Source organism: Anguilla anguilla, chromosome 8, assembly GCF_013347855.1.
Source record: "Anguilla anguilla isolate fAngAng1 chromosome 8, fAngAng1.pri, whole genome shotgun sequence".
NCBI lineage: Eukaryota > Metazoa > Chordata > Actinopteri > Anguilliformes > Anguillidae > Anguilla > Anguilla anguilla.
This window is the reverse complement of record NC_049208.1, coordinates 41,733,325-41,877,503: the sequence shown is the minus strand read 5'-3', so window position 1 is coordinate 41,877,503 and position 144,179 is coordinate 41,733,325. Positions and strand designations below refer to the sequence as shown.

At 38.2% G+C, this 144,179-nt stretch overlaps 1 protein-coding gene across 1 annotated transcript; it reads right to left on the bottom strand.

Annotated features, from left to right (window-relative positions):
• Positions 1-29,504: 29,504 nt before the first annotated feature.
• Positions 29,505-112,687, bottom strand: angpt1 (angiopoietin 1). Its single transcript, XM_035428191.1, has 9 exons — positions 111,728-112,687; positions 71,255-71,410; positions 66,372-66,493; positions 64,999-65,231; positions 60,047-60,174; positions 59,088-59,189; positions 54,737-54,903; positions 36,515-36,645; positions 29,505-30,965 (listed from the first exon to the last, which is right to left on the bottom strand). The coding sequence occupies exons 1-9, from the start codon at positions 112,088-112,090 to the stop codon at positions 30,805-30,807; spliced, it is 1,563 nt and encodes a 520-aa protein (XP_035284082.1). The 5' UTR covers positions 112,091-112,687; the 3' UTR covers positions 29,505-30,804.
• Positions 112,688-144,179: the final 31,492 nt, after the last annotated feature.

Genomic DNA, 144,179 nt, shown 5'->3' with positions numbered 1-144,179 from the left:
GGGTTTGAAGGGCGGTCTTCACCTTGAATTCCCCACTAGGCTCGTGTTTTACTTTAGGGACTACGGGTTGGAGTGGTGACGCCGCCTTGGGGCAAAAGCTGGTGGTGTGGGTAAATGATCCGCACACCGTGCAGGAGAGGGGGCGATGCCCCGTGAAATGCCTACTAACTAGAGCCAAATCGAACACGAACCAATCAAGTCTCTGGATGTACATCGCCGCTTTAGCGGAAAAGGACCACAAATATGAATTTTCGACCTATTTTCCGTCTTTTTGCAGACCTCTTCAGGTTCTTCTCCAAAATATCCCTGTATATAGCTCCATCCATACTCCCTTCAATCTTGACAAGTTCCCCAGTCCCTTTCGTTGAGAAACATCCCCACAACATTATGCTGCCACCACCATGCTTCACAGTCGGGATGGTATTGTTTTGGTGATGGGCGGTGTTGGGTTTTCGCCAAACATAACGTTTGGCATTTATGCCAAAAAGTTCTATTTTGGTTTCATCTGACCACAAAACTTTATGCCAGTTTGTTGCAGGATCCTTAAGGTGTTTTTTTGCAAACTTAAAACGGGCCTCCAGATGGACCTTTTTGAGAAATGGCTTTTTTCTTGCCACCCTTCCATACAGGCCAGATGTGTGCAATATCTTTGATATTGTTGCATGATCCACATGTTGCCCTCTGTTGGTCATAAAACCCTGTAGATCTTTCAAGATTGCCATTGGATTCCGGGTAGCCTCTCTGACCAATTGTCTTCTCTCCCGGTCATCTAGTTTAGATGGACGCCCTGATTTTGGCAGACTGTAGGTGTGGTGCATTACACTTTTCATTTCTTAATGATGGTCTTAACAGTGCTCAAAGGCATCTTCAAAGCCTTGGAAATCTTTTTATATCCCTCATCTGATGTGTACCTTTCCACAACTTTGTCATGGACTTGTTTTGGGAGATCTTTGGAGCCCATGCTGCTGCCTTTGTGTGAGACTGCACTTCCAAACAGAGGGACCATGGTAAACAGCTGTTTTTATTCACGTCATCAAGTTCATTGCTGTGATTCCACACAGGTGTAGGACAATGAGTTATTGTGTGATCTTGAAGGCAATTGGTTATTCATGAGATTGTTTAAGGGATGCTTCAGTAAAGGGGTGTATATTTATCAAACCAAGTTATTGCAATTGTTTATTTTTATTTAATGTTAGAATATTTTTATAATTCATGTTTCACGTTGAAATTGCTAAGTACTGTGTGTAGATTAGTAGGAAAAATACATAGATTTATTGCATTTTAATTCCAGGCTATAGGTCAACAAAATCTGAAAATTGTTCAAGGGGGTGTATTCATTTTCTATCCACTGTATACTGTGTGTATATACAGTTGAGGTCGAAAGTTTCTATACACCTGCAAAGCAAATTTACTTCATGGCAGTTTTGAGGTTCCAATTATTTCTACAAGTCTTATTTTTCTGTGATGGAATGATTGGAGCTTAAACTTGTTTGTCACAAAAAAAAAACATTCATGAAATTTGGTTTTGTAATATATTTATTGTGAGTTTTCTGAAACAAAAATATACAGCGCTTCTAATATTTGGTTGCATGACCTTTAGCCATCTTAACCTCAAGTAGACGCTTTTGGTAGCCATCCACAAGTTTCTGGCAAGCTTGTGGTTGAATCTTGGACCACTCCTCTTGACAAAATTGGTACAGTTCGACTAAATTTGTTGGCTTCCTGATACGGACTTGTCTCTTCAGCAGTGTCCACATGTTCTCAATGGGGTTGAGGTCGGGACTCTGTGAAGGCCATTCTAAAACCTTAATTCTAGCCTGGTTTAGCCATTCCTTCACCACTTTTGAGGTGTGTTTGGGGTCATTGTCTTGTTGGAAGACCCAGCTGCGTCCAAGACCCAACTTTCTAGCAGATGGTTTCAGGTTGTCCTCAAGGATTTTGAGGTAATCCTCCTTTTTCATGATTCCGTCTATTTTTTGTAATGCACCAGTTCCACTGGCAGCAAAACATCCCCAGAGCATAATACTACCACCCCTGTGCTTGACGGTAGGGATGGTGTTCTTGGGGTTGAAGGCCTCACCTTGTTCCCTCCAAACATATAACTCCATTTTTGTCTCATCTGACCACAGGACCTTCCCCCAGAAGGTTGTATTTTTGTCCATGTGGTCATTTGTAAACTTGAGTCGAGCCTTAAGGTGCCGGTTCTGGAGCAAGGGCTTCCTTCTTGCACAGCAGCCTCTCAGACCATGGCGATGTAAAACACGTTTGACTGTGGACTTTGATATCTGTATTCCATCAGCATGCAATTCATTGCAGATCTGCTTCTTGGTGATTCTTGGTTGCATCTTGACCAGCCTGACCAATTTTCTCTCAGCAGCAGGGGAGAGCTTGCGTTTTCTTCCTGTTCGTGGCAGTGACAGAACCACTCCATGCACTTTAAACTTATGGTTTGCACAGTAGATCTTGGTACCTGTAACAGCTTTGCAATGGCTCCGAGTGACTTTCCTGACTTGTTCAAGTCAATGATATGCTTTTTCAGATCCATGCTGAGCTCTTTTGACCTTCCCATTGTAGTGCAGGCTGGTTGTGACTAACGAGCCCTTTTTAAATTGCCTCAGAGAAGTCATCAGCTGTAGTCAATCATGATCACTCACAAGGAGATAAGGGGCCATGCCACAAAGGAAATTTGATTGTCACAACTTTCTATATCATCAAAATAGATAATTTAAGTTGCTGTATGTTTATTTCTGAACCTGTTTGTATATTTTTGTTTTCAGAGAACTCACAATAAATATATTACAAAACCAAATTTCATGAATGTTTTTTGTGACAAACAAGTATAAGATCCAATCATTCCATCATAAGAAAAAGAAAAATAAGACTAGTAGAAATAATTGGAACCTCAAAACTGCCATGAAATAAATTTGCTTTGCAGGTGTATGGAAACTTTCGACCTCAACTGTATATATATATATATATATATATATATAAGATGCTCTGTCTGCCTCCAAAATGTCACAACTTGCCAACTATATCATAGAAAGATCCCAAGGAAGTGAGTTTCCCACTGGTAATTATGACTTTGTCAGGTCGTTAATGTAAGCACATTTTCATAAATACAATATTTCCGACAGCACATAATGGCAGCATAAGACCCCAAACATACTGCTAAAGCATCCAAGTTTTCCAGGGTCAAAAATTGTATTGTTCTTGGCTGACTAAGTCAATCACCCATCCTGAATCCAACTGAACATACATTTCATTTGCTGAAGACAAGATTGAAGGTAAAACACCCCAGAAACTAACAGGAACTGAAGTACTGCTGTACTAGTCTTCTAAATATGACAACATTACTTCAGATTACGATAATTCGTCCAATCACCTTTGCTCTCTAAAATTGGGGGACTATGTAGAAAAAATTCCTACATGGATCACCTGACATGGATGTAAATAAATTAAAGCTGACAGTCTGCAATTTATCTTCTATTCATTGTTTCATTTCAAATCCAATGTGCTGGAGTATAGAGCTAAAACAACACAAATTGTGTCAATGTTAACTGTATTTGTATATGTATGTATAATTACTTTTTATTGTTTGGTGATCTCACCGGGGGCTGAAGCTTGGGAGAGTGAAGAGAGAAAATGAGGTGATTAAATTTTGGGCTGCAGCATGATTCTGATTTATAACACATGTATGATGCATTCATGCTGAAAAAGTTACGTTTCCTCCCACTGCTCTGATCTTGAGATTTCAGTGAAACAATCTAGCGCTTTTAATGGCCACTGGTGAAGTCCACATTGATATTAAGCCATTTGTTTGGATCAAAACATGTTAATGAAAAATCTGTATGAGTGAACCATAAAACATGCATAACTGTTACAGTCTAGCTAAATTAAATTTGCCTTTATTTTAAACTAAACATTTATATTTGTGAATTTTAACTTGTGTTATTTGATACCTGTAGTGTGATGATCCTCAATACATTTTAAAGTAAGTGAAATTGTATGACAAAATAGCTGATCACAGCAATGTTTATAAATGTTTTCACAGCTGTCCCCCGATTTAAGTACAAGCAAGCTACTCATCGATATTAAACTTTTTAATTGAAAAATGTATGCTATCATTTGGCTTCCATTTTTTGTTTATTCATTGAAATGATAAAAGCCATCTAAATATGCATTCCTGGGAAAGCTGAATCTTTGATTCCATTGATGGACACTGGGTGAGCCTCAGTTAACTCACTGAGCATTCTGTGAATCCATTCAGCATGTTTTCTTTTAACTTTCTTGGATCAGTGTTTCCGGCTTAACTTTCCCAGGCAAATTGGCTGAACTGTCACCAATTTCACAGTGACTTCTGTTATTAGAAAGCCAGCTGGCATGTTGCTTTTATTTGTTTCTTTTTTTACATTTGTTTTTTTTTTTTTTACTTTGTATGGCAAGCTGTGCTCTTTGCTGTATTGAACTAAAGTTTGTGTTTCCATAGTGACATAGCAGCAGGTTTTCTTCCTTAAAAGGGACATTGACTTCTATTTTCACTGTGTAACATCATGGATTTTAGTTCTCTGGCAGCCAGATTACATCACGTTGACTTGGGGTTTTTGAATCAGTCTGGCCATTTTGACTTGAACCAGATGTATATGAGTAATGAACTCATCTATGGCAGAGCCAGATGACACCTGGGCAAATGCAAATGATTTTTGCACTGAATTAAGTTGAATAAGCTGAAATAGTTATGTGCAATGCTGCTGACACCTTTGATGGGCTCATTCAAGCTAAAATGAAACAGAAACTTGGCAAATGGCTTAAATGAAGCAGGACACTTGTACCATTTAAAATATTTATAAATGAAGTGCCACAAATGCAAGAATCCTGGCGAAAATGAAAAAATTAAGTTGTTCTCTGAAATGGAATACTGACAGTTCACATAGATAAAACAGGGTAATATCCAGAAGTACTAAAGATCTATGAAGCAAAAAGCAATATACCCTGGCCTTAGTGTTTCCAATTTTAGCCAAATTGTGCATTGCTATGAATGAAAACACAATCATACATTTCACTGTACTGTTTTGACTCATATAACTCACTTTTGCATTGAAATTTCAAGTGGAAATTACTACCTTTTCATCATTTTATGGGTCTCTGAAATTAATAAAACGCTGTCTGTCCATTATAAGGCATATATATTTGCCCCTCATGATGTTTAAAGACCCTGTGCAGTCCAAATCATTATTTTAAAATGCTTATATTATGACCAAAAACTATAAGGTTACTTACACATTGATTTTAAAAGTATTTCATACATGTATGGTAATGAATTAGATTTTTTTTTTTGACATATGGGGCGACATAGCTCAGGAGGTAAGAGCGGTTGTCTGGCACTTGGAGGGTTGCCCGTTTGATCCCCCGCCCTGGGGCATGTCGAAGTGTCCCTGAGCAAGACACCTAACCCCTAAGTACTCCCAACGAGCTGATTTATTACCTTGCATGGCAGCCTTTCACCATTGGTGTGTGAGTGTGAATGAGAGGCATCAATTGTAAAGTATTTTGGATAAAAGTTCTATATAAATGCAGTCCATTTACCATTTTTCCTAAAAACTATACAATGCTCGACATTGCCGACTGGTGGAGCATTTGGTATTGGTGGTTTTCAGACCAAATTTGTGACCTCATGAATGTTTCTAATTTGCATTGACCAATGTGCGGTGGCCAAAAACTCACCCAGTATGAATATTTATGTAGTGTGTGCTCCCAAGTTCAAAGCTGTGACCAAATTCTCAAATTCATATTGCGTGGGTCTGCTGCTAACATTAACTATCCAGTTCAACAATGCCTTATTGTGTGATTAAAGATTGCAGAGATAGGAATGCATCTTTTCACGCCTTGCCAAAAGATCCAAGTCTCCGAAAGGTCTGGATCGATTATATAGAAAAACAAAATGGTGCACAGTTAGAAATATCAATGATGACAAAATTGTTCAGTACACATTTTACCCCTGATTCATTCTACAATTATGAACAGAAGAGGATGGGTTTTGCCAAGACAAAGTTTCTGAAGTCAGATGCTGTGCCAACTATCAATCAAGATCAAGATATGGTCTGTCTTTTTACTTTAGGTGTTTTACGCCTGCTACCTAGCTCAATGTGCATGAAACGCAAGATAGCTAACTAACCCAACCAGGGAATCCTAGATAGATTATCGATAGCATCAATGCTAATTAAGACTTTGCTTAATACGATCAGTTAAAATTAAAGTTACTTAACGTTGATATAGATTATATTACAAATCATAATGTTAGCCTTCCTAACCTTACTTTACTTCACTCTCGATGATGTTTAGCCCGAACGGACGCTTACCGGTTGAACGGAACCGGTTCCGGTAAGCATCCGTTCGGGCTAGATGACGTTCTGCTATTAATCGAATCAAGCCTACAAACTATAACGTTACCGTTAACCTCATCTCCCCAATTTACTTGCTGTCTGGATATTTACTTGCTGTCTGGCTATCGATAATTTTGCTAATGTAGCTATGAGCTGTACTTTTCTTGTGTAAATACAGCTAATGTCAGTTGTGTAACATTACTTTATTCTCCAGGCTGTTATAACGTTACTGCCACAAAAACATAATCGATAATGTTATGTGCTAACATAGGTTATCCTATAACGTTAGGGTCCTATATTGTAGGCTGTAAGCGATGGGCTCATACATATACGGCTCAATATTTCTAATGCTGTTATTGCTGTACTCGTTATCATTAATTACGGTCATATGGTAACTAGGTAACGTTAGCTAACAACTGACGTTACGTGAAGTGAGCGCTGATCCAGATCAGTGGGAGTGAGCGGCCCGGGCTGTCAATCAAAAGTGAATGCATAAATACTTAGGACAGAACTGACACGCCCAGCCAGTCTTGAGTCTGCTATATTAAGAAATTCGGGTTTTACATCAAAGCAGGTTTTTTATCTTTTCAAAGTCTAATAAGTAGAAAAAATACATATATACAGTATATTGTAATTTAGTAACTAAAAGAACAATTTAAATGTAAGAAAAGGGAGGCTGCACAGGGTCTTTAAGATGAAATATCACATTGACAAATAATGAAAAAACATTGTGACACACTGTGGTGCACATACCTAAATATGCAATCATTCACTCTTGCATGTTTTTTTTTACTCTACAGAATGTAATCTTTTGTTGCGTGGGGGTTGACCGGGGTCAAATACACATTTGTTTTGGAATCAAATACTTTTCTATGCTTTACTGATCTTGTCTGGTGTATTGTAACTATGAAACACTCTCAAAAAATGCACAAACTCTGCCTTCTGGGCCTTTTGGCCAGTTCAATTGCACCAGGCAAGATAAATAGAGCTCAGAAAAGTACTCCAAAACCAAAACAAAAACGTATTTGTCCAAGATGTGATATACTCTCTCAACATTTTTTATATCAAAATAAAAATCAAAATGAAAAAATACATGATAAAACATACAGTAAAGATTATATTTCAATAAACACTTAAATGTTTATATATATATATAAACTAGAATCATACTGGATGTTGTTGTCACTTGTTAAAGTGACTCCAGTAGCAGAATACTGTATGTTGTCACTGAGAGGCAAACCTTATCGAAGCCTCCCTTTTACAATTATCATGAGTTAACAAGTGAGGCGTAACAATATGATCTGTTCCATCCACATTTAGCAAGCTCTAGGCAAAAATATGATGTGGTACAGAAAAAATAAAAACAGAAAGCCTTCTCTATCACTCAAATCTTCAGGTTTCATATTCTTTTGGGAGTGCAATCCCACCACTGAACTCACATGCGTAGGTTTGGGGTGAGACAAGGAGAAATGCCGCTCCCAGTATTTTCTTATGAATTTATTGCTAGACTAGCTAGTATACTTGTGAGACTTGACGTTTGACTACATGAGACTAGGTGGTCCAGCAGTGTATCTCCCCCAAAGTTGAAATTAAACCTATGGCTAAACTGAGTTCAGTAAGTTTTGTAATGGCCTGTAATAACTGCAATAGAGGTGGCAAAGCAGAGTTTTGAATAATTTGTACAATACTTGCAGCTATACTCTGCAAAAAAGATACCTTTTTTGTCTGGAAAACAGTAACTGTCACCCACATTTGAGGTGTGGATCTGATCCTTATACCCCAAGATCAAAGGGTAACAACATCCATACCAATGATTTGCAAATGTATTATCTCCAGCAGGGTCCTGAAGTGGAATGCCACGATTATACATAGAACTGGGACATGGTTTCTGCACCCACTTTTTTGCTTTCATCTTTATCTCTGTTGACATGGAGCATTGTTCCTGTTATCCCGAGGTCCCCAGCTCTAACAGTGCAAGCCTAACCTCGGAAAATGTTGTAATATATTTGAAAATTATTTAAGGTAATTTAAACTCAATCAGTGTCAGAGGAACAACAGTGGGCCGAGTATTTTTTTGACTCCAGTCCAGGCAGATGAGCGATCTGTTGAGAGTGATAAATGAATAAATAAACAGCTATCCAATTCAGAGCCTTTATTCCTGTTCATCTAACAGTATATCAACATATTTGTTTTCAGAACAAAGGTACAAACACGACATGCCTAAATTCTGCACATAGTAAAAGATAACTGTATTTTGGTATTATTTTATTATGTATGTATTACTGTCTACTTTTGTATTAACGCAGCCTTAATGTATTACAAGGGCTAATTGTGACTGGGAAATCGTTTGTCTGGTACATATTGTGCACATGCTTAAAAAGCTATCTGAATCAATTCACATTGGTTTTCATTCAGCAAGTTCATTAGCTTTGTAAAGGGAGTTTGGATATTTTTTGGAGATTTTCAATGCCATGCTGCATTTGTAAAACAATTAATATTAATGGGAAAAGTCAGCCATAATGCACTCATATATTTATATCTTCCTCTTAGAGCAACAGCACTCTTTATACAGAAGGGATTTGCAAAACAAGCTTTCACTTCATGGATATTCATCCCTGTCCCAGCAGGCCACTACAGCCTGTCTATTGTTGTACAGGCTTCATGCCAGCAGTGCTTTACAGGCCTATAAATCTGTCAGAGAAGAAGGGGGCCAATATTGACCCAGGAGGTTTAGCAGCAACTTTTTTTCTTCATCCTTATTCTATTGAATTGAAACCACATCTTAGGGTCCAGAGGCATTCCACACTAATACCAAGGCTCAAACCAATCTGTCATTCATGTCATGAAACAACTATTGTGGCTGCATTTGGGTGAAGGGGCAGTGAATGGTCGATGCCAGATGGGCTATTAAGAGAGGGCTTGGGAGTTGTGATCCTTTGGTGGGGGGTATCACAGGAAGCAGGCTTTATCTGTACTTTAAGGTTGGTGAATTTCGTACATGGAAGGTTAACTTAAATCAGTATTAGATACTGTACGTCAGTGCAGCTATGATGCTTTCATAATAATAATAATAATAAAAAGTACATGGTTGTGGTTGAAATGTACATATATAAATTGCAAATAGCAAAATTAATCTTGAATTTAGAATATATTAAATGGATTTAATCTGCATTGTAAAAATATATATTTTGGTTACACATTATGCTGGGCATTAAAGACAAAAAAAAAAGAGTGTGAATTTTGTACTATCAATATCTGCAACTAAATATTCAATATTACCATTGGTTTCACATGTAAAGATGTGCCTTTCAAGATTGAGCGGTCATTTATTGTCTTGAACAATCTGTTTGCGAAATAAACATGCAAATAGAAAGCAAGGGCAGGCATTTACATTGGCCACATGCACTTGCATTGTATGCCATTGTAACTCTTTTCAGTTCGTTCTGGTTTGATTGGTAACTGTTTTATCCAGTAGAGGACCGTATAAGCTTTCCAACAGTGTATGCAATGTTTTGTTGGAATTTTATAATGAAGATTAAGAGCCTCCTGCAATAGTTTCCTGAGTTTCAACCACAACATTAACCAGTAGGCGTGGTCCTCCAATTGTGAATCCCCCTCACAAACCAATCCCTGCCTCAGTAATGTAAATGATACTGGTCTTTGTATTGCTCAAATCTGGAGCAATACAAATACAAGCCTTAAATAGAACATCCCCTAAATGGGCAAGGATTAGCCAGACTTGGCATCTGCACGATGGGGTTAAGGACTCTAGCAAGATATTTAAGGAGCCTGGTAAGATTCAAATTAAGAATCTTGGCCAGGGTCATCAAGAAAAGTAGATTTTTTTGTCCAATTTCATTCCAAGAAAATCTTAGGCATGCTACGTATTAGAAAGGTAAGTAGATAAGTTTTGGGGGTGGGGATGTAAAAATCACAATAACCTGGACTGTTTTGCCCATGGAAATGTACTACAGGCAGGGTGGTTGAACCTTGAATTCAGTGGTCTGTTCAAAATGTTGTCTGATCTTACACATTTTCACTTCCAACAAGCCTTACATCAGGTTTATGCATATGCATACAAGAAACTGCAGGCCTAAAGACATTCAAACTCAAATTTTCACAACTCTACACATTTCATGTTACCATACATTTCCTGTGTTAAGTCAATTTAATTATCTACTTTATTTCCATAAGAGGTCATTTCAAAATAATAGCTAAGAGACTAATTTATTTCAGCTTTTACGTGCTATATCAGATTTTCAGTGGGTCAAACGTTTACATACACTTTGTTAGTAGTTGGTGGCACTGCCTTTTAATTGCTTAACTTGAATCAAACCCTTGGGGTAGCCTTCCACAAACTTATCACAATACTTTGCTGGAATTTTTGCCCATTCCTCCTGACAGAACTGATGTAACTCAGTCAGGTTTGTGGGCCTCCTCTGACACACTTTTTCAGTTCAGTCCACAAATTTTCTATGGTATTCAGGTCAGAGCTTTGTGATGGCCACTCCAATACTTTCACTTTGTTGTCTTTAAGCCATTTTGTTACAACTTTGGAGGTATGCTTAGGATCATTGTCCTGCTGGAAGGCCCAGTTGTGACCAAGTTTTAACTTTCTAGTTGATGTCTTGAGGTGTTGCTTCAGTATTTCTAGATAATCCTTCTTCCTCATGATGCCATCTATTTCCTGAAGTGCACCAGTCACTTTTCCAGCAAAACACCCCCGCAACATGATGCTGCACATGCTTCCTAGTTGGGATGGTGAGATTCAGATTAAAAGCCTCACCCTTTTCCTCCATACATAGTGCTGGTCATTTGGCAAAACATCTGATCAGAGAAAACTCCTCCAAAAGGCTTAGTCTTCATCCTGGTGATCACCTGTAAACTTAATTCTGGCTTTTTTATGCCAGTCTTGGAGTAGGGGCTTTTTCCTTGCGCGACAGCCTTTCAGGCCATTGGGATGTAGGATTCTCTTAACGGTGGATGTAGATACTTTGGTACCTGATGCCTCCAAATCCTTCACCAGTTCCTTTGTTGTTGTCTTGGGGTTCAGTTCAACCTGTTGGATCAAAGTTCGTTGAGCCCTGGGAGTTCATTTGTGCATCCTTCCTGAATGATGCAGTGTCTGTGTGGTCCCAAGATTTTTATATTTGCATACAATTGTTTGTGCAGATGCTCGTGGTACTTTCAGTTGTTTGGAAATTGCTCCTAAGGAGGAACCGGACTTGTGGAGGTCCACTTTTTTTTTTCTGGTTGGCGAGTTGCTTGGATTTTGCCATGGTATCAAGGTAAAAAATGCAGTGGCTCTAAAAATCGTCCCTTAAATATAGCCATAGGTGCCAATTAACCCCCAGTTAACTCCTAATTATGACAATTGGCTAATCAGAAGCTTCTAAAAAGTCTTTACATCAATTTCTGGAATCTTCCAGACTGTTTAAATAGACAGTCAACTTGGTGTATGTAAACTTTTGACCCACTAGAATTATTATATAGTGAATTAAAGCTGAAATAAATTTGATATATATATATATATAAAATTTTTTAAAAAATCATATGTATTTATGATTTATTACATAGACCTTGTTTATTGTTCTCTCCCTCTCCACCTCACTGATGTTTTGAGAATTCTGGTGCAAAATGGTTGCCATGCATCACCCAAGTGGGTGCTACACATTGGTGGGGGTTGAGGAGAGTTTCTCCCTCATCACTGTAAAGTACTGTAGCAAACCTAATAATGGGTCAAACCGAATGGTAGAGTGCTGCCACCACCTTTAGCAAACCGGTATGGTCCGGTGTGTCTGAGGCTTTAGAATAAGTCACACGATCACTGAGAATAAGTACACAAGTCTCACTTTATTAACACAGAATTCATGAACGTGGGTAACCGAGGTGGCTGACAGAGGATGTGACTAATATACTCCCGAGGCTAGGGACTGTTGCGGTTTCCCCTATAAGAGGGTCGACCCCACTATTATTCAAAGGGCTAGAATACTAGCTTTAATCACAGCACACCCAAAAGACCATGCAAAGGCACACAATCACACCTGCAGGGGCATCTACACACTGCACACTGCTACACACGTCACTGAAAGGCATAAGAGCCCAATGCAAGGAACACAGCAACACTACAAACGTCACACTAGGAATCCCCCCAACCCGTCAGGGCAAATCCATTTAGTCCCTCCCCCCTGGGTCTATAAGTAACCCTCCCCAACTCCCCTCCTAAGTTTCCCACATTATTAAAAAAAAAACATGTGTAACATTAACACAATATAAATGTTTTTTTTTTAACTCAGCCCGCCCAGTCAGCGAGACCCTCCCCTGGGGTCTGAGCTTATGGCGCGGTCCAACTCCCCAGGGAATCACAGCTTTGTTGGACAGTGCTGGAAACAGAGGTACAACACTCCGCGATGTGCGGGGTGCTGCTTTACCAAGCTGGGAAGTGGCGGCCTGTACTCCTGAGCCCCAGCCCTGACTAACTACAGGAAACAACAGGCTTCACCTCCTAGCACAGGAACAAAGCTCGCCCCCTATTATACCTATCTTCGTCGCCGGCAGCTCTAAGTAGCTACGAACAACACCCTCCCCTCCAAGAGAGTGCCAAGCCGCAGAACAACACAGTAGCTTCCCAGACCACTTGAACAGCACCCGGCTCTGCCTTTTTATATCTCCCTGAGTCTCTCTCGGTGCTGACAATCAGCCACAGGTGTAGCCAGTTAAACAATCATTCACTCACTCCAGAGAGGCAGCATCCACTACTGCCTCACTAAACTACTTTGAGTGTGAGAAAAACATTGTATAAATACAAGGAATTATTATTAATCTAATATATTGCCAAAAAATATAGCACTGGTAATGGTGTGAGAAGCTACCGATGAGTACAAAATAGTCAACAGGAATGATTTCATATATTCATATTCCAATACCATATCACATTGTTGGGAATGGCCCCTAAGCCCTTTACCAGAGGTGGGGGACTTCAGTCGCATGACTTGACTCGAGTCAGACTCGAGTCGCAAATTTGAGGACTAGCGACTTGCTTGACTAACGTCGACTTGACTTTGCCTTGGTATTCATGGCTTGAGACTTGACTTTTACTTGAGGCAGATGACTCAAAAGGACTTGACAGTTTTTATTAAGCTGAATAGCCTGTTTGCATTTTTCTAGATATTGAGCATGGACAGTTACCGTTTTGATACATGATTGGGTTTCTCTCAAGCCTTATATTACCAGACCGTTTCTGATTCAGACAAGACAGCTTATGAATTGACAGCTTTTCAAGACAGTGCTTCACCATTCTGTTCGCGGTCCCTCACTAGTTCAAAGTCAATATAACTCAACCACAGCAGAATGGTCTCTCCCTCCCTCTAATCAACTGTGTGGCAAATGCAATCCTGCGAGATCAGGCAAACAAAATGGTATTTTTCCTTGATGAGGATAAAAAGCTCAGTGTTCTAAATTAATGGATGTATTAGTCTACACAATCCACAGCAGAAAATAGTAATCATCAGATAGAATACTATGTTTCGTTTTCGCGCAATTTGAATAATTGCCTATACAGTAGGTACTCGCGTGTGCCACATAATAAATACAAAGTGGGAAACAGTTGCGGGTATAATAATCTATTTCGGCATTCAAAGGGTCATAGATAAAGATTTAAAAACTGCCATGATCATCCAGACATGCTAGTCACCCTCCACACCATAATATCAGTCATTTCAACTCTCTATTTTAACGTCACTCATATCCTCTATGTTGAAAACTGTCAATGGAAGGCCCAATTAAAGGAAAAATGACAAAATGCTTAGAGATGAAATAGCATACCAATATTATATGGTATCATATATGTCTGTTTTAATGTAATAAGTGATTTTAAAATGTCAGTAGTGTAATCTAATGTAACCAGAGCAGCCTATATTTCTAGGAAGGAGGTTGAAAAGAAAAACATACCTGCAGCTCACAAAGGTAGCAATAACTAGTGATTGATGGACACACACTATATTACAGTCATATTCCCATTAAGTTAGTGAATACCAACAGAAACAGAAATTTCTCAAGTATCAACAACTACCAGACATTTATAGTATCTATACCAATTGGTCCCATCACCATGTTTTGTCTGAGAAAACAATACATTTCATTTTATCAACAAAACTATTTTGTTAAATATTTTTTGCCCAAACTAATATAAAAGTAGTACTGAATTCTTTTAACAACATGTATTTTGCACTCAAAATTAGGAAGTATTGATATGCAGTATCAGTAGTGGTATTGGTATGGATAAAATCCTAACCATACCCATCCCTAGTTGTAGAGACTAACTAACTAAAACTAACAGGTGCATTTTTCTCATGACATGGTTTGCCACTGTACCCCTTTCTCTCTGTTTTTAGCGCTTCTTACATGGTGACTTGACTTGTGACTTGCTTGACCTGAGCAATGACTTAACTTGTTTTGCTTGATGTTTAGCAGTGACTCAACTTGACTTGCTTGAGTCTGAACACAGTGACTTGGGACTTGCTTGAGACTTGAAGGTTAAGACTTGAGACTTGTTTGTGACTTGCACATGTGTGACTTACTCCCACCTCTGTCCTTTACTAACAGCAACATTTAAGTCTTCACAACTACATGCAATTTTAAAGAAATTATTGTTCCATGTCCCCCTAGTGTTTGAGAGAGCTGTTTACACAAGCCAGGAGATATAATACAATACTGTTAATAATACTTATACATCTTCACATTGGGAAAGACTGCCATGCTTCAAGCAGCATTGAACAGTAAAAAATTTCTATATTACTGAAAATTGTCTTTCCATATACTGCATTTTTCGATGAGTGCAGGAATTGTAACTGTATGTACATTTCATCCATCTTGAAATAATTTTCATAGATTCATAGATGAGCCATTCTTTGGAACCATGGTGGGTTAGGAAATTAAATTTATTCAGCATAACCGCATTACTGTGTTTAACAAATGACATATCACAACATAAATACAACTGCCTGCCTGTATTAGTATTAATAATATGAGACAGCAATATTTTTCAAGTCTTAAATTTAATTTCCCCCAGAAACCAAATTATTTTTTCACACCTCTTTGTGATGACACGCCCATGTATTGTTTCCATCTGGAAAACATGCAACACTTAGTTAGGTTGGCTTAGTTAGTGGACATTTTTGGCACCAGGCATAGTACTCTTCAGAACCTTCTATTTTCTACTTTAAATGTGGCACTGTCACCTTCCTCTTCAGAGTGATTCAGTACAGAGGTCTGTTGGACTATAGTCCCATTAGAGACTCTTGAAGGAAGAAGACATGATTGAAACACAATTTTTTCTTTCTTGATTCCCGTTTTGTGTACTTTTTAAAAATCTAATTGAAATCAGCAATACAACCTATAATCCAAATTTTACTGGTATTTCAAAATGTACTCACATCACACATCAAATTTATAGGATACCTGATGAAAAACATGTTTTTAACATACACACATGCCAAGTTACTCACACATGCAAGCACTGTCTATAAGTCATTACTTCAAATCTAGGGCTGCCATTAAAAATACTGATATCAAAATTGTGCAAAGTTAAATGAAACAATATTGCCTATCTTTGCTCACACAAATTAAACAAGCTGTATTTCTAAGCAATGCTACCCAATGTTTCCAAAAGTCTTTCTATTCATTATCTTGCGCCAGTTTGTATACAACCAGTAACGTTACCTACCAGTATGACCAGACCGAAGTACAACACTGATTTTAGAGTTTAATTTCACAGCCGTCTGCACTACTAACATTATACTCTTGGTCTGCTGTGTCGTTAGCAGGGTAGCTAACGTTAAACTCTGTGAAAATCCCAAAAGCGGAATTGTCTAAAGTGTGCGTGTATTGTATTTGTATTTAAGAAATATAAACGCATTTTCCCGCAAAGATTGTACAGATGCAAAGGCAATAGTTTAAATGTCAGTGTAATGAGTGAGCTGTTTCCATGAGTCCGAGGGAGGATTCAAACCTTGCCTGTGACTCGTCCAAAAGTGTCACAGGCATACACGCTACCCAGTGAGCTACTAGTAAAGGCGACATAGAAAATTTTACTTCTTTAAACAAGTACACTTCCATATATATAATTTTACATGTGCATCTGATGAGTCGTTAGCAAGGTAGCTAATGATAAACTCGGTCAAAATGTCGAAAGCAGAACTGTCTGAAGTGTGGGTGTATTTCATTATTTTAGTGGTTATGAATTTCACAGCCGTATGCATTAGTAACATTATATCATACCTTAATAATTTATATGCTTGGCTAGCTAATACTGTCTAACCATTTGTAGAACACACAGCTCATCATCATGGATGTTTTTTTTAAATAAATTCTGACAAAAACTTTACAGTTACACAATATAAATAAAAGATGCTAAATATTTAATTGATGAGTAGTCAATACAGTAGCCTACATAACTTAACCTCTTAAGGCACAAGCCAAATTTTGCCAATCCTTGCCCATTTAGGGGGTACCCTATTTAAAGCTTTATAACTCCAGATGTGAACACCACAGAGACTTGAAAAATGGCTTAAAAGAAGCAAGACATTTGTACAATTTACAATACTAATGCAGATTAGTTTATATTCATAATTTTGGAAGAAATAAAGTGCCACAAATGCAATTGTTTTGACAAAAAAACAAAAATAAATTTTCACTTTTTAAGTTTGCAATGAAATACTGAGAGATTGCATACATACAGGAGGTTAAACTATATATGTGCTAGGTCAAAAACTTCTTGACCACAAGTTCATAAAATCTAAGGGTGGATATGTAGAACTACTACAGATGTATGAAGCAAAAACTAAGCAGTGTACCCAGCATCTCCAAATCTACCCAAAATGTCTAAATTATGCATTGTTGTAAATCATAACATATCCACGTATTTCACTACAAATCAACTGTTTTGACTCAAGAAAATCACTGTTGCATAATTTTCAAGTGGGAATTACAAGCTTTCAGTCAGTACAGTGGTCTAAAATATCTAGGTGTCCAGAAACATATCCAAAATCTCTCCAAAATTGAATAAAATGCTTTTTGTCTATTATAAAGCATATAAATGAGTCCCTTATGAGGGTTTAAGATGAAACATTGCTATCAGATTAAAAAAAATAATGCAAAAATATTGTCACACAATGTGGTACAGTACCTAAATGTGTAATAATTAACACTTGTATGTATTTCTATACTCTGTACTCTCCTATGAATGGAGGGGTTTTTGAATCTAAACAAAGCTAGTGAAAAACAATGGCGTATGAAGCGTACCAAACAGATACAGGCTAACTGAATAGTTATCTGTGTGTGTTTGATAGAGATCAACATGCCATGTTATGACCGGTTAGTAATTAAAATAGATCACATGCAAGATATATGTAGCACAGTGGGTAAAGAACTGGGCTTGTAAGTCGCTCTGGATAAGAGCGTAAATGCCTGTAATGTAATGTAATATTTTCTGTGCGTGACATAAACTAACGCAGCGCGGTGGATGGCTTAAAGCCAACCGAACATACAGAACGTTCACATTAATATTAAAAGACAATAACAGTCACAGTTACATACATCCAATAATAAATGTGGCTATTGGTCTGTCGCTAATTATACTAAGCCCAGAGTTACTCTTACTTGAGTGTCCTTTGGTTGCGTTGTTGGAAATGTTTCCTGGTTTCCAGTGCAAAGTCTGTGGGAGTTGTGGTGGAAAAGGGAAAGCCGTTCGCCGTTTTCTCCTGGTTGGATCCAAAACACGCACCCTGATCCTTGTTCCTGGGACTTTCTCTGCAGGATGCATCGGATGTGCGTGGCTCTCCTGGTTCTTCGACCACCGCTAATCCAGAGAATGTAAAAATTAATGAATGAATATTCACCTACTGAATAAATGAATTGTCAATCAAGCCAGACTGTACTAAAAAGTGCGACGACGCCGTAAACAACAGGTGTGGTATTACGCACAGCTATTTTGGAAGATACCCAGGCGTCACAGATGCGCCTATATTTCCCTAACGGATTGTCCAAGACAATATATGACCACGCAGTCTCAAAAGGGACATCTCTACACGTAAAACCAACAGTAAGGTTTTGTATTTATTCAATATTTAGTCCCAAATATTGACTGTAGAATGACATGGTATCATTTTTAAAAACTTTTTCTCGTTTATTTCGTTATTCAGTGAGCAGCGTTTTCACTGCTGTATAGGCATATCTTAGGGCTATTGTCGGGTTTATCTTGTTGCTATGACGGAATAAGATTTTTTAGTGGTGAAAGAATATTTTTATGAATGCCAAGATAGGCAATATTGTCCATTATGTCAAGGGTGGGGGGTGTTTTTTAGATGAGACTGCAGGGAGGGGGTATGTGTTAAATGAACGACCGGAGCGACAATGGTGGGGCTGCGAAACTCCGTTTTCGGCATAGTTGTCATGTATCGTCTACTAATGAAACTGAAACAACGCGTTTCTGTTTTCAGCTCACACGTTGGTTGCAGTAGCACCGAATGTTTGACTTTAGTAATCTAGGCACGCGGGCGTGCCCACCACTAGGGGCTGTGCGCTAACCCAAAAATCCAACATACCTGACACAAAATGACAACCGCAAATCCATGTTTCGGTGCCTGGATTCCAGTTGTTTCTGTGAATTGTAGCGATCCATTTGCTTCTTTTTTCTTTAGCTTTCAGCAGTCTGTAAAAAAGATAGCTCCGATTTCTTGTTGAATCTATTTGTACAGTCAATCGCACAACAGCTCTTTCCCATTTTAGATGTGTTTTTTGTGTTTTCACGGCATTCAAGGTGAACGCTAACGCTATCACTCAGTAGTCTTTCTGCCACTCAGTGGGTGTAACCGCAGTGACTTCCACCTACTGTGATGTCATGTGCATACCCTCTATAGTTTAAATGTTTTAAAACTAGCAATGCAGTGTAACAAGTGAGAGGTTTTCATGTGTCCGAGGGGGCTTCAAACCTAGCTTGTCAGTCATCCAAAAGGGTCACAGGCAGACAAGCTACGCCGTGAGCAGCTAATGAAGAGACAGAGGAATATCAAAGTTTTGCATACATGTAATTTTGCGTGTGCATCCAATGTTTTTTATTGGCTGATGTACCTTAAACGTCCAATGGGGAGACGCATTGTTTGTGGGCTTGGAGCATTTGTGATGATGTAATCAGGCAGGAGAAAGAAGGATAAAACTCAAAATCCCATAAGTTTGGGGCTTTATTGTGTGGACGTGTGAAGTTGTTTGGGAATTATGTCTGTTGAAATGGGGTCAGAAGGTACATAAAATAATGTTTTTTAAGGGCTGACAGCCTGTGGTCATTGTGGTTATTTCTGTAGGGAACCCTGAAAAGTGCCAAACTCTCGGTGCTGTATAGATATGGGGCATGCCGCCCCGCCAAGGCATAACTTGGCGGGATGGCATACCTGCCATCCCTATTTTAGAATGAATACTTCTGGAACCACAATGTATTTTCAGTTTAACAATATTACAGAAGTTACATACCACAGTTACATGTGTGAAAGTGGCACTCTTCCAGTATCACCTGTATCACCTCTGGCGTGTACTTGACTGAAATTCCATTAAACCTTGCAGAAATACTCAAACATTCACATTTACATTCTCTCTAAGAAAGTTCACACTTTCAGAGAGAAATCTGAGCCACACACTTTTTCCATTGAGGCTGTTTGGCTGCTTGGTTCTTCCACAGTGCCTCTCAAAAGTTGACTCTAGCAAAATATAGTCTCTGGCACTTAACATCAGTGCGTGTATTTAATGAGCTTGTTGATGTTCTACTTTTTTTTCTTCTTCAGTTACACCCAACTATCAGTTGGATCTTCCAGTCAATGAGTCAATCCAGGGAGGGGAGCTGAAGTGTGCATGGTTGTCATTACCTTCCCAACTGTGTTGGATTAGAATACAGAACACAAATTATTTTGGTCCTTCTCATGAGGATCCTGTAAAGTGGGTCTCAGTGTATCCTTGAGATTTGTGGGTCCTTGTCCTGAGGGTTGAGGAGCATAACAAAGTTTTACCTTGGTGTTGCTCAGTGGAAATTAATTATATCCAGAGACGTTGGGATATTGATATTCTTGTCTCCTGGTTACGCCTTTTAACTCTTCTCCCCAGACCCCTGACTCATATTTGTTCTTTAGTGGGCTGAAAGTTGTCAGTTTGAAGCTTTTTCTGCTTAGATGTTCACCATCACTGGGAATTCCTAGATAGTTTAAGCCCAGCAGCTGTTCATACTTTTTCTTTGTATGGTGCTTGCATTGTCCTGTAAGAATATAAATTACGCTGTGTTTAAAAATCATACTGTTTGATTACAAATGCACAAAACATTTTTTGTTGTGTTTTATCATCTGTGGAAGCCACTTACCAAGTTGACAAGGTGCTTGGTGTGTTCCATCAGCTTGTTCACTGTGAAAGGATTCCCAGTAGGTAAAATACTGTTCATATTCTGATGATGATATAATTACCTATTAATTATTTACAAGAATGTATAACCAATTCTATTAAATGAGTGAAATGTTATTTTGTTTTTTTATTTTGTGATATCAGCATGAATTGTGACTTAAATAGTTTGTAGACATTTATACACTCCATATTTAAGTGACTGATTCAGGGTAAGAACTTTGCTCAAAGTTTCAAGAGCTGTGCTTTACCAAGGTACCTGCAGTGGTCTGCATTGGGCGGGTAGGCCTGAGGGTCCCATGGGTCTGTCCACAGATTTTTGCAGTGTTGGCAGCATTTTTATAGCTGTGGGTGGGCATAAATATGCACATTTGAACCTGCAGGCATGATGTATGAAGCCAAAATTTATATATAGGAAATGTTATTTGTAACAAGTTATTTGTCTTATATTATCACTAATGGTGGGTGTTTGTCACAGAAAATAAGTCACTTAGCAGTCTTGGCAGAGTTACCTACAGTAAATCAGGACATCGACCATGCTACATCACTTATCCTTCACATGCCCACCATATGCAGGGTTTCTTCCAGTGTATTGCAAGCCCGCCGAACCTAAGCATCGGGGAATTAAAAAATATTAAAAATACATTAAAAACTTTTTTGTTTTGTTTTTTAAACTACAGTTGCAGTGGGGCGGCTCAGTTGGAAAGCTCCCCAGCGACATCTGTTGGTTAAAACGTGAACGCACCATAGGAAAACAGCAGGTCTGAGATCAGTGTACTTTACCCTCAATGTGCGTAGTGACGTTCAACACTAGACGCTTCCAACTATCACAAGCTAACGTTACCTAGCAAGCCACCATTTCTTATTTAGAAGGCTAACTAAGCTCGTTACAAACTGCGTTATCACTTCATCTCGTCAGTAAGTACATTCTTTTTATATTAACTTAAGCAGTGTGTAGGTAACGTTAAACTAATAGCATGAATGTAATGTTCAATACATTGTAACATTACATAACTTATTAATCGCCATCGAAATAACGACTTCACTTGTTTATTAATAACGTTAGCTTGATGATGACATTGATGTGCATGACAACATGGTTATTTAGCTAACTTAGCTAGCTAGCTAAACAGTCATAACACAGATACATAGACATTTTGTTTTTGTTGAAATGTGCCCAGCATTCCAAGGCTGTACATTGTTGTAAGATTCAGTAGCCAATCAGTAGGCAGTGTTGTGCATATCCCTCTCTTACAGCTCGTTTCCAACCCAAACCACTGCAAAAAGAGCAAACTTTTTTTTTTTGTCAGTGACATTTCCTTCTGACATCTACGACGGCAATCGCAACCACAACATTTATTTTGCCTTTTTGTATAGCTATTTCCATGGATAAACTCGCATTTATTAGCCAACTACTTGCACGTTTCATGACGTGTAGCCATTTAGTAATACGTTCACATTTCAGTCTAGAAAATATCCTGTTAATCGCGAGAAATTGCTGAGTTGTCTTAGAATCTTTATCGCAACAGAATGTACCAAGGCTGGCAGCCCGGATCAAATTTGTTGTGACAGCTGCCGTCCAAAACAAACAACTGAGAGAGGCTGTCTGCATGCGTGCCTCCCCCAAGGCATTACATCATTGTTCTGCAATGTGCAGCTGTCGTAAAAACATGCTGGGTTCGATAACCAGAATCGATAAGCTCGGAGGCATACGATTCCAATGAATAGGACAACTTGGAACCGGTTCTCGTTTCCCATCCCTATTTAAATGTGCCCAGCATTCTAAGGCTTGTTGTAAGATTGAGTAGCCAATCAGGACTTGAATACAAGTGCAAAAACTTTGATATTATTTATTTTAATTTATTTTGTTGTTGTTGAAATGTGCCCAGCATTCCAAGGCTGTAAGAATCAGTAGCCAATCAGGACTTTTTTCATGTTTTTTGTAGAGTGCAAAATCTTTGATATTACTTATTTTAATTTAATTTAATTTCTTTTGTTGTTGTTGAAAACACAGCATTCCAAGACTGTACATTGTTGTCAGATTCTAAGCCTCTGCTATGCTGTAAATAGTTGTTTATTTTTTTTTTTTAAATGTCTGTTGAATAAATGACTTATTTATAACAACATTCACATTACGTAGTCATATTTTCAAATCTCCAGTCAGCTTTTAGCACTGACTTAATGTAGGGCCTTATGGAATCTGTGTTATAGCTTTTTTAAATTCTCAATTCCGCAATGCCATCCGTGATTCTGTTATCTGTAGAAACTGTAGGGCCCTATCTTAATGCTGCCATCAGTCTGTCGCTGGCCCGCACTGGGCCCCCATCAAAAAAGACACTTGGCCGCCGGGCCACTGGCCCCCGTTAAAAGATGCTTGCCACCGGGCCTAACAACTTTTCTGGGGGAAACCCTGATATGTGCCTATCAATTAAACTTGATCAATTAATCAATTGATCAACAGTCTACGTGCAGATATTTTGATATTCCTATAGCTACCTATATGCATCCAGGTTTGCAGGAGGACCTAGGACAAGGTTTTGGCTGGCATTGGCAGGTGCAACAAGAAAAGCCGTGGGAGCAGTTGGGTCTGGCAGGAGAAGCCACGGGAGCGAGCAGGTGAGGGCTGAAAAAATGTGGGCCATGCAGACCTCTAACCTACAGCCTTTGGTTTCCAAGTCAATTTCCTGAGCACTAGTCACAGCACTGCTCATTTCCTAATGTATGTGGCTATGAATGGACTGTATTTTTCTTAGCTAGACAGGAAACCCAGGTGCAAACATTAAAGTAGGCATTACCGTGCAGTGCTTCACGGTGTATTGTCTATGAAAAGACACTTTACATTTCAAACCAGGCTTTCTTCTTTTCTCTCTTTTTTATAATGATAATGTCACAGGAATTTAAGATCTGGGTCCCTGTTAACACTGCAGGTACTGCCTTCTCTCCTATCTGATTTGGCGAGGAGAAGCACTGTCTGCTGGCAGGGCCCCAGCTGTCCCTCAGGAGCTCTCTTCCACTGTCTGCCTTGAGCAGCAGGAAATGATCAGTCTTTAAAAGAGCCAACAGCCCATGAAAGCTGGGGTCTGAGCTTTGAGCCAGACTTCATCTAACCTCAGGAACATGCAGCATCTGTACTGCTTGGATCATCACTTTGTGGAACATCAATGTGTCAACATTTTGGATTTTAACTCAAGAATTTTGGATTTTTACTTTTTGCTCAAAATATTTGGTTCACTTTCTTGTCATGCTTTGTTTATATATCTTGATTCTCCATGAGCATGGCGTGGTATTACTATTACCCTTTTCCAAATCCATACCATTATTCATGAAAATAAGACAACCCATTGTGAGTTTTTGCATTAGGAGGCCCTGTTCCTCCTACTGTTTGTGGCTCTGATCACCCATACATTGACACATTCCTGCAGGGCATCAGGTTGCCTCAGGCAGTATGCGACATACAGAAGTTTGCATGCAACAATAATATGTTTGACCCTGATTAGGTTGAGGAATGCAAGCTATGGCATTGAAAAATGATAAATAATCAATAAAATGGTTTAAAAAACAAAGAGTAGAGGTCCTGAAAGTGTTGCTGAACAACCTGAACAATCCATTGATGTAGAAGGCCCAAATGAACAGCCACAGCTTTCACATCCATCTTCCTCCTTGCAGATGTTTTAGGGTTTTGCAACTTGTTATCAATGGAAATAATATCTTTGGAGAAACTTGATGTGGAACACAAGATGTCTTTGAGTAACTGCCTGTCAGCAGACTAAAAAGGCAAAGGTGAAAAGCTAACTTTTATAGGCATAATACAACAGTATATTTTCCTTCATAACTTATAAAGAAATCATATTAGAAGCAACGGGCCTTGTAGTTTATAAAACTAGCTTGCACAAGTGGTGTCTCGTGGCCTAGCCTGGAGGGCACTGTCCGCATGCTCACTGTGAGCAGTGACGTTGGCGGTGCGAATGTGGCTATGGGACTTTGTTGCATGTCTCTCCCTCTTTCTCACTCTTCATTCTTCCTGTCTCTCTACACTGTCCTGTCCAATAAAGCTAAAATATATTTTAAAAATAGCACCAGCTGACACACTGCTAGACCACGAGTAAAATGATCAGCCTTGCTGATTGAATGCTGCTTTCTCAACACTATGTGTTCTTCTATTTAGGCCATATATTTAGAGTATATATTTAGGTTTATTATCAAAACAAATCAAAGATCTGTAATAAAAAAAGTATTTATTTATTTACATAAAATGAGGCACAAAAAAGCAATGAGTTTTGCTATGAGTGACCACCTGTCAACCAGGGTATCTTTTCAGTTTGAAAGTAGTTTTAATTCAGTGAGGCATTTCACCACATATTCTTTATTTGTTAAATTTGAGTTGGATCATCACCAAAATGTGTATGAAACAAAGAAATGTTCCCACCTATTTACTGCACATTTATTTTTTAAGATAAACAAAATATAACCAATAATGTCACAAGCAAATTTGAAAGCTGCAGGTTTTTCCCCAATTTTTTATTTTTAAAGCAAATTATTCATGAATACCAGTAGCTTTTGGTCATAGACACTCTATTTTCCCATGGAGTGCTTTGAGATGCTATGCCAAATCAAGAAGAAAAAGATTCATCTTAAAAAGGCCTTCATGCATTTATTTCATATATGTTAAGGAAATGTTGACCATTAGTTATAAAAAATCCTTTAATTCTACAAATAAAATGACAGAACCAAGAGCTTTATGAGGTGTAAGCACAATATTATGACTAGTATTATTTATGCATAACTGTGGTTATTGAGTTGGGTGCTTTTCTCACAGAAGTTAACATTTTTATAGTAATATATATATATATATATATAAATATATAATTAATATGTGCTTAAAGTGCACGTTATCTGCTTTAAATAAAAGGGTATTTTTTATTCACTTTGGTTTCTCCATATAGAAATGTCTTTGTCCCAAACATTATGGAGGTCACATGCAGTGCCCTCCAGAATTGGGAACAGTATGGGCACAGTTGGGGTATATTTGTTATTTTTGCTGCATACATAATACATGGATTTGAGATCAAAATATGTTTTTGAAACAAAAGTGCAGACAATCAACTTTTACTTCATGATATTTACTGGTGTATATGTTTTTACCACATAAACAGCTGTTTTTGTATGAATTCCCCCCATTTGCAGCTGTTCAAAAGTAAGTTAAAAGATGAACTTATAAGTAAATCAAAGCCTGATATTTGGTTGCATAGCCCTTATTACAATAACTGTCATTTGGTATTTTCTTTGGAAATGCCTTTTCAGACCTTCACTGCAGCCGCTTTCAGTTGATCTTTGTTTTCAGGGTTCAGTCTTCGGTCTCCTCTTCAGAAAGTGAAATGCATGCTTGATTGGATTTAAATCAGGTGATGTATTGGACAAAACCTTTCCCTGTTGATGAATGCTTGGTTGGAGAGGCAGAGTGTCTGGGGTCATGGGGGGTTTGCTGCAGGATGAAGCACCGGCTGATGAGGTTGGAGGAATTTCTTTGTACATAGCCAGACAAAATCTGTCTGTACATTTCTGAATTTATCCTACTGCTGCCTCTGTTAAATCATCAACAATGATGAGTGAACATGTTCCAGAAGCAGGCTTTCCATCACCTTGGTAAAGGTATATTTTGGTCTCATCTGTCCATTTTTGGCTAAATTTAATCTGGTCTTTTGATCCTTGCTGCTGATGAGAGGTTTGCATCCTCTTTGTATATAAATGAACAACAACTTTATATATAAATGAAAAACAATGAATTAAAACAAAAACCTAAAATAACAAAGACAAAAGAAAGTTTCCAACAGACCAGCTTTTCAGAGGTGGATTACCTTTTCCCCATCATGTGTGCTCAGAAACAAAGCTAAAACCAAAATGAAACGAAAACCATAAACACGCTCTCGTGTGAGCTCCTGGTCTCGGCCCTGAACTGTGGAGGGGAACACACCTTTAAGCACCTGGGTTGATTATTTAACGCAACCCAGGTGCGTGTGCTCTCTCCACCAGCCGGCGCAGCCAAGACCAATCCGGTTCACTGCCGGACCGAATGCCACACACCTCCAAACCCAGAATGCAGCCGAAGGCTAATTCAGCTTACGCCGAGACCGCTCTCTCCCAGGTTTCGGCACCAAAACAATAAAATGAAACAACAAATTAAAATAACAAAGACAAAAGAAAGTAAATTAGAGCGACAACTATTTCAGTTCGCCGCTTGTAGCAGGCCCGCTTTCCATCTCCTCCTACTTCTCAGTGGAGGTTTAATTCCCCCCGTCATGTTTAAAGAAACACGCTCTTGGTGTGAGCTCCCGGTCTCGGCCCAAAACTGTGGAGAGGAACACACCTTTAAGCACCTGGGCTGATTAATTAACGCAACCCAGTTGTGTGTGCTCTGTCCACCTGCCGATGCAGCTGAGGCCGATCCGGTTCACCGCCGGACTGAATGGCACAATAGAGGGTATGCATTGACGTCACTTTCCCACCGGAACACGCCCCCTCAGTCGGGACATGCTGCGACATGGCTGTCTTTACTATAGGAAACAGCAAAACCGGGGGTAAAACGAATGATTATCTGCTTAAATTAAAGGCAGTTGGACTCGACAGTGATCCTTACTTACCAAAGAACCAGTGGTCCGTGGACATTCAACAAGAAATCGGAGCTATCTTTTTACAGACTGCCGAAAGCTAAAGAAAAGAGAAGCAAATGCATCGCTGCTATTCGCAGAAACAACTCGAATCCAGGCACCGAAACGTGGATTTGCGGTTGTTGTTTTGAGTCAGGTATGTTGGATTTTTGGGTAAAATCATACCTTAATAGTTTATATGTTTGGCTAGCTAATACAATCTAACCATCCCCCCTTTGTTTGTAGAACACAAGGCTCATCATCATGGATTATTTTTAATAAATGCTGACAAAACATTTACAGTTACACAGAATATAAATTAAAGATGCTAAATATTTAATTGATGAGTAGTCAATACAGTACATAACTTAAGGTATGATTTTACCCAAAAATCCAACATAGCCTACCTGACACAAAATGACAACCGCAAATCCACGTTTCGGTGCCTGGATTCCAGTTGTTTCTGCGAATTGCAGCGATCCATCTGCTTCTCTTTTCTTTAGCTTTCGGCAGTCTGTAAAAAGATAGCAACGATTTATTATTGAATCTATTTGTACAGTCAATCGCACAACAGCTCTTTCCCATTTTAGATGTTTTTTTGTGTCTTCGCGACATTCAAGCTGAATGCTAACACTATCACTCATGGTCTTTCTGCCACTCAGTGGGTGTAACCGCAGCACTTTCGCCTGCGGTGACGTCATGTGCATACCCTCTATAACTTACAAACAAAACAGTCAGAGCCAATCAAAAAACTTGGTTTAAAAATATCCATAAAGTGAACTTTTTCTTTAAATTGCAATGTTATATTACTGTGAAGTTATTGCTTTTGCATTACACCTATATATCTTGAAAATCAAAGCTTTCTCTCCTTATAATTGCATTCCTCCATTAAAATACTGGTACATCAGTATAAACTTTATTACACAGTTGATGTGAAAATTGGTTGTGATGCTGCATTACTCAAAGGACACTGTTCTTCATGTATTATCAGCTAGGGCTTTATATTTTTTTCTGCCTAAAACCTTTTTTTTATTGAACCTGATTAGAATGTCTTCCTTTTACATTTTAATGATATAAAAAAAATACTTATTCTTACAATGTTTTTATCTACACCATTCTACAAGTCCAAAAGTAATCACAAGTAAGAATGTTATAAAAGAAAAAACATATCACAGGTATTAAGGATAGAAATTGAGGCTATTTTTATGGTGTACAGATAATACATCCACTCTTAATAAAATGACTGTTTAGAAAAATAGTGAATCAACTATGTAGTTAAACCAATTTAAATAATACACAAATTGTTAAAATAATCTCGCCCATATGTTTATACTGGTAGCTGGAAAATAGTAATGTATACATTTGGGTATACACTGGGTCAAATATGACGCACCTGAACTGAACCTCCTGTGATTAAGCCTCCTCATTGAATTTTAAAATTGAAATCAAATTTTTATTTATTTAGAAATAGCCTGTCATTCATCAATAAATCGGTGAATAATGGTAGGGTCACACCAGAAAGAAGTTATCAAATTTCATGCTGAAAAAAAAACAAAACATTTTGGGGGGTTTTCATTGCTGTTAAACTCAGGATCGGGTCATTTTTGTCCCTGAGGACAACCATGCTTTGTGATAAGGCAGAGTAATTCACTGACGTCAGAGTCACTCTGATGTCACCCATTTACTTTCCATGGGCTTCTCAAAGCAATATTTTGACCGTAATGGTACCATTAGCTTAACATTGAAATGGGTAGCTGGAAAACCTATACTGGAGCCAACCATACTGGCGCTAGAGAGCAATTTCTTTTAACAAGACCAGGAAGAGAGCTTCAGAAACAAAGCCTAGTCTTGGCCGTTCGCTGTTAACACATCATGGACCTCTTTGAAAATAGGAGATCAATAGTTTTTTTTTTTTTAATATAATTTTGTGATTACATATTTACCATTTTATTTTTGACATAGACAGTAGTAAGGACCCCCCTGCACCAATAATATTTATTTATAACAAATTGGAAGGTTTTAGGTTAGGTTTTAGGTTTTCAATGACTAGGTGGTTAAACACTTTTATTAAATAGGAAATGAAATAAGGTTTTGCTTCTACATTCTGTCAACTGAGTTAATTTACTGTAATGTACATCAGAGTAACAGTGGCAGAAGGTAGGTACATTATTCATCCTTACCCTCATCTTCCTCCATTCATATTCACAGTGCAATTTCCCCACACACACATTTCAGCTGGAATACTGGATTTTATATCATTAAAATGCTCTTCAAGAAAAACTAATTAAAAAGTCAATAGTTTAAAAACAATCAAAACAAAGACACAAATTGCCTATAAATTAACATCAATACACATATATGGCGTGGGACATAAAATTTTCTATTCCTCTTGAATTGGTTACCAGTTTAAAAAATGGCAGTAAGTAATACTGGCCCACTCATGTGTACAGGTATGTGTTCCTTTTCACATTTGCTCAAATTATAAAACTGAGAAGAAGGAAACAACATATACTTATATAATATTGGGTCTCAAAGAAGCTCACAAGCAGTCACACAGTGGAGTATACAGACTTCCTTATTAGTGATTCAATAACAACATGGTAGTTATGGCTTAGGAATTATCAGTCCACATTGGTTAAACTGTGCATCCTGTTCAAAGTTCATATGTAGCACTAAGTCACTAAAATTGTCCTTCTATGAACTACAGAAAATGATCTTGTAATCCTTTGTGCAGTTCTTCATTTCCTTTCTGTTTGTAGAAGACTGTGTATAAAAATGTCAAACTGTACGTCAAACATTTCAGACTGTTGTATAAAAATAAAGAGCATTAATCATAATGTTCTGATTCAGAATGCCATTTTGCATCAACCCCAAAAGCCTTAGGAAAACCATGGTTTATTTTCTTGTTTATGTGCACGTCTCAAATTTGGCACTGTTAACATTGGGCAGTGCAAACAAATAAAGCTGAAAGAACAAATACTTGTGGCTCCAGCCAGGCCTCGTTCAGTTATGACTGTTCAGTTTTGTTCTCAACAGAAGCCCAGAGTTCAAGAGTAAAGCCGGAATGGCAGTGCTTAACACTGAAAACGTAACAAGATAATAAAGTTGGGGCAACATTTTTCTTCCCTAACACCACCCCCTCCTCCGTGAAAAAGAGAAGGAAAAAAGAACTTGATCCTTGAGATCAAATCTGGCTCTGTAAGTTCAGTAACTTTAAGACAACCGTCTTTCACAATGTCCTGGTCCTTTACATGGAAAAGCATTTCTGCAAAATGTTGTTGATATTTCCTTTATAATCCACAAGCCTTGACAGTGCCGTCGAGTGTTACTGGAAGAAAGGGTCTCTCTCAGACTTCAAATGGACGGATCATCATGGTTGTGGCGCGAAGGGAGTAGCTCGGGCCTTTGAAGTAATGCCACTTGATGCCATTGAGCTTCCCAACATGCTGCCCCTTGGTATAATACATCCCGTTAAGGTTGGAGGGACCGCAGGCATCAAACCACCAACCTGAATTCAGGACAGAGGGAGAAGAAGGGGTGCAGCAAGAGGAGAGCAGGGAGAGAGGGGTAAAAGAGAGGGCAAGGAAAGTAAAGATGAACAGAGTGAGGGAAAATGGAGAAACTGGTCATGCTTGGAGAGCTTTTATGAAACTGCGTTTAAAAATGAACCCTGTTCCATTTGCCAGCTGTTGTGTCATTTCACACTGAAACCCCTACCCGTTTTGATTTATTTCATTTTGACAGACACATTCTCCTGGAATTCTCATGAGTAAAAAACCACATAACTTGGAAGTGTACGATGATCATATTTCTCTTTTTTATATAGCACTCCCTATGACTTTCATTCCAACAGTGAGAACCAAACAATGAGGTTCCCCTCTGGGGACCATCCCTGTCCCCTACTGCTTGTCATTTTCCCTTTTGACAATCATGACATTTAAGACTTTACTGTCTCTGAGTTCACTGGTTACCGTCTCACTCGGCTTTGAGTAGCCTACTCCTGCAAAATAGCCTGCAAGCTAACCAAAGCATTACCCATGGAAATTGCACAAGTTTTAACCAATATGATAAATAACTGCTTCACTGTTGAGCTTGTGTCATGATTCAGAGCAATGGCTTTCCTATTGGTGGATCTGGGACAGTGGTTGCAACTGAGCCTAGATAACCTGAACTAAGCAGACTCAGTCCCGATTTCTGGTTTTGAGCGATTGCACTTGTCACTTGTCAAAATTTAAACATGAGCTGTCTACACTACAAATTCTGCAAACTGCGAACTCTACTTGGTCAGTGACCGCTTCTGCACAACAGTGTTGGGAAGAAAAGAATATAAGCACATAAAACTTTAAAGTCAAAGTTCTTCCCTTGCAAATCTAAAATTGTGGTGTACAAATCAAGAAAAAATATTTTTGTCTTAGTCCCAAACATTATACATCACTGCATATACAACTACTTTTGCACCTATTTTAGCTTGTAGTTAGGGCTATATCCTAACCTTTTATTTGTTAGCTATATTTGTTGTTTGAGTTTGACCATAACAAATTCTTAATCTCTTGTCCAGGATCAGTCAAGTGCAGCATCTGCAGAGCAGCAATGCATAGTCAGTAGGAGGCAGGAGGACAGTCCATAATCTGCACACAGTGCACAGGAGGACACAGTCAGGGCCAGTGAGAAATCCTCTTATGTCTCTGACTTGGTGTATATTTTCTATTCAACTATCTCAACGTAAATCAACAAGGTTTGTTGTTGTCCGGTCAATTACAGAGGGCTGGTTTGGACAATAGCCCAGGGCCAATTTTTGATCCCAATTTGATCCCAGCTTTCATTTATGCTTCATCTCATTGTATTATTTTATTAATGAAATCATTATATTTCCATTCTTCTCAACACAGAATATATTAAATACATAATTGCACAAAGCCAATGTTATTGTATCTCTGCTAAAGGCCTGCAATGTTTCTGATAAAAAATGAATCACTGTTGCTCTAGAATCAGAGATACCATCTAAATAAAATCCCCATGTTTCTCCACCTTGAATACATCATCACCATAATATTCACATACATATACTGTATATGATCTCTATTTCAATATTATCATCTAGATTTTTCCTGTAAAATACAATAATACACTACAGATGGGGGACAAATTAAAGGAAAAGCTGACATAAAGTGTCGTAGTTAGGTGTGGGGCCACCACAAGCCACCAGAACAGCAGCCAAGTCTCTGGAACTCTACTGGAGGGATGGAACACCATTCTTCCAAAAGATATTCCCTCATTTTGCATTTTGATGTTGGTGATACAGAGCACTGTCTAACCTGTCGGCTCAAAATCTCCCATAGGTGTTCAATTGGGTTGAGATCTGGTGACAGCAAAGGTCATAGCACTACACAGGCACTGACCTGGGTCCTAGATTACATTACATTACATTACAGGCATTTGGCAGACGCTCTTATCCAGAGCGACGTACAACAAAGTGTATAACCATAACCAGGAACAAGTATGACGAAACCCCTAGAGAGAAGTACCGGTCCAAGTACAGGGAACAACCGCATAGTTCAACCTGGACCCTGGTGGTTAAACTGATTAACACTAACAACAAGAACTGCAACAACGCAATCTATGGAAAAATAAAAATAAATAAAAATACAAGTAGTCGTTAAGACTGGCGCATCAACTAAGTCACCTATTAAACAGCTGCCTAGTTACAACCCTAAGTTTAGTCATTTACAGGGGGGGAAGGGATGGGGAGAGGTGCAGCCTGAAGAGGTGGGTCTTCAGTCGTCGTTTGAAATGGGTCACAGTCTCAGCTGTTCTGACCTCCACAGGGAGGTCATTCCACCATCGTGGGGCCAGAACAGAGAGGAGACGTGTTCTGGAAGTGCAGGTGCGAAGAGGGGGAGGTGCTAGGCGTCCTGAGGTAGCAGAACGGAGGGATCTGGCTGGCATGTAGGGTTTGAATATCTTTTGAAGGTATGCTGGGGCTGATCCCTTGACTGCCTGGTATGCTAGAACCAATGTTTTGAATTTGATGCGAGCTATAACAGGCAGCCAGTGGAGGGTAGTGAGCAGGGGAGTTACGTGGGAGTGTCTGGGGAGGTTGAAGACCAGACGAGCCGCAGCATTCTGAATGAGCTGCAGGGGTCTGGTGGCAGATGCCGGTAGTCCAGCCAGAAGAGAGTTGCAGTAGTCCAGGCGGGATAGAACCATTGCTTGGACCAGGAGCTGGGTTGAGTAGGTGGTGAGAAAGGGGCGGATTCTGCGGATGTTGTATAGGAAAAATCTGCATGCCCGGGTTACTGCTGCAATGTTGTTGGAGAGGGACAGCCTGTTGTCCATCATCACTCCGAGATCACATTAGGAAAGAATTGTGTACTTGTGAATATGTTTTTCACAAAAATAATTAATACTGTTCTAAACATTATCCACAGGACCTCTATATTGATGAAAGATTGAAACATATTGATGCAATATTTACTGAAAAACTAGCAGTTTACACTGGAGCTGGAATTTAATCGCCATTGCCATTTGTAAACTGAATAAAGAATGTACGCATTATTGAATGAATACTGCATTTCAGCAAATTGTTTGTGTATGCAATGAGCAGTGACAATTAATTACTTGGCATGAGCAAAAGCTATCTTAAATGTGTGAGGTTAGGTCAAAGTCAGGCCACGCAATGAGAATTCAGCTCATTACACAAAGTCAGTCTGTCAATAAAAGGCATATGCATTTAGCCTGATAAGATGAGTTTATTCTTACACTTGTCACCTGAATCCCAGTGTGGCTGCCTATGTTGGACAACACTTGTTTGTTCCATTCAGATGACCACACAAAGGCACAACAGTAGCAGATGTCTCGTGGCCGCAGTGGCATGCGCCAGTCAGAGAGGGACATGTAGTAGGGCTTGTCCCTTCTTAATGAGCATAAATGCCAGCACTGGACATGACATTTCGACAGTGCTGCAAAAAAGCACATGCACATGCCTCTCATTGGATTGCTTCCCACATTTTTCAGTGGGTTGTCACAGTCCCACAGACATTCTCAATAGCCAGGAAAATGACCAAAGACTATCTGTCCTCTGTGTCTTCATGAGAGGTCCACCACCGCTGTCAAAACACAATATTGGACTTCTGAGTGATTCAGTTGATACTCTTACTTGCTTATCATGAAAGCAGGCATCTCAGACATTGAAGGGTTGAAGACTATGCCTGGGAATCCACAGCAACAGGGCAAAACTGGCTCCAGTTGGCATTGTCCTGTCTGCCAGTTGCTGGTGAAATTAAGTTGGCCAGAGTTTCTCTGCATTAGTTTGGGTTACAGCTCCATTTGTTCATCCTACAGCTATAATTTGCTGAGAAATATTGTATATTTCTTGTCTTGCAGTATGCTTCTTGTTTCTTTTCTCAGCACAATATAGATCTATGGATTCATGCTGTTTATGCCAAATTCTGACCCCACACGCAGAAATTAAGTTGTCAGCCCAGGCTACATTTTTTCCAATCTACAGTCATCCAGTGTTGGTGATCACATGCCCACTATAGCCTCATCTTTGTGTTCATGGCTGACAGGAGTGGCATTCGGCATGGTTATCTGCTGCTCTAGCACGTTCTGACCTGCACACCATTGTAAACAGCTGTTACTTGAGCATTTGTGGCCTTTCTGTTACCTTTCTGACCACAGAACTGCCACTTGCTGGATGTTTTTCATTTATCACACAATTCTCTGTAAACTCTAGAGACTGAATGCTTGAAAATCCCAGGAGGGTAGCTGTTTCTCAGATGTTGGAACCACCACGTCTGGAAAGAACAATCATACCACGGTCAAAGTTACTTAAGTCACGCATCTTGCCCATTCTAATGTTTGGTCAAACAAAAAACTAAACCTCTTTACCATGCCTGTATGCTTTATACATTGAGCAAAAGCCACATTATTTGCTGCTTGAAAGAGCAGGCTATTATAACGAGCAGGTGTACCTAATAAAGTGGCTGGTGAGTGTATTTACAATAGATGTAAACAAATTTAAAAACATAAATGCCATTGATATTTGTGTGGCGTTGTAAGTATAAAGGTCATAGCACTCAGTGTTTCCTCAACTGGAAGGGCAAGATCTGACATAGCTTCAAGCTCTGTAGTTGACTGACGCTATCCGGCCTTGGCGGGATTAATCTTCTGTAGAAGAAGGCCCGGCTGATGTTAACAGTTAAACAATAAAAAGTAATGGTGTACCAGCTCACTGTTTACATGGATAGAGCAAAGCCTTTTTCCCAATGAGGCCTTGAACTTCTTTAATGTATTCTTTGAATGTACCAGTGATTTTAATATATCTTTTCTCAGTCAAGGCTGTTTCAAGGCTAAGCGACAAATGTCAAAATCAGCATCATTTGCTTCCAATGGAATAAGTGGGTTGAAAAATGCTTAGAACAAAACAGGCTGACACATTCTGCCTACACAGGGTGTGAGCCTGGTGTACCTTGGGAAAAAAGCTATGCAGAATCAGAATACCAATAATCTTTGAGAAAGCTCAGGTTGGAGTACAATTGTGTATAGCTTTGGAGACACTTGGTGCTTGCCCCTCTACTATGAATATGTTTCAAACCTGATAATCTAGGAACAGAATGCAAAGGATATGTCACTCTGCAAGGACTATATTATTTACTCCTCCCTGAATCTTGAGTCCCTGTCTCTTGCCAAGAAAAACAGGCCAATTACGGATTTTGGGTCCTGCGCACGACACTATATTTTTTGTCTCTCTGATCTTCTCAACAAGGACTAGTTGCACAACTTTGGTGGATGCGAGGCTTTGCACTCAACCACATCTTTCATTGAATAAGGAATGGTGTGTTCTTATTAATGCTCTTGTTTTCTTTGGATTATCACACTGTGGTTTGTTACATTTGCCTTGCTCACATTTAGCCTCTGGTCAATGGGACCTTGGTTTGAGGACCTTCAGCTCTCTGCAGATTACCCAGCAGGTTTTTGTCCCATAAAATATTACAGCGGTCTGCACCGCTAACGGATCACCCTGTGTTGTGGAAATTTTAGGAAGGCTCAACTTACCACCCGTTAGCATGAGAGAACACTTGCACATGCAGTTGTCATTGTCCACATCCTTGGTGCTGAAATCTGCCCCATGGATCACCAAGCTGCTCTGTCTGCCAGCTGTTCCACTATGTGTCTTCAGGAACATTCTGAGAGGAAGCAAAGAGAAAACAACCAAGTCACGGACTTCAATGTTTAGTAACGCCCCACCAATTCACATGCATGTGAACACACACACACGCACGCACGCACGCACACACACACACATACAGACACACACACACACACACACACACAAACTGACACACAATCAGAATACAAACCACCTTAAGATTCAAGATAAAATATTATACTTTCATGAACATCCATGATGGGCACAAGTAAGAAAACCTGTATTCTGTAAAATAGTGTACTGATATTGCAAATATTTTGCTATGATGATGGATGATACTTGATGGGTCCTAATAACCATAGCAAAGCATTTTGTGTTTTATTTCCCTCTCATGTTTAAAATGACCTCTTCCACAGCAGAATTGTGAATTTATTCACTTATAAACATGCATTGACATAGCCTGCCTAACAAACCGTAATAATAATACAACAATCAGATTCACAGTGGACTGAATTATCATAATAAATCTAATCATTTTAGCTATGTTACATTGTTGTGTCTTTAGCATGGGTTTAAAGGGGATTGGAAGCACCCCCCAATATACTATGAAATGCAGACCAGGTGAACATACATTGCCCGTCCTCATTTCATTCTATACCAGCAACCTCTGCTAGTCAGTTGCAATATACCTGTGCAAGCTGCACCATGATGTTTACCCCATCTTACACAATTAACTGCTAAGTGAAAAGAAGAAGCAGCTCAGGCAGTGTTAGAACATACTTTGAGGAGAGTGTATTGCCAGTTGCATTCAAATATAAAAATCAGGTTTAAACTTTACTTGAAAAAAATATTGCTGTGCTTTTATTTGCCTCTTTTTCTGCCTTTATTTATTTATTTGCCAAAGTGGCAATTTCACTAACTATTTGCATTATGTGCATATAATCTTGTCCTTTAATTGGCCTCATTACTAAAAAGTACAGAAACAGTTGCTAAGATGATGTTTCAGAACCTAAAACCTAAAATGAGTGTAAATGGCCACATGAGTATGTGTGTTATGTCTCACTTGAGATTTGAGCATTTTTCCTGAAGCAGAAGCACATTTTCTCAACATAATCACTTGTACCCCCACAAATAACATGCACTGTAGAGTAACCCAAATAATATTCAAACAGACCAAAATAATTTAAACGTCATACAGAACAGTAACAGTGGAAAGTGGAGGAGAGGAGCTGTTCCTCATTAGCTGCTTATGAAATAAGAATGCAACTCATCTGGACGGCAGAACATGGAAAAAATCATAAGCAGGCATTTAAACAGTATTGCAAAACAATATCCAGAGCCACTGCAATTTTTAATAAACTTCTGTTACTATAATCAAAACTTTAAAAAAAACTCATCTGTTCATATACAACTACTTTCCAGACAGTAGACTGATACTTGTTGATTTAAAACTGACCTTTTGACATTTTAACTAAATTAAAAACACTTGTTCTTTTAATTTTTTTCTCTATGAAATATCACCCAGCCTTTAAAAACCCTGGGTATATATATATATATATATATATATATATATATATATATATATATATATATATATAGTCAGCTCCATAAGGTTTGGGACAAAGACTTTGTTTTTTTTTTGATTTGGCTCAGTACTCCACAATTGTGCAATCAAACAATGCACATGTGATTAAGCAGATCCTCAGCTTTTATGTTAGGGTATTTCAATACATTATGGTTTCAGCATGTAGAAATAACAGCACTTTTTATTCATTGCTCCCCAATTTCAGGGCGCCATAATGTCTTGGACAAATGGCTTCACAGGTGTTTCTGACCAGTCAGATGTTCAATGCTTCTTTAGTGCAAGTATGAGAGCTTTCAGTATCTAGTCTTGATTCTCCTTTGGAGTCTGTTATTAGCAATTATCAGCATACGGACCAAAGAATTGTGGAAATAAAGCAATCAGAGACATAGGTCAAACCTTACCAAAATCAACAGTTCGGAACATAATTAAGAAGAAAGAGAGCACAGGTGAGCTCAATAATTGAAAAGGGAATGGTGAATAAACCTTAAAAAAGTTGTCGTGTTTGTATTTCAGAACTAGATGATAACATTGAAATAGTTTTGATGTTTGCAAATTTGTTAGACTAATTTATATGGTATATAACAATACCTATACAGCCACACCTTTGGTGCAAACTAACTATTAAATTGTCGTGTTCTCTCGAAATTTGAACTTGATGAATTAAGTTCCAGTAATTTTAATGTGTAAGAATGCCTTTTTGATTATGAAAGCAAACAGAAAAAATGTTTTATAGTAGATTTTCAAAAAAGTTTTCACACCAACATTCACTTATAGGCAGTGCACCCTATTGACTGGGTATCATGGGTATAAGCTAGCCAAGCCTCCATCCCATTTCCATCATGCACTTATTCAGGGCCATGTGTGTCACATGCAATAAAGGTCATTCCTTAACTGCTCCAGCTAATAGGCATCACATGCAACACTGCAGGTATGCAATGTTAAAAATGGTTGCGTACTATTGTAAGACCCTAGTATTGTGGGCTATTGGGTTTCCTCACAGCAGTCACGGTGTTGAGTGATGAGAGACTATCAACCAACCATTCAGTTAGAGCAGCACATAGAATAAAATTTAAATGTACCATGAGTCACACATGCCATGACAGTTTATACATTAAGCGAGCCTTTCACTGGAAAAAAACATTCCTTCCAAAAGGCTTGAAAACAAAGAGATCATAAATAATTCTCTGCAAAGAAGATGTGCCAAACTACATTTAAACATATTTAAAGATAAGCACAAGGTCTGGCCTGCCCGCGGACATGTATGTGTGGTCTCCAGCTTTCTCATAGCGGTCCTTTCGTCTGTCATTTCACAATAAAAACCATGCACAATAATATTGAAACATGAATATTTCTTTCATGGTGTGGCATGTTTATGGAAGTCCTGAGTAAAATATAACGACTTTCCATGTAAAATCAGACAAACCTCATTTATGATGTACTGTACATATCATTCAGCATCATTTAATTTGTGGTTATACTTGCATTATAGAATCAAGTGGGGCATGTTCAATCAGTTACATTTCAGTGGATTTTCAGGCCTAAAGATTTCTAGAACATTTGGCAACAGTAGTGGATAAAAGCAGATGTAAAGTGCAAATTTTATTAAAATAAACCCATGTCTTTTATGTAACAACTGGATTTGGCCCTGCCATTGTAAAATGAGTCAAAATCGTACATGCTAGGTTTATGTTTTTTTTTTTTTTTTGAGAAATGAACATACATTGTATTCCTGCAAGTGATACCCTGCCAGCTAGAATAAAGCGGTTATTATAATATAATACAATATATATATATAACAGTCATGGCCCACCAGTTAGCTCCTGGATTGTATTTCAAAGATTCTGAAACCCCTGGTTTCGGTTTGTTGTGTCTGAAGAGTTCATTGTGAATTAATATTGTCCACGTTTCTGCCCCTCAGTTTGTGAAAGAATTATGCCAGGTAAGAGACTAATCAAGCAGTCGGCTTGGTTCCACTAAGCAAAGTTACAAAGAGAAAATAGTGAGTCTGCATCAAACCCTCCCATGGAAATGGTTCCTGATTCCCAAGAAGAACAACAGAGGCAGAAGGATGAATGCAAAATGGAGCCATGCTGCCTGGAAACATACATAAATTTGGGTAATATTATACTGGCAGTGTTAGTACAGGTGGTTGTGTTGGGAATCTGTATCAAAATGGTGTAAACACTTTACACAAGAAAAAGAACTGGAGTCCACACAGAAAATTAATGCTTTTGGAGATCATGCATAGACATATTGAAAAGCATGGGACAATATCAAAAGACGCACATAAAAACTTTTATCTCTACAACATTTCATTTGAGCATTTCAACAGATATTCTTATCTAGAACACTTTACACAGGTTATATTTTCATTAAAAATACCTAGGAAATTCATGGTAAGACATGGTAAGAAATTTATAAATCTGTTCTATATTAAATTCTATTCCGTATCTTTATTATTATAAACATCTTTATTATAAAATTGCTAATTGTTGATAATTGTTCAACCAGCCTTCCAAGCAGTGCTGATATTCATAGCACAGCATGACGGAATAGAATGTTCATATGATTACACTACTGTCATCTCTCCCGTTCAGTAACATAAATATACCAGGGCTCTATTTTTGAGATCAAGGCTCAATAGTCAGACTCTAGCGGTAACTCACGGCAGTGGAGAATTAAAGTGTGTCCAATTCTATTTCAGCAATTTCATTACTATAATTATTATAATAATAATAACTGTGGTGGATTTTCAATGCAGTTGTAAAAAGGTTGATTACCAGGATGATATTAGCTATGGGTGTGCTTCAGACTTGATTACCTTGTGGTCAATAAGATTTCCTGTTTCATTTCCCTTTAATACCACTGAAGGCCATAGCGCATGCCATTTTGGTCAATTATGATATACTTATCTAGATTTGCTTTTATACATTTGCTTTTATAGAACCTCAGGGAAATAATATTGTCAAAGTGATCTGTAAACTATAGGACGAAGAAATGGTGCACATTAATTGTTTAGTTTGTGTTTTTTTGCCATGTCTCAGCTGGATATAAGCCTAAAGAACTGATTAGGTCATTTGGCTTTTTCTTTTAAACATTTATCAATAGAAACCCCTTTTGAAAAAATGGGTATTTCCCCCTTCCTGATTTTCCTATATTATTGCATGTTTTTCACTAAATGGATTTAGATCTTTGGACAAAATGTAATGTTAGACAAAGGGAAACTGAGTAAACTCAAAACTGTTATATTATAATTATTTAATTTATTTAATGAAAAAAGTTATCAAAAACTCATTTTCACATCACTCATGTGCCTACTCAGTTAATCAATTAACCAATTTAATTGATAATTACATTCAGCTGATTGAACACAGGCAGGCTTGATTTCAGCCAGCCCATATTGAACTGTACCATCTGAGTGAAGTAGTCACCACAAAGTTTCTACAAGCTCGCTATGCAGCAATTAAAGGAAATTCCTAGAAGGGATGAGAAAAACGTGGTTGAAATATATCAGTCTGGAAAGTTACAAAGCCATTTCCAAGGCTCCACAGAACCAGAGTGATAGTCATTGTCTCCAAATGAAGAACACTTGAGACAGTGGTGATTCTTCCATGAGTGGTGCAGCAACAAATCACAAAAGGTCCCAGAAGAACATCCAAATAACTCAAAGCCTTTCTAGCTTCAGCTAAGGTCAGTGTTCATGACACCACAATACAACAGAGACTGGGTAAAAATAGGATTCGTGGGAGAGTAGCAAGGTGGAAACCACTGCTAACCAAGAGAAACATCAATGCTCATCTCACATTTTCAGAAAAGCATCTGGATGATCCTCAAGCCTTTTGGGATGTTCTACGGACAGATGAGTCAAAAATGGAACATTTGGATTATGTCTGGCATAAAGACAAGGCAACTCACATCACATATAAAAGTCGTTTACAGTCCATAATATCGTTCACAAAATTCTGAAATTAAATAGTTTTCTGTAAATTTTTCAGTTCAGTTCAACGCAATATGCGGAGACACTTCGTCAGTTCGCAAACCCGAAAGTCTGTTCACTAAATTTCAAACACAGAGATTTAGAAAAAAAAACTCAGTCTTTCAATGAAAAATAAAGTGAAATGTATATCAAAACGAAATATCAAACAGGCATTGAAGAGTTATGGGGTGGTCACAGACTATGAGTTTATGTTAGAACGAAAAAAATGTAGCCCTATGTCGGGCAAGTGGAGAGAATAAAATTGGAGTTTTCAGAAAACAGAAACAACGGATTTAGGAGCATGGGGAAGTTTCTCCTATCTTTTTCGAGTTAACAACAGTTCTGGCAATGGGAAACAGTAAAATGGAATTTAAAAAACTCCAAACCAGTTCCTTATGCTGTTGTCTTCTTGGGTTATGTTCCTCCCACAAGAAACGATAGAAAATAGTGTTCCTTAATCCAAAGGAAATGAATGGAATACTCTCCCAGGGTAATCACAGAAAGAAACGGAGAATACAAAAGGATACACTTTAAGCTTTTTTTCAGTTCCTTTGTTCATGGATTTCAAACTTCCCGCTCCCTCTCTTCCGTCCTCGGTCTAACTTTCCGAATTCTCCACTCCCCTTCCGTCATACCTCACTTCCTCTCTTTTCTAACTTTCTAAACCCAACGTCATGTTGCTAATTAATTTAAAACACAGAAATGATGTGCCATGATTAGTGTATAGGATGTTTTTTTTTTTTTAATTTTTAAAAATGTTTTATTAACTTAAATAAGGCACTAAATGTTTATGTTTAAGAGGCAGATTGCCACAAGTGGTGGTAAGTAACAAGGTGCATGTACTTTGTTACTGTACTTAAGTAGGCTATTGGCAACTTTGTACTTTTGCTGAGTATGAACAATATTAGCAGCTTTCAATTTCTACTCCACTACAACTGTCGTTAAGTGTCAGATTTCGTACGGTTGATCATCAGCCAAATTTTCTCTGTATTACCTGGTATAATGTGGTGAAAACGTGCACGGTCATTTCCCCCCCTCTTTTAAAAATCTTTTGGTGGCTCATAAAGGGTGATACCACCATCTACCCAGCATTGTAATATTAGACGAGAAGTAGTGCCGATAGGACTTAATTGTGATTGTGTGCCATCGCGTACATCAATGAACTGTATAGGTGTACACAGACTTGACTTGGCCTGGCATGTACTGTATGCTACTCAGTGCCAACGTAACTGCATTGGCTGGCGAATATAATTATGTACCGATTTCGCAGCTAAAAATCACTGGCTGTTGAGAGCAACAACAAACTCACCATTTACACTGCCAGTGCACTGACAACCATCCATGGCCTTATTTAAAATAAATATTTACCTTTGTTGGTGTACAAAACAACTGAAACAAGATGAAGTGTCTACTTTGTTTGCCACAACCCAAATCTGAGGAAGCACATTGAGGTAAGCTAAATAATGTTGGCTACAGCACTGCTTATTCAACCCAAGATGAACCTAGCTAGCTAGTTAATGTTAGCTTGCTGTTATTACCCAAGGAGGAATGTGCTTGTTGCTGCTGTCTGTAAGCATTAAAATATTTTTGAATGGAGATTTCCATGGGATTGGTTACAAAACATTAAGTTAAATTGAATTAAAGTTATTGATTGCCTTTAACGTACAGCACATTCATTGCTGACTATACGTTTTTCAAACTTACAGTAGCGCAAACATTAACTAGCTAAATGTTGTAACGTCACCAGGCAATCTCAACTAACATTAGCTAGCTAACATTAGGTACAGTAAAACCCAGATTCTTGGATACTTTGAAATATGTGACTTTTCTACCTATTTACTAAAGTAATTAATTTTTGGTTGTACCTTTACTCAAGTATCTTTCCTATAATTTTATTTGCCAGCAATAGAAAGCTATTATAGTGATGACTGAGAAAATGACACATTTAGTTCATTGACTCAAACAAAACTTTTCTTTGAAACCATATGAGACAATCTTGTGCGGGGAAATTGCTGTGCCTTGGCAGAGGTCTGCCCTCTACTTACTGCTATTTTTAACATGTAAGTGATACTGAAATACTGTGAATATTACTCAAATACTTACATAGTACTTTGCATACTGTGAATGGTAACTAAAGATGATTAATACTTGCTTGATATTTTGAATACTGTGGATCGAATGGGGTGATTAATGATTTCATTGAATGGCGTTCCTGTATTTTATCAAACTTTTTCTTCCAAAAGCAGTTGTCCTTAAGTCACTCCTTAACTGAATCTCGAATGGGGTTTTCTTCAGAGAGAATGACACCACATACAGTAGTAATTGCATTAAGAATGTATTGCATTTCTGGTCCCATAGACAAGAGTACAGACTTACCTCTCCCTTATCTAATCTTTGAGAATTTAGTTAATTAATTATTAACAACCACTCACACACGTGTTACATTAGGAAATACCTTCAAAAAACTTATTTTGAACCATAAGTCCAAATGACACTAAATTCAGTACCTGTTTTCAATGGATAAATCTGAACTTTGTGTGTGAATGTTAGAAATTGGCACAAAAATGAAAGTAATATTAATGCATTCCTTTTTGCTCAAGATCCAAACTCCAGGTTGGGAATCACAGCCATATAACATGGCTGAACAATCACCCCTGTCACTCTGAACACAGTGGAATAACTCATAAATGGTTTCAATACCATTATGGTGAAGCATTTTCCACTAGGACGAACAAGGTCCAGATATTTCTTTTCACCATTTGGGCCATTTTCGGAATTGCAGTGGAACCTAGTTCACTGCTGCCCATGCAGCTATATTTACTGCATCATTTCAATGATGGTATTAAAACTGTGAGCTTTTCAATATTTCATGCACCCAAATGCCAAATGATGTGCTGTGACTATTCAAGTGTGAATGACAAAATGCCCTCAAGTAACCCAAGCTGTTCCAATGGAATGGAAAGTTGACTGAAGGTGCTAAGAAAATGTGAATCAATAAGTGCATGTATTACAATTTTTGGAGAGCTAATAAACATTCTATTTAAATTCTATTTAAACTAGAAAAAAGAGAAAAAAAAAAACTTTATTTGATGAATTGTAGTTGTTGAAAAATCCAAGAGTCAAGCCCAAAGTTGTGTTTCTTTGGAAGACAGAAACATATATACTCTACTTTTCTTTAATGTACTTTTCTCACTTGTGTATGTCCTGCTTAAACATCACAATTTGGGGGTAGCTATAAAGTGAGATATGCTGGATAGTCTTAATTACAAATCGTAAATTTCACATGTGTTCTAGATTTCTCAGCACAACTTCAATGATGCATTAAACTCAAAGGAGCAAGTATTCAAAAGAGACCCTTTGAGATTCAAAGGGACATCCAAACCAATTCCAGTTCCATGCAGCATTTAGTATCCCAGCTGGCAGTTATTATTTGGCCAAATTGCACCCCAAGTAGTTCCCAGCAGAGGTTAATCACCACTCAGTGGATTATTTTCTGTGCTCGGCTTTGGAAGTGTCCAGCTATTCCCCAGTCACTTGCTATTGCAATCTTCTGCTGTCACCACAGAAACATACATAGTAGACAGCTTGTCTCAGAAAAAGAGAGCTGGCTGCTTTTGACATGCTTTGCACTTTAATGATTTTGGCCTCAGGATGCATTTTTCCTGCTGCTGCTCCTAAGTGGACTACCATTGCAACACCCTTCTGTGACAGTCAACTTAAGTCTAATATTTCAGGTCTGTGTGCTACAGTTTCATATTCCCTACCTTCTCCTAACATGTTACCTGTGATTTCCCATGTATTTAGAAGCACTTTCACCTTTTGAATCCATGCTCTTAGCTGTAGCTGAATTTCATAAGAAGAGGTCTGGTCAGAACAACCTTTCTCCTTCTAGAATCCTTAAAAACATGTCTGGCAAGACCATAACAAAACAGAACATCAAATTAAGAAATTAGCCCACTAGATGAAAAGGATATTGGATGATGACGTAAATACTGTTTAAATGAATAAATACTTCTCAGGGGCCCCCTTCAAGTTAGAGACTAGCACAGGCTTTACTTGAGATTTGCCCATTTCCTAGATGTAGTATAGCCCCATTCTAATCCTAACTGCCTTGAGCACAGGTGTCAAACTTCAGTCCAGAAGGGCCATAGTGTTTGCTAGTTTTCATGGTGTTTTTGGCACAAGTGGTTCATTTAATTTTTTTAATTGGCTAAGGAATCCACACACCTTGTTCTCAAGGCCTTATTTGGTACCCGATTGAAAGGCAACCACAAAAACCTACAGACACTGCAGCCCCCTTGGGATGCAGCTTTACACCCCTGGCCTAGAGGACACTATGGTGGCCCTGAAGTCCAAACAAAATAGCAAATGAAACAAATCAGAAAAAAAACCATGATAAATCAGAAAGCAAAATGCAACAAACCAGTATACAAAACACATCCAATCAGAAACCAAAATGCAACAGACCAGAAACCAAAATACAACACATTAAACAAAATGTAAAAAACCAGAAAACAGAACACAACAAAACTTTACAGGAAAAGGTAGCTACAGATTAACACTCGGACACACCAACTACGATCACGGTGTTAGATGTAATGGTTTTAGGCATCATCTGTGAATCGACACACCTTTCTCATGCAACTGCTGCCAACCCTGAAGTTTACAAATTCAAGTTCAAGCCTGTTGTTAAGGAAAAAAACAATTACGCTTCAACGAGTGCTATTTTATTAATGTGTAACGTTACAGTTGACGGCACAATGCTGTGCAGAAGCAACCATTCATGCATACTAATGCACAAGGCTCTCATTCGTTGTTATAAACATATAAGGCAATATACCATATACCACTGGGAAGCTCATACTGGCCTCTACTTGATAAAAGAGTCATCAATCAAACCAGATTGAACTGAAATGAGTTAATATGTCACAAAAAAGCAAGTGAGGTTTTGCATGTGACCAATTTAAAATCCTACCCCTCGTTTAGTATTTTTGTGTTCATTTCTCAAACAAATTGTTCAAGACAATAAATGACCAGTGAATCTTGAAGGGGACATCTTTACATGTAAGACCAAATGTAAGATTTTATATCTATTCCATATTTAGTCACATACATTGATAGTAGAATGACATGGTATAATTACACAAGAATTCATCTTGGTTATTTTGCTATTCAGTGAGCAGTGTTTTTCACCTCTGTATTGGCATACCTTTGAGCTATTGTTGGGTTTATCTTGTTGCTATGGTCAAATTTGCTACAAATTTTTGGTCATGAAAGAATATTTTCATGAACTCCCAAATAGACATTATTGTCCAGTGTGTCATGCTAGTTGCAGATGATACTGCAGGGAGGGGGCGCTAGTTAAATGGACACACTACAAGACAAGCACTGAATGTCTGAGTTGGACAATCTCAGGACACCAGCATCCTGGTTAGTAAGGGACGTGCGCAAAGGGGTTAATTAATTATGTGGACTGATATGCGGACCAGATAAAAATTTGTGGGGGGCCATATCTTACCCACAGGCTTGAGTTTCTCACGTGTGCTCTAATGCATCTGGCCAGTGCCTTAGACATGCATTTCAATTAGTATAATAACAAGAAAAAAATCACTGTATTACCCAATTCATTCATTCATCACCCTGGTGTCAATTCATTAGTAACTGGTGATATTGCATAGCCTACTTACACAGCCCTAGTTGCAAGTAGTAAAACTACTCCTTTATGTTGTTTGGTTTAGCCTATATATGGCCTCAGTACAGTTTCTTGCAAGATTATGATGTTTTGTTGTCTTATCATTTACAATAATATCAATATGTAAAACTCTAGATCAGGGTTTGAACATATTTCTCGTACAGACCAAATTAATTGCTATGAATTATGAGTAATTATTTGTTATCAGCCTTGGCAAGGAAATGATTATAGGTTATTGGCATCAACTAAATTTTTGATATTGGTCCATCCTGCGCCTGTATGATTTTCTTCATCCATGCCTTTTTTCAACTGACTAGTTGTTTCACATGAAGTATTCACATAAAAAATATATTTTGTTTCATTGAAAAACAAAATAGCCTGAGCCGACCATGAGTAGCTTCTTTATCCGGAAACCCCAGTAGTGGGTTGGGGAAAAAGAAACAGAATACTGGCTCCTCAGTGTGGTTGTTTCTGATGTTGCATCACTGTGAAATGTCACATGAACATCATTATAAAGATCCAAGAGTGAAGAAGAGGAACCAATGCAAGTTCTGAAAGTGCGTAGTTCAGCCCCGGAGGGTGGGGGTCAAACACAAAGCAGACGGACATGCACTGCTCCATTGCACCAATAAGTGTCATATTTGCTTCTGCTCATTTGCTTAAAGGAAATTAGGAGGAAAGGGATATGTACTATATGTGTAATTATCCTATTCAAAAATAATTGTTTGTGTTGTGTAGAATGTGCTTTGTGAGCCAGGTTTTTTTTAATGGGTTACAAAACAATCTCCAGAGCACTTCCTAAGCACATTCCCACTGAATCCAAACTCTGGATTTGTGCTCAGCCAATGGAGTGCTGTGACAGTGTCTCCAAAATGAAACGGAATGTTTCCTGAGGTCAGGCGGCTGTGAGAAGCCGCCACATCCGTGTTATTGCACGCTGGTGGGGTCAGACTGGGAGCCGTCTGGCAGGGGTCACTGCTGCTAGCACATACAAGAAAATGGTGAGCAGTATTGACCTGTGTCTTCAGTCCAGCCCTTGTAGGGAACACCAGGGGAGCTGGCCTGTTTGGACAGGGTCAGCCTGTGTATATTTTGTCATGTTTCTGAGTGTGTCTGAATTACGTAGGCATGTGCATTTTCAATGAAGACCCTGAAGTTAGAAAGTTTGGTGTGAAAGGTTGGGGTCTCATATTTAACTGTGTGTGCATGTGTGTGTTTGTCTATGGATGTTGTGTGTACATATGTTTCCTGTGCAACTGAGTGGGTCGATTGCAGCATACCTGTTTTGAGTACACAGCTGCATATCGACACTGGTTTTTGAAAATAAAATACTAACATGGCATTAGCTGTGTATTCATTTTAGGAAAGTCTTGATTTCAGTATGTAATTGGAGTTCTGTATCAGCTGATCCCCAGCAAGTGTCCTGCTATTGCCAAAATAAGTGTTTATTCACGGTAAAATTTTCAGCTTTAAATTAACTCTTACGACTACATATGGTCCCTACTGGACTTACATGGACTCTGTAAAAGTTACATTTTATTTTACCATGAGTTCAGACAGTTGAAATTGTGTTCACTATTAGTTCAGAGAGATTTAAAGGTGTCGGCACAGCAAAACCAGTGAATGTACAGGTTTTAATATTTGACAAATGTGCAAATAATGTGCAAAATTACTGAACCAACTGTGATAGCAATGACTACAACACAGAACCTAGATAAACAAGGCAATGCCTTAAAAACACACTGAAAAAAGATTAATATCCTTGATGAACTTTCTTCTTGATACACTGCTATGACATAAATGTTGTATTCATAACGTCATGATTTGAGTCCTTACTCAGTAACTAAATAATAAAATAAATCTTACCATTCAAAAAAATATATATTTCTCTATTAGAGAATAGCATATAAAACTGATAATTAGATTGTTATATTTGGTCAAGACATCACTATCCATACATAGCTAATTAATACTGGTGACTATTGACTTCATATGGACCGATTTTGAGCATGCGTGTTTTATTGGGACAAACACACTGTGCATCTGAGGCCTTATTGAGCACTGCAAAAATGACAGAAATTAGGGAAAAGGTTTGCAATTCAAAATGTTCACAAGTCACTGTGTCAATCTAGCTGTTGAGCAAGTTGAATTATAGAATTACAGTAATTTCATCATTATTTTAGTCACTTAAATTATCTTGTTGTGTATGGTATTGTATATGGTATGAGTAAATTGTGTGGTTGTGCAAAGCAAATAACTCACCACTGGCCATTTAAAATAATAATGGAGTGAAATCTAAATTAAATATTTATTGTCTAAGCATCAAGTATTATCATTTTAAAAATAGCAATCTAATGAAAGAACTGTTCAGATTATCTTCCCTATTTTTTTTTAGCAGTTATGAGCTATGTGATTGAACAATATAGCTGAGTACCTCAGGACCAGCAGCCAGACATTTCATTATATGCAGACATGAGCAATGATGTATATGAACTGTGGTTTTGGCTATATTGTTTCACTACTTTTATAAAATAAAGCTCTTTGAATTGAATTGGAAAAACTGAGACAGCAAAATGTATTTTTATACAGAATACAAAATACCACAGAATTGAATAAATTACAAAATAAACTGGGAAATATTGGCTCAAAAATCAAAATGAAATACAGTATTTTGTATTTTGAAAAATACAAAATCACATTGCTAGAAAGGCACTGTGTTTAGCTTTAAAGTGCATCGTACTGCATATTTTTTCTGGATAGCCTCCAGTTTGTTTTCTGCATAAATATTTTTCCATTCTGGTCTAATGGAAGAGACTTTGCTAAATAACAGAGGTCTGTAGTACATCACTAACTCCCCTTGTGTCATGCCAAGTTTTGCAAAGCTTTGATATACAATGGTCTACAAGCACAAATTTCCTAACTGCAATAAAAAGATATGTTTGGAAGAGAAATGATATCAAGCAGGTCCTAGTTTCCCATAATTATTGTAGCACATGATAAACCTAGAGTCATTCAACGTCTTAATTTGACATTGACAGATTGATAGTAATGTAATGAATGGTGGTCAAACCCTCTGTAATGCAGTACACAGCAATAGGGACCCAGCATATCTTTATTTTGTATTTTGGTTACCCTAGTATGACTATGGAAATTATAGCTTTTAAGCCCAGTTAACTACCCTCACTAGGGGTTTACAGAGATGACTGCACTGTACAGGCAATCTGTTGACCTTGTAAACCTGAATCCATATGAACTGCAGGCCAACCAGGAGGTATCCCCAGTGGCCCAGTCATCCTGCTAAATTCCATACTGCGTAAACAACATCAGGTACAAAAATGGTGATATGACAAGCTTGTCACAGCCAAACCTAAATCCGACTGATATAATTCTGGGGTTAAAGTACAGCTCATAAAGGCCTCACCCAACACCTTGTGTCAACAATCTAAAAGCAAAACAACAGAACTCATGATCACAGACGTATCAATATCATGCCTATGGGAATGCTAGAGAACCATTTGACGAGGAAAAGAAAACAAGAACAGTTGGAGTAATGATAATATAAACAAGGAAGTTTGGTGTGGTGCAGCCGCTTAATGTGCAAGTGTGCAGTGCTGTGATGCTTCAGAACATTAAAATCAAAGTGTGGATACTGGCTGGGAGACCCATTGGGCAGCACAAGCAATCACAGCATTACCCAAAGAGGGAGGGTTTCAGTCGACGAGCTGTACCATGCCTCATTAATCACATGATTCCCATGTACATTGCCCTCTGTATATACAGTGAGCTCCATAATGTTTGCGACAAAGACATTTTTTTTCTTGATTTGGCTCTGTACTGTGCAGTTTTTGATTTGTAATGAAACACGCATTTTGGTTTCACATGTAGAAATTGCAGCACTTTTTATACATAGTCCTCATATATCATGGCATCATATCACATTAATATTATGTAAATGAAAGTAGTCATGTTTTGTACTTTGCTGTATGTCCTTTGCATGACTGTTTGAAGTCTGCAACCCATAGACATCACCAGGTGCTAAGTATCTTCTGTGATGAGGCCTGTACTACCAGGCTGTACTGCAGTCATCTTCAACTCCTGCTTGTTCTGGGAGCAAGTATGAATTTTCCAGTATTTAGCTTTTGAACAACAATGAATTTGGTGGCATTTGGGTGAACTTGAACAGATAAGATGCTTCTATGCACTTCAGTGTTCATTCTGCTGCTGCAGCAGTTACATGATCAATGAAGATGAGTGAGCCAGCATCTGTGGCAGCCATACATGCCCAGCCCATAGCACCCCCCACCGCCAACTTGCCATCACTCTGATACAAGTGAATCTTGATCACATCTGTTGACAAGACCTTTTACCAGAACTCTGTGGGCTCTTTTGGGTGCTTATTAGCAAATTGTAACCCGATTTTTGTGGCTGACTAGTGGTTTGCATCTGGCAGTGTTGCCTCTGCCATTGAGGACAGTGCCTGCCTCCTGAAGAGTGTGTCTGATCTGTCAGACAGCTATTTGGGGGTTTTTCTTCATTGTGGTGAGAATTCTTCAGAAGACGTCTTCCTTGGCCTACCAGGCCCATTGTGATTTCCAAGCCCAACAGTGCTCTCTGATGTTCCAAATAGTTGATTTTAATAGGTTCAAAGGTTTGGCCTATGTTTCTGACACAGTCCTAGACATGATACAGCTTACTGTACACACGCACACACACACCTGCTCATTAATGCAAATACTGTGTGCTCCTGCTGCGGAAAAAATAAATAAATAATAATGTGAAAATACATAATGCTTTGCTGCTGGATCTTTCAGCAATTACTTTATTATGCAGGTCAAAGAGTAAAAGTCATGGATTAATAAAATTTGTTGTCTTAGTTGCTATGTCCATTCTGCTTGTGTAAGTTATAGGTTATGTCAAAACGCATTCAGCCGTTCTCAAAATATGTGCTTTGGAAATTAAGAAAGGAAAAAATATATAATAAATCTTACAGCCTGTACAATGATGTAGACCAAGGGATTAGTTCACAAAACAATAATTGTCGTTCATTGCACAAGTGATTTCCTTCAAACTTGAGATTCAGAGAAACTTATGGGGCTGGCAATGGAGAAAGCATTTCCTGGCTGGCAGATATCCACAATTTTGTGATAAATGGGGCCACTTCTGCTGAGTAGTGTTGTCATACTTCTAAATAATCTTTTGTGGCTTTGCGTGCGTGATGTGGTTTTCATACATATATGCATGTTTTAGTTTTCCATTGAAGTGGTCATGGCCAGTGCTTCTTGGTAACAATGTATACAAGTAAGTACAACAAATCTGCACTTTCACCCTTTGCAACAACCACAAATTGAAGGAGCTGTCCATATTATTTCACATATTTAAAACGGTGATGCCTGGCATGCAACAAACAGAAATGGTACCCCCTCCTCTGGTTTGTTTGGTTCCTACACTGATAGTTTGTTTTGGCCAATTTCCCAAAAAAGCACTGTGTGATTTTCATACCACAAAGTATTTGAGAGAACAAATCTATTTATGGCGATGTGCCCGCTGATTGGATTCCAAAACTCTTGAACAGAGCTTTCCAAAAGCCCACAGAATTTCCAAGAAGTTTCTCTGTATAAAAACATACATTTGCATTACACAAGAAATAACATTTCCCCGTTTAAACAAGAATCTAGAAGCATCTTGATTAATGTGTACTATTTATTTTCTGGTATGTTTATGTGACAAAAGCTATTTCAAATGTAGGGTTCTGCAATTCTTAGTTGTACAGTGACCTTGGAAAGACTTGTAACCATGTACACCAGAGTAAGTGGAAATATGTTTTAAAAGCTTTTTGATGAAAGGACGAGATAACAGTAACATTGACCACAACCCAGTAAATAACCCCTGCCGTATTTTCCTATTGAAATAAAATGGTTGATTTCACGGTTGTTCACAATTCACATTGGCCTTCCTCATGAAATGTATTCATATCCCCCAGAGAGAATGTTCATTTGCGTGAGCCTGAACTGTTTCTGAGAACTTTGAGAAAAGGAACTTAAGGCCACTGTTGTCATCACATAATTTGGTACATTTTCATAAATCAAAGATGACAAATGCTTGGGTGTACTGATCTGTGCCCCCGTTCCTTCAAAAACATTCTTTACAGCGCAGAAGATTTCATGTGCTGGTCTTGCGCTCTGCTGTGTAATGGCCTCCTAACAGAAATACAAATTTAGGCCTAACTGAAGCACACAATGAAGCTGAAGAAGCTTAAGAAGAATGGACAGAAATTCCAGAAAAATGGGCAATGTCAGGTTATTTTTCAGAATCCATCATTATTCCATGAATTTCAGATGAATTATTTGCAATGGCTCAGTGTGAAACAGTCAAACAGTATACAGCTGAATCTAACAATTCTGCTCAAAGTAATGCTGACTGTGCAGAACAAAGGATGAAAGGGGATGTATGTGAGAGGACAGTGCATTTGAAAAGCGAAATACCAAACTGCAATGACTTGTACAGAAATATGCTCTGTCTCTGTTCTGTCTCTTCATACCAATGAGTTGTGATGACCACAGAAGGTTAATGGCTCATTTTCATCATGAAACATGCTTATGTTCTTATGATAAAAACTTGATGATTACCACAGCAAAATGTAAAAAAAAAATGTAAAAAGAAACACTAAATTCACCAGAGAAGAAGGAAATAAATCTTGTGCAGCACAACATAGCTGGACAAATCACACAAGAAACAGAAAGTGTCAGCACACAAGAACTGCACATAAGTAAATGAACCACTATAAAGAAACAGCAACATATACTGGTTTAAAGAAAGCTCATTTTATCACTCCTATGCTGTGAAGAAATGTGAAATAGAGAAACAGTTTCCTCTACCTGTAGTTGTGCTTCTCATTCCCAATGTGAAACCTGTCATAGTGGGAAAAGGCCTGCTGTCCATCCCAGTCTGTTAGCTCCACCCGTAGGGAATACTGCCTCTGGCTGGTGAGGAGGTAGATGAACTCGTTTCCTAGCCAGTGCTCCCCTGATACACTTCCAAAGCCCTAAAACACAAGAAAACAACAGGCACACTATAATCATGGAATTTGAACACCACCCCCCCTCCCCCCAACCTAAGTTCCTTAGACACAATTTTCATTTGAAAACAGCATGACAGTTGGAACAAAATAATGCAGGGTATAACATTCTAAAATTACAATGTCATAAAGCAATGGTTACCTTGTCCATTTTACAACTTATTCGCTTTCTCATTAAAACCACTATTAGAATGGAAAGAAACCCCACTATTGCAATATGTGTAATCATTAAAAGTTGCTGTTCTACAATGATTTCATACTTTGGGATAAAATTTAGGAAAAAAGAATAAATTTATGAGCATAAATATTAGAAACAGATGAAAATCTCACAAAAAGCACCTTTTTCATGTTATGGTGGATTTTTTGTTTAAACAAAGTGGTTCCCTCAATTAAACAGAGACAGAACAACCTGATAAGGGTGACCTGGTGCAACTTTTAAACAATTACAGCAATTTTTCTGAAAATCATTCAGTCAAACAACTCGCAAACAACTTGCCTATTTGACTATTAGCATTCCTGATTAATTATTTTACTCTAATTTGCATTTGGTCCACATGTTTGTGGTAAGTGCCCAGAAGTAAGGTAAACATGGAGCATTCTTGCCCCTTCAGGCAAACCTCTAGGAACTGGTGGAAAAAAATCCTGTGATTTGACCTTTTTGGACTTTTGGTGCATTTTTCAATGATAATTGTGATCAGCATTTGCGTTCTTTCTTATTTAATATTGCAGAACTATGAATCAGAATTACGATTTATGCAAATGAGCACACACTGGATTTGGAAAGAACTGTCTGATGAAGATACGCCTTGCCATTCCAAACAACAAATGGAAGAAAAACCTTGGGAAAAAACTAATGAAATCATGTTGAAAAAAGCAATCTTGATCCATCAAATACACGACATACAATGTTGTGGGTGTTTGTATTCTGTGTCCCTTGTAACCCAAAGGATCAAGTTAATCAATATAATACCATTTCCAAACCACAACTTGCTAACTGAGCTCTTGGGCAAGTTCTTGTGACTTTTAATTTACAATGAACCTTTTAAATTTTGGAGGTTCAGAAACAGTCTCTTTGTCTTAAAAACTATACTGCTCATTTTGAACCAAGCTTCCAAGGTAGAGTGACACCGATAATTGTTTTGCCAGGGCTAGCTATTTTATTACAATCAGACTTTCTCAAACCACCAGAGACTTCTGAATTTGTCTTCATGAAACCAGACAGTGAGAACTTTCATAGAGTATGAACAGCTGTCAGTCATCTTTTCTCAGGAGGGAAGGTGAAGAAAGCATCCTTTGTCAGCCAGTGTCAGTGCCAGGTGAACTCTGAGACTTTTCTGCCTGAATAAATTCCGTCTATTTCTCAACTTCGCTAAGAAGCATGGGGACAGTCTTGAGTCAGCTACTTTTTTGGGCACAAATCTGCACAACCAATCCTGACTGTTGGCACTGCACGAATTCTCCCAAAAAGGAAGGCCAACAATGCACTTTCCCATCAACACCAAGGATGGTTGCCATCTTGAATGCACGTCAGGTAATAGTGGGCTAATTGCTCATGCTTGAACCTGCAGCTGTATTGTAAGGCCAGACCTGAATGCAATTTTTCACTCAGAGCCCAACTTTAAAATTGCATTATATTCATTATAATCAGGGACATTCCATTTCAAAATTCTGTCATGAGGCCCCTTTCTCTCCTTTCAACCTACACAGTTGTTTGTTTGCTATAGCTAATTGCGTAAATAAAAAGCACACACACACACACACACAACGTATATATACTGTAAAAGACATAAAGACATTCTCTATTATTGGTTCTCCCATGCCTCAGCAGCTCTTGAATCTTGGAAATCTTGCCTGTATTGTAATAATCTGGGCAATAAGCAACATAGGCTACCCATTAAAACAGAGTGACATAAACAAGATTTTACATATATATATAAAATAAATTATACATAATTTGAAAAATCCACAGTCTGTAGGTCCTGTGTCCTGTCCTGACCACTGTTGCAGGCTTCTGTAGACGAGCTCTGCTTTGTGCATAAGGCCATCTAATGAAGAACGAGAAATCATGACGGAAATGTCCACAATGAAAAAGGTACAGAGAAAGCCATGCAGCTATGTTTTCGTAGGCCTGTCAGTGCTATTTTTGAATCAGAGACTAGCCTAAAAACAGAATGCCTCCCTATAGTAGTACATTAGAATATTTTGATATTTAACGTTAGTTATTTTTATTTACTTTCTAGCCTAGGCTACTAACTTAGGAAGTGGATGTAGTCGCAAATGACAAACACATGGCTGTTTCTCGGGCAACCTTAAAATATTAAAGTCTTGCTAAACAATTACATTACCGTTACATTTGAAACTGTTGAAACTGCCACGGCACGCCCCTGATTATAATAATATATAAATGTATGAATACTAAGTAGAATACATTGGCCATGTCGAGAGACTTCAGTGATTTGTTCACTTCATCTTATGTTAGTCAGATCCTGTAATTGAACACAGCAGTGCGACTGACTGACGTGTAAAGTGTTTTTACATAATAGATAAAAATATTGTTGAAGTACAGTGTTGATGATGACAAGGGAAGCTAATGACCATCTCTGAACTATACAAGCCCTGTGAGCCAATGCACTGCACTGATTTTGAACAGTGATTTGTTCCTTCACAGATGTCAATTAAGCTTGTGGTCTTTGTTGACTGAGAGCTGAGCATGGTGTGCAGTAGCAGGAAGTGCCCCTATAACAGAACTTGTCAAGAACTTATGTAGGTAGCTAACATGATTATACATATTTAACTAATGTTTACAAATCTTACAAATGAACTGTTCCTAGTATGTAATGGCACCCCACATCACAGATTACTGGGCAATCAGCCAATAGGAACAAATATGAGACAGTATTATATCATAATAGTGGTTCATTGTGTCACAATGCTAATTACTCCATTAACTTCTCCATTACTGAATTTCTTGTGTCTGAAACAAATTCACATACAGTAATGTATATAAAACACTGTGTTCAGAACGCAGCATATACTGCATTACATAGCAAAAACAGAGTGTGAAGGAAACAAGTCACACCTAGCACTTGAATTTCACATTGCTTTTGCATAAAACCTTTTTTAAGTGGGTTTCCAATGTCGGATATGATCAATTAGAGAATACCCATATCAAATGATCTGTTAATAAAATAAATAGAAAATGGCACAAAGTATTAAGTGTAACCTAAATCAAGGACACCAGCCATAATAATTTCAGTCGTTTTTTTTACAGTGTGCATTAATTCATTCTCCTGCTGGAAATGAAGAGCAACCCGCTGCCATATCCAGACACCCCATACACCATCGCTAATTATGGGGTTAATGGATCCTTCTGAAACCAGATTTCCTTTTACCAGTTATATTACAACCATCTGGTTGATTTATTCCACAGGCCATTCATCTTTGGGGTCAGAGCATCTGAGGACACTCTCTGGACCATGTTAAATTCAATCCAGAGAAAATAGCCATACATTATGGCAGTGACGAATTTCCCAGAAAAAAAAGTCTTCAGAAAATCTTTTAAAACGCCAGTTTCATATTTTCTTAGTTATTAATGCATTTCGGAGGCCATGTTTGCTCTATGTGTCTAAACATCTCAGACATGAATCAACAGACAGACTGTAGAATGTGAAGCATCCTCAAAAACAGAGGCTGCAGTACCACCACCACAGCTGGCGAAGCTACTCAAACATCTTAGCATAACTGCCAAGAAATCCATTACAATTCCTGAGTGACGTGTTCAAACCCTCATGTGTTACAATGAATCATCATAATGAAAATACTGGAGGTACAGTCATATTTCTCTTTTCTTAAAACAATTTTTATTACAGATTTAATTCTCCTAATTGAATAATAACTCTTTTCAGAGGCTCGTCTCATCACTGCAATAGCCCCTGTCAACTGATGGAAGTTTAGATATCAAAGTGGTCTTATCCAAAGAGCATGCAGCCGCTTCTGTTTCAGTCTGCAGTAGCTGAGCTAGAGTCAATCTGGCACCACGAAATGAGAACAATACTGCCAACTGAAGCCTTAGACAGACAGATATATTTTAAACAAGTGGGATTTAGCAAGACGGCAAACCAAGTGACTTTTTTTCTGACCAGCCTCCTCACCATCTTATACTCTTTCCAGGTCCTCTGAAAATCCAAGCTGCCATCTTCTCTGTGTTGGATCACTGTCCAGCCCCCTCCGGCAGACTCCATGTTGCAGTACACCTACAGAGGTAGAGAGTCTGGTTAGGCCCCAATGGCAGGTGGCAGCTGACCTATCTATGACAACCTCTAACCCTCCAGCCCCCTCCCCCTGCCCAAGAAGCATGCAGTCAGACTGCACACTATTAACAGACACACACACACACACACCTCAGTGTGAATTGCAGAGACCCACTTCCTTTTGCAGCAGCATTCTTTCTCTCCCAGCCCTCAGGGCAGCACTTGGCCTTAATCAAACAGCCCAGCTAATTTGAACCAATTTTTCACTCTCAAAATTTTACGGGCTAATGATCATAATTAGGGATTTTTAAAAATGGGCGGGATTCTCAAAATGGTGGAGCATGAATGAAAAAATGGTTATACTCAAATGGGAAAATCTGCAAATGTGTCCACACGCTTTATGCTTCACTGTAAGTGGGGAGTGCTTTTGTAATGCAGTTACTTTGCACAGACTATCTGGAGTGGATATTTCTATCCCTGGCTTTTTTCGGCTGAGAACACTGTCAGTTGAATGGGTGTAATTAGGAAGGTCCAACTGACAAAACCAGACTGGAGTCCCCACCCTCCCCCCTCCGCCAGCCCCACCACACCTCGTCGATCAGGCTGGGGCCAGGCAGACACCTGTTCCCCCCGCCAGGGCTGCCAGATGTATTTCTAGCTCAGATTATTCCTGAACCACCCAATATCTATCACAGCTCCCACGCTGGCAACCCTCCAGGAGGCCACTGTGCTGGCTTCATAAGATAGAAAATAGCATTCCCCTTAGAAAAACACCAAATCCAGCTCTCATTTTTAGAAGTAAAAACAGACTTCAGATGGCTAATTCAAGATAGCAAAAATAAGCCATAATCGGAGCCTACCTTATTGGTCTCCAGCATGTTAATGTGGATAGTGTAGACACCATTCTTGTGGAACCCCGCTTGGAAGAGGTCAGCACAGTCCCGAAATTTTCTCTCCTCATCTGCCTGTTTTGTGCTGTTTGGGACCACTGTTCAAAACATGCAATGCAGACACAGTGCGTTACATACTGTACACATAACACATCACACAGTGCTGAGTAATCTACATTCTAATGTCTGGCAAAAGACTAATCTAGTGAAAGCAATCACCAGTAAATTCAGAATATGATTTTTGAACCATTATTTAATTGGTGTACACACATGGTGGATTACAATACAACTCCAATCCAAACTGCAGTCAAGGGTCAGAAGGCATAAGGCTCTAATAATCTAGAGCCTTATGCCTAATAAAGTTTTAAATTACATGCATATGAAAATGTTTGACCGCAGTCCTGAATCTGTATAATGTTCCTGATGGCTTTATTTGGCTCCAGCATATCACCAGTCACAAAATGTACAAATTGTGTGTTCTATCTTGCCATCCCATCTATCTCTCTGCCACCATCAGAACATTGCACTGATACACCCTTTAAATGGGGCTATGCGCAAAGACTACAAGGATAAAAGAAATGAACAAAAACATGGTGACATCTTTTACACTTTGCACATTTAAGTTAAAAGGCTATTATAAGGATATTGAGTTCTGATTTGGAGTTCTTAATACACTGCAAAAACCAAAAATAAGTTTAACCAGAAATTTAATCTTTACATTTAAAATCTTATTTCAATAACTTTGTCAGGTAAACAGAAATTTTATGAATAATAATGTGTAAGGTTTGTTAACCATTTTTCAAAAGGCAGTTTCTGAGCAGCCCACAAGAATTCCACTGCACATAGAAGAACGCTTCTGATGTCACTGAACATGCTGTGATTGGCATGTTTTGGTTTCACTACCCATACTCTCCGCACTGGTGTTATTCCAGTTAGCTCATTGCTCCCGTCTTCCATTTCTCCAAAACACATACGTCTACCACGTGCCGCGTGTTTATGCAGTCAAATGGCTGGGTCTTCAACAAACTAATTTGGCTGCATAAATAATCCCAAACAAAATTATATTGAATATTCCATGAATATTCAATGTATCGCCCAGCCCGAGCTCCATGCAGCTTCATGGCATGCCTGCCCAAATATCAAAATATCTAAGAATCTAAAAGGTTTCCACATAAAAGGATGTCCTTGGTTTGTGTTAAATAAGTAGGCTATGTGCCTGACATCAGACACACAACAGATGATTGCTTCTGGTAAAACAGGAGTGTTAAAAGAAAACATCAATCAACTGGAAGATCTATCTCTCTGAGTGGGAAGGGGTCTGACTTTGATGGGACCTTTCACTGTGTCAGCTGTGCGTCTGTGACCATCTGCTGACAATTATGTTGGTAATATTTTGAAACCAAGCAAGAGACTTAGGACAAACTACTATGCGCTATAAATTCCAAGTTCCTGTTATAACAAGTGGTTTATATTTATCCTTTGAGTCTCCGTATCGTTGGACATTCCTTCCGCTTTTTCACAAGTGGTGCATCTCAGCTTTCACACTATTGTTTTTACTGTTGGGATTGTTTATGCAAAGGAGATGTTACTGAAAAGTGAAATATGTCAGCATTTCTTAAACAGCGCTTTGATCCCCCTGTCCTCAAGAGGGGTCTTGGAAGGATGAGCTGTTTGTTAGAAGTACTATTTGTGCCTTTTTAAGAAACTATCGAGTGTTGGTGACAAGGAGCTCCTGCTGTGACAAGTTGAAAGAGTGTGACCTTGCACCACGGAGTCTAATAGAACAAAGGTAGCTCTGTCAGACCACAATTCACTGCATGCTGGGAAATAGTGGGACCTATTAGAGGGCCAAAACATATTAATGTCAAAAGACATCTAGCGTATTGTAGCTAGATGACCAGCAACCTTGAACAGCTTGTGCCTTAGCTCTGTAAATAGTGTTTATGTCTATTTATTTACACATAAATGTTTCCTGGTGCAGCTTGGACTTGCATCCAGCAGGTTTGTGTGAAAAGCACAGTGCGTCGACTGCGTTCAAACAAGTGGTAGTTGTCACATAGCAGCTTCTCTCATTATAAAATATACGTCCATGTCCCTGGGGGAGGAGCATGATCAGTGAGCCTGAGAGATGCCACCCTGTCTGGCATGGCGAAACACACCTCTGTGCCATCCTGTTATGATGACACATTGGGGCCGCAGCTCAGGAATGCACAAGCTGATTGCACCCCCTGAGAAGAGGTGAGGGGAACTCAAGATCATTTCAGAAATGATTACAGGAAGAAGCACCGAGCATGGCTGGCCTGTTCAACAGCACATCCCTTGCTGATACACTACCGATATACATTAAGCTCATCAAATTCAGTGTTCTTCAATTTTGTCACTGATGAACACATATTAGGATTCACCTTCACAAAGGCACATATACTACAAAAAAATATAATGATTTTCAACCATATAATTTCAAGCAACTACTGGTCTACTTTTAAACCTGGTTGTAAAAATGATTGATGTTTTTCACGAGGTACTCTAATAAAATACTGTAACAGCCAGAGATATTCAAGAAAGCTTCTAAGCAGAAGTCAACAAACATTATTACTGAGCAAGACTCATGCGTGTGACTAGGCAATTCTCAATTAATTTAAAGCTCAATGTCATCATTGAGCTTTAAATTAACTACATGAAAGGTGCAAACAATACTCTGCTCAATATTGAACTCTCAGTAGAGGAGGTATTGAAATATTTATCTAAGAATTAAAAGAGTTTGCTGGACCACTGTGCATTTTTTTTGTTTACCTTCAGGTTGTCTGTATACGTAGTTCATTCACACATTCCAATTTTATCTCTTCATCTGAGTCTTACACTTATATAAATTCAGTTAGGAACAAAAGTTTTTGCTCCTATAAATGTGGTTTTAAAATGTCGTAATTTACACAACTATATCATAGAGCAATAACCTCCAAATATGTTGCCCCAAAAGAAGGCATACTGTGTTAAACTCCAAGTGCTTTCACAAACAAACAAAGCACCCCCAAAACAACTGAACTGTAAAATCTTTCTAAAAGAAGCTTTATTTTAGACAAGCAATCACTGAAGATCTACCTTTCCTTTCACCCTGAGAGAGCCGTTCTTCCCAAGAGCCCTATTTTGGGCTGACAAATTTGAGCGGGGTTGAGGAGAGCGACCCCTGTTCTTGATGGTATCTGCATTGCTGCTTTGGGGGCAAAGACCAACCACAGAGATAGAGCGGCCATCTTTTATTTAACTTTGTGTTCACTTTGAATTAAACCAGTTTTTTTAACATGACCCACAGCATTCCTAAGACCCATGGACGCAAAATGGGTGAATGAACTGGTCAGTTCACAGGCTCTGAAACTGGCTGAATGAACTGCTTGAACCCTGTTTTTACTGTTCTGAAATGCAGAACAGTAAAAATAAACACATTGTTGTTACGTAAATGCCATTAAGCATGTGTCCACACTGTTCACAGTGAATGCACAACTGTGTTTTCACACCTCATTTCCAATCTTCCGCTAGACTGTTCGGGCTCTCTAGGAAGTTGTTTGAGTTTTTGGGAAGTGACAGCACGGAAGCACTGGGATGGAAAGGTGTGCCCAGAGGCATCTGTTCACACTGGCCACTGACACTTTCCACCCCCAGCATCCAGGTGAAATTTACTGTGCCTAACAAGAATAGGGGCTGGCATGAGGGACGGGTGGGGGGTGAAGGGGGGTTGAATAGCTGTGAGGATGAGGGAAACAAGTTCATAACTGACTGACCTCAATGTTTGACAGCCATTTGTGTAGAACATAGAACCAGGAAGAGAACTCCCTGGTGCTTTGTTATCAACACAAAAAGTCTTGCCCCATTTGTGGCAAGATATGTCATGACATGTCACAAAGCAAGGAAGTCTGAGTAACTAAATAAACTATCCTTACTTTCACTTACCTTACAATTAAATGTTAAATCTTATTCATTTATATATATCCACTCTATGGCTTTGGCAATATTGTTTCATTGCTTTCATGCCAATAAAGCTCTTTTAATTTAATTGAAGTGAATTGAATATAGTGTTACGTTCATGACGTATTTTTTTAGGCAAACCTGGGAGTTTGCACCATGGATTCCCTCGGCAGATTTTTAATTCTTTTTTTCCCATAGGTATTTTGTTTTCTGTAAAAAATAAGGTCTGCGGTTAACGTAAGCCAAATAAAGTTTCACATTTTGTTTTATGAGATAAATTTCACCAATTAATATCTATGAATTTCGAATCTGTTATGTGCTTAAAAAAAATAAGATGCTAACAAATTGCTATATTGAAACTACAACAGTTGTCACATCTAGGCCGGCTAGTATGGAAACTTGAGTGGTAATTGTCAGAATGTGACTGTTGTTGTACTTTCAATATAGCAACTTGTTAGCAACTTACTTTTTAAAGTACATAACTTTGAAATTCACAGTTGAGATGTTAATGAGTGTAATTTGTCTCATAGAGAAACTTATGAAACTCTCTTGGTTTACATTACGCACTGATGTTATTTTCCACAGAAATCAAAATCTAAGGAAAATCCCTAAGGAAAAATGAGTTTGGAAATTTACCAAGAGAATCCATGGCTCAAAAATGATAACTCAGTTCTGAGTTTTAGGACTACAAACTGTAACACTCATTAGGCCATGAAAACCTTGCTCTTGCATTATATTGCTCAGCCAGTAGCCATTTCCCATTTCATCAGTGCTATATCCATGGGTCTGGAGCTATACTCCAGTGATGTATTAACATCAACATTAATTTTTTGCTTCGTCAGAACTAAGGCTGGTGTAACAGATGCTGGCTGGCACCAGCGGTGCATCACAATTCATTGGCCAGGCTCCGTTCCTCAGTAGGCAGGAAGATATAAAGGGGTGATGAGGGTTTTTTTTTGTACCTCCTCCCTTGGAGCAGAGGGTGAGCAGGCTGTGCATGGTGTCCATCAGGTCCTGCTGCTGCCTTTGCAGGGCGGTGTTGTTGCCGGTGGCGTGGCCCAGCTGCGTCTCCAGCTCTCGGATCACGCTGCTTTGCTTGCCCACAAGCTCCTGCAAGCTCCCCTTCTCCTCACGCAGGGCCTCCAGCTCTTCCCGGTGCCGGGACTCCATCTCCTGCATCTTCTGCTCCAGGAACCTAGAAATGAAAGAAAAATAATCACTTTGCCATTTACTTTAATTTAAATGAGTTTGGTTACCCTGCTTTCTTGTTATTTTAGTTTTGGAGAGGTCAACAGAAAATTTGACGGGGTCTGTTCTGCCAGAAAAAACAAATGTAGCCAATAGAATGGATGGAAGCCTCAAAATACTGTGCATTACTGGTGCTTGGGAAGAGGAGAAAACCATCAGTGTATATGTACGTATGATGTATATGGTGTAATTCATATTGGTTAATAATAATAATAATAATAATAATAATAATCAAATTGCAAAAACTGTATAAATCCTAAGAAAAATCTGCTTTGAGCTTTGAAAACTGTATTCATTATAAAACTGTAAAGCTCAGATCCAGAATTTAGGTTTAAATTTGTGGATATATATTAATATATCAAAGTCAAAAAAATTTTTTTTCCAATGTATTGTGCACTCAAGGGACACCATTCTGACAAAGGCCCTTATCACTTGTTCCATAACATTACCATAACTCCATAACATTACTTTCAACATGGATTGTGACTGTAATACCGGATTCCCTTTATGTATTTGTATTGGTGCCTATTTTTAGTGCCTCTCTCCAGATTAACTAGTTTATGACTAACTAGACAGTAACCTTTACATTTACATTTATTGAATTGGGCAAAAGCTAGAATGTTGTGAAAGGACATTAGCTACTCTTCACATGTAGTATGTGGCGACATAGCTCAGGAGGTAAGACCGATTGTCTGGCATTCGGAGGGTTGCCGGTTCAAACCCCGCCCTGGGCGTGTTGAAGTGTCCTTGAGCAAGACACCTAATCCCTAACTGCTCTGGCGAATGAGAGGCATCAATTGTAAAGCGCTTTGGATAAAAGTGCTATATAAATGTAGTCCATTAGTATTAGCCCTCTGTGCACTTTTCACATGGAGTATTAGTCCTGTTTTTATTTAAATGTTTCAACGTACATTGCAATGTTTAGGCAATACTAAGGATGTTGAATTGTGCATTTTAACATCCCTAGCATTAAAAGAGTATAGATGTTTTACTGTGAGACATAGCAGTAAAACATAAACAGCCTGGTGTTGTGGACATATCTACCCTGCTTTATCGCAAAGCAATATAGAGGGAATGGTGCATTTACCCATTCTTGTCATGAAGTTTGCTTATTTCATTGGTCTGGAGCAGGAGCTGCTTCTCCAGTTTATTGGTGGACAGAGAGTTCTCCAGTAGCTGGATCTCAAGTCTTGACGTCTGATTCAGAACCTGCTCCCAACCACCACCACAAACAAACGGGTTAATTTTGAGCGCTGACAAATGGTATGCAAGCATGCTACAATTTGACAATTATTATTGAAACAAGGTAATACAGACATGCTATCATTCTAAAATCACTCAAAATTCATACATAATGTTCAATACTACGACTCAAAAATAAGATGTGAAAAGACTGAAAGATATGAAAAGAGTAAGTATACAGATGTTGCAGGGCAGATGTGTGGTTGAGACAATGGGCCTCGTTCACTAAACATGCATATGATAAGATCTGATTGTAAATTGTGTTTACAAACGTTTCCACAAACATTTCCATATTCAGATTTTTTTTTACTTATCTGAATTTATTATTTGGTATGATCAAATTTTATGTGGAAATATTGTAAACATGCATAAAGGCAAATATGCAAGAAGAGCTTTCTATTTCCATGGTCATAAAACTTTATGTAATGGGAATTTAAGTAGTTAGAGACCTCACATTAACCACAAAACTTTTATGAACACAATTATACACCTAAACTAGCCTATCTGAGCAACATAACAATTTTCTCTAGTTTTATTTTAATTTCGTTTTCATTTTGATTTAAATTTCAGTTTAGTTTTAGTTAGTTTTAAGAGTGGGTTTGCAAATTTTACTTTTGGTTTATCAGAAACTGTTGTTTTTAGATTTATTGTTTTTTCACGCCTAGTTTTCATCCAAATTTAAGTTCATAATGATATCTTTTTGAGAACACATAATTAATTTTGCTTATTGATAAAAATCAATTTACAGTTGAGACCAAAAGTTTACATACACCCAGGCTAAAGGTTTTTCACAACTCCGCACATTTCATTTTACCATACATTTCTTTTGTCAAGTCAATTAGGGCATCTACTTTGTTCACATCAGAGATAATTTTAAAACAATTGATTAGAGACAGATTTATTTCAGCTTTAATTCACTATATCAGAATTCCAGTGGGTCAAAAGTTTACATACACCAAATTGGCTGTCTCTTTAAACAGTCTGGAAGATTCCAGAAATTGATGTAATGATATTTTAGAAGCTTCTGATTGGCCAATTGTCATAATTAGGGGTTCATTGGTAGTTAATTGGCACCTGTGGATGTATTTAAGGGCCTACCCTCAGAGCCACTGTGTTTTTTCCCTTGATACCATGGGAAAATCCAAGCAACTCAGCCAAGAAAAAAAAAAAACATAATTGTGGACCCCCAGAAGTCCAGTTCCTCCTTGGGAGCAATTTCCAAACAACTGATGGTACCACAAGCATCTGTACAAACAATTGTATGCAAATATAAACATCTTGGGACCACACAGACACTGCATCGTTCAGGAAGGAGGCACATATTGGGCTATATTTTAACGATCTAAGCGCACGATCTAAAGTGCATGGTGCGAGTACATTTAGGACGGGTCCAAATCCACTTTTGCTAGTTTAACGGCGGATAATCTGAGCGCAAAATAAGGCGCATGGTTCAAAGGGGTTGTACTTAGTCTCTTTATTAATCATAGGTGTGTTTTGGGCGTAACATGAAATAAACCAATCAGAGTGTCATCTCCCATTCCCTTTACAAGCCAGGTGCGCTTGCACCTTGGCGGATTGCTATTATAATGGTGGATTTGCCAAGCAGTAGGAACGCCTCTGCAAAGGAAATGAAAATGGATGAAAGCGCGCGAGCAGACAATCTACGGCAACAGCAGGATTCCAGCAAATATTATATTATGAATATTATGTTAATGTATATAATATAATATTAATATTATATTACCAATATTATGACTAACCATTATGACATGTATTTTTTTTTAAATATCGCGCGTTGTGCACCCGCCTAGGTAGGCGCATATTATTATCTTAATAATGCGCCCTTAAAATAACAGTAAAATACTGCGCCATTAACTTAACTTAGCAATGCGCCAATAATGCGCCTGACCACACCTCATTTTAAGACTAAAACGCCCATGGGTGCTCAGATGGGCGTGAGTACATTTGCTATTTAAACAACGTGGGCACTGGAAAATGACAACTGCGTTGGTCTGAAACTAGCAAAGACACTTGCGTTGCGCTTGGCGCCGCTTTGCGCCGGGTGTAAGATAGAGCCCATTAACTCCCAGGAACTTTGGTACAAAATGTTCAACTGAACCCCAAGCAACAACAAAGTAACTGGTGAAGGAGTTGGAGGCATCAGGTATCAAAGTATCTACATCCACCATTAAGAGACTGCATTGCCATGGCCTGAAAGGCTGTCGTGCAAGGAAGAAGCCCCCACTTCAAGACCGGCATAAAAAAGCCAGAATGAAGTTAGCAAGTGATCACCAGGACGTTGACGTAGCCTTTTGGAGGAGTGAAACAAAAATTTAACTGCTTGGCCGTAATGATCAGCGCTAGGGTTGGGCCGATGTAAACATTTTCAAACCGGTTTGATATTAAGCCAAATACTGGACCGGACCGGTAATACCAAATTTTACCTCTAGGTGTCGCACGTGGCTCAGCCGCTCCCGAGTGGAACTATCATGCCAATTTTGATCCGGGCTGCAAAAATGATCCGGGTGAGGTAATTACATTCTAAAACCATTATGACGTATGTAAAGTTTTGTTGCAGCATCCGTTGCTATGCCGACGCTGCCAGCCTTGCTAAATTCTTTGGCGATAAAAATTCTAAGACAAGCAATTCCTCTGGTTTAATGGGTTATTTTCCAGCCTGAAATGCGATCGTATTAGTAAATGGCTACACATGTCATCGAACTTGCAAGTAGTTGGCTATCTCCCTGGATATGAATTAAATGTTTTTAACAGAAAATAATAATTGTAAATGCGATTTTATCCACGGAAATGGCTATACAAAAAGGCAAAATAAATGTTGTGGTCACGATCGCCATCACACACAGCACTCATACGGTGGTATGCACTTATAGCTAGCTAGCCACCGCTGCAGCATTTTTAGGAATATGGGAGCATGCAGCTGAAATCCTCTACGGAAAGCAACCTCACAGCTCTCTCATCTACGATCAGTAGGCAGTGTTGTGCTTCACTTCAGGGGCTTATTCCGCTCTTACAGCTCATTTCCAGCCCAAACCACTGCAAATAGAGCAAACTTTTAAACATTTTGTTAGTGACATTTCCTTCTTATGTCTACGACGGGGATCGCGACCACAACATTTATTTTGTATAGCCATTTCCATGGATAAAAACATTTAATTCATATCCAGGGAGATAGCTACTTGCAAGTTAGATGGCATGTGTAGCCATTTACAAATACAATCGCATTTCAGGCTGGAAAATAACCCATTGCACCCGAGAAATTGCAGAGTTGTCTTAGAATCTTTATCGCCAAAGAATGTAGCAAGGTTGGCTGCGTCGGCATAGCAACGGACGCTGCAACGAAACTTTAAGTATGTCACAATGGGTATAACAACTGTTTTAGAATGTCATTGAGTCACTCGGATCATTTTTGTGGCCCGGATCAAAACTGGCGTGACAGAACATAATGAGAGCCCATTAATGAGAGTGTAGCGGCAACTCTTTCGTCGGCTTCAAATCAAAAATGTTGCCATATTGGCACAGTTTTTGTTTTCTTTGACACTAACACCATCCTAACTTAGAAGCATGGGGGGGGCAGCATCATGTTGTGGGGGTGTTTTGCTGGAAAAATGACTGGTGCACTTCAGAATATAGATGGCATCATGAGGAAGAAGGATTATCTAGAAATACTAAAGCAACACCTCAAGACATCAGCTAGAAAGTTAAAACTTGGTCGCAACTGGGTCTTCCAGCAGGACAATGATCCTAAGCATACCTCCAAAGTTGTAACAAAATGGCTTAAAGACAACAAAGTGAAAGTACTGGAGTGGCCATCACACATCCCTGACTTGAATCCCACAGAAAATGTGTGGACTGAATTGAAAAAGCGTGTCCAAGCAAGGAGGCCCTCAAACCTGACTGAGTTACATCAGTTCTGTCAGGAGGAATGGGCAAAAAGTCTGGCAAATTATTGTGAGAAGCTTGTGGAAGGCTACCCCATGCGTTTGATTCAAGTTAAGCAATTAAAAGGCAATGGCACCAAATAATAACAAGGTGTACGTAAACTTCTGACCCACTGAAAATCTGATATAGTATATAAAGGCTGAAATAAATCTGTCTCTTAGCTATAATTTTGAAATGACCTCTTACGGAAATAAAGTAGATACTCTTATTGACTTAACACAAGAAATGTATGGTAACATGAAATATGTGGATTTGTGAAAAATTTAGTTTGAATGTCTTTAGCCCAGGTATATATATATAACTTTTAGCCTCAACTGTATGATTATCATTGATGATGATATATTGAGATCCACAAGCGTGCAGCCAAACCCAACATTTACAAATGGCATATTTTCTGTATTTGGATAACTTGGCTCATCGTGCCTTGGGGAATGAGCATATGTCGAGGGACTGCACAGATGCGTTTGCAGTGAGTGATGAATGGCTGATGTTTGCACTTGACCCTGAAGTTGGCCTACCTTTTGTGGGATTGCTAAGGTGCTTCTTTATGATAATCAACATGAACAGGCAAACACATCCAGTTTACAAACAATTGCCATTCATCATCGGATACATCTAGGATATGCACAAAATTAAAGGTATATGCATGTTTCATGAACATTGTTAGGAACTTCTCTTAAGAACAAAAATAAGAAGTATTTTAAAATGATTTTGTGAAGCATTTTTTCTGATGGAGTGGAATAGTTTAGTAGGCATGCAAAATGGTACCTGTGTCTCAACGTCTGTCAGTTTCCGTGTCTGCTCGGCTGTCTGAGACAGAAGACTGGTGCCCATCTCCAGCATGGCTGCTGTATGGTTATGCACCGCGCTCTGCTGTAGCTGTGCCATCTCCATCTTCATGCTCTCTTTAATGTAATTTTCAATCTGTCACAAACACACATACAACTATTTACTAAGAAACAGGGACTGTACAGCCTGGAAGAAATCAACATTTATTCTTTCATTTGATGTACAAATAAATGCAAGTATGCCTTTTTTTTCTTTTGGTTATTGCTGAATTCAACAAATACTTAATGCATGCCACGATAGGCTTACATATGATCATAAAATGAGAAGGAGAAATATGGTCACTATTCTCATAAAACACAACAGAGTTTGACTCTGTTCTTTTATCTTTGCAAATAATATTGACACCTATCTTTTTGGAAAGTAAAATGATTACTCATTTTAAAAAAAGCTTTTTCTCTGAGTAATTGTATTAGTGTAAAATTATTTCCAACTGTTCATCTTAACGTCAACAGTCTTCTGGTAAGTCCTGTATATATAAAAAGACAAGAGGTCCCTAGAGCAATGTACCAAAGTAGGTAGGAAACAGATGTTGGTTGCAAAGGAAAGATTTGTTGGAATTGGTCACTTCCAAAGCTATGCTTATCTGTAAAGAAAGGCTGTCTTTCATCTTACAGGGCAGAGCTGAATGATTAGGTTTGCTTGTGCTAACACCATATAAGCTCAGGTTTAATGATACCCAATTACTTTGAAAAAATTATAGTTTTATGGGGCCGGCAAATCACTTTCCTTGTATCCACACAGTTCCTTTTAGAAAATTAAAGTGTAATTACTGTTTCCATTCAGAAAATAAACATTATACAGTTTGTTATGTGTCTACTGTTTGATAAATTTATGGGAGCCTTTTAAGCACATTGAGAGTTCATTTACAATATGCTGCAATTAAGTAAAAACACTCCTGAAAGAGAAATAAACACATTTAACATAGTTCCTAGTATTTTTATCAGACATTTCATCTACCTGAAAAGATGAGTTAAGGGTGGACGATTTTCCTCTTTATTGTCATTTTTTAAGTGTGAAATAATTTGACTTATGCACCATCATCCGTTTGGAACTGAAAAAACTTGCATGTATGATTCTATTTGGCAACTTGTCATTGGGGTTACATTTCCTTAAAACAACCTTAGAGCTTGTATTGAAGGAACATTTAATTACATTCTTTCATATGCTGGCCTAAATACAAATGTGCTCCTGTGTGAACAGGAAAGAAACAAATAACTGCATCAACACAGCTGCACAGAGTTTTGAAGAGAACAAGATGGAGCAGTTTGATAAATGTATAGGGAAATGTTTTGCTGGGAGATGTTTCAGAGAAATGTTAGTGACGCTGTAGCAGCTTAGTTCATTTTTCCACCTCGCAGAAGAACAGATTGTTCTGATTACGGCATTAGTAGTCTCTCATGATAGAGAATGATTACATATCCCAGTAAATCTCACATTTTACTAAGATTCATCCAAATCATGTTGCCAAGGCATGACTCACATCAAAAGCAAGATTGACGCATTTCAGTTTTTGTGACCTATATTTAATTCGAAACACAATAAACATTACACAAACAACATAAATGCAAGATCAATGTGTGTTATGTGGGCAAATGATGAATATTAGTTCAGATGGAAATCACTTCCTCTCTGTCTGCTATGAAACAAAGGTAAAGCAAGGCAAGTCACATGTGCTCAATTTCCATAATTTTTGCATTGCAAGCCTGATCCACAAGCACAGCACGATTTCCATGATTAGAATCCTGTCATTTAAGACTTGTCAACACCATGGGTGACTCTCATTTACTCTGTTACTTTGGAATGGATGGAAATAACACCAGAGCCCATGTATCTGTTGATTCTTTGCCAAGTTATTTGGGGTTTGACCCACTGGAGCTTGCTGATGAAGATTAATGGCCATTGTATCATGGCCCTATTATACACTTTTCAGCAGGTCAGTGGGGTGGGTAACTGAGGATTCAGATACAAAATGACTCATGAGTAAAGAGAACCTGCAAACATGCGAACGTTTTAAGCACAAATGATTAAATTTCCTCAAGCACACAAATTGTAATTGTAAGAATTTAAAAAAAAGTTTATACTCCATTTAAATGGCTTTTAAATATCAATGAGTGCAATATTCTCCAGAACCAGCCTCATGGGTGTTCAACATAAACAAAAATTGTATTATATTGTATATTATATAAAATTTCATTTTCCTCTACACCCGACATGCTGTAGATACTGTAGGTATGCACGACATTCTGGCAAGTGCTATTTCACTGAATACCCACATTACATTTGTTTAGACGCTCCTATTCAGTGCAACTAACAATGGATGAGAACATGCAGTGAACTCCATAATGTTTGGAGTTCACTGCAGTCATTTTTTACATTTATTTTTGGCTCTGTACTCTTCTCATGTCATTAAAGTGCAGATTCTCATATTTCATTAAATTGTATTTTTATTCATATTGGTTTCACCATGTAGAAATGACAGCACTTGGGAGTTTGTTTTCCAAGAGTCAGAATTACTCTAAATATTTCTGAAAGAAAGTAACAGAAGTTCAAACACAGTGGAAGTTTTTTTTTTTTTCACATAAAAATTATTTATTTATGTGTGAGCATGACTGGTAGGTTTAGAAACACAATGTAGCCATACACTGGCTCAAATGTAACAACAATATCACCAACAATGAGCATTTTGCATTGTTTTTTCTACACTGTGTCTAGGTGGGCTTACAAAAAATCCATTTGGAGACTCCAAAAGGACACTTGGTTACCAAATGACATTACGGATCTATAGAGGTATAAAATAGTATATATTGTATATTAAATGCTAGCAGAATCTGTGTACTAAAATTAGTTCGCTTTCCTCCTGCCTGTCATCATCTCCCTCTCATTGCTCTCCCCTTGCCACCTGTTGAATGTGAGGACCCCTCCAAGCTTGTTTTGCTACCTCACATGTTGCACAATAAGAAACCCTTGTAGCTAAAACAGTGGCTTCTTATAATAGTTTATAGAGATAAAATCATGAGTTTTTATTACTTTCAAATGGTATATTGATTAAAAATAGAATGAATGCAAATAAGCCCACTCCAGTCTGAATACGGGCCAGTGCAACTTAAGGGGCTAACGGGTCTAATTGTATTTTATTATGCAAGCTACTATAAGGGGAATCATTGACTGATGTGACTGTGCTGGACTGAAGTTAACACCATCCAGCTGGCAAACTGGCTGAAGTGTGACATCACAAATGCTGCTCATGCACAAAGATGCCTCAGTCCAGTCACTCCAAATGGCATTTTGCTACTCAAAAAACCCCTATTTTTCACAAAGCTTTGTAGAGGGGTGATAGCATTCACTTTAAATACATAAAAAAATACATTATAAATGGTGTCAGCTGTATGTCAAAAAACAGTTAGCTATGTAGGCTGTCCTAAGATTTGATATTATATTGGTAATAATATAAAATCATTTTTCAACCCCTTTTATATTGGAGATGTTTTTACTGTAATCAATATTTAGTAATTGCATAATATGCACAATGTCTAACATTTATTTGACAAAAAATATATGCTAAAAACATTATTACTATAATAACCATCATGATTTAAAAGATCAAAGATCACATGCGATATGCCTATATGAATACTGTACACAATGCACCGCAGTAGTGGTATGAAAAATACAGCACACCAAACGGATTAATCACAAGTAAAATTATAGCTGCCAGCATGTCGGGTGCCAAGCACTAAGGGTGAGCTGTAGACCAATCACTGACATTTGTATCTTTGTGAGATTTATGGAAAAATATGAATGAAATCTTGCAAGAATTTAGTTGCCTTCATACCACAGTTGTGTTACTATGGTACAGTGGATGACGCAATGGAAGAGGGATAGAAGCAGAGTAGTGCAGTTGTCCAGTTATTTGTTCCTCCCAGCCTGTCACATGCACACATATAGTTCTAATGGTGCTGGAGCACTATCCCATTTGCCCCTTTGAAGCAAAAGTGCCCCTTTGAGTTGCTTATTTTTTATGTGAAATGTGAAATGCAAGTAAAGCATGTAACTCCTAAATTCAAAATATAGACCATGGATTATAACTTATATGTTCCCTAGGTTCAACCAAGGTGGCTTAATCCACGCACACCACTAAATGTTCGCATAGTAAGTAATTAGTGCTGAGTCCTGCATACACTTGATGCACTGTAGCTCTAGTCTGCATTTAGTCCACTTATGGTGATGTGAATAATTCCTTTCCCCAGGTTGGTTTAAGATAGAGAAGTGAAATTGATAGTGATGCTCCGAATAATTTATTCAATAAAGCTTTGACACATTTATAATCAGGACCATAATATGAACCGTTGCCCAATGAAACTGTCCAGATGGGAAACATTTTTTATCACATATTATGGATGGTATATCTCTTTATGTTTACAAAAGTTGACCTGCATAGAAAGTGAAAGCAAGTTTTTGCAGTAATTCCTGCGGCTCCAGCATATGATGCATGTTTTTTAATGGAAATTAAATTGTGGCCAAGTTATTTCATGTCTGTTAATAATGTAGTCCTCTTTACATTTAAGAGTTTTATGAAATGTCATAGCCCAATGAATATAGAAATGTCAATATTGTTCTTTTCATGTAATCTAGGGGGTCAGGGATGTTTTTTTAATCAAAAATGTCCATTTTGTTCTTTATTTAATGAATAAATTGCAATTATGAAGTGTGCTATAATGCCACCTTGGGTGGTAGTGGCATGAAATGTGATACACACGATCTACATGGGTCCCTTTTCAACTTGTATTTCCAAAATTTTAATAGAGGAGATGTGATCTTTTCTGCTATTTATGCATATTAATATGTAATTATCTTTAAGAATCTTGGACATGTTTCTCAGGACTGTTTGAGGGAAGCTTTCTGAGGATTCCTGACAAATTTCGTACAATTTCGCCAATACAAATTAGTACTTTTCAGAAAGCATCCCCTACAGGCCATATTGTACTGTAACACTGCGAGCCTGTCTGTGCTCATCCACAATATAGAAATCTATCATCCCCTGAAGTATCATTGCAACCAGCTTAAATTTGTGCCTATACACATATTTTGCGCTTGGTCAGTCATTTTTGTCTAAATGTAAATTATAGTCCTGTGGCCATCTTTTGACATATCAAAATGTTCGACGCAATTTAACACAGTGATGTGCTGTAAATCACACAGGCTAAATTTGCTGATAATCAGGAAAACATTCTAGAAGTTTTTCAAATGCAGTATGGCAGACACTATGATATTATTTGTCCAGAATGAGGAAGTACGTCAAATGGGATGGCCAATGGTGCATTTTTGCAGGTGGTGCTGCAGTGTCACCTAGAGATTATCAGTTTCATGGGAGTCATGCATAATAAATTGGCAGCCAATCAAACATGCCTGCAAGGTTTTGTGAGATTTTGAGCATGGGAAAGGGATGAAAATGTAACAAAAGGCAGAAGAAAAATAATAATAATAATAATAATAATAATAATCCTTGCAAAAACAATAGGGTCCCACACAGCCTTGGTGTTTTTTAAATAATTCACTCAGAGATGTATTGAAATTTAGCATTTTCTCTGCAAGCTTTTATTAGCTGGAATATTACCTTTCTCCAGAGAGGGTCCATCATATTACATAAGTGTATAAGTCAGGACACTTTCATGTATTCATTTGTCAGATGCTCTTTTCCAGAGTGACTTACAAAGCAGAGGTACATACTAAATGTATATAATAAAGTTACTTGAACTTTAAAGCTAAAATTTGATCACATTTGAACAAAAATGGTATATCAAAGAGCAAGACTTATGCACTAACAATTCAAGATGTAGCTGGCAACATTCTGAACAAGAGAGTTGCAGTACTCCAGGTGAGAGAGCACTAGGGCCTAGACCAGGAGCTGAGTGGAGTTTGTAGTGACAAAGGAGTAGATTCTTCAGATGTTGCAAAGGAGCAAAGGTCAGGTTGCTGTCAGTGCTACTCAACTCCAGATCCTGCCGGCTGCAGTGTCTGTAGTGTTTGCTCCAACCATGCACTACACCACCTGCATTCACTAATTATTTTACCACATTGGTTCAGGAAGCAGTGGCAACTCATGAGCTGAAAACTGAGCAGGGCGGGAAACTTCCCCTTAAACTGATTATTCAATGATCTTGAAGTGCAGGTATTGGTGCCTTTATTGACGGTTGTGCTGAATGCGGTAGTTAACAGAGTGGGTATCTTTTTTCATTACGTGTACTTTCTGATTAAAACTGATTTTCCTAAATTGAATTTCATTTATCACTTAAATGTTTATCTGCCAATGTATTATTCAGGTATTTGGCACATCTGTTAATCAATGAAGACAGGTTTATTCAGTTTAAAGTTCAGATTAAAAGTAAAGGCCACTTTCAGGAAATAAGCTCAATAGTGAAATCAATTGTGTTGGTCATGGTTGGAGCAAATGCTGCAGACACTGCAGACACAGGAACTGGAGTTGAGTAGTGCTGCACTATAGTGTTGTCCAGGGTGATGAAGAGGACCTGGTCCTTGGTTCATCCAAGAGGAGATGTCGCAAGGCAGGCTGGCTGACATGCATGAGTAGACCTGTGTGTCAGAGGAAGGAATGGAGAAAAACAGTTAAGTGTCATCATTCGGGTCGAGTGAACATGTGTCAGTGAGTCAGCAGAAGTACTGAGACATCAACATCTGTAAAGTTAGAGAATACACACAGAGAGGGTAGGCTGGGGTTGGCATCTATGGGGAGGAGGCTAGAAGACTAATTTGGAGACTGTGTGAAGGAACTATTTATGCCTGCTAATTTCATGTCAAAGTAGGTTTCAAATTCATCGACAGTGAGAGAAGAGGGAGGTGTGTGGGGGGGGGGAGTGGGGGAGGGGGGGAGGAGGAGGGAGGATGTTTATGCGGTTTACAGCATGAGGCTTTTAATAGTTGGACTCTGTCAGTCACTTATGCCATATTCAAGATTTACTAATACAATGAGTACACTTGCAATTATATAATTGAGAAAATTACTCATTAAAATATGTGCAGCATGTATTACTTTCCCAGCATTGTTTCTCAAAGCTTCAAAGCTTCTGTATTTGAGTATGTGTTTCAAGTTCATTTAAATAATTTTAGCGGAACACAAATATGCCATAAGAACGGCAAACGAGAACTACCCAATGGCAGTGCATTATAAGGAGGCCAGACACAGCAGCACAGATTCACTCAAAGCTAGTGTCATCGAAGTGGTTACTTTAAACAAACGGGGAGGGGACAGGTTAAAACGCCTGTTACAAAGAGAATCCTTCTGGATTTATTCTCTAAAAGCCACAGTTAGGCCGGGACTGAATGAAGAATTAGATCTGACACCTTTCTTATAATGTATTATGTATTTATTCTATGGTTGTGCTTGTTCTATTCATGCTGTAAACATTACATATATTCATGTCATTCCCTTTTTATATCCTCATAGAAGGCTATCTTCGATGTGTCTGGCTTACTTAACAGTGTACCACCAATATATTTCTTTTTTTTTTTCGTTTTGCTTTTTTCTTATTTAGTTAAATTATAATGGCGCCAGTGTTACTGTTTTTTTTTTTTTTTTAAATTCACAATGTGATTGTTGTTATTGTACACGTGTCATTTGTGAATGAGACTAATTGCTGTTTGTTGATTGGCTTAGGCCGCACCCCTCACGTCTTATATCTTGCACCTGACCAATTTTCTGTGTGAGGAACCGAACCGTGTTCTGAACTGTGCATGTTTTGACCATTCTTTTTGTCTACAAGTTGTCTTGTTGGTAAGCAACTTGTAGCAACGGTAAGCTGCCAGACTTTAGACAGGGCAAAAATACCCATATAGTTAGGCTCACTTGGAGCTAATGTTTGTTTGTACCATTTTGCTTGTTTTCCCTGTTTTCAAAATAAAAGTCCTGGTTACATTGACCGAGACAACAATATCCGTTCTTGTGTTTGTGTTAAATTATTGCACCCATCACACCTCCCCGGTGGCGTCTCCTATCATTGGGTTACAATAGATATTTGGTGAATACATTCCTCTGTGGTAGTTTATGGCTATTTTAACTATTCTTTATCCCATTTACACTTTAAGTGCAAGGATCACATATCTTGTAGATCATGCATTTTTTTTGTTACTGTGAATTGAGAATATCGATGCACATCAACATACTGTTTTAACATGAAACCTAGTGCTATGAATTATAAATAGCAAAAATTGTCATTGGAATTGCAAAATTCAATGCATAAATAGGCTATAATCAGTGAAAATGTTACAAATGACACCAGCACTTATCTTGTAGATTGATGTATCTGCTGTGTGTTATGCCTGAGTGACTGTTGGCTAAAACTTTGTTGACAACAACAAACCTAAACATTTATTTCACCTTGGGTTTTGTATGAGCAATCCTCTATTCCTAAGTCAGAGGTTCCAAAACAGTTCATTCAAACAACCAAACGTGAACATACGGTGCATTGAATCATGGGAATTACAGTTCCTCAAAGATGTTAATGTTTCTCAAATTAGGTCTGCTCGGTTCAAATGAACTGAAAACTACGCAGTCTGATGGCTAGCTCATGAGCTCAATCCATTATTAATCATAATACTGCAGTCTCACTGATCTAAACATGTCTAGCTGGCTAGCTGCGTAGCTAGCTATACGGGACATAGCTGGGCAGTTTGCTAAAGTCAAGACAGATAAAGATGAAAAAGCTAAAGAATGATTCACTACATGACCAAAAGTATGTGGACACCTGACATGCAACATCTCATCCAAAATTATGGGCATTAATATGGAGTTGGTCCACTTTTTGCTGCTATAACAACCTTTACTCAGTCAGGTACTGATTGAGTGATTAGGCCTGGCTCACAGTTGGCTTTCCAATTGATCTCAATGGTGTTGGATGTAGTTGAGGTCAGGGCTCTGTGCAGGCCAGTCAAATTTTTATTTTTATTTTTATTTTTAATTTTTACACATTAATCTTGACAAAATCATTTCTATATGGGCCACGCTGTGTGCACTGTCATGCTGAAACAGGAAATGGCGTTCCCCAAACTGTTGGGGAGACACATAATCGTATAAAATGTGATTGTATGCTGTAGCATTAAGATTTTTCTTCACTGGAACTAAGGGGCCTAGCCCGAACCATGAAAAACAACCTCAGACCAAGCGGTGCCCTGATAATTTTGGTCATATAGTGTTCATCACATTGTATAAAATGCAATAACAAAATAAGAAAGGTTTTCTATAAATGCTTGTTTGACATTCAATATCGACGTTTGCTTACCTTTATTGATTCACTGGTGAAAGAAAAATGGCTGATTTTCGTTTTGGTTTGCATTGATTTGGAGAAGCTCATTAAGTCATGTGAGGTGAGGAGTCCGTCATTCACAGGATAAGTACAAGTTTTAGGGTGCTGGAAATTCATTAATAGATACAAATTGACCAGTTTGCCCAAACATTATACAGTCCTGAAATGGGGGGGGGACAACTATGTATACAAAGTGCTGTAATTTCTACAAGCTGAAACCACAATTTGAAATACACTTTAATAAAAGCTGAGAATCTGCACTTTAACCACATGTTAAAATTGCGGAGTACAGAGCCAAATATGTTCTTCTCCCAAACATTATAAACATTATGGAGCTCACTTTAAGTGCATTTATTTGATTTATATGAGCAATGGTGTTAGACCTGGCTAACACCATTCACCGACTACACAGTGTTATGTAAAAAAATAAAAAAATAAAAAAATAAAAACTATGATATAGTGGAATAAGTCACTGTCTAAGCAAAATCCAAATGTATTTGAAGAAATGTATTTATTTTGGACAATATGGCTGATACCATAATATTTTTGAAGCCAGTACAAAAAGCAGAGTATGGCAGAATCTCTGAAAGGTAATGTACCAAGGCTTAAGAAAACTCATGTGTGAAGATGTCAGTGTTTCTGAAAATTAACAAAACATACAGAAGATCATTAATGGTCAAAAGTTTACACAACATAACGGAAAATATAAAATACATAAACCATTTTTTGTGTGCCCAAAAAGTTTAAATTCAGCCAAACAGGGAGCCAGTCCATGGTCCAAGGGAGCCAAAAGTTGAATTCTCATCTGAAATAAAATATGCATTCCAGAGAGTATTCATCAGAAATAACTGTCATAAAGAGCAATCATTAGATTTTCTTTTGCATCTCTACATGGTGGTGTAAATGAAGTTTAATTTCTTTTGGTTACACAGGAATATGGCATACATGCTCTTTGGCTGTGACAAATTTTGTGCTGATATAATTGAAACTTTCCACTACCACCTCCAAACCACCGTTAACATTAGGACATTGTACAATATTTATTTTATGCCATTTGTCTCAGAAATAATTGTTCAACTTCAATTTCAGTCAAAAACATGCAATTTTTGTTCTATAGAAGTTATACTGTTGTGGGAATCATTGGATTCACAATGGCATCTCAAAGGGATTAAACCTACAGATATCATTCATTTATCATGTCATTTCTAATGGAAAAAAATATTTAAAAATAATATAAAACGTACTTTTATGCAGCTATGTCTATTGTAACATACTGTAGCTGCCTGTCCTGTCAATGTACAATGCAGCCTATACAAGTTAATGCAGTGTGCCTTGTCATTTTGACTTGTGTTTGGATCTTGTGGGTGTGATGAAAGTAAAATTCCAAGGAGAACCAAGAGCAGACAAACATGCCCCCTCAACGTAAAAATATGTCTCGGGAAGCAATAAAAATGTTCCAGCGTGGGTGTCAAGCTATTTGGCTGTTTTTACCACATCACAAACCTTTTATCAGAAACAATGGCTAAAAATGGCTCACAGTACTTTCCGGCCAAAATAAGGCAGCAAAAGTTGCTTTTTAGTTGGAAATTCAAACAAAATGAAACTGAATTGTTTGTTCATAAGGAGATGACATGGTACATAGTTATTTCCCTTCTCAATAACTCTTCTATCTCCTATATTCCTATATCTAAGAAGTCATGCACAGTATTTACATGGTGCATTGTGAATGGCATGTCGCATTACCCATGATTCCTTTCTCCAAGTCTTATAATAAATTCAAAATCATATTTTCACATGTGAGTTACATATGTTCACATGTAATTAATGTTTTTCACATGTGAACTACAATTTTCACATGAGAAAACAGGTATCAGCATAGCCTACTTTTTTCTGTTCTCATCTTATAAGTGGGATTATTTCAAGGGTTGTTTTATGCCTGCAACTGTTCTTTTTTCTTTCTTATTTCCCGGTGTAATCATTGACAAACATTGAACATCTTATTAAAATTATGATTCAGATGTTCAAAACTAAATTAGTAAATAAATTTAAGTAATATTATTTGAAAACTGTTCAATGGTTTATTATTTTTATTAGTAAAATTGGAACTGTTACTAGTCCAGTGTGAAGGAGGTTTAGGATGTTTTCATTGTGTTCAAGTTTTTCACTTCAATTTATATTGCATTGGATCAGAGATAGTCTATTGCTTTGATTAATTGATGCTAAATCAATTTTATGTTCGTATTGTTTATTTTATTCCATATCATATTCCAAGCAGTTGTTAAAAATCCTACTGAAAAAATAAGAAATAGGATTTGTTTATTTCTAAAATACAAACAACCTAGACAGCCCATTTCCCTCCTTTTAATAAAAGGCAAAATGCTATCGGAAGAGACGTTTAGTCACTGTGTGAGGACAGACAAAGCTAGATATTGTTTTGGCCATACAGCAATTAAAGCAAGGACAGTCAGTGCTGCAAAAGTATGGCGGAGGATATAACAAAACATTTATTATTTTACTACTTTTTTACTAGTTTACTATTTTCTGTAATTCACTTTGATTTGTGAATGGAAAAATGAAATGATGAAGTACGTAGACAAAAAATGTAGTAAAATAGCTCAAATAAATATAATCAAACGTGCCAATTCAGTTCATGCTCATGTTACTCAAATGATTTTCATTAGCAATACTACTTAAAAGTAGAAGAGTGCTGAGAATATTAGTTTTCACAAATTTTTCAATAAAATTAATAATTATATATGATGAAATTCCACAAGTTTGTTTCAGAGCCGCTATAATAGAGTATTGTGAGAGAATTTTTAACAACTAAGACCATGGCAATAAAAAAGGTCCATAAAGTTTATTATATGTTTTTCTTCTCCATGCTGAAGCTTACAATGGCAGTAATATGAATTTATATGTTCTGAAATTCCAGAAGGCTTAATAATGCAAAATGCTGCTTGGAGAAACATTAAATCTTTTCCCTTTTACTTAATTGCCATTACTGAAGTGAGATTCACATAAACACGACTTTATGCTTCCCAAACTGCTACTTGACAAAAGGCTGTAAATGTTTAATGGGCTCTCTCTGGGGCAGACCATGAGCAGAAGGGTTGCCTGTGACTTTACTAATGATGGAGACTGACACTGCGACTTCACTAACGATGGAACCTCACACGGTGGCTTTGATAACATTTGCCCACATTGTTTTGTTACTTACAGGTCATTCTGACTTGAAATTGAACATTAATTAAAACAGCCATGTCCACATTCTGTCCTCATTAAGTACTTAAATTGTTTCCCTTTTCTACACATATTTGCAGTTTGATTATAAGTATTATGGTTCAGGGGGGGAAAATACAATCTGGCTTAATACTGTTTGTGTTTGGTAATAAACTTCACTGCAGCCATGTATTCTCAGAACAAATTATTAAGGAAAAGATTCATGGATTTGTTGGCATGAAGGCTGAAAAAATTAGGCATTACACAATTATTTACTCTGACTGTTATTGCCAGAATAATCGCAACAGAACCATGGTAGAAACAAAGCCATTAGTGGTATATGCCCATGTATAGGTTAAATGTGGCAAAAAATACAGGTATGTAAAATTATAGAATCCTACTCGCTTTATCATATTTTTTCTCAATCTTCAAAAACTTCATCTGTTGAATTTAATGTGCAGTAACAAAGGAAAATAAGACAACATAAATACCAAGTGAAATTCACAACCAATTTCAGTTCCAATAAAGTTTGAGGTTTTGGTTTCATTTCCCAAATAAAACCCATTTAAAACAAGCTGTGGGCCCATACACTTTCTCCTTGAGAAAGAGCATGCTGAAATATGTATAGCATATTTTATACAGTATGCATACAGCAAAAAGTGTGCATATTGTATGCAGTACATTTAATGTCATGAGTGTTTTGTTGTAAAATGTTCAGTGTTAACTCAAATCTAGCAGAGTTTATAAGTCTGATAGGAATCAAATATTCTCTATGTGCACAAATATATACTCTATCAATTAGATAGCTGACTGTCAACCATCACACATACACTATCAACGAGAGTTGATATAACTGATCATTTTACTGTGATCATCTATTTAACAGCCACCATACAATTCTCATGTCCTTTATCACTCTTCTGGCCATAAGCTGAAGCCTAGTCATTACATGCTAACATGTAAAACAGTTTTTCAGAAACATTTTCAGTGTTAAATCAACTCTGACTTTACATCCATCCATTAGGAACAAAACACATTCTTACTAAATCACAGTTTATTTAACACTGAACACTTCATCGTGTGAACTCCACTGTCTGTGAAGACTGCATAGCAATCAAAGCTCAGAGTTATGATGGAAACGACACATCAACTTCAGTGTTTTACTAAAAGTTAAAGGCAAATTACTTTAACTGCCCCTTTTGAGTTTGCAGGAACAGAGTTTCTATACAGTATGTGTTAATACAGATTACTGTTTGCAATATTCAGTGTTTACCAATATGCAGTGTTTAACAATATTCAAGTGCACGAAACCCAGACAGCTGACCAGTCATTATGAATGTGGAGTGGGGTTTCAATTTTCATCTTAAAAAAACATCTGTCCAGTGCTGGCTGGACAGGCAGGTCTGGACAGCATAAAGTTTATTGAAAGTGTTGTGTCAAGCAATGCTAATTTTACAGATGATGTGGTCTGTGCTGCTTCTAGAGATTTAAGCATATCTGCAAACACTAAAGGACAAAGCCGAGAACAAAACAGACAGCCACTAAGCTATTTGTCAGAATATATTTAAGCATCCGAAAACTAGGCGCATGATTTTTCTTCTCTGAAGGGGTATCACCTATTACAGGGATGCTCAACAAGGGCCTATCCATTTTAAGAATTTATGCTAACTTTTGCTCTTAATTAATTAATTAGCTCAATTATATCTTGATCTGACATTTGTATACACACCAGCCACAGCTACAAACTGCAAGTGCATCCTAAAGATATTACTGTACTGAAATACAGGAGTGAACCAGTATAGTTTATAGCGCTGTCAGAAAACTAAAACTAAGGTAACTGGTTGGAAAAAAAACCAGCACTCAGACTTGCCCTCCCGGACCAGAGTTGTGCACCCTTAATGTTTATTGTTTATTTATGATTGCTGTATCACATTTATTATTCTGCTATCGGAAAAATATTCCAGATGGCCATTGAGATAAATGAAGCCCCTATTTTTAGCCATCAATTCCATGTTGTAGAATCACCAGAACATTTGTACAGGGAAAATGTATGCTTTGGTCCCGGAAACGCTTCAAACACTCACAACCATACACAATAAAATCTCCAGTGTCAATTCAGCTCTAAAAGTGTACATATGAGTCCAGTTGGGTCTATATGTACTCTATAAGAGTTAATTTAACACTGGTCATCTTACTATGTATGATGTATTTCCACATAAATGTGACATACAATCTCAATGCCTTTTTATCTCACTAGGGTAAACTAATCTCACTAAGTAAGCTTGTGAAGGAAGGGGTGGATTAGCAAAATAACAGCTTGACCCCAGCAAACTGTTAATGCCAATATAACCCTTGACCCTGTGGCTGGCTTCCAGGCATTCTCTCTCTCTCTCTCTCTCTCTCTCTGTGTCTTTTTCCCTCACACACGCACGCACACACACACACACACACACACACACAAACACACTTTCAATCTAACTTTCTGCTTACTTAAATACATCCACATTATTAGAAAAACATTATATATATATATATAATTTTTAATAAATATATATATATATATATATATATATATATTTAATATAATATATATAATATATATTTGTAATATTCAATGATACTTGATGTCCCAAAAATGATTGCCTTAACATGTGGGTGGTCCAGTGCCTTGAGTCACTGCTAGAATGTCTAGTAGATTCTGATTCCAGAGTGCAAGTCATCCAGAGAATATGTAACTGCCATCTCAAAAACAAGAATTCAAAGGAAATGAGAACTATTTTCCAATATCCAGTACTTCCTCCAAAGATACCATTATGTTGATTTTATTTCTTAAATTCCATTTCATTTAAAACCATCCACTCTTCAAAATTCAGTTCATTTATCCTATGAAAAACAATCCTCATTTTTGTGAAGTGGTTGCAGGACCTGACAAACTCCCACGTCAAGTTGAACCATGAACCAGTTTAGTTCATTCCTCCCAGGTGACCCTACTCTGAAGGGGATGATGACAGCTTATGAACATTAAAAGGGGCACTTGTACTCATTATTCCCAAATTAATGGAAAAAAATTGATGAAAACATTTGATGTTTACTTCCATCACATAAAAACTGCTGCAGTTATGAAATTGGGAAAATTATTGATGATGTAACTGCTGACCTAAGCAGCAGGATGAATTCAGAGTCTATGTGTTGCAGACTTCAAGCACTTATCAAATGCAACCAAGTACTAATTCTGATGACTTTATTTCTGATTATTTTAATTTGTCCCATTACTTTTACTCTCCTAAAATGGAGGTACTGTGTATAAAAAAGACCGTGATTCCTGCTCAAATTAAAGCTGACAGTCAGCACTTTATAGTGTACATCATATTCATTGTTTTATTTCAAATTCAATGTGCTGGAGTACTGAGCGAAAACACTTTTTCATTTATCAACTGTATTCCTTTGCAATATTATTTATGCTTTCCTTCCCAATTTGGAATGCCCAAATTGAATGCTGAGATTCAGCAAAAAAATCATTATTTTATTTTTTTACATAATACAAGTGACTTGGAGGTAGTAAAAAAAGTAGTAGAAATACAGTAAAACAAAAAATATTAATAATTTTCATTGAATGTCGACTGCCTTGTAGTGTAGCTTGTTCAAATTTAACTAGCCTGCTTTTAAATCAAATGATGTTCTATCACTGGGTTCAGAAGACAGTTAAAGGGCATTAAGACCAGAGACCCATCAAGCACTGACAGAGCATCTGGTCGACTGCAACTCTGCATTCTGCTTGCCCCAGCAGGACAGGAAGTGCAGTCCTGAACAGGAAATCAGGGCGGCAGAAGTGGGTGGGGGGTGTACAATTCTGATTGGGCATTCAAAATTATGAAAAAAGGAAATGGCAAATGGCTCAGGGGTAACTCCATTCAGTGGATATACGCCCTTATGAAAACCCCCCAATCGTGTAACACCATGACCATGAGATGTACTGGCTTTAAGAAGGTGACAAACCGTTAACAGAACATGATACCAGTCCACTGCCTGGCAACCCAAAATTCCCCCAAACAGACCAAACCAGCTGACCATTCAATCCATTCAATTTTTGTACTACACATACTCCATTTCCTATATGAAAAGGAGTATAACCACATGACAGATGTGGGACTGGGCATGGCTATGATGCCCATATAATCCTCAATTGGACAAATCAAAGAAGTTTACATATTTAAATTTTTTTGCCATGATAAGAGTGTTGGATGATAAAAACATCTTGGAGTGAAAATATTTTCAAAAATAATACTCATTTCTGTATGGGAGTCTCTGGTCTCAAGAACCATATATTGTACTATGCTGAAACCTGCAAAAAATATTTAATAGAAATAATAATATTTTAAAAAATATTTTCACTGCAACAAATGTTTGTCATCCAAGACACTTGAAAATACTGAGCTTTTTCTGTTGGTTCTCAGGAGGGTGATGAATATATAACTCAGGAATTAACTACAGTCTATGATTGTTGTACCGTACCATGTATTATATTGTAGAACATCTGGATGTTTTTGGACTGGTTCAAAGGTGTTACCCACATCTGAACAAAGCATGTGAATATATATATATTTTTTTTACTGGTGTTCATTTCCAAATTATCCTTAATCACCAAATTCATAAGCAAAAGCCCTGAACACCATTTGCTTGACAAGCACACAAGTCATAAAAGTATACCTTGGAGATTTAAAATACTGTAAGATCATTTGAATGTGTCATGGCTTTCCCCCCTAGTTGTACAGACACTTTTCCACTTTCCAGACATAAACAGGAAAATAATATTTACAAAAATATAAATTTACACACACAACACCGAATAACATAATTTGTTATGTTGACTAAACATATGAAAAGAGAATTTAGAAATCTGGAAGCAGAGATAATTTACATATTAATCTTGGTTTATGTAAATATACCAATCAGTTATTGCACAACAAAAATAATTAAATAAAATAGAAAAAAGTAATAAAAATAAGTATTAAGTCATAAAGTCATAAAAGTAATAAAAACAGATCAATATAGGTATTATTTTTGTAAAAAAAAAAAGTTCAGTTGAAACAGTCCTTAATAATCTGAGGTAACAGTGTGTGGTGAGCAAAGTGAGGTATATTAGAACAGCCAAACAATTGGTCACATTCATTGGCTGAAGAGAATTATGGGCCACCCTGGGCCTGTACTGAGCCATTGAAGCTGGCCAATGTTAGACCTTTCTACTTGTCCATTACATTACATCACTTAGCAGATGTTCTTTTCCAGAGTGACATACAGGAGTGGAGCAGTACCCTTTGTGAACTGGATAAACGCTATAATTACATAACATTTATTTGTAAGCGTAGAAAAGTGACGTGCACTAAGTGCATACTGAAGGTCATTGGGACAACTACAAAACAGGTGAAAAGGTACAATACTCATTCATAATTAGTAATGTTGTATGCACTGTGCACTTAAACCTTAATATCAAACCCCATAAAGACTGTTATACAAAAACAGTTCACTACCCTTTCATAATTTTGTCCAGCTACAACACTGTACCACAAAGGACGATTTAGAAGTAGGCACATTGTACAGCTGTGTTTATGCAGTGTTGTGTTGTGTTGTACATTAACAAACCTGTGCTTTAGTTTGTCTGTTTTTCCATGGATAAAAGGGGACACTTTCCAGAACAAGCAAAATTCATAAACAGAATCAATGAAGATATTTCACAGCAGCTTAAATGAAAAAATGGCTTACATTCTTTATTTTATAATCTTAAATAAAAAGCAATTTGGTTTTGTTTCATTATGATTCATTCATGATCTTGCAATAGAATGTCAATTATTACTCCAGTATGCAATGGATCGGAAGATTTGAGATTTTTATGTTCCTCCTCCTGAAGTTTCCACCATATGGATCTCACTTCAGCAGGACCATCTATTATTCATGGTATTAGCAGACAGTAATATTTCTTGCAAAAAAAATGAATGAAAATAAAAAATGTATGTCCACAGGTCCAAGTTCATACATGGGTTAATGTGCACTGTATAAAAATGTGCCAGGGATGGGGTTAGGTCAGGATAAGCATATTGGAAAATATGCTTGTATGTCTGGCTATGTGATTTCACTTTATGCCAACTGGACCAGCACAAAACCCAATATTTCAGCAAAGGCTTATGCACCAACTGTGCTTGTCCAGTTATGTGTAATTAATAAATTATTTATCAAGCAATATTGAAATGATAAATTATATCCTATTTTCCCTACACAATGTCAACTCTATTTTTGTGTGCTTCCCGACAATGTGCACCTTGATAGTCATTAAACAAATGTTCTTAAATGGTGTAAAAGATTGTTCTGAAGCATTTAAACAAAACATAGTAATGACTTTCAATAAATGCATTTTTGTAACACCTCTTAATTTAACTTTTCCAAAGATCCAAATGTTTATGAAAGAAAGAAAAAATGCTTGAGAAAAGTAAAATGACATCTATATGAATCATGGCCAAGACAGTTTATTTTCTACAGGGAAATACAATTTTGCTCTTCACAGAATATTTCCCCCTCAAAACATAAGCTTGACTTTCAAAATGTTATCAATTAAAGCAATTGTTCCGTGTGCTATGGAACCTTACACTCTTGCATAAGTACCATGTCAGAAAATTGCATCCTGCACTATATGATGGCATTGGGCCTGACACTTCGTGTGGTTTGCACTCAATTTTCCAGTTATGTGATGAAATTTAGAATTCCTGTACCCCTATAGAAAAGTGATGCTGATTATGTAATTACAATCTTGTTAATGATTAAAGTTTGTCATTTTTAAAGCTGCTGCACCCAGAGATTTTTTCCCACACTGTTATTCGGCTTTTTGCCAAAATGTTTGTGTGTTGCTGCCCAGCTGCTTTTGACTATAAATTGTCGAAAGTGACTTTCTGTAGTCTTGTTTTCTGCAAACCATTTCTTTAGTTAATTCTGTCAGCCAACATACAATGCATGCGGAATGTCAAGGCATGTGTTGCTTAACTGTGAATATTATATATTATATGCAATTAGACAATCATTGTGGAAGTCTCCCACTGTGGCAGGAGAGCAGTAAATGTGTAAGATGGGAGTCAGTCCAAGTCAAACAGAGTTAACGAAACAAAGGGCAATTAATTTTTGATATCCTGTCCTAAAAGACATGAACTTTCTTAAAACATAAAAAGATGAGAGAAAAAAATGTCTGTTTGTTTTGACTTTCAGTTGATTTCTCAGAAGACCTACATTGACATCCAACAGAAATGTTTACTTTTCACTTTCTGATTTTGTTAGTGTGAGGACATTTTTTATTATTTAATTGTTATTATTAGGCCATTCTTCAAATGTATTTTTGTAACTACAATTTTAGACCAGGATTATTTTTCCTCCTTTTTGCATGAGTAGACCCTGGAGGTATCCTTCACCACGCTTCCATGAAACTATTTTCTCCAGTCTTCACTTGATGAATATTTCAATGCCATAACATTAAGATACTCTTATCTAGCTCCAGTACAGTAGTTAGTAAGTTTTAGTGATATTAAGTGATATTAAGATAATGAGGAGGATGATACTGATTTTCATTTTTGCCTGAGGCTGAGTTGTGAGCTAATGTCGTCTGCCTGGAATTCTGAAATGGACAACACCAACAGGTTGACAGATTTTTAATGTGATGGCAGTTACAAACTAGGGTGAGTTTTAAAGTGCACTAAAACGTTTGCAAATTACAGTTAAAAGAAAAGGTTTGTGAACCCTTTGGACTTACTTGGATTTCTTCATTAATTGCTCATTAAATGTAGTCTGATCTTCATCTAAGTCACAATAATGGACAAACACAATCTGCTTAAACTAATAAACAGATACTTCTACTTCTTGTCAATACTGAATCCATTATTTAAACATTAGCAGTATAGGTTGGCAAAACTATGTGAACATCTAGGGCAGAGGTCCTCAATCTTACCCAGAAAGGGCCGGAGTGGGTGCGGGCTTTTGTTCCAACCTAGCAGCTACACACCTGATTCTACTAATCAACCACTAGAGTCTTTGCAAAGGATCTTTATTAGTAGAAACAGGTGTGTGACTGCTTGGTTGGAACAAAAGCCTGCACCCACACCGGCCCTTTCTGAATAAGATTGAAGACCGCTGATCTAGGGTAATGACTTCTTTAAAGGCTAATTGAAGTCAGGTGTTCCAATCAATGAGATGAGATTGCTGGTGTGGGTGTGCCCTGCCCTATAAAAAAGGCACACAAAGTTTGGTTACTGACAGAGTCTACTCTTCTCAAGAAACCTCTGTTAATGTGAACCATGCCCTGCTCAAAATTATTTTCAGAGGACCAGACGAACTGTAGAGATGCATGAAGCTGGAAGAGGCTACAAAGTATATCTAAAGGCCTGGGTGTTCATCATTCAATCGTTCAACTGGACGGAGTGTGGCACAGTGGGTAAGGAACTGCGCTTGTAACCGAAAGGTCGCAGGTTCGATTCCCGGGTAAGGACACTGCCGTTGTACCCTTGAGCAAGGTACTTAACCTGCATTGCTTCAGTATATATCCAGCTGTATAAAATGGATACAATGTAAAATGCTATGTAAAAAGTTGTGTAAGTCGCTCTGGATAAGAGCGTCTGCTAAATGCCTGTAATGTAATGTAATTCAAGTTGTCCATGAATGCAGGAAATTCTATACTGTTGCTATTCTTCATAGTAGTGGGCATCCTGTAAAGATCACGGCAAGAGCACAGCATGCAATGCTGAAGGAGTTCCTATAAAATAGGACTTTAATTTGGCTGGTGTACTTAATTTTTTATAGTATCTGGTGCTTACCTTTTAAGGGACCCTTTTTTGCTATAGAGTGGAGATGAATCACATGTCAAAAACAGGATCATACTCCTTATATAGACAGAAAACAAGGTGACCCTTTGCAGGATTACGTGTCATTGAAATGGACAAAAGCAATATTTCTCATAATGTAACCAATGTTGTTTTATATTTTGTTTTGGAGCTGTAGATTACTTAACTTATTTACTTATTAAGGCCCGCCCTAATTAAAGACAGTGAGATTTTTCTTCCCTGTCCTTGTCCTCCCAAATTCCCCACCACTTGACTGCCATTTCTCCTTTTGTGTGCAGGTGTTGCTGTTGAAGATTTTAAATAAGTTAATGGAGTCAAATTAGTTTAATTAGCCTTTGCCATATCCACAGAAATGTTAGTATTAAAAGCAGTAGTAGCAAGTACTTTATTTTTTAAAAGGCCATATCTTAGCTATCAATTGTACAAAACATTTACCTCCTCTTATGGTTTACTGAAGGGCCATTATAACTTCCAACCTCTAATTTACTCCAATTGATTCAAAACTGTAGCCATACTGTCATAAAGCTAAATCATAGCACAGCTGTCTTCATCTCCAGTGAGCACTTATGTGATGCACGTAACATTATAGCACAACATGCTTTATGGACATGCATGAAATTTAACAGATATGGCACATACTGTATATAGAGCAAACTGCTTAGCTACCTGAGCCTTTATTCAATACCATCATCCCGGCTCTACTACAGGACAAGCTCTCCCAGCTGCACGTGCCTGACTGCACCTGCAGGTGGATCACCGACTTCCTGTCTGACAGGAAGCAGCACGTGAAGCTGGGGAAACACGTCTCCGACTCCCGGACCATCAGCACCGGCTCCCCTCAAGGCTGCGTCCTTTCTCCTCTACTCTTCTCCCTGTATACCAATAGCTGCACCTCCAGTCATCAGTCAGTCAAGCTCCTGAAGTTTGCAGATGACACCACTCTCATTGGACTCATCTCTGGTGGGGATGAGTCCGCCTACAGGAGAGAGATTGAACATCTGGTGTCCTGGTGCAGCCATAACAACCTGGAGCTCAACGCCCTAAAGACAGTAGAGATGGTTGTGGACTTCAGAAGGAACGCAGCCCCACCCGCCCCCATCACCCTGCATGACTCCCCAGTCGACACTGTGGAGTCCTTCTGCTTCCTGGGCACCATCATCACCCAGGACCTCAAGTGGGAGCTGAACATCACCTCCCTCACCAAGAAGGCTCAGCAGAGGATGTACTTCCTGCGGCAGCTGAAGAAGTTCAACCTGCCAATGACAATGATGGTGCACTTCTACACTGCCATCATTGAGTCCATCCTCACCTCCTCCATCACCATCTGGTACGCTGCTGCCACTGCCAAGGACAAGGGCAGACTGCAGCGTATCATTCGCGCCGCTGAGAGGGTGATTGGCTGCAATCTGCCATCCCTCCAGGACCTGCACACCTCTAGGGCCCTGAGGCGGGCAGGAAAGATTGTGGCCGACCCCTCCCACCCTGGACACAAACTCTTGCAAACACTCCCCTCCGGCAGGAGGCTGCGGTCCATCAGGACCAAAACCTCACGTCATAAGAACAGTTTTTTCCCGACTGCAGCTGGCCTCATCAACAAGGCCCGGGACCCCCACTGATACCACTGACACTGTACTGTTATCCTGACCCCCACGGACACCAACAGACAGCACCTGTACTTAAAATCACTTTATCCCCTTGCACTATTGTTATTGTTTTGCACTATGTTTATGTTATGTTATGTCTGTTATGTTTTTTACTGCACTATGTTCATCTTACTCTATTTATCTTATTTTATGTTCACTGTTACGCACCACCTGACCAAAACAAATTCCTTGTATGTGTAAACCTACTTGGCAATAAACCCGATTCTGATTCTGATTCTGATGTAACTAAAATATTCAATACAAAACAAGTTCTTCATGATACATTTCCACTACTGTAATCACAAGCTGATATTTTATCAACGGTAGCCGGCATATGAATTTAGAATGATGATCAGACCACTTGGCTGGAGACTACTTTCCACGGGTGTGCATTTATCCATTTTTAACGCACACCATCCATGCTAGATGCCACCAAGGTCCCTCCCCTGAGTCCCCTCTATATATACCATTGCTCACATATACATGCTTGCAACTTGCCAGTTCTTGTCAGATGCCTGTGATTTTATTTCTTTGTTTTGCATCTTTACTTAGTCTAGCTTGTGTATGCTTACTTATTGACTTGCCTCGATTGAAGCAAACTCAGGCAGTGGCAAATGGGGATAGATTTTGCTTAGCTTGGTAATGCGGAGCCTTGTCCCAGGCTGCAACTTTCAGTCTGCTATTGAGCCTGCTTTGTTAGAAGCAAGTCGTCTGTCTGCTTTGTGTTTACCTCCCTCTGCTGCTGCTAAGTGCTTACAGAACAGCAAAATCATCGTTTTCTCTTCTTCACTCTTGCATCTTTATAATGATGTTTATGTGCCATTTTACAGCAAAACGATGGCTAAACAAGTGTCAGCCACACAGACAAGCCTGCTTTCTGTTTCTTTTTTTACCTTCCAACTTCAACTACAACTATGACTATTGGGGCTTGGCTTCCGGATACAGATCCAACTCAGACTATGGCACGTTCAGCTCAGACCTACCATTATTGCAATTCTTAAGGCCTCTAACTGATAATACTTTATATTGCGACAGTGTACACACCCAATAACAAATCTCACAACTGCGTGGCAGATGCAGATCAAAAATGTATATCTGCCGCTTTTTCTTGAAAAAATGGAGCATCGTGTAGTTCTGGCAGGCCACGAGAGTCAAGCGATCCGGCTGAATCAGCTGATGGCTCAGCTGAGTGATGTTCACCTATCACAGTACATTCACATAACAGGACGGTCTACTTAAACAGCCTCCCTCTACTCATTTGGCTACTCCTCCTGCATGCAAGCTTGCTGCACATTGCTTTGTAAATCCCCTCCACCACCCCAGCTCCAACCCTATGTGTTAAGATCCATTGCTGCTGGATCTGTTCTGTGTGTACCCCTCTAGGGGGGTTTGGCTGCTGGGCTCCTGGCCTTATCCACGCGGGCTGCGTGGTTGGCGGGAGAGCTCCAGAACAGAGCCCTACCACCAAACATAACTGTATTGCCTTTATTGTCAATAAAGATCTTACTTTGATGACAGTGGTCCTGACTGAAATATGTGCTGCTCAGATTAACAAATCTAGTGAAGTACAATGAGTGGGCCTAGGGTCACCAACTGTCTTGTAAAATACGGAATTGTCCCATAATTGGAAGTAAAAAACATGTTCTGTATTTTGCCCATACAATCTTTGAAACATTGCAGTAGGCATGGGTGAGCTGTAGCCACCAAAATGGTATCCTGGCTGAACCATCACATGCAACCCCCCGACTCTGTGATCACAATTACCCTACTGTGCGATCAATCCCCCTGGTTCCAATGGCAGAGAACAGGGGCCCATGGTCAGTGAGGGCCTGTATCCCAATTGCAAACAGTGGGAACAAGCAATACATTTTTTATAGCCGTGCACATAACCAAACACACCCAAACACAGATATGGCACAAGTGCTAAGAATGTTAAGAACTGAAAACTCAAATCATTAATGGTGTGTGTTTTATATACCATTGGTTCAATAAACATATCAACAACAAACATATAAACTTAATGGTAATTCAGTTTTGCAGAGAATGTAATGCATACACTATTCAATTATTTGTGGTACTTTCTTTGGCAGTAGTATTGTCTTCTTTTCTGCCTTATATAAAATGCCTTATAAACATGAAGTGGATCTAAAAGAACATGGATGGATTGATGGGTTTTTTTAAGAAGCAGGTGCCAAACTGAGCCGTGTCAAAACACCTGATCCCTGAATTTGGAATATATCATCAACATTCCCTGCTCAACTGCTATTATTCAGGACCTAGCTGCTTTAGAGCTGATATCGCTCAACACACTACAGTCTCCCATGCTGCAAAAATGCGTGTTGTGGAACACTATACGGTAACATCAACATTCAGGTGTAGGCTACTGCACTGTTGTTAAGGACACTGCCTGTCACAGTCACAGCAGCAGAGTGCTAATTTTCTAATATTTATGAGGAACTACTTGATCAGCGTAGGGAATGGACTGACAATACTTTAAATTACATTCGCATTACATTTATTTATTTGACGCTTTTATCCAAAGCGATGTACGATAAGTGCATACTGGAGGTTATTGGAACAACTACAAAAGACAGGTCCGATAAGATATAATACTCATTTTGTAACAGTTATTAATAGCCATGAATACATTAAGTCCAGTTCACGCAGTTAATATTACTCTCTGACCTAACCTATGGTAAGTCAAACTAGTGGTCATGGCATGCTACAACATCAAGATAATGATACAAAGTACAATAAGGGCTCAATGGAGGTACATGTAACATGAAAGTGGCACAGGAGGTACATGTGTAGCATGAAAGAGCGGGATTTAAGTGATAAACTGATCCCAGATTGGGAATGTCACGCGGAGTGGTGATAGTTCGTTAGTCCAGGTATAGTCTGAAGAGATGAGTCTTCAGACCACAGCGGAAGATGGGCAATGACTGAGTGGTTCGTAGAGGAACAGGGAGTTCATTCCACCACTGGGGAGCTAGGGTGGAGAAGCTTTGAGGTAGGGACGAGCAATCTATACTTTCTATCGAGATCATCAGAGCTGAACGTCCTTGTTTTTGTTTGTCGAAGTTGGCAACTCTACCCATATCTTTCTATTTTTGTTGTGTTCTGGTATATATGAGCAATGTGTGGCATGGTGTTGAATAGTGCAAGCCTGTTTAGTAGTAGTGTACTTTTAAAAATATGTGTAGTGTTGTACTGGTATGCTATAATGGCAATGTGTTTTTGTGTATGTGGTGTAGTGCTGTGGTTGTTGGAGTTGATAGGCATAGCAAATTTTCAACACTTCCCAGTCCATGATTGCTACACAACCCCATCCCCAACTCTGGATCACAGTGAAACATTGCGGCCTCCTATGCTGACAAATGAAACTCCACCTATGGGCTAAATCTGGACAGAATATTTTATTATTAATAATAATATTGCAGTATATATGTATACAATATATACACAGTGGATGTAGCAATATTACACAGATGTGTTCAAACTCCCAGTTACTTTAAAATTAAAATTTGTGTGTGCCATTTCACTGACTACAGAACTTTGTACCCTTTTACACTTGCCTTTTTGGTGATGTAGGTTTAACCTGCTAGAAAGAAGTTTCACAAATGTGCCATAGGCATCCATTACATTCAATGCAAGTGTATTTGAATGAAGTGCAATGACATTAAAATACCCTTTTTTATTTTTATATACTGTAGGTCACAGTGAATCCATTTTGCAGATCATGTCGGTTATTAAGAGTAATTGTGAGGAAACTGTGTTGGATGAAATGTTCTTCCACACCCTGATCTCTTGGGTATAGCCAAGCCTGTGGCTGCTGGCCAATGCATTTTTGATTCCTTATTAGCCAGGAACAAGGTGAGTGTGTAATGAGGTCCACTGAAAAGAGAAAGAACTGGGAGGGGGCACTCCATCTTATCAGCCTAGCTCCATTCGCCAAAACAGCCTGTGCAATACAGCAGAACACCTTCTTTGCATGACAATTAAACTATATGACTTTTTATCATTTCAAACAGTGGACGAGAGGACGACAAGCAAGCCCAACTCCTCATGGTCTTCAAAAAAGGTCTGCTGTATTGGGTCTTGGTGGGATTTTTTTAAGGTTCTTGGCTGTGATGACAGCAGAATTCATCGAACCCAGGGGCATGGAGGAGCAGTCATGCTCAGACCACAGAAGCAGCTAATCAAATTGTAAGACACTTTGTTTTTTGTGTCTTTTTTGGTTTGTTATTTGTTAAATTTTGTCACACAAAACAGCACCAACCAAAATTTAAATACATATGTGTATAACAAGAATTATCTCAGTTTTTTGGTGCTCAAGTTCTGTCCACAACTGGGCTGCCTATGGGATTTAAATACAGCTGTCAGAAATTATCCTAAAGACAAGGAACAATGCAGTTACATACCATCTTTTATCTAAGCACTACACACAGATTCACTTGAACAACACACCTCAGGCTATATTTACCATCTTATTCTTATAGTGTGTTATGAGTCATATGAGGTTACCTGTAGTGTAGTTTTTTGATTAATTGATTGTTTGTTTCGTTTGTGTGTGTGTGTGTGTGTGTGTGTGCCCGTGTATTTGCACTCTTTTTGGTTTTGGTCATTGGGAACGGTAGCACTATATACTGTATACTGTATAAATTTTCATTGCACTTATGTGCTATTGCAGCTGTACCTTTTCTCATATTACCCATATTTAAGGGAAAGCCATGTCACCATTGATCAAATGGGCTGAAAAGTTATTGCGTTGGTATTTTCACACTTATCTTATGCACTATAAAATCTTTACCTGTTTTGAAATGTGTGTTGAGGGGGCCCCTGGGTGGCTTGTTCGTTTAAGGCACAATGCTGTGGTGCACGGATAGGCTCCACAGCCTGGAATTGAATCCAAGCTGTGCCAGAGCTGCCGATTGCATTACCCAGGTCATGGGAGGGTTCAATTGGTTAGGGAGTCCTCACTTCATTTCTATCAAATAACTCCTGTTGGTCAATCGGACGTCCATGGACTGCATGTCAAAGCCACAAAGAAAAAGTCTTACTCCAGCTCCACTCTATGCTCTACTCTAAGCTTTAAGCTCCAAGGAAAACAACACGTCTAGTCTCTCCCAAATCAGTTTGGGGTTTGCACATTAATGCAGCTGCGGATGCATATAATTGGACATACCTATTTTTCCCACTTAAAAACTATGAGCACTATGTTCTGATGTTACTTAACATATGCCACCTGCACAGGGATCACAGCTGAAGCAAACGCATGCCTCAGATACACTCACAATGGCTTCTTCCCACACTACCAGCTACACAATACTACAGGAGAGTACCAGTGATATCCTGTACATGCCTGGTGAGGTGGTACACAGTAAAATGTCCAGTGTTAATTCAACTCTTAACTGATAACATTTGGTCCCACTGTGGAATGTTGATTTAACACTGGAAAGTTTACTGTGCATGGGGTGGTTATGCAGGGACAACCAAAAGCAGCAATGTCTGGCTAAAACCCATCCAACCCAGGGGGGAGTTAATCAGTTGTTTCCTACTACAGACCCTTGTTGTAAGTATTTTATGATGTAGTCCAGGTCTAAGAGTGCACAGATCTCTTCTGCTCCTCTGTGCATGTGCCTGTCTTTCCTTATGGGAATTTCAGATACTGATAGTCCTGTTGCAGGCACCCCCTGCACAGAGAGCACGTAAATTTTGATCATGGCCAGGGGTTTGTGGCTCTGGAACATTGAGCGGTTACTCCTCCTGACAAGTTGCTGACAGAGAAAGAACTCCCCAGCTTTGTGTTTATTTTTGCCTTTTCAAACTTGAGTGTGCCGAAAGTGTGCATACAAACAGTACAAACAATCACCCAGGAGAAAGTTAAACTGATCTTAACCAGCACACCATGGGGTATGAGTATCATCCAAACTGTGTGTCAGGTGAAATGGAAAGGGATGCAGTGAAATTTATGTAAAATTTTTAAACTATAGCCTCTTAAATGATGATTAGAATCACTCAAAAGGTTTCTGCAATACCTGAAAACATTGTGTCACCAATTACAGGACAGTGGCTAAATATGAACTTAAAAAAAATCGAACTATCTGCTAGACTGAACTGGATGTGTGAGTACATGAACAGGCTCACCCACTAATCTTCCCACCCATAAACAAATAACTTTGAGGAGAATCTTTTAAGCTGCAGAAGCAGAAAAAAGAAGCGACCCGATGTAAGCATTGCAGATGAACATCAGATGCAGAGGCCTAGCACAGGCTCAAATGGGACACATGTTGTCAATCAGGCTCGGTACCAGACGGAGCAGTCCAAACACCATCACGCCAGACTTGCTAAGGATTATCCGCGGGGATAACCAGGCAGAAGGCTATCACACAAACAGTTCCTGATAACATTTCCTTCATGACATTTATGGGCGTTTATAAACCTTATTTCTTTTCTGCTGTTCAGTTGTGCGTGGTCTGATTATACCTAGTGTTGATAGATCAAATTTTGTCAGAGGAAATACATATCAAGAATTGTATTGTTAAAATATAATTGAAACATGTTTTTTTTATATTGTTGTCACCATGCACAGACAGCATTATAACTTCTGTTTCATGTCAAAATACCTAAGTAATATAGGGGTCACGTTTGAGAAGGAATATCATTCTCAAATATGTATTTCTGAACACTGAAGTATTTGTATCCCTCTGCAGAAATTTCAGGTTTTCTGGAAGAACCTGAAGTGGCCCTTAATACCAACTGAATCCTGAAATAATTTAATAAATGTCTTAAATAGTGTAAGTTGTAATACACAAAGAATTATATGGTTTTTTGGCAGTAGGGTTAGGTCATTTGTAAAAAAAAAAATGTAAAGTGTAAAAAAAAAAAAAAATGTTTTTGCACAAACACTTTCATGCAAATAAACTCTTGCTGGTATTCCTTGAAAAAAGTACACAAGTGCTGGCAAGAAAACAAACAAAGCTGTATCTTTTAAAAGAACAAATAAACTTAATTTAATCAACTGCACAACATAGCTGAACTGCTTTACTGAACTTAGAGCCAGTGAATCAAACTTTCCCTTCAGAAAAAATGTTTGCTTAGATTTGGTGGGGTACATATTTACAGAGGTTTCTAGAAGTTAAAAAAAAAGAAATTCCATCGACATCAAAATAGTAAAAAAAAAAAAAGTAAAAAAAATACAATTCACAAATTCATTCATTTTTCCTGTTGTCATTCTTGATCTGGAAGTGTAGTTTCAGCTAACTGAGCCACCTGCTTGTGTTTTTTGAGGTAAACTGTCCACACATAAAGAAGGCTTTGTCTGCCTAAAAAAGTGTGACCTGAATTGTATGAGAGCATCAGACCAATGCTTCAAGTTATTTCATGTCTGGCTACAACTTAAAAAAAAAAAGAATCATGTTCAAATCCATGCCTTTTCATGTGGTACAGTTACAACATCAGCTATGGCCTGTGAGATTGTTTAGTAAACTCAGAGCTGTTTAATGAATCCCAGAAGTGTATATGAAAACAAATTAACATAGTAAATTTACAAAGATGAAATTGTTATACAATGGGCACCTTAAAAAAGATGATTCAACCTGACCAACTGACGTACAAAAAATAAATATGAAAAAAAAAACCTTTCACCCTTCAATTACCCAGGAGACATTGCTCAACAGTGATTACAGTCATCACTCTCAACTATGAAAGACTTTTGTAGTACATTGCAGAGCAAAGTATTTTACAAGTTAAACATAAAACAGGTCTAACCTCCATGATTTATTCCCCCTACAAAAATGGAGTTAAAAATAATAACTGCCAAGGTTCTGGTTCCTGGTCTTAAACTGTAAGTGTCACTCAAGGAAAACATTTTTGGCAACAATTTCACAGCTTCACACCTACTCTAAAGTATTTATTATGTTGTACCTTGTCCTTATATTGTGCACCTTTCTTAAAAAGAGTATTACTACTAGGAGTCTTCCATAAAGCTTAATAAGCTCACTAGAATAAATACTAAACTGGATACTAAATTTTAATGAAGCCCATAAATCATCCTAAAAGGTCTAGATGCCAGTAACAACAGATAATCTTCAAACACCTTCATTACAAATCCTTAACACTGCATAATCAGTTTACTATAATCAAGAATTAGACCGAAATATTTGCGTAGTTGCAAAAGTACGGACTTTTTAGTATTATTTAATTGTGTATAATTTGTGTAATGTGGCACAATGTATTTAAGCACTACAGATACAGGGCCTACATTTTGCTGGTAAATGGCATCAACACTAAGTGTAACAGTGAGAATTACAGAATTCTAAAAGCGTCCTTAATTTTACTTTATTGTAAGTTTCCATTATTAAGTTATGTGTAAGTTAATAAAGTCCTCATTGAAATAGAATGTGATATTTGAGATGCATAAAGTTCCAGTCTTTCTGGCTTATAGTACGCTTTACTAATGTTAACATACTCTAGGTACCTTACTTCAGTGATAGTCAATGTTTTGAATGGGATGAGTGAGGGTTATATCAGCATCTTAAACAATTATCTGCACTTCGCCATGATAGCAACATCTCTGGTATTCCATGGAATGTAAGGCTGGCTGGGGTCCCAGACATGGCAAACATATCACTGGACAGTGTTCGGACGAACCCCCACCCCCTACACCCCCAAACACTCAGTGGAGTGGGGAGAACATGGAGGAGGGGTAGGCTGTGTTTTCTTAGGGACAGGCAGGCTGAAAGTAACAATCATCACAGCCCTGTGCGGGGACCTGGCGCTGAAATCACCACATCGGACCGCATCGTAACCAATCCTTCCACCGCTATTAATCTGTTAGCCTGTGTAATGGCCCCATGGGGGGCACAGAGTTTAGAAAACAATGAGCCCTTTTGAATCAATAATGTTTATTAAAAAATGGAATCGCTTTTCTCATGATGTCAGAAGGAAGAGGTTTTATGATCCATCAGGTTCCTCAGCCTCATGCGTGCCGCTCCTCTTGAAATGCGGACTGAAAATCTGTCCTATTTGGATTCTTCCTTTAAAATTTTATTTATGCTATTGCTTAGGGGGATTCGAGTGACGATCCCTAAATTCATAATTCCACATAAGTAGAGGCATTTCATTTTTGTAGAATGTTCGTATTCATTTTTGTTAGTAATTATTCCAAATCCCCTGAATATGCACAGATAGTATCTGCTCTCTGACCTCCAGTAGATACCGTTGCTTTGATTCAGTACAGTTTGATTAGGCTACAGCTAAGGGAGGGACTTGGGGTCTGGACAGTCATCTGCTTTATGTTGTTGTCTTTTTCCCAACCAAACATCTTCACTTATTTGTAAAACTACTGGAGAATTAAAAACTGAAAAGCCATACAAATTGAACATGCACTAAAATGTGTGGCGGCACGAGGGGGACCTACACAATATTAGGCAGGTGGTTTTAATGTTGTGGCTGATCGGTGTGTATATATATATATATATATATATATGTATTACATTTACAAAAGTATGTGGACACCCCTTCTAATTAGTGGTTTTGGCTATTTCAGCCACACCCATTGCTAAAAGGTGATAAAATCAAGCATACAGGCAACATGTATGCTATCAACATGGCACTGTCATAGGATGCCACCTTTTCAACAAGTCAGTTTGTCAAATTTCTGCCCTTCGAGCACTGCCCCAGTCAACTGTAAGTGCTGTTAATGTGAAGTGGAAAGGTATGGGAGCAACAACAGCTCAGCCGCGAAGCAGTAGGCCACACAAGCTCACTGAACGGGACCGCCGAGTGCTGAAGTATGTAACACGTAAAAATCATCTGTCCTCGGTTAGCACTCACTACAGAGTTCCAAAATACCACTGGAAGCATCAGCACAAGAACTGTTCATCAAGAGCTTCATGAAATGGGTCTACATTACCAAGCAGCCATACACAAGCCAAATGTAAAATGTAAAGCAATCAGTCATGTGACCCTAGCAGCATGGAAGCTATTCTGAGATTTGACACTGTTGTTCCAATCATATTGACTTTTTAATGAAAAATTGGAGAAGAGTTATGCAGCTCTCTGTCATTAGTGGCTGGCTGGGAGTTTTTTAACTTTTACTCGCTAACCTGTGGTCATGACTGACTTTCATAGCAATTTCCCCAAAATTTTGTATATTTTATTGGCAGTTATTTATTGGAATTCACAAACTGAACTGAACTTTTTGTATTTTTGCTAAAATTACTTCCTTGTTTTACTCTGCAGTTTGATGTTTTCATTTACGATCAGCTATGATGAGAGTAAGACGTCATTCTCAGTAGTAAAAAAAGCAGCACACTGATTCTTTGGCTTATTCTCTGCTGCAGACAGACACGAAGCGACACTCTTCAAGTTATGTTTGCTGCAGGGATTCTGAAAGGGTCAACGCTGAAGAGAATGGTTGTTTTTACACTGAGCAGCCATGCTTTTATTTTGTTCAGTGAACCCCAGAATGTTAATCTTTTCTCTCCGATTAAAAATTGTCAGATGGAAGAGATTTTCAATAAAAACAATAATCAGATTGGAGGATTTGTAAGGGGGAACAGGAATGTTTTGGAAAGGATGAGGCGAGACAGAGGATCAGTGATATTTGAAGAAGGATATGGCTAGTCAAATTACAGCTGCTTGTATGGTCCTGACAGAACCCTGGAGAACCAGCAACAGAACTAAAAATTACACAAAATATGCTGGCCGAACGGAGGCCAAGGTGGAGCCAAAGTCATTTAAACAGAATCTCATCCTGGTAACTATTTTTCTTAAATCACATTATTCTTATTATAATGACAAAATGCACTTATTCACACCTATTTTAATACACATCATATTGAAACAATGAAACAATCATAAGATTTGTGCAGTGCAGGTTAAGTGATGTATACTAATGGTGAATGGCAGATAACGGTTACTGAAAACAGGAGATTAAAGATGTGTCCAAACTGTGATGAGATTGCAATCACTTAATGTAAAAAAATATCAGTAATGTTTGTGTAGGAAAAGTAAGGGTTCCAAGGCAGGTAACCCCCCCAAAAAAACCAATCTATTTTCTTTAGAAAAATAACCAAAGTCAATTCTATCAACCCATTTTGTGGAAGCTAACACCCCTAGGGTGAGAGAACCTTTAAACATCTGGCTAAACGTATATTCAACTAGAATCATTTCCAGTTCTTTAGATTTAAACTGGGGGAAAATGTCTGAGGAAAGTCACAGTTTTCATTTATTTTACCTATAATAATATCAGAAAGAAAAATGATAACAATTAAAATAATTAATATGCCTGTGGGTATGAGGAAACCCAAATACATTACAGGAAATTCATAATTCATTCAACCACATTATGGCAGGCACAGCACTGTAAGTTAAAAATTGTGAGTTGCATAAAATAAATGTGTTACACACCTAACAAAATACAAAAATATAATTGCAATTAAACAAAAATAAATTCTACAAAGCATTCACTTAAGGGTAATTAATTAAACGGCTGCAGGATATTTAACAAAAAACATGCAGGATAGAACTTTCATAAGGAAAGTGGGGGGTGGGTGGGACTCAAGACTGCACTAAATTACTGGGAAATTAACTCTCCCATTCATTTGTGCTTCATAGCCAAGGTATAAAGTGACAGAGCCCTTTTTCTGTCCAATATCAAACATTCTCAGCAGTCAGAGTCTAATGAGCATGATGAAATGTTGTTTCTCAAAAAGACTCAGCACAGATTGGTCTGCCTTATCTAGTATGACAAAATTAATAAATGTCGGTTCAAAAAATGCATTAGCTTGGCCTGAATTCTCACAACCATTTGTAAAATGTGACATTTTTATCATGTATTTTCACATGCGCTCCCTCAAGCTAAAATAAGTCTGCTCTCATTTCAAATGCTCTGCTGTTGTAAATGAGGTGGGGATGAATTTTTGCTACTTTAGCAGTGAACATTGTCCTATGCTTCTTTTCCCTGGCATAAACATTGAGGACAGGAAGGAAGACCTTTTCAGTCTACTGAGCATCCACTAGCTCTGCATCATCCGATTGTTGGTTTTGGCTAGCGCAATCAGCAAAAACAAACTTTGATACAAAGGAAGTTGCCCTTAAAATAGCCTTCTCCTTTCCTCAATCTCCAACCATGCTGTGTGGCCTTTTGATAGTGCTTTAAGTATGGCTTCTCTTCTCTGGAGAAAAATCAACCCATATTTATTCAGTGTAGAAAAAGGCAAAACTGCCCTAAAGCCACATGGGTTTTAATAGGGAAATATTTTGTTGGCCCTTTTCATAACAATTTGGTTTGTGGTTCTTTTCATAGAACAACTACTTGAGAGGTGATGTACATATGAAGACATATTGATTCCACTTGCTGTGGTCTTCAGAATTCCAGCTGGTTAATGTTTTGATGTGATTTCTAAAACCAACGTTCATCCAAGCCAAAGATTTAAACTTTTGTTTGTAATTCAACAGTCAGAGTTAATGCATGTCACAACTTGGTCGTAATTTATTCGAAATGAGATTCAAAGGAAAAATCTGTTGTGGATTCATATGATTGACTGGTCTTCTAATTATATGTATGTTTTAACATGTACAGGAAAGAATTATGTAGGAAAGATTTTTTCTAGGAAAGAATTATGCAATACAATGCATTCCATGAGAGGGTATTTAAAATGTACGTACGATATACAGTATGTGCAGTGCCCTCCAAAAGTATGGTAATGGTAGAGTGAAATTTGCTATTTTGTCTGTATACCTAAAGCATTTGATCAAAAGATGAATATGATCAAAAACAGATGACTGACAGGTGTTAATTGTTGCTTGGGTTTTCCTTTCGCATTGATTTTTCACAAATGAAAGAGCAGCAATTGTCTATTTAGCCTTTCATGTGTGAAGATTGCATTTGGATTCAGAGGCATACACTATCATGAAGACCAAAGAAATAACCATGAAAAGCTGAAAAAGCAACTCATTTGTAAGATGAGAGAAGAAAAGAATTCATTAAGAAGGATAGCATATAAACTGGGTGTATCAAGTACAGCATTTTGAAAAGTCTTGAAAAAGAAAGAACCCACTGTTTGACTCAGAAATAAACAATTTACAGGTTGGCCAAGGAAAATAGCTGCAGTTGACAACAGACGGATCCTATGAGCTGCGAAGTAAAACCCTAAAACAATGGTCAGAGTCAACACCAGCAGTGTACAGAACGCAGGGCTGAAAATATCGCAAGCCACCACATGCAGAAGACTACAAGAGCAGAATTATAGAGGCTACACTGCAAGATGGAAACCTTTCATCATCAGCAAGAATTGAAAGGCCCGATTAGAATTCACCAAGAAAACACAAGTCTGATGAGTTCTGGAACAAAGGTTTATGGACAGATGAGACCAATATAAACTGTTACCAAAATGATGGAAACCCAAAAGATTGAAGAAAGGAAATAACAGCCTATGGTCTAAAGCACCCCTGTACATTTGTGAAATATGGAAGAAGTAGTATGGCTTGGGCATCTATGGCGGCTTCTGGATCAGGCTTAATCATCTTTATTGATGATGTAACAGAGGATGGCAGCAGTAGGATGAATTCATTGGCTGGCCCCATCATCCTGTAGCAAGACAGTGGCCCCAAACACACTACCTACACAATCAACGCATTCATCATTGGGAAAGAGTGGAAAATCAAGCCACTCTTTCCCAATGATCAAACCACTCTTTCCCAATCACCTGATTTAAATCCAATCCAGCATGCAGTTAACTTGCTGAAGAAGAGACGGGTTGTACATTTGCTGCAGTTAATGTATTTAAGGCCTATGCAACCAAATATTAGACTTAATTGCTTTGATTTACTTTAAAGTTAATCATTTAACTTAATTTTGCACAGCTGTTTCCGTAAAATGGCAGAATTTACATGCATGTATCATGAAATAAAAGCTGATTGACTGTACTGTTATCTCATATTACTCTTCTTTTGATCTCAAATTAAAATGCCTTAAGTATGCAGAAAAAACTTATTTCACTCTACCGTTACACCACAATTTGGTGAGTACAGTACTTACTCTGCCACCTCCTGGCTTTTAAATTGTGCACGAATGTGGTTTCAACAGTATATGATGCACTTCTATCGATTAAATTGATGGGTACTTTTGAGAGCCTCTTTAAAATGTATGGTTCAAGTAAAGGGAATAAAAGGAAGTCTATTCCTTTTCCATAGGCTTCTGTGATCAATGGTCATTACTGAGAAAAATGTCTATTTTCTTTTTTAAATTTCTAATATAAAAATATTCTTGTCGTGTCTTTGGTTTGGATCACAAAGAAATCTCATGTACCCGGAGAGTGATTCGGGTATTTGGATATTGCAAAATACAAGTCAGCCTCAAAAATAATATGTGCTAATTCAATTAAGTATGGAAACACACAAAAAAGTATTCAGAAAAAAATAATCAAGTATACTTTCCTTTTTTAAAACTGCACCAGTGATTTTTGAACTGTACTTTCCTTCATTCCTGGCACACACCTAAAACATTTCCTCCCAGGCCTCTGAATCACACAGGATTCAGCAAATAGGATGCAAGTGAGGGGGATGTGCAAGTGGCCACAGTTTTCTGAACCAGTAATAAAAGATCAGAGGCAATCTTGCTAAATTACCCCTCTTACATGCCTAGTGGAGAAGTAATCCTTCAGCAAACAGAAGTCACTCTTGACTGGAATGGAATGTTATCAGTGCTGTCTTTTCCCTTGCAGTGTTGAATTCCAGAGGTAAATGATTGGTACGACTAATACTTCCAAACAGCTGCCTGCTTAATTTACCCCACGCAACAATACATCTAAAAATGAGGGGTACGCTACCCTGAGCAAATTAATTTACAAGAATTGCTTAGACCACCATTAAGCACACCATTTGACAAGCAGCCACAGCATGTATGATTAAGACAAATAAGACTCTCAGGGACTGTCACTCCTTTGCTGAATGAAAAATGTTAACTGCATCCTCATGTTCTGAACAGTACTAGCAAGCTTTAGCGCTGTCGTTGGGTTCTCTTGTCAGATGATCAGTCTCCTTTGCTTTTCCTTTGATGTTTTTTGAGGCCAAATGTAATTTTTTTTTTTTTTGTGTGATAACAATAAAACATTCTAGATTTGTCAAATTGTTACAGAGCTTCCTACATTGTTACAAGAGTTTCACATGATTACTGTAATTTACAAAAGAAAATGTAGATGCCTTTGCCCTTTTTGTGTCTGAAGTAAAATTTTCTTCAAGAAAATAATAAGATTTTGAATGTCCTTCAGAATGTATTCTGAATATCAGCCTGGTGTTTCCATAACCTTCACTGACTGATGAATAGCACTGTACAGACTGATGTACAGAAGCAGAGCAATTTTACTGTAGTTTGTAGCTCATCTGTCTTCTCTCCCTTTAGACTATACATAAAGATGCAACTGCTTTACTCCCTCAATGATATACCTACAGTATACCCTTGTCATCTTATTCCTCTGTATGGTCTACTATATAGTGTTGGACAATTATAAATTATGTTTGTATGCATAATCTCTACTTTATATTTTTCTTGTTTAATGTCTGTAGTGAAAGTCCTTTTCAGTACAAATTCCTTTTCATGACTTTCTGATTGGGCTTCTGATTGCAGGTTTTTTTAAATAGCAGTTTTAATAATTAAAATGCACTCTCAAAATATTTAACAGTACATGAAAAGCAGAGTGAAATTGCATATTCATGGCGTTTATGGACCATAGGAAAAAATAAATCAGGACATTATTATTGTATATAATTATATTTATAGATATTGTAGTGTAACCAAAAAAATGCAGGCTAATTATTTCTAAGAGTGTATGCAATATTCACAGCATTATTCATCTATGAAGTGGAGAGAGGAATAAAGAATGTACTATTGAAATAGCCTGTAGATTCAGAAACTCCCAAAAGAGTACCCCTGACAATAAAGGTGGGTACCCCGGCAACTAATTAGTGGAGTATTTGCAAATGAATACAGGCAACGTCAAGGGCAATTAAGCTCCGACTCCACAAGTGATCGGTCATTCATTATACTCATTTATTTAGTCGTTTCATGTTATGCCAGGACTTTAAAGAAATAAATAATCTACTATATGACACAAACCTGTCACCAAATGGCCTACATTTCCCGGTGAGAAAGCAAAACTTTTACAACAAATGAATGAATGGATTTTAAACATGCTCAGTCAATCTTTTAGATCTGACTTTTTGACTTATAGCTCTGAAAAGCAGCTTTGGTATGAATTAAGAGGATACCATACAGTAAAGTGTAGGATTTATTACTCTGACTCATTAAACCACCCACTCAGCTTTACACAAAAATCACACACTGTTTTTGTTGGGTATGAACAAAAAGTTGAGTCGTTAATTGAAAAATGTAACACAATTAAGTTTATTTGAAAGCCCTGACACTTTGGGAATGTTCACTGTATCAGCCTGGGGATTTCACTAAATGCTAAAATGTTATTCTCTTTATCATTTCACCAGGTCTGGAAAGAGACCAATTTTGTTCATTGTAAAATTAAAGGTAACCTAAATTGGCAGATCTTTCTAATACAATCAATATGGTAGGATATATCAGTCTAAAAATGAATCCTATATTTGTTAGTTAATTATGGAATTCATCTATCATATACAGTTCAGTCTTCCATATAAATAAAACATAATTAAGAACCGTTTTTTGGCTCATACAAACCTGTGAGCTGTATTTTACAGGTCAATCTAACCAACTATTTAAAGGACTAGTTGGTTAGAATGACCTGTCATTAAACTGTCTAACTGAAATAATCATAGCCAAAAATGATTTTTACCACAATTGATATTGCTGATTTGGAGCAGTTTGAGAATTTTTAATTGTCAGACATTTAGTGCCTAAAGCATTCCCCACAAAATGTGAAATATTAGTTCTTGTCAAATTGTGGTCGCAATAACAATGTAAAACCTTGTATCAAATGGGAAAAAACTACTTGAAGAGCCCCTGACATAAGATCAGTTTCTTGTGTCACAGTTTACACAAAGAACAGTAGCATGAGCCTCAATCCCTCCAGAAAACACAGATGTTCAGCTTCCGAGTGGTCTTAACAGCACAAAGAACTACTTCTCAAGAACTGACATAGCCTCCAGAACTGACATTGCCAGGGTCTCCAGGTTTCACCACAAAAAACTGACCAAGAGGCACAGACAACCAAAAAAGCATTTACACTCTGACATAGATGTCCCCTTCCCAATGTTCTGTACATTCCCACAGTAAAAGACAAACTACCAAACCCGCAAATAAATTCATGCTTTGTCCTGGTCATCACACAGGTGGATCGCATCTCTTACCTTCTGAAGCCACTGAGTGTAGTTCTCCATCACATGCTCCAGGTGCTGGATCTTTTGGGTGGAGAATTCTTGCTCTACCTGTGGGGCGTCCCTTTGGAGCGCATTGGCATTGTACTGTCCGCCAGCTTTGGCCTCCCGACAGGCAGAGCCGCTGCCGTCGTTCTCTGGCAGGATGAAGGTGTAGGTGCATTGCCCGTGCTGGATGCGGTTGTAGCGCCTACTACTGCTGCTGGTGCTACCGCTGCCGCCTGCGTTGCTGACACCGCCCTCTGCGCCCCTGCGCTGTTCTGCAGCACCGCAGTCCACTGCAATCAGGAGCGCTGCCAGGGAGACCAAATGACAGGTAAACTTTTCCCATGACATTGTCGCAGAAAACAGGGAAAAGGCAAAAAAGTTAGCTTCTTTAGTAGGTCTTCTTTATTGCATCTTCGTTAATGTGTGTCCTTCTTTGAAATATGCGCCCCCCACTGACTGAATCAGAAGACCGTCGGATATATCATCAATCCAGATCATCTAGTGTCCATTGAACTGGACAGTACTGATGCACAAGTATAGCAGGAACCAAGTCCGAAAGGGCATCACTGTCTTTTTCTGGTCATGCACAAGATATGTTCCGGACTCTTGTCTTTTGGGGAAACTCAAAAGTTTCCAGGAAATGTTGCACATGTGTTCTATTGTGACTATGTAAATATAGATATGATGTTTTATAGTAGCTGTCGTACATGTGTGTGTGTGTGTGTGTGTGTGAGAGAGAGAGAGTGTGTTATATAAAGTATATATGTGGTATGTCGTCCTGTGGGGGTTCCAAAAGGCACTTGCTCCTTCTTCCTCTGGGTCCTCTTTGCCTTTTAGTGAGAGGCTTTCCAGCGTAGCGCCAGGCTTCAAACAGGCTCTGTCCTTTCCCCACACAGTGACTAGAGAGGAATGTCAGTGACTGGGGGTATGTGTATGTGCCTGAGTGTGTGTGTGCGAGGGAGAGAAAGGGAGAGGGGGGAGAGCAAGACAGAGAGAGGGAGAGTGAGAGAGAGCATGGCCCCAGTTCTGAGGATGTGGGCTCAGACTCTACTGTGGATCATCTTACAAGCTGCCTGACCTCATGCTTGTGTGGTAGTCCTGCCCCTGTGAACTGGGACCATTCAAGCAGAACTTTACATTTTCAGCATCTGCAATATACAGCTCCAATTTACATTAATGAAGTAGAAGTTATTTTTAAAAAATTAAATAACACAAGACTTCCATAGTCAGATGGAAGACTTCAGTAAACATGTCAAATTTTGCTCTAATTCTGAAATGCGTCCTGTGAAACGTCTTCACAACCTTGAGGATGATTAAACCAATATTTAAAACACTGTAGAAATAAGATGGATTACACCAAGAAAGCCACTGTTAGGAAGCAGCTGGGGGCATACTACGGAAAGGGCCCAGATAGCAGAGGTCAGTTACTGCCTTGTGCCTGATTGGCCCAATTGCTGGACTATATAAGAAGATTCTTCACTTCACTACAATGTCAGTCTGTCAGCTCCAACGACAGGGGAAGTGCATTAACGCAGCGAGAAAGCAGAGATAACAAACCCAAAATAACCCAAGATACCCACGACAAAAGCATGTTAGGGCAATTTTAAAAAGGGGAACTGGCCAATGCAGTGCTCTGGTGTCTGAGCAGATGAGAGACTACAGCATGCCTACATCAGAAGCTCTGAAAGTGAAGGACTGCTTTAGTTGTCTTTATTTACAGTATCTTAATTGAGTTGTGTAATCTTAGATCAGCTCTCTCACAGGAATGTAAACGTCTAACTACTGAGAAAACATTTTTTTATATAGTTACAGAGGCACTGCTGTTTTTAACCTATGAGGCCCAATGAGGATTTTATAGAGCAAAAGCACTCTTTTCAAGCACCCACTAAAAAGCTTAATTTGCAACGTATCTGAGTTTAGGGTATCAAAAACTGAAAATTCTATGCAGTCTCAAGAGATTACTAGAACAGGGACTAAATGAAATAATATTTAATTGCATAACTAATTAATTGACCAAAGTTAAATACATATATTTTACTGTATAAATGTAGCTTGCTTTGTTTTGATAAAATCATTCATCTTAGAGAGAAAACAGTGACATTCCTGACCGTACCCCTGGTAACACTCCTGCTTATTTTTCGAATTCATTCCAATGTTTTTATTTTTAATTATTTTGACATTTCTTGTTTAAAGCTTACTAACAGTGATTTGGTTAGTTCATAATGTTCTTTATTTACATTTTTTAGTGACATTAATATTGATTCTGCACTGACCAGAAAGCCTCAATGGACTGCCAACTCGCAAGATTCCCAACATGCACAAGGTCAAATAGAAACAGATTAACTATTTTCACATTAGAGATTAAGGTTAAATAAAATGGGGGATGGATTTACTTGGTTTTAGTTGTTGTTTGGCCAACTTTAGTGTCAAAATAAATCCACAGTGTCATACAACTTAACTGTATCCAAATTGGTATAGGTAGGCGAGTACACCTAGATTAAATGAATTGATTAAGCACAACAGGAAAGCATTACGCTTGTAGAAATGTGGATTTTTAACAACATTAAGATCTTTACAGTAACTGTCTCCAAAGTTGCCCATGGGGATATTAAATATTTATGTAACTATTGTTGTTGCAATGTTCCGTTTCAATATTTGAATTCATATACAGTGACTCTTCTTTTCTTGATTTGTTTCTGTACTGCACAATTTTAGATATGTAATCAAACAGTTCACATGTTGTTAAAGTGCAGATTGTCAGCTTTCTTTAAAGGATGTTTTTATACATTTTGGTTTCACCATGTAGGAATTACACCACTTTTTATAAACAGTGCCCCGATTTCAGGGAATCATAATGTTTGGGACAAATGGCATCATGGGTGTTTCTGATTAGACAGGTGTGTTAAATTGCTTCCTTAGTGCAGGTATAATAGAGCTTTAAGTATCTAGAATCCATAGTTTTGACAATTAAAGTCAAGGAAGCATTATGAGTCTGAAAAATAAGAATTAAAAAAAAAAACAGTCAGAGAAATGGGCCAAACCTTAGGCTAACCAAAATCTATTGTTTGGAACTTCATTAGGAAGAAGAGCACTGGTGAGCTCAGAAATCACAAAGAGCCTGAACAGATAAGGTGCTTCTGTACAGTTCTGAATTCATTCTGCTGCTGTTATCAGTAGTTACATCATCAATGAAGACAAGTAAGCCAGTGGTGGGGGGTGTTATGCTTAGGATCTTGGGCAGTTCCTTTTGTCCTCCATACTTTGCTCTGGCCTTTATTCTGGTGTGAGTGAATCTTGGTCTCATCTGTTCTCAATACCTTTTTCCAGAATTCTGCAGGGTCTTTTAGGTGCTACGGCTAATTTTTTGTGTTTTTGCGGCAAATTAGTTGTTTGCATCTTGTAGGGTAGCTTCTGTAGTTTTTCCATGAAGTCTTCTGCGGACAGTAGTCACAAACACATCCACACTTGCCTGCTGAAGAGTGTTTCTGGTCTGTTGGACAGGTGTTTGGGGGTTTTTCTTCATTATGGGGAGAATTCTTTGGTCATCAACTGTAGGGGTCTTCCTTAGCCTATCAGACCCTTTGCAATTACTCTGCTCACCAGTGCTTTCTTTCTTCTTAATGGTGTTTTGAATAGTTGATTTTGGTAAGCCTAAGGTTTGGTGTATGTCTATGACTTTTTATTCTTATTTCTCAACCTCATAATGGCTTGCTTGACTTTCATTGGCACAACTCTGGTCCTCATGCTGACAAATGCCAATAACAAAAATAATCAAATGCCTAGAATCAAGACTGGAAGCTGAAAGCTCTGTTATACCTGCACTATGGAAGCAACTGAACACACCTAACTAATCAGAAACACCTGTGAAGCCATTTGTCTCAAACGTTGCAGTGCTCGGAAATGGGGGGACTATGTATAAAAAGCACTGCAATTTCTACAAATGTATAAAAAATGCCCTTTAATAAAACTGAGAGTGTTCACTTTAACCGAATGTGAATTTGTTTGATTACAAGTAGAAAATTGTGGAGTAAAAAGCTAAATAATTTTTTTATTTTATACTTTGTCCTACATTGTAGAGTTTACTGTATGTGTCCTAATGGTTTTACTGCTAACTAAGTGAGCTACCCAGCTTTAGGTCCCCTCAGAACAGTGCACATAGGCAGCAGTATATGATTAATAATGAATTTAGTTCATCAATCTATCCAACTTTACGGGGTATTTAATCCATTTTATAATAAGGCTGTAACATAACAAAATGTAGAAAAAGTGAAGGGGTCTGAATACTTTCCTAAAGCACTGTATGTGAATTTGAATCCAATGTACATTTACTGATAGCTAGCTACCTATATTTTAAGGCATTACATCTGTGAAGTTATATGCCATCAGATTAGTAATAAGGTGAAAATGTAAGTGAAAAATCACAAATAGTGAGAAACAATTTATAGTTTAATCACAAATGTCAAATACATTGAGATATTTCAGTCATTTACATGATAGGCTACATGATAGATGATGAAAAATACTCAAGTCAATTATATGTGATTACATTAATTATGATTAGCAGAGGTTAGCTGATTCATTAACTTTTTATGAATTTAAACATCACAACAAAAAAAGATTGTGATTGTACTTCACAGAAAATGCATACACATTTTTATTAGTTCTGATAAAACAGTATTTATTATATATATATATATATATATATATATATAAACATGATGCACAAGTCCTGCGATGGAGATCAGTTTCTGTGCACCTATCCACTCTATCCACCTCCTGGATGGTGTGTCATTTGGGATGGAGGATATCCCTGCTTGTCTGCACCTATGTGCCTCATGACCACATTCAGGTAGCTGGTCCAAACTCCAGTTCAGGCCAGGTACAACCAGCGTCTTTCCAAAGGCAGGTATGTGGTAGAGAGGGCGAAAGGGATGATGAAGACCCGGTGGTGCAGCATCTTTCTGAAGACCCTTTGTAAAAGAGGACAAGTGATTTGTATATATAAATAGTGGGTGTCTTGCTAACAGTTAATTAAGTTATAATAATAGTTCAAAAGTAAATGCGCATATCTTTACTTAGTTTCACAAAATTCCTGCACCTTTTACCTGTATTTGTCTTTCTAAATTCGGGACGTTTCTGGGCGTGGGACTCTTTTCTGTGTGGGGAGGGATGGGCGTGGCTACAGAGCTGTGGTTTGGGATCAGATTCCAGAAGTACTTGTTGCTTGTTAGCTGCTGCAATGATGGATGCTAAGAAGCTAAGATGCAGCAAAGCAAAAAGAAAGTTGGGCTTGTTCAATAGCTAGTCAACCTAGGAATTGCTTTTCTGCAGTGTCAGCTGAAGCTCACTGTTTTCTTTTGGAGCTGTATGTAACTTAGTTTTAGTTAGCTGGTTATGTTAAGCAGCTAGATGCCCGAGGTTGGGGAGCTTTTGTATTGAATTAGTGAACTCCATATGTGAACTGCTGTTACTGTTCAAAGTTGCAACTCAGCTAGCTTGGTAATTCACCAGCATTTATTTCAATCAGGAACTGAGTTGTATGCTATCTAGCTATGTGTAGCCAACTTCACTAACTAAGCTAGCAAAATCTCTCTTCCTCATCAGGGTTCACTGATCATAAAAACAGCATATATTTAAATATTTCAAAAACTTATTTCTAACTCTATACCTCTGGAGTATAATACTGTAATAATGTTACATGACATTTTACTTGGTTGCGACTTTGTCCAAAGCGAAGCACAATAATTGCATACCAAAGGACGTTGGAACAACTACAGAACAGAGGTCAGATAAGGTAGCTTTAATTCACATTAATGTATTACAGTTATCCATTACAGATTACAGATTACAAAGCAGTGATCAGCTTTTTGGTACAGTTTCTTTAAAATCCACCAGGAGCCTCATGAGAATGATGCACTTTTAAAAAAATCAGCTTCCACAAGTTTCTCTAAAAGAACCAGATGGATTCTAAGAGATTTTTAATGCATTCATTACAGTTAAAACAAGTGAAATGACACCTAATTGTTTTCATAATTGTACTAAATGGGGATAGGCATTCTCAATTCTTCTACATGTCAGATTATGACTGTGGTGTTTCACTGTCACGTTTACTGCACTAATACATTGGCCACTGTAAGGCTGGCTGCCTAGTCAGAGTATAAGTATGACTCTGCTCTACTAGCCATTATTGTTTGTGGTCCTTACATTTCCGTTTAGCCCAGTGGTCGTGCTAGCCCATCTTAATGCTGCGTCTCTGGAACATAGGATATTTAAAAATGCATGTTTTTCACTAATTTACTTGCAAACTGACAGAAATAACTATTTTTTTCATAATGGTGGTACCTTATGGTGGTGCAAAAAAATATGCAAATATGTTTTTCATTTGTTAATCAATATTACAGCAAGACTAAGTACACAACAAGGAGAGTATAGCCGTCACATACACCCAAACCAACAATGCAACTCCTTCTGCAAGGCACATAATAATTAATTTACTAGCCCAAATTAACAGGAAACAACTTAATTAAAACCAGACCGCTGAAATGTACACAAGGGAACGTCAAGGGAAGAACAAGACCAGCAAACTTTGAACCTATACCATCAAGCATCCTACAATGTAGCATGCCCTCGCACAGGGAGAAAATCAACAGTTATACAACCATTTTTGTAAACAAACATGAAAAATGTAACTATATAATTAAAGCTTACCATTGATGGCATGTTGCGAGAGGTAACGATTCACAAACTAACTTGAAATGCACTTTTTATATAAATGACCAACCTACTGCTCTGTGCAGTACCCTTTTTATGTTCCAGAGTTTTAATTGGCCACAATACAAAGATGACATGCACAGAAAACAAATTGAACGCATTATCTTAAAAATGCAAAAAATATATTTTAGGACAGGCCAATCCCTACCTGTGGCTACACACCTGGCAAGCTAGCTCGGGGTTTTTCTTATTTTTATTGAAATTATGCACTTCAATGCTTATGCTTTCTCTTTGAATCTCGCAATGCTACCAATGGCTGTGTAAACATTATGATCAATAAACAACACAAATGTCAAGACATTGAAAGATGATCGGCTCTAAGAAACAGTTTTGGCTGTGTAAAACAATGCAGAATCATGTGTTAATGCGTATAAAGCATATTCAGAAGCATATTCATATTCGAGTTCAATTTACTTTAGAAGTTTAATTACATAATCAGTTATTAGGTCTGATGTCATTGATCAGTAAGTTTATAGTATAGCATAATTAACTGCCTAAATTAATTATAAGCAAATTAGATCACGATAACACATGATCACTTGATACTACCAATTACAAATGCTGACTGTAAATGAAAAATAGCCTCCAGATACACAAATTCAATTAATTTAACTTTAATTTAAAATTCATTAAAACATTTTTTTTTTTAAACAAAAAAAAACTCATCTATTTAAAAACAATTCTGAAAGTACTATTAAATTCCACTCTCCTCTCCCTGTTTCCATTCTGTCCTCCAACCACTCTGCATTCCCTCTCCCTCTTCTTCTCTCCTGCTGCACCCTCTCCTTACGCTCCTCTCTCTCCCACTAAAGCCCTCTCCTTCCTCTCTTCTCCTGGAGATTGACTCTCTCTTCTTTACTCTCTCCAGGCAAATCCTCTATCTTGCTATGTCCATCTCCATCATCCTTCTCAGGATGTGTACCCACTTTGGCTCTCTCTTCCCCTTGCCAGGGTTGTCTGGCTCAGCCAGCAGGGGAGCCCTGGGTGAGGAAGAACAGACCACTACCACATCCTGGCTGAGTCAATGATGACTGGAGGCCTAATGCTAGGCTTCCAGCTGAGTGCCTCATCTCTCAATAAGTACCACTTCCAGGATGTGGCAGTGGTCTCTGCTCCCTCCTTACTTACCCCTGTTCTAGGGGCCTTAAAGTCCTATTTATAATAATACACTTAGAAACAAATACTTCTGGTGGTTACTTTTCCATGTCTAGAGAATCACTAGCATTTTAACTACATGTTTAACAGAGCCTTCAAATGCAGCATCTCCTGTTAAATAGGTCTTAGACAATCAACTTAACTTTGAATTTCTTTCCCAGCAAAGCATATTCCCTGACAAACTCTCTATCTAAGACAGCAGTAATAATGGTAGTCATTATTTACATGTAATGTTAACAAAATCAAATTAATTGCAGAAAGGTGGTACGATTTAGTTAGCCAACCAGTTCTAAACTACTCAAAACCTTTGAGCAGCGTTTTTCTGCCAGCTGAAGATGGCTTCATTGGCATTGTGCCAGTAAACAAAGTTTTCAGTATCCTCTCTTGTCCTTAAAATTTTGGGCAAATCAGTGTGTACTACTAGTAATACAGCCCCATTGTGTTTCAAGTATGGCTTGTTAGAGCTGTCAATTTCCAAGATAGATTAACTGAACACTTTTGACAGAATTAAAAAAAAAAACCCCGCATGACTATAAATAATGTTGCCTTAGCAAAACTTAGTGCCAAATAGAATAGAATAGTAATTAATGTTAGCTAGCCAGTCAGCTGGAAATGTAACTAGCTAGCCAAGCAGCAAGAAAGACAGACAGGCTTGTTGTTCTCAAGGGGGAAAACACTTAAACTAGGCATACTACATTCATCTGTTTCTTGCCAATTCATAAAACTAAGTTGACATTGTGGTTGTGTTTAGCATACCCACCTTATTTTACGTCGCTTTGGATAAAAGCAACTGCCAAATAAATGTAATGTAACATAATGTAAAATAATGTGCTATTGATAGACAGTATGTATGCAGTACAGCATGGCAGTATACAGCTACCTAATGTTAGAAATGTGGTTTAAGTTCACTGTCATAGCTCTCAATTCATACAAACAGTAATTCCATGCCATTATTCCACACCTTTCTTTTTTACGCCTCGATTTTTTGCTTCTTCTGCCCAGCAGCTCCAGAATATACATTTCCTTTTAGCCATTTGGCCACCCCAGGCAGGGAGAGATGGAAATGGCAGGTGGAGTGGAGAGAGATTGGGGGGAATTGAAAGCACCACTCTGACTCAGCAGACTTTTCTTTTAAATATTTTTATAGCATGTTAAATATTCGATTCACACTATTTTCATTTTTTTTAAATGGTAGTTTCGGTTGGCTGGGTATAGTGATATAATGATATAATAATAAAAATATAAAAACCTTCCTTGGCTTACCAGGCTCTTTGTGATTTCTGAGATCACCAGGGCTCTCTTTATTCTCAATAATGTTCAAAACAGTTGGTTTTGGTTCACCTAAGGTTTTCCCTATGTATGACATTTTTCATATTTCTCAGCCTCATAACGGCTTTCTTGAGATTCATTGGCACAATGGTTCTCATGTTGGCAAACACCAATAACTGACTCCAATAGCAATCAAAAGGCTAGAATCAAAAATAGATACTGAAAGCTCTCTTTTACCAGCACTAAGGAAGCAATTAATCACACCTGACTAATCAGGAACAATTGTGAAGCCAAACATTATGGTGCCCTGAAATGGGGGGGACTATGTTTAAAACGTGTTGTTATTTTTAAGGTGAAACCAAAATGTATAAAATACCCTTTAATAAAAGCTAAGAATCTACACATTAGACACATGTGCATTGTTTGATTACAAATCTAAGATTGTGGAGTACAGAGCCAAAAAAAGCTCACTACACACATCTAAATGCAGCTTGAACAATCTTTCAATTTTCATTGATTGTAGTTTAAATGATAGCAACACTACTGGCACAAATTATGGATAGGCTGCCTAAATAAACAGTGTGATGATGAATGGAATAATGTGCCACAATATTTTTGCATCATAAATGTAATATGTAATAAATGTAATCAAGATAATATGTAATAAAATAATGTAAGATTTAACCCCTTAAACCTCACATAAAGCATAGCGATTTTTGTAGAATTTTCCTTAAATAAACCACATTGTCTCCAAAATTATGTACAGTACAGACATGGTTCAAAACTTAAAGTAAAGAGCACATTTGTACCAAAATGACCAAATGCTCTGATCCTATGGGAGTCTCACTCCATATACATACAGGACATATTGATTCTGAAAAACAACAAAGAAATCCAAAAAACATTTTGTATTTTCTTAATTCTGTTGTGATTGTATGCACTTCTGATACTGAAGGAAACCAGATTTCATTTTGAAATCATACCTAAGGATGTATACAACACCGGGGTATAAGTTTGGAGTGAACTAAACAAAGCATTAAAATTTTTCAAGCTTTTCCCAAAGGTGGGCTTTAGTGCCAAAACCTTTCCAAATGACACCAAACATCTCCAAATTGGAATATTGTGTATATTTCCAAATTGGAATATTGTGTATATCTTTTTTCCCAGCCGTATTCCACTTCCCAAAGCTAATTCCATTGAGGGTTGTGCCCTCTGGAACCCCACAAAAAATGTTCCCATTTTACAAATTTACCCATTCTCTCGTTTTGACTAACCCCCGTATTTCTGTCAAATTGTGTCCTTTTGGAGAGCTTCTATGTACAAAATGTGTTCATATTGGTTACTTATCACAGAAACTCAATTAATTTAGAAAAACAATCAAACCACTTTGTTTTATCTTGCTGTGCACTCTGACCATACTCAGGTATCAGACTGCTGTAAGTCAAGCTTGTAAGTAATACGTAGGCTGCTGTAATTTGCACATGCAAACCTTGGCTGTATGAAATGAGGCAGAGCCTCCTAAAATCCTTTTTATTAGTTATCAGAGCTTACAAACAAATTTCAAATCCATGTCTTTCATCAACAGCCTCACACGCAGATGAGCTAGCAGTGCTCTCTATAATAACAGTTTATTTGACTGTGCTGACTTCTCACCTTAGGCCTGTCCAGAGTGGAAAAGTATGCCAGGAGTTTCCACCCACTGGTGTAGCTCATAGTGTTAAATACCTGTGTCCCAGAGGTGCACGAGCCTCCTGATCACAACAGGGAATTTTTTTTTTACAAAAATATAAAATCAAGTCATATTTACAATAATGTAGTGCCCTTTATGCAAGAATTTGCTGATAGACAAACAAAGCTCTGATGAACAATTGATAAAGCATGCACTAAGCAATCTCTAGTGCGCAATGCGAAAATGGAATGTGAAAGTTACTCGGTACACAACAGAATAGCTGAGCCATAATTTCAGCTAGAAGTAAGCCATAAGCTACATTAGAAAGCTATGTAAACGAGCTTTAAGAACACCAGACTGTAACATTACTGTAACGTATTTAGGGTTTAAAAGCAAAAGTCACAATGGGTAGATCATAGAGAGGGTTGAATTTTTCAGGTGGTAGCTTGCTTTTAGGTAATTTAGCTTTGGAATGTCTAATTGAGATCATTTTTTCGTATGGTAAGAATTTGCTGTTTTATAAAAATGCCAGTTTTTGCATTTCCAATTTCAAGTCAAGTCATCTAAAGTGCTCCTGAAAATGCTTTCATCTCGGTGGAAATAATGCATTGACATTTCCTAGCCTATATACAAAGAGTGGATTGACTACTTATGGCTCAGAGGGGTGATGTCAAAACCATCACTGTAGTATTAGCATAATCATCAATCATAATCATCAACCTGGGGTGTCAATTTCAGCCCTCCTTTGGGGAAGGGGACTGCCTTGTTATTTCTTTTGTTGTTTTGCTCGTGGTTTTACCAATTGAAACTGGGCTATTGCATCAAAGCGCAGAGAGTCTATGTTATACAATGGTATATGGGTTACAATAATTTAAGAGAATGTTATTGTTAGATGACAGCATCTGATTTCATAGCCATTGGGTTTTAAGGGTTTAATCGTTCTCATCATAATTACAAGTATTCCAACCAAGATATTCTGTTTTAGTGAATCTTGGGCAAAATATCAGATTTTTTTATTTTAAGCATTTCTCCAGCAGTAGCAAATGAACTAATTTTTCTTCCAACATGTGCATTCTTCTCACATTGGTACCCAGGTTACTCATGTTATAATCCCAACTCCCAGCGTGTACAAGAGTTTGCTCTTCTGAACCTCCACTGGCCACTGACGAGATGAAACAATAGCAGTCTTTGAACGTCTCATATACTGTTTAGCTAATGAGAATTCATTCTGTGGGATTCAATGTGGGATTCAATGTGAAAAGTGGGACAGGTGAAGGGGCAAGATGGGTGGTGGTGGGGGGTCTGGGGGTCCACACAGCTTTCCATTAGAAGCATAATCTTTCTATCAAACTAAACTGACAAATACAAAAAAAAAGAGCACTGCCACTTTGCCTCCAAAAGGAAGAAATGTCCTTTATGCATTCAAAGAGGTCCCAGCAGTGTTTCTGTCATTCAAGTAGAGTGTATAATTAATAAATCTGTAAGGCATCAGGAACTAGATTAGAGACACCAGGGACCATAGTACAGTGTATTCCTGGTGCCAGAGCCACCGACATTGAGGCAAATTTAAAAGTGCTGGCTAAAAGTAAACGTAAATACTCTAGGATTGCTATCCACGTCAGCACAAACGACATCCGATTGAGGCAATCGGAGGTCACCAAAAATAATTTTATATTGGTGTGTGTAGTGGCTAAAAAGATGTGTCTGGAAGTAATTTGCTCTTGCCCGCTTCCACCTCGTAGGAGCGATGAGGTATCTAGTAGGCTATCTTCGCTAAATCTCTGGCTGTCAGAGTGGTGCTCATCTGGTGACATAGGCTTTATTAATAATTGGCCTGATTTCTGGGGAAGGCCTGGCCTACTGAAGAGAGACGGACTCCACCCGAGCTGGAGAGGTTCTCGTGTCCTATCAAACAACATAGCTGCTAGTCTTAGTAAGGCCAGATCCTGACACTCCATCAGGGCGCCGGCCAGGCCGCAGGCTTCAAACCGTACGTGTTTGCCTGCTCGTTTCTTTATACCTGTGTCCCAGACATATGGCCCTACGCCTCTGTCTGCAAGGTGCGTTTCAGAGCTAGCCAACAGAAATAGTATTTCAAAAGCCCCTTTAACTAATACTTTTAAACTAGAATCTGTTATATTGAGACTGTGTCTGTTCCACGCATCTATGCCAAACGTAAAGCTAACCGTGGTATTGATGTGGATAACATAATTGTCATAAAAACACGGCACGTTGCTACTAATCATAGTGAACCATCCTTAAATTGGACTTTTAAATGTTAGATCACTCGCTCCAAAAGCAGATCTTGTCAACGAATTGATAATCGATCATAATCTCAATGTATTATGTCTGACTGAAACTTGGCTAAGACCTGATGAATATGTTACAATTAATGAAGCGTCTCCTGTGGGTTTCATAGGTACTCAGGTGTCACGTCCATCAGGCAGAGGGAGAGGCATTGCAGCTATTTATCAGTCCTTATTGAGTCTAGCGCCTAAGTATGGACACTCCATGGTACAACGATACCACCCGGGCCCTGAAGCAGTCTACTAGAAAATTAGAGCGAAAATGGCGGTCAACAAAGCTAGAAATATTTCATCTTGCATGGAAAAACAGCTTTCTTCAGTATAAGCAAGCTCTTGCTTCTGCTAGATCTGCCTTTTTCTCAAAACTAATTGAACAAAACAGACATAACCCAAAATTTCTATTTAGTACTATGGATAAATTAACTAAAAAACAATCATCAGAGTTTTAGCAGCATTGACTTCATGAACTTTTTCGACCAGAAAATTGAGGCTATTAGAGACCAGATTTCCGAACTGTCTCCATCATGCACTATTCCTGTTCATGTTAATAAACAGCCCCGCACCTGGTTACAACAGGAAGATTTACAGACAGTGGTACTAAACTGTTTTACACCCATTAGCATGGTCGAGTTATCTGAATTAGTTATGTCCTCAAAACCGACGACCTGTCTACTCAATCCTATTCCTTCAAATTGGATTAAAGAACTATTTCCGGTACTAGGCCAGCATATACTATAAATCATTAACACATCTCTAGTCACAGGATACGTACCTGAGTCACTAAAAGTGGCAGTTATTAAGCCATTATTGAAGAAACCAAACCTAGAACCTGATAAATTGGAAAATTATAGACCTATTTCAAACCTTCCATTTCTATCAAAATTATTGGAGAAAACTGTTGCTAAGCAACTAAGTGCATACCTTAGCTCTAAAGGTATCCTTGAGGTATTCCAATCAGGGTTTAGACCCCACCACAGAACAGAAACCGCATTTATCAAGGTTACAAATGATTTACTACTGTCAGCCGACCGTAACTCTCTGTCGGTTCTTGTACTCCTCGACCTGAGTGCAGCTTTTGACACAATTGATCATGGAATTCTACTGGACAGACTCCAGGCCTGTGTTGCACTTCATGGACAGGCACTCGCATGGTTTGGATCATACCTATGTGACAAGAAACAGTTTGTCAAATTAAAAGAAGAAGAGTCCAGCTCCTCAATAATGAAATACGGTATTCCACAAGGATCAGTACTAGGACCAGTACTCTTTTCGCTATATATGCTACCACTTGGCAATATTATCCAGGCACATGGCGTAGAGTTCCACTGTTATGCGGACGATACTCAGATTTATATTTCAATGAAACCTGGCGAAGCACTGCCGCTTTCACGGTTAGAAGCCTGTATTGTAGATATCAAGGTTTGGATGCTTTCAAATTTTCTGCTCCTATCTGAATTTAGGAATTGTCTACTCTCACCTTAAACCGTGATGGTTGTTTGGCTGAACCTAATATGGTCGTTAAAGACCTTGGTGTCACCATTGATGCTGATCTATATTTTGACACCCATATAAAAAACATATCCAGAATTGCCTTCTTTCAGCTATGCAACATAGCTAAAATGAAACATTTCCTGTCAGTTGGGGATGCTGAAAAATTGATCCATGCGATTGTTACGTCTAGGTTAGATTACTGTAACGCCCTGCTTTCTGGCTGCCCTAATAACTTGTTAAAGAGTCTCCAGCTTGTGCAGAATGCAGCTGCTCGTATCTTGACCAGAACTAAGAAGTATGAGCACATTACACCAGTACTAGCGTCGCTTCACCCATTAAGCATAGGATAGATTTCAAGGTTTTGCTCCTGACTTTTAAAGCTCTGCATGGACGTGCACCTGTGTACATATCTAACCTTCTCCTACCTTAAAAGCCCACAAGGTCACTCCGATCCCAAGACGCAGGCTACTTGGTAGTCCCAAGAATTTCTAAAAACCTTTCTCCTACAGGGCCCCACTACTGTGGAACCAGCTTCCAAAATTTATAAAGGAGTCAGACTCAGTCTCAATATTTAAATCTATATTAAAAACGCACCTCTATGCTCAGGCTTATAATCAGTTGTAGTCTGGAGACAGGGTGTGAGAAGCCTGTAGTCATAGAGCTTTGTAGGTGGCAATACTTACTGTCACTTCTCAATCAGCTGTGACCCGACTTTACATGGGCTGGCTCTTGATATGCGGGTATGGTTGTATCCCCCTCATGACTGCATGGACTCTCCATCCCTGTCCTAGTAGCTATGCAGCCATATACTACTCCTGGCGGGGTCCCCCCAATATATACTACTGCCACTTTACCCACTGTCTGCTATATTGCAAATTCCCTAATTGCCATTTCTACCCTCTTCCCCACGCTGCCGGGCCGGCGGGGCTCTTGCCCCAACCCTCGAGAGTGCTTTGAGAGTCGTCTGGTCTCCCCCACCTCTGCGGTCCAGCCCCTCTTTCGTCATTACCTCCACCCTGCCCACATCTGTCGCCACCTGCTGTTCCCCATCACCGCCACCCGGCCCCACCCATCATCTGAGCCACATCATAAACCTTATAAAACTGACTGACATGTTGGTCACCAGTTGGCACCCTGAGCCGACCAGAGGAGGATGGGTTTCCCCCTGGAGCCTGGTTCCTTCCAAGGTTTCTTCCCATCTGCCACAGGGAGTTTTTCCTTGCCACTGTTGCCTTAGGCTTGCTCTTGTGGGGGTTTAGGCCAGGGTTGTCTGTAAAGCGTATTGTGACAACTGCTGTAAAATACGCTATACAAATAAAATTTCATTGATTGATTGATTGATTTGAACTATGGAATTTTCAGCAACCTCCTCTATTCTGGGAAATAAGGTTGATTCCAAATTAAATATGATAAATGCAGTAGGTGCAATGAGCATGAAGCCTAGCACTAAGCCATTTATCTGGGGAAAAAAGAAAAGTTAAACTGAATGGAGGCCTGTCATGAAAAAAATGTTTAGTCTGCAACATAGAACCTTTGAATAATTTCTCCAGTGGAAAAAGAAATTGATTGATTCTTTAAACAGGAAAGCATGGGACATGTCTGGAAAGACGATGTCATAACTGTGATGGTTTTTGAGAATGGCACCCTAATGCGTTAGTGAGAGTCCCTTCAGTCATTCTTAGTTAGCCTAACTATTCCTGTGAGTGATTTCAACAGCAGGGCAAGGATCTGTGCCCTGTCAAAGTGCCACGTTTCCCCTTCAAGCAAGAAGGCAAAGTTCAGGTCAAGTTTACTGAAAGTTTAGAATGTCGCTGTCCGTCAAAAGCCTCCTCTTTTACCTTTTATTAAAGGTTGATTGAAACTTGGTTTCCTTTCACCACATTTCATGGCTGCTGCATGCAGTGATGTCACGGAAAGAATCCAAAACATGAAATGCCAGGAGACCCCCATTTTGAACATTTGTTGTGATTGACACTATGGTTGTATTTTCAAATAAAATAAGACTTTTAGAAAGGTAGAAACTGGGAGCAAAATTATGTTTAATCTAAGAGTATGTTTTAATTCTGGTTTCTTATATTTCTAACAACATATTGTATTTTCTGACCTCATGAAGACCCAAGGTATGTTTAAAAGCATTAAGCTCTGATGCAGCTGTCAGAGCCTGCAACACACTGTAAATTGATATGCATTCCACACAAATTGTCCAAGATTAAGGAAAATCGCTTTTACTTTAACGAATGCAACACATTAGAAAAACAAACAATAGTTAGGCAAATTGAACAAAATAATGTAATTATGTTGAATATTTTTAATAGTAATATTAATATCAGCCATAGAACACATATTTTCTCTGTTTCCTTCTCTCCTTCCTTTGTTAAAATCTGTAAAACATGGTGTGAGAGTTGTGGGTTCCAGCAAATACAGAAACTGTCACTGCTTTCCCTGAACAATGGCCTATTGAAAGCAGACACTTGTTTTGCCCTCTCCTCATTTTATCCTGGTACATTTAGTTATCAGGGCCATTCTTAAAACAAGTGACCAGGGCTAGGTACCCCTTATCACTGCAGTCAGTGAGAGGAATTATCCCTGAGAGGAGTGTTTACAGAACCTCAGATGACGAACCCCTACCCCCTTCCTTGTGGAGTGTTTCCCACGAAAATCAAGGCAGATACATGGTGGTGGTCTGGCAGTAAACCACCTGAGCATCTGTCACATTTTCAATCAAGATGTCATGTTACTGCCGCTTTCTGCCCCAAAGCAGGTTTTATACACAAGCTGAACGGGCTCCCTAACTGTCATTTGTCTGTGATTTACTCCCTGAAAGACAGAAAAGCAACTTGAATAGCAGCTTACCATGAGGTCATTCAAGATAAACGAGTGGGAGGCGATGACCAATGCAGTGAATTGTGGTTAAAAAAAATCTGATAAGGTATGCAACAAGGATGTTCTTGTTTTCTTTCCTTGTATTCCTTCAGCCTTTTCTTGAACTTTTTTTTATCACAAAGGACTTTGTGGCTATCGTTGACCTGAGCAGAGTTTCATTGACTCTGTCATAATGGTAAGCCTTTAATGGTCTATTATTTCTCAGGAAATCCAAGAATGTTTAATGATTTATTTCCCATGTCAGGTGCTTTGCATATTTGACCTCCTCAACAGAGCATGACCGATATAGTGTAAGATTTTAAGCTATGGCTGCCAGTTGGATTCATTTTCTTGTCCTTACTGTGAGGAATTTGAGAGTAATTAAGTAGTAAAAAAAAATTGAATGCATACTGGAAAATGGTTTTACAAGAGGTTTACAACTCCTCAATATATGTATGAACTGGCAGTATAATCATCTGAGAGTGTTTAATTTGTTAATAATGCGAGTTTACATTTTAAGAATGCAACAGAGTGGAACAGTATTGGAGTTTAGAGCTCCATTTTGGTGACAACGTAAGTGTAATAGCCACATTTGTCTTGCGCAAGCTAAATATTTGTTGCCTACCCCAGGTTTGGGAGTTTCGTGGTCTGCAATAAAACCATATGCATCAACATGGGTTGGGTGGCACAATAGGGGGAGTGTCAATAAAAACATTTGGCACTGTACAATTTGGTGTTGAATAATGCATGTGTGTTTAAACCAACCTAGACCAGGTTTTAACTCAAATTAATGAACATATATGAATACATGGTGCAAGAAATATTTATTGCAGCTTGCTTTCACGCTGTAAACAATCTGCTGGTAAACTGTTCCTCTTGATTGCAATTCACTAATTTTTGGTTTGAAAAATTGTCATGTCTTTCATTTTCAGTATGACCATGCATTGTTTTTCAAGGCAATCAGAAAAAGTTTGCAGCAAAATTACCGCCGGATTCAAGACACGTGCGGACCAGCCACTTTTTTTCTTACCCACGTGCGCATGTTGGTGAATCTGCATCATTCTTAATTGATAGGCGCGTGCCCACAATTTTCTATTTGCATAACGCAACGCCCCGATTTCTCCATATAAGGACGGTCCGGTTGCAGGCTCAAAGCATGGCTGAGAGATAGAAAGGTGAATCATGTCCCCTAAAGGTAAAAAAAAGAACATTTTTACTAATGTAGAGATAGAAGTGATTGTTTCAGAAGTTGAGCCCAGAAAAAGGCGTTCCACTGTAGTAACTGGTGCGAGGAAAAATGAGGCTTGGGCTGCAATAACTGAGGCAGTGAATGCCATGTCTGCTGAGGGATGCAGTTTGGCTGAAGTAAAAAAAAAAAGGGGTTCAATATAAAAGTTGATGCCAAAAAGAGTATCTCAGAACAAAAGCTGAAACAAACTGGTGGAGAACAAGGGCTGCCTGACCTCACACCCAAGGGTGAGAGGATCAGGGCTATTATTGGTGACACAGCTTTGAGTGGAATTAGTTCAAGGAATGAGGGTGAGAGTGATGACACAGCCAACCAGCAAGGACTTACACAGAGCGGTAATGTATTTTATTTCTGAATTATTAAGCCCCAACTTATTTTAGGCTGAGCTTCTAGTTAAATGCTGAAATGAAAATTAAACAACGCAAAATTAATTGACATTCTTTTTATTAATTGTAGATGAAGATGCCAACAAGGACAACACATAATCGACCTCTCAAACGAATACTGCATCTACATCAACCTGTTAAATAAATACTGCATCTACATCAACCTCTCAAACAAATCTTGCATCTACACCATCAACCTCTCAAACAAATCCAGCAGTCATGCCGTCGACCTCTCAAACAAATACATCCACAGAATCGACTGGCTCCCAGACTGGCAGGCCAGCAGAATCCCGCAGGCCACCCGCCTGGGTCCTGACCAACGACATTCTCCAGAACCAGGTGGCTATCCTCGAGGTGATGAGGGACATGGTGGAAGGCCTAAGGGAAATTAATGAGACGTTAAGACAAATAATGCTCGTCTTAAACCGTTCTGTTTGATGATGGCATATCTAGATGATTGCATATATCAATAAAATATTTATCTGGACTTTACGAAGTGCTGTATTAATTAATTGCATTTGATGTAGCCTAGAAAAATATCCCCACGTGGATATGGTTTAGCTGAACGTGGCATATACAAATGTAACAGATGTACAACACAGTATCCACTGTACATGGTATTTGCAGTGTTAAAAAAAAGGTGTTTAGTCGTTTAGTCTCTGCCAAGTAGAACCAGTAAAAGGTGAAACATGTCAGGCCTAACATCGAAAAGTCAGTTATTTCCATTGTTCTAAAACGGTAGAGAAAAGGAGTAAATTTTAGATAGTAGTAGGCTACTGTTAATTAGGCCTGTTGACCAACCATTAGATTCGTTGAATTAACTGCTGGCGAGCCTGGAGCGCAGCCCTACCAGGAGGTCCCGCATTCAGCTGTGCGTCACATGGCATGTAATCCAGCAGCGGTTCTGGTCCAGGTGGCAAAGGAATGCCACAAGCCACTGCAATATTATGTAGGACACAGCAGGCCAAAATGATCCTGCACAGCTTCTCAGGGGTATACAGAAGCTTGCCCCTGGCTGCGTCCAAACACATCCAACGGCCTTTGAGCAGACCGTTGGTGTGTTCTATCACAGAGCGCATGTGGGCATGAATGTCATTGTAGCATTCCTCCTGAGGGGTTTCTGGATTGGCAAGTGGGGTCATCAGCCAGGTTTTCAGACCATATCCTCGGTCACCTAAGATGGAGAAGATTTTAGCAACAATTGAATAGAATAGTGTAAAAACTGATTAAATGATTAGAAGATGCTCGCTAACAAGCCATCCGCTTTTTACGGCTCCTGCCTGTAAGTGCATTCCCACTGTGCTGTTGTGCATGATAAATTAATTGTGGGTACCTCCTGGTCAGCGGGCAACAACTCTCTGTAAGGAGCGGGCAGCAATATCCTCTAGCAAAGCTAAATATGCCATTGTCACATTTGCTTGGAAATTAATGTGAACCCTTCATATAGCGTGTATGTTAATAAGCTGATCAATTGCAAGTGCAATGGCGCTAATTGATTTGTGGGTGCCACTCATGATTAATAGGCCTAGGCCTATGAAGAAAAAAATCAATTCCAATATGGAAATTAAGGAGTACCCTATATACCCTATGAGTGGGAGCAAGACAAATTTTTACTATTAAATATGATGTAATTATTATTATTCTTAAACAGTTAATTATTAGTATTCCAAGTAATACTTATGATAAGAGTATTAATTCATTTTCTTATTAAGTACAATATTAGGTGGTAATTATTTATTATTAGTAAATATTATTTACAATTTCAAATATTGAATATTTACCCATTTCTACTATTTGTCGAAGTTGAATTCACAATTTAAAAATAATTTTTGAAGACTTGGGGCCTTCATGATTTTTGCGTATGTGTGGTCTGAGGCAGCTCTAAATTTGTTTGCACAATAAGAACAAATTCAAGTAAGAACATATTGATGAATCCCACAATTGTGCCTAAAACGTGCGTACGCAGGGTTTAAGCACAGATTTGTGCATACGCAGCCTTAGTGAATGAGGCCCATTGTGTTTTAAATTTGTCTGTCAATTTTGACTGTTCCAGCCAACAGTCAAGACTATTATCTTTAAAACAAGCCATTATACATTGTGTCCTTTGTATATGCCGTGGTATAGGTTTGCGTATAAGTCTGTTCAGCTAGTATAGCTAACTTAGCAACCAGTTAGGACAGCATAATTCATTAGGTAACAACTTCAGTTCTGTTTTTTACTTCATAGTCTCTTATACGCTACATGGCCAAAAGTATGTGGACACCTGACATCCAACATGGAGTTAGACCACCCTTTGCTGCTGTAACTACCTCCACTCTTCTGGGAAGGCTTTATGCATTGGTGCAGGGATTTGCTTCCATTTAGTCAGAAGAGCATTTGTGAGGTTGAGCACTGGTTGGGCGACAAGGCCTGGGTCACAGTTTGCTTTCCGATTGATCCCAAAGGTTTTGTATGGAGTTGAGGTCAGGGCAATGTGCAGGCGAGTCAAGTTATTCCACACTGTTCTCAACAAAACAATTTCTATATGTACCTTGCTGTATACCTGGGGGCATTGTCATGCTGAAACAGTGAAGGGCCTGACACAGAATCGTCTAGAATGTGATTGCATGCTGTAGCATTTTTTGAGCAAGTTTGCCTTCACTGGAACTAAGGGGCCTAGACCAGATGATTAAAAATAGCCCCGGAGCAAAGGGTTAGAGTTAGATATTTTTGGTCATATAGTGTATGAAGTGAGGGTGTTTTTTTAGTTGTGTCTAGGTTTTGGAGGCATTCCTCTTTGCACCAACTTGTGGACAAGCTTGATAAGCCTGAAGCCTTTTTTGAAGGGGATAGCCTACATCTTGTCGAAGTGATGGTGAATCTAGAATTTTTCTAGTAGTCATTGTTCCACATGAGTAAAGTGTTCTGTATGCAGTGCAGAAGGCTGTACAGCAGCTAAACAAATAAGTAATTTATGCATAACATGGGGAAGATTGTTGTCGATTATTGTTTGGATAAAGGTGAGGAATGGTTGGCAGGTATATCAGCATGGTGAACAGTTCAGTAGTTTGTTGGCTTTCATGGTCGGGGTTGTTGGGGTCTGTAATGATGCTGTTGGCTCTTCTGAGGGCACATGCGATTTAAATGGCTTCTGTATAAACGGTTAAATAATATCTTTCTCTCTTTTTTCTCAGCAGTCCCATGGTTGCTTAGTTGGCTTTTGTGCTCTCAGTCACCAAATCCTCAGCCATCAGTGAGCCAGGGACTTCCTCCACACCAGCCCTGTCATGCGGGTCTTCCTGTGAAGAGGTCACACGGGCAGGGTGCTGGCTAGAGGATTGTCAAACAGTGCTCTGGTGCTTTGGGGGCCCTATGGCTGCTGTGTGTCCCCAGCTCCATCTGTGTGTGCTGTACCAGTCATTGTTCCTCCTGGTGCCTTGCCTGGTGCTGCTCTCTGTGCTTCCGGTCCTGCTGCTGCTGCTCCTGCTGCTGTGGGCCCAGCTGATGGATTTAGTTACCTCCCAGTCCCCATCTGTGACCCTATCACAGTGGATTGCTCGCAGAAAGCAACAGCAAACAAGTATTGCACCGCTAATGGTGAGCATAATCAGACACTGTGGAAATGTTCCCAGTGTAAAGAACCTCTATGCCTGATCCTGGACCGGAACTGCTTTCAATCATGGCTCACAGACTGGGCAAAGAGGCTGTATCAACTGCACCCCTGATCCCTTGCCTTTTTTAAACATTAGGTCATTTCTTCTAGTCTTTTGGGACCCTGTTATTTTGTTTGATTTTGACTTCTTTTCTTAGTACAGTAACTTGAGCACTTACAAAGGGAAAGGATCTTTTTATTTGTTACAGCAGGGGTGCTTCTATTTTATCTCAGGATAGTGGGGGACATTTGATTTCATATCTACTGCAGTTTTATTTGTCCACCTTAGCGCACTTGTATATCTTATATACAGTATAGTTGGTGTGTGCTTATCATGTATCAAGTTTTGTCTCCTAAAACCAAACCCTCCACTGTAAGAGGTGGAAACAGAATAAAGGACATGTCAAGCAGTAATGTGTAGGGAACTTTGATACCATACCATTTTTTTTATTTGAAGACCTGTTTCCTTATACCTGAACTCATTGCTGGGTAATGGGGCTGTATTGTACTGTAACATCGGTTTGGAGAGATTTTTGGGGACTTTGGGTAGGAAGCTGTGTGACATGAAACACATCAAAAACATATTAAAATTTTGTTATTGCCAATACTAACAAAATATCTCATTTATTGCAAAAACGAAATAAAAAAATCATATCGAGGCTTTTCCAGAACAATTTGACACAGTCCAGTACAGTTCGGTAACCAAAAGGCCTCGCCTAAAATAACCATTGTAGAATTTGAATGGTTTTACATATTGATACTAAATCTTAACCACAGCTAGTCAGTATATAGAGGAATCACAAATTAGTTATTTCCTGCATTTAGGAGCTCATCAGGGAAAAATTATAAAACTTAAATGTAGGTATCTATTTTTTTCTGTACATAAATTGCTGTAATTAAGTATCAGAAACTGTATTTACGTAAATTCTGACTGCTGTGAATGGTATTTGTACCCTTTATAGTTTTGTGAGATATAAAGCTTTGTTTGACACTAGTGAAACAGACCTATTGGCCTATTTTGCTCTTTGCAGAAAGTGGTTAAGAGTTCCCAATGTTTATCATAATCATTATTTACTGCAGCAATATTCCAGTATGCTTTCAATAAGATATATTTGATATCAAATCTCAATTTTTATTTTTTTTCCCTGACAATTTACATTTCTTCTTCCTCCTTTAAGTTCATTACTGAGGTTCAATTTAATAAAAGTTTAAATGCTTTATGATCTGTCATACTAACAAGAGATATTTATGCCTCATCACCTTTTGGTTGAAACCCAAACATTCTCTATTCTCCAAAATATTTGGACCAACCCACATTAGAATCACTTCCCAATACCAGCTTGGTTAAGGGATATTTTTCTCTGTAAAGGAATTATTCCACTCCTCCAGTTCTTCACATAGAATAACAATCAATGCAGATGAGTTACAGTAAAGTTAACTGATTTCCTGTTACTTATCATAAGGAAAATCCAGAGGCCATTTCAATTGCTCCTTGTTTCTAGAATGTTACCTTTAAAGTATATTTGAGTGTGTCTACCCCAGCAGAGTGATTTGGCCATGTGGCTTCCATATTTCATTACCCCATTGAATTTTCCAGAAATCATCTAGCTTTACCTCAACTATCTATATACACTGCCTGGCCAAAAAAAAAGTTGCACACTAATATTTTGTTGGACCGCCTTTAGCATTGATTACGGCACGCATTCATCGTGGCATTGTTTTGACAACCTTATGCAACATCACAACATTTATTTCCATCCAGAATTGCATTGCATCTTGTATTGAGGACAGGAGAGTCGAACCACTCCGTAAAGTCTTCTCCAGCACATCCCAAAGACTTTCAATGGAGTTAAGGTCAGGACTCTGTGGTGACCAATTCATGTGTGAAAATTATTCCTCATGCTCCCAGAACCATTCTTTCACAATTTGAGCCTGATGAATCTTGGCATTGTCGTCCTGGAATATGCCCATGCCGTCAGGAAAGAAAAAATCCATAGATGGGATGACCTGGTCATTCAGTACATTCAGGTACTCAGCTGACTTCATTTTATTTCCGCATAACGTTGCTGAGCCTAGACCTGACCAATTGAAGCAACCCCAGATCATAACACTGCCTCCAGAGGCTTGTACAGTGGGCACTGTCCAAAAAAATCTAAACGGTGACTTTTTTTTGGCCAGGCAGTGTATATGCCTGGCACTGTTTTCTAGCCTATCTTTAGCTCATCAGTTTGGCTCACTGTCAAATTTGCAAGTAGCCTAAACTACAGCTGTCACAATAATGACATTTGGGTTAACTTTTTATTTTAGGAATAACCACAATAAATGGCATGCAGACTGTGCTGCACCTGGTTAAATTGTTTGTAATGCCTGAAATGTGATTGAACTTTTATACAGGGGATGCATGATTGCATAAATGTTCACAGTAATGGTTACGATGGCTCACAGATTAATTGTACAGGCTAGTAATTAAAAGTTTTTTAAAAGTTCACAAAACAAAATGCTTGGTGTTCTTTTTTTTAATGCTGCAAAATAATTACATTCAAATGGTTTGAGGAAGTGTTCCCTATTGCATTTTTCTTGCCAAAGCTATGTTATGGTCATGTGATCATAAGTGAGGCCTTTCTTTTACTCCATCAGTACTTTATAGCAGTGGCGTAGCCAGAAATGAAATTGCAGGTGGGCCTGAATAAAAATGGGTGGGCCACACAATTCATTCCATAAATAGCTCAAAAGCATTTACAGTACATTACAAGCGCGAAAGTGTTCTGCTATACGTTGGCCTGCTGTGTTACACTGCTGTTGTTCATCTATTTAGTTTTTCCAACTTATGTGGATGTTTTTTTCGCCAGATTTATTTGCAGTAATACTGATTTGTCATTACTATTAGACTTAAAGATTGTGTTAAACAACTAACATTACAGGTAATGTAAACTAATCGACGTCTTCAAAACATATTGGCTTGAGAAAGTCTCATAAATCAGCTGCTGAAAATGAATGAAAATTTGAGTCGAAATATAAATGTACATGTTGCTATTTGATAGGCTATATAGGCTACTGAAATTGTTACCAGAATTCCTTACCTGAAAGTTTTTTTCTTGGATCAGATAAAAGAACGTTTAAAGCCACGAGAATCAATCAAAGCTCGTTGGCATTTTCATCCCTTTCATTCAGTCTTATAGTCCGAATAGATGAAAATGCTTTCACTAGGCTAAGTAGGGGGAGGGGTATAGTATCAGCAGGGAAATTACGCTCTCAAAGTAACGACAGTGACAAGTCTGCGTGTCTTTTTTTCTTTTTTTGCTATTATCGCTAAAAGACGAGATGCGAGTTGCACCCTAGGATGGGCGTAGGCAAGAAGTGGGTAGGCCTAGGCCCAGCCAGGCCCACCCATAGCTTTATAGATTTAAGCATGGGATTGCTTATTTGATTAAAAATGAAAAACACTGGGCCTCACGAAACATGCGTACAATTACATTTGATTGTAACCTGTATGTATGTACATTTCCACAAATATTTCATAATTTTTTTCTTACCTGTACCTATTTGTGGCTGTTTCCTTATGCTAATGACATGAACAGGACTGTGCATTTACAAACACTCAGTATTCATCATTTCATACACTTGGGATATGCACAGAAACAATGATCTCAAAACTAATTTAAGAAATTTTTTGTGAATGAATTGTCTTTATTTAAATTACAATGGATAGTTGTATACTCATATTTCAAGGTAGTTTGAGATTGGAAAAAAAACAGAATTTGCCATTTTTGTTTTAGGAGCCCTACAACTAAATCACCCAGATTCAATATAAAGGGTGTGTGTTCTCCCCTTACCTTTTTATCGGTTGCCCAAATTCTTAAATTGTCCATAATCCAGGATTTATTCAAAGCTATTGACTTGTATGGGACGGCAAATAAAAGTATAATAAAATAAAAGAAATAACTGACACAGAAATATGTAGTATGTACTGTAATATGTAACAGTAAAAGGTACTGTGACATATTTGGGAAATAAAGAGATTGGTGGATGATAACTCTAATCCAATAACTGCCGCTTTTAAAAATAAATTCAACACTTGGTTAGCCCAAGATTTATCTTTCAATGGTAGGGTACTACTAAGCAAGGCAGAGGGCTTGGCAAGAGATTCCAATGTATTTTCTTCCCTTGATATTACTAAACGTATAACCTCCCAATTTGGTATGCTTCCTTTTAACTTTGTTTGGAAACACACAATGTTGTGGTTATGACTAGCTATTTAGTAAATGCAGGGCTTAATGTATTGGGCGTCATGTTTAACCAAATTATTAAAATAAATTGGATCAAGAGATATTTTTTAAAATCCAGACAGCATGTGGAGTATTATTCTAAATTTTCTGTTTAAAAAAGTAGGTGGTCTTAATGTTCTGTTCACGCTGTCAGAAAAGTTCCTGTCAAACTTTCATAAGCAAGTCCCGATGTGTTGGGCCCTCTTATATAAGCATAATTACTCTGCTTATAAATATTTATTGTGGAATAATGTAAATATCATTCACAAAAACAAAACATTATTTTTAGAGAACTGGTTTGGTAACAATAGTTTGATTGTAAAGCACTTGCTTATGTTGAGGCTTTTCTATTAAATTATAAAGATTTTCTCGAGAAATACTGTGTTCCTGTCTCTCAAAGACAGGTATTGTAACTAATGCAATACTGACTGGTATTGTGTCCTTGGTACGAAGCAGCCCAAATGTTATGATGCTGTTGCCCTGGGCAGTTACAACACTATCATTGACAAATAATTACCATCCTAGATAACAATTCAACAATTTCATCAAACTAATTTGCTCTCAGTACAACACCTATAATTACATATATATGGATAACTCTGGATGGAAGAAAATGGAACACGACAGTGGACATAAATAGTGTACGCACTCTTTTTGAAATTGTAAGTTTTTGCCATGTGAAGTCTGAAAGCAAGATAATGTTAGCCCTTTCCCCACCTTTTATGTGACCTTGCAACCAACAAAATCCAAGGAAAACAAATAGATAATTTTTAGGAAAAATTATTGAAAATATCAGACCTACCATACCCTGGTTACATAAGTGTGCTTTTATTACAGGAGTAAATCTTTTTGAATAAGTCTCTATCAACTTCACACACCTGGACTTTACAATTTTATCCTTGGATTGCTCTTCATCTTCAGCTTTCTGACAGAGGCCAGGTTTTGAGGCAAAATATATTCTGATACTTAGAGCTACTCATTATCTGACTAGAGCCCAGATAATGAGTAGTTGGAGAGAACAGTTGAAGAGAAGCCATCCCAAAGCATGATGCCGCCACCACCATGCTTCACAGTAGGAATGGTGTTTTTTGGGTGATGTGTTGTCTTTGGGCCAAAGCCTTTTAGAACTAAGGCCAAAAAGTTCAATCGTCGTCTTTTCAGACCATTAGACATATTCCTACGTGGTTTGGGGTCATTGACTGTACTTCTTTTCCAAAATTTAGATGGACTTGGATGTTCTTTTTAGTAAGTTAAGGATTTCCTTCTTGCAACCATACCTCATAGGCCAGACACGTACCAGAGGCCAGAGATTGTTGTCACATGCAGAGGGTGACCAGCTTCTGCCAAAATTTCCATAGGCTATGCCAAAGTTGCCATAGGCCTCTTGGTAGCCTCCATGATGAGTAATTTTGTTCTGTCAACAACTTGGAGCTTGAACCCCCCAGCTGATTATGTGGGTGGGGTCCCAAGTGAAATGTGGCAAATTTCCCTGCCACGGTCAAACTGTGTATTCTCCTGTTGGTATTGACTCTATTGTTTTGAGTTGTTTGGGGGATTGGATGATTGAACTCTCTATCAGTAACAAGGAACAAACAAGACATATTGGTAATTTTAGACTTTATTCATTGAGCAAACAATCAGGAGCCTTAATAGCAGGTGGAAGAACTATACGCAGCCACAACAGCCTGGCACCTCCTCCTCATGCTGGTCACCAGCCTGGTCACGCGTTGCTGTGGGATGGCATTCCATTCCTCAACCAGGATTCGTCGCAGGTCAGCCAACGTGGTTGTGTTGGTCACTCTAGCACATACAGCACGCCCGAGCTGATCCCACAAGTGTTCAATTGGGTTGAGGTCTGGGCTGTTGGCAGGCCATTTCATTCAACCACGTTGGCTGACCTGCGACGAATCCTGGTTGAGGAATGGAATGCAATCCCATAGCAATGCGTGACCAGGCTGGTGACCAGCATGAGGAGGAGGTGTCAGGCTGTTGTGGCTGCGTATGATTCTTCCTCTTTTTTTGAAGAGCAATTACAAATCTCTGAAAGCAATATTCTCCAGCCTTTTGCTGCTACTTGAACACCCACAATGCACTGCTGTACAGCTTGATTTGTTAGGCATTCCCTGGGGTGGGACAGTAAAAGGTTTGTGCTCTTGAGATGTGCAGAAAGAAAGATGTGGTGCGTCGTGCCAGACTGCAGAACAAGGAAAGTAGAGGAAGTTGTTGAATATCATTGTTTGACCTCAAAGAACATCAGCAAATGTAAGGAATGACTGGCAGCAATACGAAATGAGTAATGCAGGAATTGTCCAGTAAATACTGTCATGTTCGTTTATGTAGTCGTCATTTCACACCTGATAATTACAGTGGTTTCTCGTTTCAGTTGGATCTTCCCAGCAGAGGCAAATTTGCATATATTTTCTTTGTATTTCCACAGAAACTACTTTTTTTCCTAAAACCACCACCATGTGGCAAATGTGAGCACTGAAAACCATATCTGACAGATGAACAGGACCTCCGTTGCAAACTGATGGGGACAACCGGGAGTACCATCTGTGTTACCGTGGAGTGCTAATCTGAAAAGAAGATAATTTAGTTAGATAACTTAGAAGATAACTCACAACTTGGCTGCTTTCAACTAAGCTGCTTTTAACTTAATATGATAGCCGATTTTATTATCTAACGTTATTATGATAGCATAATAACGATAGTAAAAAGCAGCTTAGTTTAAAGCAACTAAGTTATCACAGCATTACCTTCCTAGCTAATGTTGTTTTTTTAAGATGTGATGTGTAATGTTGCTAGCTATGCAGCTGTACGTCATATTACATCCTGAAGAAACAAACATACAAATTCTGACACAGGCTCTTACTGCTAATGAAAGTTGTAAGTAACCTACTTACTGGTGACAAAATGGCTAATTTACTACAAATATAGATGTGGCTTGATCCAGGATCCCAAGTTTTCCAGCTTTCCCCTCACGTTTACTGGCCTGAATCCACTTTTTCCTCCCCCTTGGCTCGGTGTTTTTGCATGTGAGGACATCAGGATTCTTAGCTTTGTTATTTGTACAACCCAACACACAACAACATTTCAGCATTTTTATAATCTTGGTAATCCACTGACTGCTAATACTAAAATTTATGGAGCACAACGGAGGGGGTGTGGCCTTTTCTTGCCCTGTTTCTATGCTTGTGTGAGCATAGACAGGGACAGCAGATGGAAGGTAGGGGGATGGCAAAGGGGATGTAATTTCAAAAACTGCGGTGGCTTTTGGGCTTTTGGGTATGCTCAAAACGCATAATCTGGTTAGTCGCAATATGCAGTGGTTCTGTTCTATAGGATGGACTTTGAATTTCGTAACCAGATATGACCAAATAACACGGGAAAATCTAAAAAAGTAGTTTTTTGGTGCAGTTCCCCTTTAACGTAGCCTATACAGTGTTATTTGTAGGCCTACATATTTTAACAGTAGCCTATTACCAAAAGATTCATACCTTGAAATGTAAAACTTACTGTACCAAAATAAACTGTTAAGAATTAAATACTGACATGGCAACCTTCTTTTATTTTAGTGATGCAAATTAAGCATGCTCTATTTCTAACAACTTTTAAATAAAGCATTCTCTTTTTTTCCGCGATGGTCCGAATGAAGTAACCAACCTATTAATTTGTTTCATTTCTAGGCTGTTCCTTGTAGCCAGCCCATTTATTTTTTGAAACTTTTGCTATACTGTTATTACAGTTGCACGTTATTTCAATAATTCCCCACTGAGAGATTTATGCATTTAATGAATGTTAAAAATCTCTTCCACTTTTTTCCAGTTTTTCTTTATTTAACAACTTAGCCGTGACTGCTTTGCAAAATGCCCAGCCTTACTGATCAGTTATTTAAATTTTTTTCTTACAAATCCCTGTCATTTTATGTGATTTTCTGTTAGTGCCTTGCTCACATTGGCTATCCCAGTAGGATGCAAACAAGAAAACTTCAAGGAAATCCTACATGAACAACTGATCTTTAATTAAGGTTAATCAGAATCACTTTTATTATCAGACATGTATCATGAATCTGATCATCTTGAACATTTATGGGCTTTGTAAAATGATAATAAAAATAAATGCAATCCTGAAATTAAACCCAAGTGTCTGGTTCAGTATTTCCAGATCTGGATGTCGACGTCTCTCTGTTAATTCCTAAAATTATAGAAGTGATCTAAAAAGCATGAACACGTCAGAGCTGGCAGTATACTTCACATAGTTAAATTCTACCAGGGCAGGGATGTGAGTGACAGGGATGAAATTGGTATTGATCTTATCGCCTATTTATGGGAAAGACAGCCAAAAAGTACATTTTCAAAAAAAATGGACTACCCCTTTAAAATGTACATTAGGTCATTAGTTCCACTAAAATAAAACTGCATACCCAGACATGTCTAATACAGCAGCATGCAAGATAATGCATAAACTGTGTATACCCAGGGGTGCAACACTTGGGAACAAGATATGTTGCCTGTCTCCTTCATGTAAAACAATTATCACCTTTATTTCAATTATTTGGCCTTTTTCATTGTTGATTGGGCCTAGTTGGAAGCTTTTTGCTTTAATTGCATTCAGAAAACATCTAGCAATTTTGTTAATTTGAATTGATCCACAGCAGTGCACTGATGATTATAGGCCACCCAGTAGAAATGGCTCAATCATTGGGTCTCATTCATTAAAATGTTCAAAGAAATGCATTTATATTGTTCTAGGGAAATGTTCAAGATTACAGGGTGCCTGATAATGTATGAACTACTCCTAATTACAAAAATAATAACAAAAATAATTATACATGAAATAATATGGCAGCATTATTTGATCCTTCATGTTATGGTGTAACCTTATTAAAGTATACAAAATTACCAATTAATTATTGTACAATGCATGCCTAATTACCATAGTAATATAGTTATTGCAAGTAATTTACATAATACCAGACCCGTAAAATGAAATTGGTCTGTTCAGAAATAATTATACAATAACCTGTAAATTGAAGTGAGTATGTTCTTTAAATGACTATTTTCAGAAAACAGGCAGCAATATCCATATTTATTTCCATAATGCTTTATTATAAGTTATTGGAGATGAAAATTCATTTCATGAGATTTCCAATGTGGCTTATACCTTTGCACTCTAGCACCCCTTTGAGTGACAAAATGTCTAGTTGGTTTATTCTTTTTCCCTTCATGTAAATCAAACTGATTCTTGTCATATGCATAATCTGAACTTTAAAAATGAAACTGAATTTACAGAAAACCTATCAAACAAATAAATTATTACACAAACAAGATCTATCTACTTATTTCCACATTGTAACATCATTATATGGATCAGGGAATTAAAA

Excerpts from the sequence above, each read along its gene's own strand:
- angpt1 (XM_035428191.1), bottom strand. The coding sequence starts at position 112,090 with ATGTCATGGGAAAAGTTTACCTGTCATTTGGTCTCCCTGGCAGCGCTC. Across the intron at positions 60,175-64,998 it reads CCTCTGCTCCAAGGGAGGAG|TGGTCCCAAACAGCACAAAA; the intron begins GTACAAAAAAAA and ends TGTTTTGAACAG. Across the intron at positions 36,646-54,736 it reads AATGAGAAGCACAACTACAG|AATGTTCCTGAAGACACATA; the intron begins GTAGAGGAAACT and ends GCTTCCTCTCAG.